The sequence below is a fragment of the Odocoileus virginianus genome, chromosome 5 (assembly GCF_023699985.2).
Source record: "Odocoileus virginianus isolate 20LAN1187 ecotype Illinois chromosome 5, Ovbor_1.2, whole genome shotgun sequence".
In the NCBI taxonomy this organism is placed as follows: domain Eukaryota; kingdom Metazoa; phylum Chordata; class Mammalia; order Artiodactyla; family Cervidae; genus Odocoileus; species Odocoileus virginianus.
This window is the reverse complement of record NC_069678.1, coordinates 74,449,826-74,594,004: the sequence shown is the minus strand read 5'-3', so window position 1 is coordinate 74,594,004 and position 144,179 is coordinate 74,449,826. Positions and strand designations below refer to the sequence as shown.

The following is a 144,179-nucleotide window of genomic DNA, read 5'->3' as shown; positions in this document are numbered from 1 at the left end:
TTGACTGGTTTTATCATAAGTATTTCTCCACATCGTTAAGAATTCTTTGTACAGCCATTAAAAAGAATTCATTTGAATCAGTTCTAATGAGATGGATGAAACTGGAGCCCATTATACAGAGCGAAGTAAGCCAGAAAGATAAAGACCATTACAGTATACTAACACATATATATGGGATTTAGAAAGATGGTAATGATAACCCTATATGCAAAACAGAAAAAGAGACTCAGATGTATAGAACAGACTTGTGGACTCTGGGAGAAGGCGAGGGTGGGATGTTTCAAGAGATCAGCATCAAAACATGTATATTATCTAGGGTGAAACAGATCACCAGCCCAGGTTGGGTGCATGAGACAAGTGCTTGGGCCTGGTGCACTGGGAAGACCCAGAGGTATCGGGTGGAGAAGGAGGTGGGAGAGGGGACCGGGATGGGGAATACATGTAAATCCATGGCTAATTCATTTCAATGTATTACAAAAACCACTGCAATGATGTAAAGTAATTAGCCTCCAACTAATAAAAATAAATGGAAAAAATAATAATAAAATAAAAAGCAAAAAAAAAAAAAAAAGAATTCTTTGTAAATACAGTTTTAGCAGCTGTAAAATTTTATATAAAAGAAGGTGTCATAGTTTGCTTAACCAGTCCCTTATTGTTAGGCGTTTAAGTTACTTTTAATTTTTTTCTATTCTAAATAGTGCTTTTTGCCTTAAATGTATACGACTGAAGCGACTTAGCAGCAGCAGCAGCAACATAAAGCACTATAATATTATTTCCTCAGGGCTTCCCTGGTGGCTCAGTGGTAAAGAGTCGGCCTGCCAATCCAGGAAACACAGGTTCCGTCCCTGGGCCAGGAAGATCCCACAGGCAACGAAGCAACTACTGAAGCTCCATTGCTACAATTACTGAAGCCCAGGCACCCTAGAGCCGGTTCTCCGCAACGAGAGAAGCCACAAAAATGAGAAGCCGGTGCACTGCAACTAGAGAGGAGCCTCTGCTTGCTGCAATGAGAGAAAAGCCCACACAGCAATGAAGATCCAGCACAGGCAAAAATAAATAAAATTTAAAAATAAAAAAGATATTTCCTCAGAATTCTAAGATGGAGGATTTCTACATCAAGTAGTATGACAATTTTAAAGCTTCCTGATGTGTATTACCAAATTAATTTAAAAGATCTATCCTAAATTCTATTTCCCTGCTATGTGGGAGAGAAAGCTTTAAAAATGACAGGTTTCTCAGAATCTCTGAATAAAGGCTATAGTATCCACAAACACAATTTCCTTAAAAAAAAAATACTGACTAAAAACACAGGAGTGCCAGATTTTGGGGGGGGGGGGGACTTGTCACACTTTAGTTACTTTGATGTCCCCCTGGAGTCTGCAAACACACCTTCTAAATAGTCAAGTACCCCCACCTTACAAGCCAACAATATTTTAGACAGAGATTACCTAAAGGGTAGGCAACATCAATGAAACATCTTGCTGTGTCTCCAAAGTTCCCCAGAGAATATGACCCAAGATCACTTACAGTTTTGGAGGGGAGACTGTCAAAGAGATCCTTGGAGGGATTAGCAGTTCAAGCAGATCTTATATGCAGCTCTGAAGTTTTCTTGTTTAGACAACCCTTGGTCCAGTTCCAGAATCCTTGCCCAGGCTTAGATCTCTCCCTACATTCCTCCGAGGGCCCTCCAGACATCTATAACCTTGAGAGAAATCTTGAGATTCCACTTTGTCTCTCTGGCCCACATACGCTTGCTTACTCTAATTCCCTTCTACCAATTCTCACTCCATTTTTCCGCTCTTGATCTTCCTGATCTTTTCCTTCTCTCTCCTCACTCTCCTGAGTCTTAAGTTTCTCTCTAAACTTCTCTATTAATGCTCTCCCTCTCCCTCTCTGTCCTTGTTTTCTCAAACTTTCAGCCCTTTCCTCCTCTTCAACAGGGACACAGCTGACCTTAACTAGGAGCCGCCTCTTACTATTTTGTCCCCAGACTTCTCTCCCTTGGACTTTTCTGTTCTCTCCAAATGGCACACACAGTCTCAGTTTTGCAGGAGTTTCTCCCAGCCTCTTTCACACCTAAGACAGGTTTCTTTCACCTTGTTACCAAGGAATACTCTTTGAAGAGCACTGTTACCCCTCTAACCGAAAGATGACCTCCTTCTGCTACTTATATTTATCATTGTTGTTGAGTCACTCAGTCATGTCTGACTTTGTGCGACCCCATGGACTGCAGCACACCAGACTTCCCTGTCCTTCACTATCTCCTGGAGTTTGCTCAAACTCATATCCATTGAGTCAATGATGCCATCTAAACTATTTCATCTTCTGTCGCCCCCTTCTCCTCCTGCCCTCAATCTTTCCCGGCATCAGGGTCTTTTACAATAAGTGGGCTCTTTGCATCAGGTGGCCAAAGTATTGGAATTTCAGCTTCATTGTCAGTCCTTCCAATGAATATTCAGGGATGATTTCCTCAGTTCAGTTCAGTTGCTCAGTCATGTCCGACTCTTTGTGACCCCATGGACCGCAGCATGCCAGGCTTCCCTGTCCATCACCAACTCCCAGAGTTTACCCTAATTCATTCCCATTGAATTGGTGATGCCATCCAACCATCTCATCCTCTGTCGTCTCCTTCTCCTCCCGCCTTCAATCTTTCCCAGTATCAGAGTCTTTTCAAATTAGTCAGCTCTTCACATCAGGTGGCCAAAATATTGGAGTTTCAGCTTCAGCACCAGTCCTTCCAATGAACACTCAGGACTGATCTCCTTTAGGATGGACTGGTTGGATCTCTTTGCAGTCCAGGGGACTCTCAAGAGTCTTCTCCAACACCATGGTTCAAAAGCATCAATTCTTCAGGACTCAGCTTTCTTTATAGTCCAATTCTCACATCCATACGTGACTACTGGAAAAACCGTAGCCTTAGGATTGACTAGTCTTATCTCCCTGTAGTCCAGGAGACTCTCAAGAGTCTTCTCCGACACCACAGTTCAAAAGCATCAATTCTTCAGCACTCAGCCTTCTTTATGGTCCAACGCTCACATCTGTACATGACTACTGGAAAAACCATAGCTTTGACTATAAAGTCCAAGAAGGAATCAGTTACATTATGCCCATATTTTCCTCTATTCAAATTAGGATACATGAGAGTGCAAGTTTATAAGCATACTTATAGTTGCAACAAGATAGGATAATTGAAATCTGAGCTGTCCTCAAAAATCTGGGACATAATGTTGCTATAAATTCCACCTCTCCAGAACCCAGCTCTCCAGCAGTTTCACACACACAGAGAAGTCTGAACATCCTTGGAGTTGTCAGGAAGTTCGTGTTCTATATATTACACTCAGACTAAAAAGAAGTGTTCTCTTTTTTGTCCACTCTGGAAGACAGAGTTTTGACTACACGTCAACTTAGGTCTAACCTTCCAGATTGCTATTTATAGGACATACACAGAGGGATTCTTTAACTGGAGATTTTACAAAGGTCACAAAAGTGTTCACTGAGAAAGACCAAGTCCTTGCTCTGAAATGGAAATGTACGGTTTATTGCCCATTGACTTACAGATTAATCTATTTACTGATCTTCAAAGCTGCTTTAGTAGGTCCTGGTTTAAACTTCAGTTCTTCCTTTCTAAGAAAACTAGGGGAAACTATTAACCAAAGTGAACTCCTCAGGTCCAGTTTAGACTTTCCTTTTGGCACTATCCAAATTTTATAAAGTCTCTTCTGCCTGGAGCCCTTAATCTAAATCTCCATAACTGTATTGGCTCAAGGTTCACTTTAAGTACAATCTTAATGGATCATATTCCTGAGGAAGTTTGCTTCCTCCAATAAGCCTGCAAAATTCTCTCTTATATTCTTGATTGTCCCCTGAAATGTTACTCTTTGTGAATTAATATGGCTCTGCCTAGCTCTAGATAAAATCCTAACTTTCTGTCATGTGTCTTGTCTGTTGCATTTTCTGTGCACTTTTGTCCTCCCCTACAGTGAAGGGGGTATTTTAAACATTTTTGTTTCCAGAGAGAGCAACTTGCTGGTTGGAGGATCCAAGTTTAAAATGGACCCCCCAGAGAAACATGTATGGCTTGAGGCATCCTGTGTAATCCAATAAATATCCACCCTACCCCCAATCCATATTTGCTGGCTAAAGCAAATGTGAGAGTCAGAGAGGGGAAGGAGTCATGTTCAAGCAATTTTATGTACAGTCTTGGGCAGATTGCACATGCTCAAGAGTTCACACACTTTTCTCCCAGAAGTGACCTTCAACTCTTACTTTACAAGCACTTCCAACTAGTTTGGATATCTAGTTTCCATAACTATAGCAGATCAAGATCATCAACTAGTAGGTGGGAGTTGGGGGTGCAGAATAGGTTAGTGGTGAAGAGTACAGATTCTGGTGTCAAACTACAGGCTTGAATTTTGGCTCTGCCACTTCCCTAGCTATATGACTTTGATTGAGGTACTTCACCTTTTTCTGCCTCAGTTTCCTCATCTGTAGAACAGGAATAATAATAGCACCTATTTCACACAATTTTCATAAGGTTTGTATACATAAAGTGACTGCAGCAGTAGGTACTATATGAGTATCAAGTAGAGTGGGTACACTGGTAATAGTTCTTATGAAAAGTAAAAGAAGTAACTTTAAAAACGTGTCAGGCATAGACCTTGGAACATAGAAGATTTCTAGTGCCCCTTTTCCTTTCTTAAACATGCCTTAGGCTTGCATCCTACTAAGCCTTTGCAACGTGGTACTTCCTTGGCATGATAAACTCTATTGCCTTTCTTTGCTAGCAAACTGTTCATTCTTCTTCACCCAACTTAAATGCATTCTCCCCTCTGTAGTTTCCCTTGTCTTTTTTTGGCTCCTTTGGAGAGAATGAGTCACTCCCTCTTCTTCAGCACCTACTGCTATCACCCTGCTTGATCATATTGTATTGTAATTACTTATTTATGAATCTTCTCCCTCACCAGACTTTATGGTCCTCCTCCATGGCTGGAGCCACATCTTATTTTCACAGCCTCTATCGCAGTTCTGTCCCTCAATAAATGTTTTGATGAATGGAGGAATAATAACAGCCAACACAGAGTGCTTAGTTCTAGGCTCTGTTCCAATGCTTTACAAATATTAATTTTAATCTTGACAACAGTCATATGAAGTATTATTATCATCTCTAACTTACAGATAAGAATAAATGACTCAAAAGAGTTTATGTAATTTGTCTAGGTCACCTCTGCTACTCATTGTCAAAGCCAGGATACTAATCTAAGTAGTTGGTATCAGAAACTAGGCTTTTAACTCACCCAGTACAATGTCTCCTAGAGAACAAGAGAACAAATAATTGCTCGCAAACTTGGCTTTCCCAAAGGTCTCACTTTCTCAGGCAAATGAGACGTTCATCTAGCAAATATTTACATAGTGCTTTCTATGTGTACACCATCATGTTGAGCACCGATCTCTAATTGCTCCCTCCTTTCTCCTATCACCCCTCAACCTAATCCCTACTACCTGCCCCAAAACTCCACTGTTCTATGAGTTTCTTTCAGTTTCTTGAATTTGTTGTACTCTGTGTTTCGGCTTTGGAACCACAATTTCAGTTTGCCCTGTTAACTCATGCTTATCCTTCAGTTCTGTTTGTGTACATGCATGTGTGCATGCTTAGCTGTGTCCCACTATTTGGGACCCTCCGGACTGTAGCCCGCCAGGCTCCTCTGTTCATGGGATTTACCAGGCAAGAATACTGGAGTGGGGTGCCATTTCCTCCTCCAGCGGATCTTCCCAACTCAGGGACTGAACTCGCATCTTCTGCCTTGGCAGGCAGATTCTTTACCACTGAACCACCTGGGAAGCCCTTCTTTCTGCAAACCTTATGTTATCGCTGGCACCCCCCACCCCCACCTCAAGTAAGTTACATGCCCTTGCTCTGAGTTCTCCACAGCTCTCTGCATTTTCTTTATCATAGCGTTTGTATACTTACTATTCTTGCCCCTTTTCTCATCTGCCTTCTGCACTAGACTAGAAGCTTTGTGAGGCCAAGGACTGAGTCTTATCTAGGTTATCACTGAATATGCAGCACTCAACCTGATGTCCAGCACATAGTAGGTGTTTGATAAATATTTGTCAAATGACCAATTTAAGGATGACCATGACAAAATATCTATCCTTAAGAAGTTTACTTGGGGACAAAAAAAAGGTCTAGTGGGGATACAGAAAATGAAAAGAATAGATTATAATAGATTATATACCAGGATCCTTCAGGGACACAGAGGGAAAGATTTCTGACTCAATCTGGAGTAAAGTGGAAAGGGGACAGTTCAGCAGAGTCTTAAAGGAATAGTGAGAGTTTATGAAGAGGAAAGAAATAGGTCATAAGCAAGAGCTATACTATAAACTGTTTGGTTGCCTAAGTGGCTAAACCATTTTTTCTGTGTTTCTGAAAAGAATACTAAACTAAACTTAGTTCTACAACTGATTGTTCTAATGTGAGTTTGGAGACAATATGCCATAACATAAAAGGCAATATGATGAGATACTTTTATTCTTTAAGTGGCTGTTCTGTGAATCCCCATGAAAATCTCTTTTACCTCTATCATCATATTTATCACACTGCACTGTCATTAGCAGAGTGGTTCTACCCACGTGATGAGATATTTAAGGCCTTGGGGTTAAAGTCCTTTAAAAGTCTGATTCAGTTCTGTATATCCCTAGTACCAGAACAAAGCCGTTCCAGCAAGAAGGTCTGTGAATACTCCAACATGACTATGAAGTCTTAGATGAGTTGACCTCCAGCAGTCTCTCAGCTTTGTCTCATGTCCCATACTACATGTTCCAGTCAACATATACCTTTCAGTTCCCTGAATAACACTGGGCTCTTAAGGCCTGTGGACCTCCCCACATGCCAATGCCACTCCCACTGTCTCTTCACATTCATTTTCCCAGTTCATCATCCAGCTAACTCCTACTCATCCTTGAAGCTTCAACTTAAACATCACTCCTGAAGAAAGCCTTGGCCGGCCCAGAGAGAAGTTTAGACCTTCCTGTTATATGGTCTTATAATATGGTAAATTTCTCACCAGTGTCATTTATCACACTTGTAAATACTTATTGTCTCTCCAGTGGAGCAGAAGTTTCATAATTCAGCACTTGGAACAGAATATATAAGATAACAGGTGCTCCAAAAAACCCTTTTGAATAAGTTACTGAATAAATGAATAAAGTGCTATAATTCATTTTTAATATGATTTTTTAGTGGCCTGGGCTTCCCTGGTGGTTAAGCTGGTAAAGAATCCGCCTGCAATGTGGGAGACCTGGGTTCCATCCCTGGGTTGGGAAGGTCCCCTGGAGAAGGGAGCGGCTACCCACTCCAGTATTCTGGCTGGAGAATTCCATGGACTGTATAGAATTCCATGGGGTTGCAAAGAGTCAGACATGACTGAGCAACTTTTGCTTCAGTTTAGTGGCTTAGCTTTCAGGAGGCTCTATGATAGATCAGAACTGATCAAATTAGCAAATAACCCTTTAGTATTATAAACATTTCCAATGCCCCATTAAGAATCAGGGTTGTTGCTCTGCCAAGCAAACAGTTGAAGAACAGTGTCTTAACCAAGACAATTTACAGGGACCTCTATGCACACCACCTTTTTTCCCTCTGCTCTTGAATCATTTCTAGTAATCCCTTCCTTGCTATCAAAATCTCCTGAGCTTGTTTTCCTAAACCAGATTTCAACTCATCTCTTGCTCCAAGTTCTCCTTCCTGGTTCTTCAAAGGCTCATCTGATTCCAGCCAGCCAGAGGATTCCCATTTCCTCAACAGCCTTGCCCAGAGCATCAGAATATTATTGCTTCTGGCCCCAAGCCATCCTACTCAGCGCCTCTCCAGCTCCTACCAAGCCTTTCTCAAAAGCCCTGGCACAAGGTAAGGGTGTGGAAGAGTCGAAGGAAAAGAGTTTCTGCTGTCAATGAGCTCCCAGTCTATCAAGGAGACAAAGTGTTAGTTGCTCAGTCATGTCCAACTCTTTTTGATCCCTTGGACTGTAGCCCACGAGGTTGCTCTGTCCATGGGATTTTCCAGACAAGCATACTGGAGTAGTTGCCTTTCCCTTTGGCAGGGTATCTTCTGGACCCAGAGATTGAACCCAGGTCTCCTGCATTGCAGGCAGTTTCCTTACCATCTGAGCCACAGAAGAGACTATCGACGAGACAAAAGATAAACACAAAAAGCAAAACAACCATAGCATACTGTATTTGCTTAAATGCCAAATAATGTGAATGTATAGAGAGCATTTGTGAGATACTTCAGAGGAGTCATCATCCTTGAATCTTCCTTCTTACTTACCACACATCTGACAACATTCCAAATATTGTTTCTTTTATTTCCTTCTTCTGGGATAGCTTCTTCTAAGATAGATCTTCTATTTTTCCCTTTCTCGCTTTTCCCACCACCATCGCCTTGGTTTGGACCCCATACACTCTCCTCTAGATTATGATAAGAGCCTCCCAGTTTATCTCTTTGCTTCTATTCTCAACTCCCATTCAATTCATTCTCTATTGTAGCCAGAGTCATAATCTTTTTTTCCCATATCTATGATTATTTTTTTGTTGTTGATGTGTAGCTGATATACAATATTCTATAAGTTACAAGTTACAATATAGTGATTCACAAAGTTTGTACCCCATTTAGTTATTATAAAATATTGGCTATATTCCCTATGTTGTACAATATACCTATATAACTTATTTTGTATGTAATAGTTTGTACCTTTTAATCCCCTATCCCTATACTATCCCACCCCCTTCATTCTCCCCACCAATAATCACTAGTTTGTCCTCTATATCTGTGAGTCTGTTTCTTTTTGTTATATTCACTAGTTTATTGTATTTTTAGATTCCACCCAGAAGTGATATCACACAATATTTTCATTTTTCTATCTGACTTATTTCACTACCATAATGCTCTCCAAGTCCATTCATGTTGTTGCAAATAGCAAAATTTTCATTATTTTTTATGGCTAAATAGTATTCTGTTGTGGGCATCCCAGTGGCTCAGTGGTAAAGAATCCGCCTGCAGTGTAGGAGCTGCAGGAGACCCAGGAAGAGCCCCTGGAGAAGGAACTAGCAATACTCCAGTGTTCTTGTCTGGAAAATCCCTTGGACAAAGGAGCCTGGTAGACTACAGTGCATGGGATCGCAAAGAGTTGGATACATGTTTGAACGACTGAAAAACAACACAAGAATAAATATTCTGTTCTATATACATACACCACATCTTGTTTATCCACTCATTTGTTGATGGGCATTTAGTTTACTGCCATGTCTTGGCAACTGTAAATGATGCTCCCATGAACATTGATGTGCATGTATCCTTTCAAATTAGTATTTTTGTTTCTTTTGAATTTATACCCAGGAGTGGAATTGCTGGATCATATAGTAGTTCTAACTTTAGTTTTTTGAGAAATCTCTATACTCTTTTTCCACAGTGGTTACACCAATCTAATTCCCACCAACAGTGTACGACTGTTCCCTTTTCTCTATGTCCTCACCAATATTTGGTATCTATATTCTTTTTAATAATAGCCATTCTAACAGATGTGAGGTGATATCTCAGTGTGGTCTTGATTTGCATTTCCCTGATGATAGTGATGCTGAGCATCCTTTCATGTTCCTGTTGGCCACCTGCATGTCCTCTTTGGAGAAATGTCTATTCAGTTCTCCTGCTCTCTTTTTTTTTTTTTGGCCCATTTTTTAATTGGATTGGGATATTTTTTGTATGTTGAGTTGTATGAGCTGTCTATATAGTTTGGATATTAACCTTTTAATGGTCATATCATTTGCAAATATTTCCTCCTGTTCAGTTAGTTATCTTCATTTTGTTTATGGTTTCCTTTTCTGTGCAAAAGGTTTTAAGTTTTAATTAGATCCCATTTGTTTATTTTTGCTTTTATTTCCTTTGCTATTGGAGACCAATCCAAAAAAAATATTGCTATAATTTATGTCAAAGAATGCTCTGCCTATGTTTTTCCCTAGAAGTTTTATGGTTTCCAGTCTTACATTTAGGTCTTTAATCCATTTTTAGCTTATTTTTGGGTATGGCGTTAGAGAATGGTCTTATTTCACTCTTTTACATGTAGCTGTCCAGTTTCCTCAAGACCACTTAATGAAGAGGTTTTCTTTTCTCCATTGCATATTCTTGCCTTCTTTGTCATAGAGTAATTGACTATAAGTTCATGGGTTTATTTCTGGGCCCTCTATTCTGTTCCATTCATCAATGTGTCTGTTTTGTGCTAGTACCATACTGTTTGGTTATATAGCTTTGTGGTAGAGTCTGAAGTCAGAGAGTGTGATTCCACCAGTTCTGTTATTCCTTTTCAAGATTGTTTTGGCTATTCAGGGTCTTTTGTGTTTCCATACAAATTTTTAAATTATTTGTTCTAATTCTGTGAAATTTGCTATTGGTATTTTGACAGGGATTACAGTAAAGCTGTAGATTGCCTTGGGTAGTATGGCAATTTTAACAGTATTAATTATTCCAATCCAAGAACTTAATATATCTTTCCATTTGTTTATGTCATCTTCACTTCTTTCATCAGCATCGTATAGTTTTCTGAGTACAGATCTTTTACCTTTTTATGTAGATTTATTTCTGTGTGTCTTATTCTTTTTTGATGAGATGGTAAATGAGATAGTTTCCTTAATTTCTTTTTCTGATAGTTCATTGCTAGTGTATAGAAATGCAACAGTTGTCTGTATATTTATTTTTCATCCCGTAACTTTCCTGAATACACTGATGAGCTCTAATAGTTTTCTGGTGGTATCTTTAGAATTTTTTTATGTACAGTATCATATAATTTGCAAGCAGTGACAGTTTTACTTCTTCCTTTTCAATTTGGATTCCTTTTATTTCTTTTTATTGTCTGATATTTAGGCTAAGACTTCCAAAACTCTGTTGAATAGAAGTGGTATGAATGGGCATCCTTGTCTTGTTCCTGCTCATAAAGGAAGAGGGTATTTCCTTATCACAGTTGTTCATTTTGACATTGAACTATATATTTCATTTTTAATGAAATATTTCAAATATACCAAAAAATTATAGAAAAACAATGTAGCAAATACTTGTTTTCCCATGGCCCATTTAAGAAATAAAATACTGAATCCCCTACATACTCCTCAGTTGCCTACTTCTCTCTTCTCATCCCCTAGCATCTCAAGGTATTTACCACGTGATTTGGGGGTTTTCACTCCTCTACATTTCCAGTGCATATTTGTGCCCACGAATAATATAGACTATTATTTTGCATTTTAACTGTCCAATTTGAAACAATCTCAAGTTAAATTTATAGTGAATGGAATAGAAAATTACATATATTAAACCTTCTTTAATATTAACATACTGCACAGTTCAGTTCAGTTCAGTTCAGTAGCTCACTCGTGTCCGACTCTTTGCAACCCCATGGACTGCAGCATGCCAGGCCTCCCTGTCCATCACCAACTCCTGGAGTTTACCCAAACTCATGTCCATTGAGTCAGTGATGCCATCCAACCATCTCATTCTCTGTCACCCCTTCTCCTCCTGTCTTCAATCTTTCCCAGCATCAGGATCTTTTCAAATGAGTTAGTTCTTCACATCGGGTGGCCAAAGTATTGGAGTTTCAGCTTCAGCATCAGTCCTTCCAATGAATATTCAGGATTGGTTTCCTTTAGGATGGACTGGTTGGATCCCCTTGCAGTCCAAGGGACTCTCAAGAGTCTTCTCCAACACCACAGTTCAAAAGCATCAATTCTTTGGTGCTCAGCTTTCTTTATAGTCCAACTCTCACATCCATACATGACTATTGGAAAAACTATAGCCTTGACTAGACAAGACCTTTGTTGGCAAAGGAATGTCTCTGCTTTTTAATATGCTGTCCAGGTTGGGCATAACTTTACTTCCAAGGAGTAAGCATCTTTTAATTTCTTGGCTGCAGTCACCATCTACAGTGATTTTGGAGCCCCTCAAAATAAAGTCAGCCACTGTTTCCCCATCTATTTGCCATGAAGTGATGGGACTGGATGCCATGATCTTAGTTTTCTGAAAGTTGAGCTTTAAGCCAACTTTTTCACTCTCCTCTTTCACTTTCATCAAGCGGCTCTTTAGTTCTTCTTCACTTTCTGCCATAAGGGTGGTGTCATCTGCATAACTGAGGTTATTGATATTTCTCCCAGCAATCTTGATTCCAGCTAGTGCTTCATCCAGTCCAGCATTAGTTACAATTATCAAAGCTAAGGGCTTCCCTTGTGGCTCAGCTGGTAAAGAATCTGCTGCAATGTGGGAGACCTGGGTTCAATCCCTGGGTTGGGAGGACCCCCTGGAGAAGGGAAAGGCTACCCATTTCAGCATTCTGACCTGGAGAATTCCATGGACTGTATAGTCCACGGGGTCGCAAAGAGTTAGACACAACTGAGTGACTTTCACTTCACTTCACTCCAAGACATTAACATGAATTCAATACTATTAAACCAAACTCTTTATTCAGACTTCGTCAGGTTTTCCATTATGTCCTCTTTTAATTCTAGAATCCAGTCTAGGACCCCATGGCATTGAGTTACTGAGTCTCCTTAGTATCCTTCCATCTGTAACAGTTCCTTAGCCTTCTCTCTTCCATCGTGATCTTGACACTTAGAAAGAGCACTTGACAGGTATTTGGTAGAATGTTCCTCAATTTGTTTGTCCAGGGTTTTCTTATGATTCGATTAAGTCTATGGATTTTGGGGAAAAGTATCACAGAAGCTATGTGCCCTTTTCAATGCATCTGCTCAGTCATACACAACACCAATACATCTTATTACTTATAATATTTATCTTGATCACTTGATTACGGTGGGGCTGCCAGGTTTCTCCGTTGTGAAATTACTGCTTTTTCTTTAGTAAAAATAATATTTGGGGAGATATAATTTGAAACTATGCAAATATCCTGTTTTATCTTAAATCTTCATTTACTAATTATAGTATTTATTGATAGATCTTGCCTGATACAATTAATATTATGACGTTCTAATGCTGATTTTCTAATTCCCTAATTCATTCTATTTTTTAAAAAACATTTCTAAAATTTATTTTTGGCTGTGCTGTGCTGTGTTGCTGCACAGGCTTTTCTCTAGTTGTGGTGAGCAGGGCCTACACTCCAGTTGCAGTGCGAGGGCTTCTCGTTGCAGTGGCTTCTCTTGTGGAGCATGGGCTCTAGAGTGAGGGCTTCAGGAGTTGTAGCGTGTGGACTCAGTAGTTGCTGCTCCTAGACTCCAGAGTATAGGCGCAATAACCGTGGTGCATAGGCCTAGTTGCTCCCCGGCTTGTGAGATCTTCCCGGATCAGGGATCAAACCTGTGTCTTCTGCACTGGCAAGCGGATTCTTTATCCCTGAGCCACCAGGGAAGCCTAATTCCTTCTATGTTTATTCATTGAAATTCTTCTGTAAGGAAGACTTTTCACTTCTTACTCATTTTTTATTTATTCATTTATTTATACCAGCAAGAACTTAGTGATATTTATTTCATTATTTGGATTATAATCCAAACTGTGAATATTTATTTTGTTGCTCAAATTGTTTAAGCTTTGGCCTTTGGGAGCTCTTTTGGTTGACTTCAGTGTCTTTTTGACATGTTTCTGTCTTAGTACCACAAGATGCTCTAGGCTCATCTTATATTTTCCCAGCCCTGGAATCAGTCACTTCTCGAAGGAGCACTGATTCTTTATATTAAACACTGGAAGTTATTAGAAACCAAGATCTGGGTACTGGATGTGATCATTGCTACTGGGGTATCACTGCTTATAGGCCCTCTAAGCAGACAGAACTAGGAAATATTTGTATGTATACTAACTCTTGTGTATATACACATTTATACTTACATATCTATTTGATATATATTTTTAAAAACAAGAGTTGATACTGATAACTTGCATGTTTTTTAACTTTATATAAATAGTGTCATGTAAACTATATTTCTACAACTTGAGTTTTCCTGTTCCACATTTTTGGGGGGACCGTGCCACCAACATGCAGTGTCTTATTTCCCTGGCCAAGGAACAAGCCCATGCCCAGTGCAGAAGGAGCACAAAGTTTTCACCACTGGACCACCAGGAAAGTTCCAATTTTATTATTTTTGAGATGTAATCATATTGATATGTATAGTTCTGGTTTGCTCATTTTAACATTTACCTTAATAGTAGCCTTTTGTGTGATAAATCATGTGCATTTTTCCCTAAGAGTCATAGACTGTTGCCAACCGTAAGATTATTGTCAGTCATTTGTAGTTATTTATGGGCTTTCCTGGTGACTCAGCGGTAAAGAATCTCTGTGTCAATGCAGGAGATGTGGGTTTGATCCCTGGGTCCAGAAGATCCCTTGGAGGAGGAAATGGCAACCCGCCCCAGTATTCTTGCCTGGGAAATCCCATGGACAGAACAGCCCAATGAGCTACACAGCCCATGGGGTCGCAAAGAGCCTGACACGACTAAGTAAGCATGCAGGCATAGCTATTTAAACATGGTAGGCAGTTTACTTATGAAAAAGCAAAGCTGATTGCCTAGCTCACATTTTAGGCACTTTATAACTATTACATTCTTGTGGTGACTCTTTTTTGAAGAGCACAGTAGGAGAGTATTATTGAACAGCCAACCCCTCTATTCTTCTATTAACAGTTCTTTATGGATTATACCTGCATATTTTGTAGCATGATGAGTTGTCTTCTTTTAGTTTATTTATTTATTCCAGTTTTATGTTTCTTAGTTTCTAACCTGCTTAAAAATAATTGCCCTTTGTAGTTACTTACTTCTGAGGTCATTTGGTAATCTTTTAACATTCCTAAAGTTTTATTTGCAGTTTGAGAAATTTGCCATTTGCTATTTTTCAAATTTACTCTGAATTTTCTAAATTCAGACCTTATTCAGAAAATAATTAAGGTAAAACAGTAAATCTAGTACATATTATAGAAATTTAAGTATAGTAAATAGAGGAAAGCAAGAGAATGGAAAAGACTAGTGATCTCTGCAATAAAATTTGAGATATGAAGGGAACATTTCATGCAAGAATGGGCACCATAAAGGACAGAAACAGTAAGGACCTAACAGCAGCAGAAGAGATTAAGAAGAGGTGGCAAGAATACACAGGAGAACTATACAAAAAAGGTCTTAATGACCTAGATAACCATGATGGTAGGGTCTTCACCTAGACATTCTGGAGTGTGAAGTCAAGTGGGCCTTAGGAAGCATTACTACAAATAAAACCAGTGAAGGCAATGGAATTTCAGCTGAGCTATTTCGAATCATAAAAGATGATGCTGTTAAAGTGCTGCACTCAACTATGACAGCAAATTTAGAAAACTCAGCAGTGGCCACAGGAGTGGAAAATGTCAGTTTTCATTCCAATCCTAAAGAAAGGCAATGCTAAAGAATGTTCAAACTACTGTACAATTGTGCTCATTTCACATGCTAGCAAGGCTATGCTCAAAATTCTTCAAGCTAGATTTCAGCAGTACATGAACGGAGAACTTCCAGATGTACAAGTTGGGTTTTGAAAAGGCAGAGGAACCAGAGATCAAATTGCCAACACTGGTTGGATTCTGGAGAAAGCAAGAGAATTCCAGAAAAACATCTACTTCTGCTTCATTTATTACAAGAAAGCCTTTGACTGTGTGCATCACAACAAACTTCAGAAAATTCTTAAAGCAATGGGAGTACTAGACCACCCTACCTGTCTCCTTAGGAACCTGTATGCAGGTCAAGAAGCAACAGTTAGAACAGGACATGGAATAACAGACTGGTTCAAAATTGGAAAAGGAGTAGGTCAAGGCTGTATATTATCACCCTGTTTATTTAACTTATATGCAGAATACATCATGTGAAAGGCTGGGCTGGATGAGTCACAAGGTGGAATAAAGATTGCCAGGAAAAATATTAACAATCTCAGGTATGCATATGATACCACCCTTATGGAAGAAAGCAAAGAGGAACTAAAGAGCTTCTTGATGATGAAAGTGAAAAAGGAGAGTGAAAAAGCTGGTTTAAAATTCAACATTCAAAAAACCAAGATCATAATATCTGGTTCACCACTTCATGGCAAATAGAAGGGGAGGAATTAGAAGTAGTGACAGATTTATTTTCTTGGGCTCCACATGATGCGAAGAGCCAACTTATTGGAAAAGACTCTGATGCTGGTAAAGACTGAAGGCAAAAGGAGAAGCGGGTGGCAAGCATGAGTTGGTTAGATAGCATCACTAACTCAATGGACATGAATCTGAGCAAACTGCAGGAGTAGTGAAGGATGGGGCCCCTGACAAGCTGCTGTCCATGGGGTTGCAAAGAGTTGGACATGCTTAGCGACTGAACAACAGAAGCAGTAGTTGAACATTTTCCTATTCATAGTGTAATAGTTTTATAATTTGTCACTTTATTGTTTATTCAATCATTTAACCCCTGATTCCATAACAGAATGCAGCAAGGGCGGTCCCCGGCATGCAGCCATTACTGTGCATCATTACTCCCATTGATTTAGTCAATAGTCAGTGGGGCAGTGGTCATCAGGTGGAGAGTGAGAGAAGAGGTGGATCCTGGCCTTCTCCCTGAGGCCTTCCAGCCTGTTTCCTGAACTCTGGCTAGGGTTGAGCTGGGAGGCTCAGGGAACAGACTGGAAGCTGTGTCCTATGGGGCTCCAGAGCCCTCGGCAAAGCCACTCACTAGCCTTGGTCCAGGCCTTGAGGCAGTGGCGAGCTTTTCCCCCATCTCGGTCTCTGCAACATAATAGCAGTGGCAATTGGCCTGGGTCACAGTCTGTGGGACCTGGTTCCCCACCCCCCCAGTTTGGGCAGCCTGAGTCTTGAGGGCCAGGTTGGGTTGGGCGCCTGGCTCCCTCAGAGATGACAGCTGGGCAGGGCCTGGGAACCTGGCCCTGAGGAAGCCGCCAACTGATCTGCCTCCTCTCAGCCAGGATCAGGAACTTGGTGGGTGAAAGTTGTGCCTTGGACCTTGCCCTTTCTTGTCATTTAGTGTTAGTCGCTCAGTTATATCTGACTCTTTGTGACCCCATGACTGTAGCCCGCCAGGCTCCTCTCTCCATGGAATCCTCCAGGCAAGAATACTGGAGTGGGTTACCATTTCCTTCTCCAAAGGATCTTCCCAACCCAGGAATTGAACCTAGGTCTCCTGCATTGCAGGCGGATTCTTTACCATCTGAGCCACCAGGGAAGCCCTTTCTTGTCATAACAGAGAATAACATTCGTTTGGTAGAGATTTATAGGAACATCATTACCAGACCATGACCTGACTTCAAGGACAAAGGATCTGACACCAAGAAGTTTGCAACAACTAACCACATTCCTCCCTTGCCTTTCCTATAAAGGGGCTTGCTGGAAGCTTTCAGGAGCTTGGGGTTTATAAGACATGAGTCACTCATCTCCTTACAGGGTCTTGCCACAAGCCTTTCTCAGTTCTAGACTCTAATGTTTTAGTCTTTTTTAAAAAATTATTTTTTAATTGAAGGATAATTGCTTTACAGAATTTTGTTTTCTGTCAAACCTCAACATGAATCTGCCACAGGTATACCTATGTTTTAGTATTGTTTGGCCTCACTGCGCTTTGGGCATACAGACTTGCATTTTCAGTAACAATTCTAACTATTAGTTAAATCTATCACTCTCAGTGTGAATGAGAGTAGCTGTGAGAAGCTTCAAAATTAAAAACTGGTTTCTTTGGGGGTGTGGGGTTTTATTTATCACACTGCATCATAATTACCTTTATTCTTGCCCTGGTGGCTCCATGAAAATGTAGACACGACTGATTCATTGACGAGTACCCAGCTGACAGCCTTACATAAAGAAGATGTTCAATGAGTAGTTGTTAAGTAAATGGATGACTGGTTGAATGGATAGATGAATGGATGGATGGAGATGTAGGCAAGATCTCCTCAAACTCTGGCATCAGAAGGCTTCATAGAGGACCTGGAAACTGTCATTTTAAGGATGGGTAGGAATTGATTAAAAAGAAGGACATCTTTAACTTTCATCTTTCTCCTCACCCTCACTTTAAGTGTCCAGAAGTGAAGTGAAGTGAGTGAAAGTCACTTTTCTTCCAAGGAAAAGGAAAGTGAAAGTCGCTCAGTTTTGTCTTGACTCTTTGCAGCTGCATGAACTGTACAGTCCATGGAATTCTCCAGGCCAGAATACTGGAGTGGGAAGCCTCCAGTGGATCCCTTCTCCAGGGGATCTTCCAAACCCAGGGATCGAACCCAGGTCTCCCTCATTGGTAAAGGAGAATTCTTTACCAACTGAGCTATCAGGGAAGCCCCTAAGTGTCCAGATGTTCCCACTAAAAAGAGGACCAATTGGTGTCAGTTGACAATGGCAAGGCAGAGTCAAGATAATAGGTTCATCTTGGGTCTAGATCTGTTCTAAGTTCCGTCATCATACTGCACTAGAGAAGAAAGTATAGGTTGAGAATTATGAAGTCTGAATTCTGGTCCCTACTGTGTCACTAAGTCACTGTGTGACCTTGTACAAGCCATACCTCTTCTCTGAGCATCCGATTGCTAATATGTAAGATGAAAGCATTGGGTTAGAAGGGCTTAAAGATACATTCCTACTCTAAACTTCTATGAAACATCAGACTTTAGCCAACTAGGCCCCTAGTCACAGAAGCATATCAAAGCATTGCTATTCACTCTAGGGATGGAAAAGGACCATCTAGTACTCTAGTCCATTTTCCCACAAGAACTTGAAGTCCTGCAATAACCTCCAGAAGCAGCTCTTTCAATTCAGTTCTTACATATCTTTTTTCCTAACAGCCCCCAAAAGAAAAACTACCTGCTTGCTCATTCACAAATTCAATCAGAGGAGCATAGACTGCCAAAGCTGACAGTACTCATTATCTCCCTCATTTGGGGAAAATGAGGCCGAGAGAGTGACAAGGTCTTAACCCAAGTTCACTCAGCTAACTATAAGAACATAATAAATTCTCTAGTGATACTGTCAAAAGAGAGATTAATCCTCATCAAATTGTTGAATTTCACAGACAAAGAAACAATTCTTTCTTCAAGAAGTAAAAGCAAGTTACCTATAAGGAGGAATAAAATCAGACTTGTCCACAGCAAAAGTTTTGTCATTCTGAGGGAAAGTGTAACCCCATGAATATTTTACCCAACTATGTTGTCAGAGAAATAAAAAAAATTACAGGTGCTTTAACAATTTAAAGTTGTTAAAACTATTATTAAAATTGAAAGAATTTAAAGAATCCAGCATCCTTCTTGAAAAAAAAAAATAAAACCTTGATGCTGAAATCCAGCAAATCAAAACATGAATGTAAATTAAAGAAGTTATTATGAAACATTGGTGATGAAGATTGCATCTATTTAAATCTAGAACTTAGCATAAACAATTAGAGGAATTATAGTTGTAAATTAAAATGTAAATATTATAAATATTGGTAAAGTAAAAATTATTGCTGTTTAGTTGCCAAGTTGTGTCCAACTCTTTTGAAAACATGTGGACTATAGCTCTCCAGGCTCCTCTGTCCATGGGATTCTCCAGGCAAGAATACTGGAGTGGGTTGCCATTTCTTCCTCCAGAGGATTTTCCTGACCTAGGAAATGAACCTGCGTCTCCTACATCGGCAGGCAGATTCTTTACCACTGAGCCACCAGAGAAGCCCAGAGTAAAAATAATGAATAACAAAAATTAGGTGTAGGAGAGGAGATGGGAGAAGTATAGACTACTGATCATCTTTATGACAGATTAGACAATATTGTTTAACATTAAAATGTGTAGTTTTAAAATATAACTCCAATTATTTTCATAATCTTTTATAACTTATTCATAAATCCATTAGTCATTTTACTTGTTAAGTTAACTTCCATAAGGATTTTTAATTAAATATTTTATTTAAAACATCTTGCTCAGTGTGAGCCCTTTAAAATGGTTTCTCTATGCCAATTATCCTGTATAAAGACATATAGAGATGTTCAGAATGATTTTCACCATAAGTTAAAGATGTTATTTTGAGAGTTAGAATTAAGAGTGATCTGTTACTTTCTTCCTGGTGTTTTTTCTGTACTGCTTGAATTTTTTATAAGCATGTATTGCTATTTTTAAATCATGACAAAATTACTGTTCTAAAAAACTGGAGAGGGAGTTTGGTTCTGAGGAAATACTCCCTAACTTTTGAAAAACAGATTCTGTCAATAATATCAATATTAAAAGCTATTTTCATTGAGTGCCTACATCATGCCAAGGATTTTTCATACAGTATCTTTATTGCTCACCACAACTCTAAAGGCTAGGTTACAGATGAAGCTCACAACGATAAAGCCTTTTGCCGAAAGTTACATACCCCCAAAAGATCAAAACCTCTCTGATTCTTTCCATTGAGTGAACACTTTGTGCATAATAATCAGAGTTAATTCATTGTACTTCAACTTTCTCTTTGAATTTCCACAGCCTTAGATTATTCTCTGGATACTTGATGACAAACAATGAGGCATCCTCAAAAAGACAGAGAATAAAGTTTCCCTTGAAATAAAATCCACTCTCCATAAATGAAATTAAACATCTGTAGGAAACTAACAGCCTGTGTGTAAAACTGTCAGAGAAGTTTGGAAACACTCAAAGCTCTCAGGCCAAGATGCCAAGGTGATCTGGAAGTGTTCCCTAGAAACTGACTACAATTTAAGGAGTGGAAATCATATCAACTGTAATATATCCTGTTTGGAGAACATCTGTGTGAATAGAAAAACAAGAATGGTCAACTACGGAAACCTGAAAAGGTAAAGTCACAGGTGTCTCTCCAAGTACTACCCGGGGATAAGAAATTTTAGCTAAGCAATGTTAACAATATGATTTTCTTGACAAGACCTAGAGAAAAGTCCTTTACTGCATGTTAGACTTGCCTCAGCTACTTTCAAAGTAAGATTCCTATTTGGGCTTTGCCATAACCAACTGAAAGAGCTTCCCTGGTGGCTCAGTGGTAAAGACCCCATCTGCAATGCAGGAGACATAGGAGACACGGGTTCGATTTCTCGGTCAGGAAGATCCCTTGGAAGAGAAAATTACAAGCCACTCCAGTATACTTGCCGGGGAAATCCCATGGACAGAGGAGCCTGGCGGGCTACAGTCCAGGGGGCTGCAAAGAGTCGAAGACAACCAAGCACAGCACAGCACAGCGCACAACCAAACGAATCAGAATCTCGAGGAGAGCGCCAGGCATGAGTGCTTACGAAATCTCCCCAGATGCTTCTCAAGTGCAATCGGGGTTGAGAAACAGCTGAAATTAGTAGAGTGTCTAAGCCTACTGATGGAGAGGTCTCTCTTGAGATTGACTCACACCCTTTCCTCTGATTCCTGACCTACCACCAGGCTACCCTCTGATGCTTGGCTTCCCATTAGAAAATGCATGGATCTTCTGATGTGAGTATTCTGGTCTGTTTTGCTAATTAAATTGACTTTGAAAATAGCACTTTCTTTTTGCAAATTAATAAATGGACTCCTGGTTTATGTATCAGTTATAGTGATCTTTGTTAATGTGGGTCTGAGATAAGTCTCTAATCTGAAAGATGTAGCCCCTGTCAAGTGCCATAAACATCAAGGTTCTGAGCCTGTCAGGATGCTGGACCCTGGTAATGTACCAATCTGTGAAAATGAATCCAGGTGACCAGCAGACCTTTCCTGGGACCAAATCGTTAGCTCCACTGCAGGCCTTTTTTCCTCCAGGTTATAAGCTTCTTAAGAACACAGACCCACTGGTCAGGATTCTGGTCTTTCACTGCTGTGGCATAGGTTTTCACAGCAGAAAGAAAAAAAAGAGAGCACAGACATGGCTTCTCTTTTTTCATCTCCCACCTCTGCCTAGCACAGGGCTGGGCAGTTTAAGAAACTCCAAAAAGAGATTGAGAATATCAATGAAGGAACGAATGAGTTCAGTGCATGTGGGGGTATGTCTCTCTATTGTGGAACTTTGTGACCAATCTCTGTCCTTAGATCAGGAGGCCATTTCTCACCTCTGATTCTCTTCTTTATATTGGGAGACTTCTTGAGTCTTGGTGGAAGGCAGAGCCTTATAGAGAGCCAGAAAACACAAGATGATTGTTTCCCCAGCCTCATTTGCAACTAAGTAAGGGCTTGTGTCCTCCAATCAGACATAGTCACCCCAAACTTTGAATCCGGGGCTGGTGACCCAGAGGAGGAGGGGCCACAGAAAATCCATTCTAGTGGCAAAGTGGGAGCAGCAGCGGGCATGCTGAGTTTCTGGGGGTGGGGACCGTGGCAGCATACAGAGACAGCAGTTCCACTGGTCACAGTGGAGCTCTCACCAGACTGGCTTGGTGATGTGGTTTGAGCTGTGGGCTAGTTACTCACCGCCTCACCTTTTATGCTGCTGTGTATTTTCCGTGCCTTTGCTGTGATTCTGTGAAATCCTCAATGCCCCTCCCACCTCCACCTTTTTAATGTGCTTTTAATAATTTTTTTTCCTGCTGAAATCAATGAGTCATTTTCTGTTGCTTGCTGCTTGGAACCCTGTTATGGGCTGAATTCTGTCTTCTGTTAAACTTCCTATGTTGAAGTACCTCAGAATGTGACTATATTAGGATACAGAGCCTTTAAGGAGGTGATTAAGTTAAAACGAGTCCGTTCAGATGGGCCTAATTCAATCTAACTAGTGTCCTTCTGTGCAGTAGCAATGGCACCCCACTCCAGTACTCTTGCCTGGAAAACCCCATGGACGGAGGAGCCTGGTAGGCTGCAGTCCATGGGGTGGTGAAGAGTCGGACACGACTGAGCGACTTCACTTTCACTTTTCACTTTCATGCATTGGAGAAGGAAATGGCAACCCACTCCAGTGTTCTTGCCTGGAGAATCCCAGGGACAGGGGAGCCTGGTGGGCTGCTGTCTGTGGGGTTGCACAGAGTCGGACACGACTGAAGGGACTTAGCAGCAGCAGCAGCAGCAGCAGCAGCAGTGTCCTTCTGAGAGAAGCAAATTTGGACACATGGTCACTGCGGGCATATGTGGACAGAGGAACGACCGTGTGAGGATACAATGAGAAGGTGGCCACTTGTAAGCCAAGGAGAGAGGCCTCAGGAGAAACCATACCCTACAGATACCTTGATCTTAGACTTCTAGCTTCCAGAAGTGTGAGAAAACAAATTTCTGTTCTTTTTTTTGTTTTGTTTTGTTTTGATGTGGACCATTTTTAAAGTCTTTATTGAGTTTGTTACAGTACTGCTTCTAGTTTGTTTTGTTTTTTTTAATGTTTTGGTTTTTTGACCGCAAGGCATAGTGAGATCTTAGCTCCCCAACTAGGGATCAAAACCTATACCCTGCTGCACTGGAAAGCAAAGTCTTAACCACTGTACCACCAGGTAAGTCCCTAAATTTCTATTCTTGAAGCCATCTATTCTGTGGTGTTTTGTTAAGCAGCCCTAGCAAACTAATACAAACCCTAAATACATTTAGTGATTGATCAAATATTGTCTGGTCAGTTACAAACCAGGCATTGGAACAAGATTACTACATGTAAACAGAGCAAGATGAGAAGAACAGTCAAGATGGGAAGCCAAGCAGGACCCCAGGAAAGAATAGACTAGGTGGTGCAAAATAGCAGGTAGGAAGGGAAGCCTAGAGGAATACTCTAACTCCAGTTGAAGTGTTTATATGGAACCCAACTGATCCTTTGGTGTCAAGGTATAGCACTAATAATAGTTATAATTTTAAAAAAAGTTATAATTTATTAGTGATTACTATGTACCAGGGTCTTTCACATGCCTATTTCTCCACCTCATAGTGACTTTGTTATTTCAAAAGTGACTTTTATTTCTGAAAAAGAAATTGAGTTTCAGAGATGTTTGGGCGACTTGTCCCAAACCATATTATCAATAAATGGTGGGGTCAGGAGGATGACAAATTTCAAAGTATGCCTGCTGAAGAAAAGAGGTTTGATTGTTGGCAATGTGAAGAAATTTCTAAGAAGGAATTTTCTACTATTACAACAGATCTTTTAGAAGCACAATATACCTCCTAGGATCTCGATACACGGCCCAGCTTCAAACCTTTGATACTTCTACCAGAAACTCACATAACAGAGGGCAGCCCTCTGGAATATTTTCCACAGGAAACATCTGCCCAAATATTTCGAAGGCTGTGAAGTGTCCCAGGAGGGAAGAGGGAAAGCTGAGGCCAATCATAAGTGTGGTGATAAGTCCAGGTACCAGGTGGACTGAAGCGGAGAGAAAATGCAGGCTTCCTGCTTTCTACTCCCTCTGGAAGCATGCTCTAGTAAAGTAAACTCTTTCCAAGACTCAGGTTCCCAGGTTAGTGATCTGGTTTTCTTCTAATAGGAAGTGAGCCGTCTCTCAATCAGGGAGTGGGGGAGGGGGAAATTATTGCCAATTACACTCAACATGTAGGAGGGAAGGTTCAGACATTTTGTGTCTTTACAATTAAGAGACCTCCAGTTTATTCTTAGAGTCAATCACAGCCCAGCCACAGAACACACATTCTTTCTTTGAGTGTTTACAAGAGAATCAATTAAAAAAGATTTTTTAAATCCCTTTTTGTTTAAAGCAACTGACATAATAGAAGGAAAGGATTGAGTCCCTGCCAAGAAAAGGCTTTCTGAACCTTCTTTGGCTCAAGTTGACAGCACTTTAAGGTCTTTCAATAAACCAAGTCACTGGCCCCAAATAGAAAATTGCTACCAGGAAAGAAGAATTTTTTAATGGGATGTCTTTGAGTTAAATTAGAGTCTGTAATCACCCTGAATGTATTATTCAGACTCATTGTTCTTCATATTTGTCCTTCACATGTGATTAAGGAGAAGCACTCCTCATGTGCCAGGCATTGTACTAGGACACCGAGGAGCCAGGGTATTAATCCATCCTGATTCATGCTCTCCCAGGACTTCCAGTCTGGGGAGGAGATGGACAGGTACTCACAGATGGTACAAGGGAGTGAACAAAAGAAAGGGGAAAGTGGGAAGGTCTAAGGGAAACTAAGCATGTAACACTGAGCTAGTGGATTTGAAGTTGTAATTTGGGGTCCCTGAGTGGAAGGGACAGCACTCCAGTCTTCTCTCAGTTTTGAGCAGAAAAAATATCTGCTTTCATTTGGCGATAGAAGGGGATAGTATCAGTATTTACTAGTTGCTGTCACAAAGCAGAATCAGACATAGTTCCCTGCCTTCAAGGAACTTATGGTCTTTAGGAGAAAAGACAAGTACACACAAAATATTACAATCCAGATAAATGACAATATAATGAATCCACTAAGAAGAGACATTGTAAGTCTTCAGGGAACAGGAGAGGATGCAAGTCTCCTTGGAATAATTGGGAACAGCTCCACAAGGAGAGAGGACATATTCGAAGAACATGTAAGAATCTGCTGTGAGACGCTTCTGGTTATCCAAAGGCACCATGCTATCTTGCCTTTGAACTTTTACACATGTTGTTCCTCTATCTAAACCACTTCCCTGTTCCCTGTTCCTGACCCAGTTAACTCTACACATGTTTCTGGTAACAGTTCAGTTAACACTTCCTCCTGGAAGCCTTCCTTCACAAGCCCTTTCTCCATCCCATACCTAGACTGACTTATTGCCACGGTTTCCCATAGAACTGTGTATATATGTTAAGGTTGGATGAGCATAGAGCTTTTGTTTATTGTGTTAGGAGCAGTGAGACGTTCAGTATGATTAAAGCATAGGGAACACGGCTCAACCAAGAAATATTTGTGGAATGGATGAATGAATGAATGCTTGCAAGAATTTTATTTATTTTTGACTACACAGCTTGTGGGATCTTAATTCCCTAACCAGGGATCGAACCCCAGGCCATTAGCAGTCAAAGTGCCGAGTCCTAACCACTGGACACCAGGGAATTCCCTTTGTCCCAGAATCCTTTCCCGGCAGCCCTCCCCTGTCCTTCCAGTCTGGGTCAAGTACTTACCACTCCGTTGTGCCTTTCTGGCATCAGAGAGTTTAGGCAGAGAGTTCTGGGGTTCTGATGTTGCTGCTCTCTGGATCAAAGTCCACCAACTGGGACCCCAGATACCAAGTTGGAGAGAACCATCAAGGTCATCTCTCTCCCACATGGAACTGATCTCCCAGCCTTCCAGTTCTTGCTTATTGCTGAAGCACTTACCCTATTGAAACCTTCATGAGGAGGGCATCAGTGTGACCCACAAACTCTTGAATCACTCCTCCCGAGGATCTGCGGACACTCCAGATCCAACTTGTCCAAAATCAAAATACTGGAGACGTTTTGGGCTTTAAAATCAGGCAAACCTGGGTTTAGCTCTGCACTTTACTTGTTCTGTGGACATTGGGCAAGTTACTTCAAATCTCAGAACCTTAGTTCCCTCAACTGAGACCCCAAAGTTCTTGGATTAGAGGAGTGCTGTGTCCACGCCCATTTTAGAAAGATCTCTCCTGCAGCTGTGTGGGGGATGGGCTGGAGGGGCGAAACCAGAGACAGTTCAGAGGAGGCTGAATAGAAGTGTTTCCAATTACTTCAGCCTCAGCCTCCTCCGCAGCACACTCTCCACTGTGACCCCGGGGCCAACCTCATGCTGTTGCCTAGCAACTCACCTGCATCACCCAGGGATCTGAAGCTGGGGCCCCACAGAGGATGTGGAAATGACCAGTTTAATTACAAATTCTCAGGGGAATCATGCATCAGTTCATTCCTTAAATATTCACTGGGCTCCCACCGAGTGCCAGGCCCTGTGCTAGGTACTGGGGACTTAGAAATAAATAAAACCTAATCTCTTTCCTCAAGTAATTCATAATGTAGCAGAATGGACAGATTTCTTCACTTATTCATGAAATATTTTTTGAGTGCCCATCAACAGCAACAGTAGAATGGATAAAGTTGTAGCATATTCGTACAACTTAATAGTATGCACACAGTAAGAGGATGAACAATCTACAACTATACACAAAGATATGAAATACTGATGACTGAGTGAAACATGACGAGTAAAAAAAGCTAGATAGAAAAGAGTACATTCTGTATGATTACACTTAAAGTAGAAAAACAGGAAGAAGTAATCTATACTGCCAAAAGTCAAGATTGAGGACTTGGGCGGTAGTGACTAGAAGGGGGCATGAGCAGGGCTTCCGGAGTGACTGAAGCATGACTTCCTGGAGAAGGGGATTTCTAATCAAGTGGGAGTCTGCCATGCACGGGAGAGGAGGCAAGGACTTACAGGCATCAGAAACCAGAAGGAAGAGGCAGGAAATGAGACCGAGGGGTTACATGGGGCCCAGACTGTCAAGGGCCTGAGAATAACAATCATGATAGCTCAATGTTTGTCGTATGACAGACATTGTTTGGCATACTTTACATGTTTACATTTATTTAATCCACCAACCACACAATGAGTAGGTGCTTTTATTTCTATTCTATAGATGAGGAAATTGAGGCATAGTGAGGTTAATTAGCTTGCTTAAAATCCCACAGAATGTGACAGAACACACCAACAAAGATAATTCCGGCATGCTTGATCACTGTTCCACACTGCCCAGGTCATTTGGTCACAGACTAAGCCACTGAAGGTGTTTAAACAGTGGTGAACCTGGATCACTTTGTTGTTGTTGCTTTGGCTGACATGGGTCTTTGTTGTTGCACATGGGCTTTCTGAAGTTGTGATGTGCAGGCTTCTCATTATGGTGGCTTCTCTTGCTGCAGACCGTGGTCTCTAGAGCATGTGGGCTTCAGTAGTTGTGGGTTCACCTGGGTTCAGTAGCTCCAAGCCCTGTGGAATCCTCCCAGACCAGGAATTGAACCCGTGTCCCCTACATTGGGAGGTGGACTCCCAATACCTGGACCAACAGGAAAATCCCAGGATTCAATATTTGTGTGACAAGGATTATCCTGGTTGCTCTACAGATTGGCTTGGGTTGGGTTGAATGGGGCAAGAGTGGAGGCAGAGAGACCGAGGAGAAAGCTGCTCCAGGAGTCCCAGTGAGAGAAGCTGAGGCCCACATGAGGGTAGAGGCCAGGGAGAGGAGGACAATTTTTAGAAATCGATGACAAAGTCTGAGTTTTACACATACTGCTAGAAATAAGATCCAAGAAAAAGCAGAAGTTATTTTATTTTATGACTGCAAAAGCAGAGGGTTGAGTTAAATATACCACTTGGTTGTCTTTGGTCTTTGTTTATTTACTTATTTATTCCCTTTTACCCTCTTTCTTCTCCCAAACCCTACAGGTAAACTCTTTCATGTATTTATTGTGTAACTTTATATTGCAAATATGTGTTTTCATATTGTGTTGAACGTATTTTACATCCAGCCAAATGGTGCTGAGTTATGTACCTCATTCTGTACTTACTTTTTAAAAAAATATTTATTTATTTATTTGGCTGTGTTGGGTCCTCGCTGTGGCACACAGGATCCTCACCGTGTCATGTAGGATATTTCATTGAGGCACACGGATTGTCTAGTTGTGGCACTTGGGCTTAGTTGCTTAGAGGCTTGTGGGATCTTATTTCCCTGACAAGGGATGGGACCCACATCTCCCAAACGGCAAGGTGAGTTCTCAACCACTGGACCACCAGGGAAGTCCCTGTAACTTACTTCAATATACCACGTTATATTTTTCAAGATCTATTCCTGCTACATGTTTATTTTTAGTCTGTTGTCTTCCTAGAATTAAAGAATTAGATTGACAATACAATGCCATAGAAAGTGCTTTACCATTGAGTGGAGAGACTACAGCTATAGCACCTGCCCCTCTACTAACATGTGGTATGAACTTGGGCAGGTCCCTTTTCCTAGTTGAATCTTAGCTTCCTCACTTATAAAATCAGAGTTGCCTGCTACATCTAAACTTCCAGGCAACCTTCCTTACCTTATACAGAAAACTCCAGTCCAGAGTGGGAATGACTTGATCAAGGTCACACAATAGTTATCAATAGTTCAATTCAATTTAGCCCACATTTATTGAGTGCCAGACATGATGCTAAGTGCTTTGGATATTTAAATAAATAAGCCCTGCTGAGTTCCTCCTCTCAGGGCCTCTAGACAGAGCTGTGTTAATTTTCCAACAGCAGGTGCAGAGATAGCCTGTGGGAACTGGTCAAATGCAGTAGAGATATTAATAGGATGGAGCCTCGGATAGAATCTAAGGCAGTAATTCCACCACCCCAGTCAGGCCCCACAACATTCCTGGCCTCAAGAAAAGGAAAGAGGTTGGGTACACAGCTTCCTATTTGTAAAAGGTTATTTATTGCTTTAGCATGTACCAACAATAACTGATCTAAAATAGACAGAATGCCCTTATCTATCTCTGTGCCTAATTACACAGCAGTAATAGTAGGATAAACAATTTTATATTCTACTTTTTAAAAATGTTCTTGTTGAACAATAAAACAGCTGCTATTGATTATTTACTCTGTCCTAGACACCAAGTACTTTACATATGTTAGTTTATTTAATCTTCATTACAATCCCATGAAGCAGGAGGTACTATTATTATCCTTATATTAAAGATAACAAAACAGAAGCCCAGGGAGTTATATTACTTGCCATAGGTCAGTGGATTTCTAGCATTTTGAGTGCAACACGTAGCAGAAACATAGTTTACATTATACTTTAGATCACACATACCTGTTTCACAAAATTATACTAATCCTTACTGTGGGGGACACACTCAATATTTTCTATTCTTTTTGTTTGTTTGTTTTCATGCTGTTCTGAGCCACTAAATTGATTCTATGACCTACTAATGATTTGAAACGCATAGTTTAAAAACAAGGCCCTAGGCAACATATATACCACAACCCTAACAAAATTGCACAAAATGTGAAGTTGTCATACTCTTTAATGCCCTGTATCAGGTTCCATGCTGCAGGTTAAAGACACAGGTTTGAATCAGACACAGTCCTGTGCTCAAAGCATTCACAGCCTCCTCAAGGAAACAGGTGGGTAGGCAAGGACAGCCAGCAGTGGTTCTCAATCCTGGTTGCATCTTAGAATCACCCAGAAGATTTGTTTTTAAAGCACTAATTAGTGTTGAGTCTCTATTCCCAGACTTTCTGATTAAGTTGGTCTGTGATGGGGCCTGGATATTGATATTTTTATTTATTTAATTTTGCTATTTAGACATGCACATATATTGATAACAGGTAACATTATGAGGGAAAAACACATTGGAAACTCTTTTACTTCTTGGGTTCTGGGGTTGAAACAGGAGGGAGGGAGGCAGGGCATAGCCATAGGATACGATGTAAACCAGTGAGAATCAACTAGGTAAATCCATGATGGTGGAATAATTGACTTCCAGTGGACCCTGAGGCTCATTATACACTTATTGTTTAATTTTGTTTTGCTTTTAGCTAGTTTGTATTGAAATGTAGTTACTTTACAATGTTGTGTTAGGTTCTACTGTATAGCAAAATGAATCAGCCATACATATACATACATCCCCTTCTTTTTGGACTTCCCGTTCAGGTCACACAGCCCATTAAATAGCATTCTTTGTGCTATACAGTATGTTCCCATTAGTTATCTATTTTACATGTAATATCAATAGCGTATATGTATCAGTCCCAATCTCCCAATTCCTCCCATTTCCCTGGATCTTGGTATTTCTTAAAAGCTCCACAGGTGATTCTAAGGTGCAACTGGTCTGAGGATCAGTGCAATGAAGTATAAGCAGTACATTAAAGGGAAGCATAGTATAGGAGCATCTAACTACCTAAAGGTGTTGAGAAAAGCCTCAAGAGGAGTTGTTTTTTGAGCTGAGTTTGTGCGCTGAATACCTTCTGTTTGGTCCTTTAAATCCACTGTCTGCCCAACACACTTTTCTGTACAGAGTAAGTCAATGGGTTCCTTTGCTCACTGGCTTCAGCTTAAGAATGGGCCAACAGCCTTGCAGGAGATTGGTGAGAGGGCAGGCACGTAGTAATTCCCTGGCTACCTCCTGGTAAGTTTGCCTTGCGCTGGCTATGACCCTCCTTTGAAGGTAATTCCCGTCTCCGGATGGCTTGATGAATTGGACTCTTCAGATTCCATAATCTCTCCCCTTTCTCCACACCATTTCAGGTCAAGAGGTATTAACAGCCCAGATAGGTTCCTGAACTATCCCTTGTCTTCCTCTATACCCCACCCACATGTTTGAAATTAGTCCCCTTGTGAATAAACCTTTGTCTAATTATCCTAATCTGAGTGTGTCATCTGTTTCCTTTTGAGACTGTCTGATAGAGCCTAGAAGCAGGATGGGAGCTTGCTCTAAGGATAAGGAAGGGGGGAAAAAAACAAACCCAAGCAGAGGGAGCAGCACGAGCAATGAAAAAGAGGCATGAAAATATTGTATTTTTGTTTAATTCCCTTTATTGGTGAAGGACATATTGCTAAATCCAATGTTCCGTTCTCAGTCCTATTCTTACTAGATTTATCAGCAGCATTTAAGCAATTTATTGCTCTCTCTTTCTTGGGACAAATATGTCACTTGGCCTCCATGATACTGAGCTCTTTTGGTTCTTTTTCTTCCCAGGTGGTGCAGCAGTGAAGAATCTGTGTGTAATGCAGGAAGTGCGGGTTCATGTGGGTTTGATCCCTGCGTGGGGAAGATCCCCTGGAGAAGGAAATGGCACCCCACTCCAGTATTCTTGCCTGGAAAATCCCATGGACAGAGAAACCTGGAGGGCTACAGTCCATGGGGTCTCAAAAGGGTTGGACACTACTGAGCAACTAAACAATAACTTCCTCTGGCTACACTTTTTCAGTCTTCTCTCTGCTTCTCTCTTATTTTCCTGATGTCTTCATCTCCCTGAAGGTGAATCTTGGAGTCCCAAGGACTATCTTTGTTTCTCTTGTCAACACTAACTCTCCATCATCATCCAGTAAGTTTCTATCTTTGACCTAGATCTCTCCTCCAAGTTCAGACTCATATATCCAACCTAACTAGAAATAGGAGTGGTGTCTGGAGCTGACCCCTCATACCAATTGTTACACTTTCAAGAATTTTTTCAGCCTCTTGTCAAACCCTCTTGGAAAGGGTGAAAGAGTCATACGATCTGAACAGGTATCAGAGTATTGAGTATTAAACATAGTCATTACTAAAAATTAAAATTATGTACATTTAAAAAATAAATTATATTAAAAATAAAAATCACTTTCTAATTATTTCAGTATATTTTATTATTTTTTTATATTCTTGGGGTTATTTCCATCTATTCTCCTTGTATTATGGAAATACTATATAATGGTGTGCTGCTCTTGCATCCCTTCCTAACTCCATGTTCAGTGACATCAAGTTGGTAGCTTGAAACCAACCATGGTGAGAATAATATACAACAGAAATTGACAAATGCTACCAATGAGAGTTTGGTTTATTGTTTTGTTGACTGCCTAGACTTAAGAAAGTGATGGGAAGGGCTTCCCTGGTGGCTCAGGGGGAAAGAATCTGCCTGCCAATGTAGAAGACACAGATTTGATCCGTGGTCCAGGAAGATCCAACATGCTGTGTAGCAACTAAGCCCCTGCACCCCAACTATTGAGCCTGTGCTCTAGAGCCCAGAAGCTGCAACTACTGAGACCATGTGCTGCAACTACTGAAGCCCACACAATCTAGAGCCCATGCTCCACAACAAGAGATGCTACGGCAATGAGAAGCCCGACTAGAGAGCAGCCCCACTCTCTGCAACTAGAGAAAAGCCCGCACAGCAATGAAAACCCAGCACAGCTAAAAATAAATAAATAATTTTTTTAAGTGATAGGAAAATATTAATAATGCAAAATAAATTTACAGTGTATTGTGTCTAGCTATTACATTGTAAATAACTTTAAAACTTGAGGAAATATTCTAGTATTGGAAAACTATTAACCCATTCAGCATAGCAGCCACTTATGTCTCTGTAGTGAATTCCAACATGTCTTTATTGTTTCACTTTCATCTCAACATTAATGCAAATGAAAATATCAGCAAACATTCATCCTAGAACTATACTCATTCAACAGTTCAGCCATTAGCTGGCTACTAATACAAGTTTGGCAAAAATTGAATAAAACATTCTATAAGTATAAATTGGCCATGTGGAATTTACAAAAGGAGTATTGTATATTTATTATTATTTGTGAATTATTTGCTATGCATCATTTATACCAGAAAACTTTATAACAAACTGATATGGGATACACACACACACACACACACACACACACACACACACTTACATAGCTTTTTTCCCTAGAGAGCCAGTTGTTAAACATTTACCAGCATACCACTAATAATAGGCAACTCAAACTTAACATGTCCAAAACTGAACTTTTGATTTCCCATTCCAAACCAGTTGTCCTTGCAGAATGATGATGTCTTCATTTCAATTAATAGCAACTTCACCCTTCCAGTGCCTCTGACCAAAAACTTTATTTTATTTTATTTTTTTTTTGACCAAAAACTTTAAAATCATCTGTGACTCTTTTGTTTCTCTCAAACCTTACATCCAACCTGTCAAGAAATCCTTTTGCTTCTACTTTCAAAATACATTCAGAATCTGGACTACATCCCACTGCTTCCATTGCTATCACTTTGGCCTAAGACTCTATGTTGTCCCCCTCCCCGCTGGGATGGCTGCAATAGCCTTCTGTCTAGTCTCCTTATTTCAATACTGCAGTCAGACTGATTCTGTTAAAATAGAAATGTCATTCCTGTGCTTAAAACTCTTCAAGGGCTTCCCACCTCACTCAGATTCCAAGCCTGTGTCTTTATGGTGGCTATTAAGTCTCTGCCCCCACTCCTATCCCATTACCTCTCTAACCCCATGCCCTGTTAATCCTCCCTTCCCTCTCTCCACTGCAGCTACACTAGCCTCCTTGCTGTTCTCCAAACACATCATTTCCTGCCTCTAGGCCTTTTACTTGTTTTCTTTACCTGGAATGGTACTCTTCTTAAAGTTTTCTCTCTTGTTTGCTCTCTTTTTTCCAATCTGTGCCCAAACCACTTTTCCAGTGAGGATTCCTGATCTTTGAAATAATGTTGCAATCCCTTCCCACCACCACCACACTCTCTATCCCTCTCTCTTGCTTGTCACCATCTAATGTACTGTATGTTCCATATTATAAATTTTAATTATTATCCTTTCCTGCCCTGATTAGAATGTAAGTTCAAGAATTTTTTTGTCTGTTTTATTAACTACTATATTCCTGGCCATGAAATTAATGTCTTGTACGTAGTAGGTATTCAACAATTTGTTGAACAAACGAAACATTAATAAGTATTCTGGGATGTGCAATGCTAAGTTGCTTAGTCATGTCTGACTCTTTGCAACCCCATGGACGGGGGCCCACCAGGCTCCTCTGTCCATGGGGATTCTCCAGGTAAGAATATTGGAGTGGGTTTCCATGCCCTCCTCCAGGGGAATCTTCCCAAGCCAGGGATCAAACCCAGGACTCCTGCATTGCAAGTGGATTCTTAACCAGCTGAGCTACCAGGGAAGCCCAGTAAGTATTCTAAATATCCATAAAAAGCTTCTTTGAGTTTATTATAGGGAACAGGAGTATGGGGGATCCAGGATTGAGTCCTCTACTCCTCCAGATGCTCAGCTGAGACTATGGGTGCATTTGTCTGTGCCTGGAGGTCTCATGTTTGTGTCAATGGACTACCTAGAAACATCTGTGCTCTTTCAGAAACACCAAAAATTTATAGAGTGGACTTAAAATAAAATGGTAAAATATATGCGTGTGTGCTAAGTTGCTTCAGTTGTGTCCAACTTTTTGCAACTCTATGAATTGTAGCCTGCCAGGCTCCTGTCCATGGAATTCTCCAGGCAAGAATACTGGAATGGGTTGCCTTGCCTTCCTCCAGGGGACCTTCCCAACCCAGGGTGCCATGCCCTCCTCCAGGGGATCTTCCCAACCCAGGGATCAAACCCGCATCTCTTATGTCTCCTGCATGGGCAGGCAGATTCTTTACCACTAGCACCATCTGGGAAACCTGATAAAATATATACTGTTGGCTAAAATCAACATTTCATATTAGATTCCAGTATAGACAAGTAGTAAAAGTCACCAGAACATTTAAGAAAAATGAGTATTTACTGAATAGCTAGCTTGTGCCGGGGGGCACAAAGATGATTCAGGTATGATGGGGTGATAGACCATGGAAACAGACAACTACACAATATTATCATCAGCTCACTAACAGGAAAATGTCCTAAGTACAAAGGCAACAGAGAGGAGAGGATGATTAAGTGCAGCCACAGAGAAGGATGTTATCTGAGCTGGGTTCTGAAGCATGAACAGGAAGGAGGGAAATGCCCTGTGAGAAATTTACAAGCAAAATTTACAAATTCACCACAATCCCCCCCCCCCCTTACTAGAAATGCCTGGGTATCTGGATTGTAACAGGAAATAAGTTGGCCAAGCTTGCAAAACTCCCAGGTTTTGTGGGGCAGAATTTGAGATCTCCTGGTGATTGGGACTTGCAAGGAAAGGCTGAGTGAAAGGGACAGATGGCAGGAAGTGAGACCAAAAGATTCACAAGGGCAGGGCAGAAAAGAGGGGACCATTTTATTCCATAGGACCCATCACAGCCTCAAGACTCCCATAAGACATGGAGAAGGAGGAGTATGAAGGCAGGAGTACTTTATTTTTGCCTTGGCCCTTGCCAAGAGCAGCCGTTTTCCTAATCTCCACACCTCCTTAAAATGTTGTCTGCTTCTGAAGAGAGAAGCTGCCCTGGTGTACAGAAAGAACTCATGTTCTTAATCTGAAGGCCTGGGTTTGAGTCCTGTCACCTGTATAACCTTATGCCCAGCTTCAAAACCTTTGCCTGCCATACTCTAGAGCATGAAGTCCAAGCTCCTTGGCTTGGCTCTCCAGACCCTTCTTCTTCTGGCCCCTGATGACCCCTCCAGCCTCATCTATCGTTTACCCCTTCTCACCTAACAGCCAAGTACTTCTTCTGGGTTCTTTGTCTTCGCAGACAGTTTCCCCTCCTCCTTCCCAAGCTGGAGAATTCCCATTCCTCTTTGAAGACATGATCCTGGTGTTAACCACCTCCAAGAGGCTTTCCCTGGTGGCTAGGTTAGCAATGGTCTCAAAACCCCAGAATTTCCTCTATCACAGAGTGTGGAGCACATCTGCTCTTGCCTCTTCCTATCCAGAGGACTCTTTCTGCAACACAGGACTCACTGTCTCTCCCCTGCTTAAAAAAAAGCAGCAGCAGCTTCGGGGAATTCCCTAGTGGTTCAGTTCCCTAACTGAACTGCTAGGTTAGGGCTCTTCAGCTTTTCCAGCTGAGCGCCCAGGTTCAGTCCCTGGTCAGGGAACAAAAAATACCAAAACCCACAGGGCCTGAAAAAAAGCAGCTTTATTTCTTGGCTTAAGGGTCATAATCTTCACTGTGGCCTGTCAGGACTGTGTGACCTCACACCTACCTGCCTCTCTGTCTTCTCCTATCCTTTGCATGAAAGGCACCTAGAACACCTAGAGCAGGACCTGGTATACAACTGGAAGAAGCGTTTGTTGAGTGACTGTAGAAGTGCTTAGTCCATGCTGCATTACATGAAAACTCTAGTTTTCTCACACCAGCTTCCGAGCCCCTGTCAGCATTCAGGACCATGCTTGGCACTGAGTGGGGCACCCTAAGGGTTTTCCAAGTTTGGGAGACACTGTGACATGCTTCCCAGAAGCCCCATCAGGGAAGACTTGGAACACCAGCTGTTGGGAATGCTGTCAGTGAAGAGCCTTTAACTGTCAGCCACGCACCACAGATACCTTGGTTCCTGTCTACCTCTTCCTAGATGGGCCCCACAACCCATGAGAGATGAAGGCAGGGATATAAAGGCCTGGTCTGGTCACCTTAGCTCACCTGGGGACAACTCTGACGGGCCATTCTAGCTCCAGAGCCCCTGCAGGATCAGCCACGACTGTCCTTGAGCCTACATGGAGCTCTGGGCTTCCGCCCACTCCACTTCCTTCCCTCCCTGCACACGTGTTCATCCCAAGGGCACTCCCCCACAAACATCCTGCACTGCAAATCTCCATCTCAGAATCTGCTTCCCAGGAATCCAACCTGAAATTCGCCCTCTGCCTTGTCTTCTTTGTCCCATCACTTTTAGGGAATGTTCATTCATTCACCCAAAGTTCATAGGCACCATTCAAAACGTTTCACATCCGTTTTTCTATTGCGATCATTCTGTCCTGTCTAGGTGCGTCAGGAAGGGAACGGTTGAGAAACTGGGGCCCAGAAAGGGGAAGCGACCAGCCAAAGGGCACTAATCAGAAGGGGAGCTCCCACATGCAGTTTTTCCACTCCCTTTCCCTGCATCCTGGAACAAGAGGAAACCTCATTGAAACGAATTCGGGTCTCAGTGGTCAGAATCCTGAAACCATGGCTCTAGGGTCGGGGAAGGGGCGCGGAGCCCAGCACTCCTGCAGCACAGATGGGGAGACCGAGGTCCAGAGGCCGGCGCTCCACCGCCCGCTGGGAAGAAGGGGGCGCGTCCTGCCTGGAGGGCCGCGTGGCGCCGGGGCCGCCCCCTCCTGCCTCCCGCCCCTGCGGCGCCCGTGCCCCCTGCCCGGCCTCTGCCCTCGCCACGCCGCCCGCTCCGGAGCGAGACATGGTGGCGGCACGGGCGGCGGCGTGGCTGCTTCTGGCTGCGGCGGCCTGCGCGCCGCGGGAGCAGGACTTCTACGACTTCAAGGCCGTCAACATCCGGGGCAAGTTGGTGTCGCTGGAGAAGTACCGAGGCTCGGTGAGTGTCCGCCCGCCGGGCCTCAGCGCCGCCCCGCCGGACCCTGGCCGGGGAGCCGGGCGCCCAGGACCCTGCCGGATGGGGCTCCGTGGGGCTTGGGGGGTTCGGTCACCCAGCCCTGGCTCCCCGCCGCCACCCCAGGCACCCCCCCCCCCCCCCCGGGCGTGGCGCCCCCAGATCCTCGGCCGGGTCTGTCCCATGACTACGTGGCACAGCCCGGCGTGCGCGGTGAAACCCGAAACTCTCGCTGCTCGCGCCGATTTCCCTCCCAGCGCTTTTGGGCAGCGGGGCGCAGCCTGTCACGCACCGGTTTAAAAATTAACAGGAGCAGCCTTTGTCTCTCCCATTCCCAGTTTCCGCGACCGGAACAGAGGCAGTTAGCGATATTAAGTGCAGTGAGAACACTATGAAAATGAAAGCTCGGTGCAGAGGAAGTTATCATTTCAGAGGCACTGGTACCTTACACATCATCTTTTAGAGCAGCGGTCCCCAACCTTTTTAGCACCAGGGACTGGTTTCATTAACGACATTTTTTCAGAGGGTGGGCAGGGCGGGGTAGTTTCAGGATGATTCAAATGCCTTACATTCATTGTGAACTTTATTTCTATTTTTATTACCTCAGGTCATCAGGCAATAGAGCTCAGAGGTTGGGGAGCCCAGTTTTAGAGAGTACATTAAGGCCCAGAGATGGAGGTTCACACAGCGCTAGAAAGCAGGAAGCCTGGCGCAGAACTGCCCGTCCATCTGTGGTCTCCTCTAGGCAGACTTTTAAGATGGCAGCTCAGGTTGAGATGGAAGAGTCATCCAGCCTAATTGCTACCTCCTTACAGAAGGGGCATCTCAGCTCAGAGAGGCCTTGAGAGAGGAAGTGTGCCTAGGTGAGTCTTTGAAATAAGAGTGAGTTTTAGCAAAACCAAGAAGAGCATTTCAGGCAAAGAGAACTGTCAGTGCCAAGTGGAACCGACTCTTTGCCACCCCATGGACCGTAGCCTGCTAGGTTTCTTTGCCCATGGAGTTCTCTAGGCCAGAATACTGGAGTGGGTAGCCATTCCCTATTCCAGGGGATCTTCCCAACCCAGGGATTGAAGCCAGGTCTCCTGCATTGCAGGTGGATTCTTTACCATCTAAGCTACCAGGGAAGCAAGGCTCAGAAATAAACAGCAAGAAGGGTGATGAGGGGTAGTGAGGTCCTCAAGCAGTTGTGCTTGAAGGAGTATAAAGCATGACACTGAAAGATGAGGCTAAAGAGGGTAGGGAGTGATCAAAAAGGGCCTTAAACACTTTATTTGGAGACCTAAATGTTTCACTGTGTGAAACGAAGAGCCCTCCAAGTTCACTTCTCAAGGTAGACCTGGGTCTCTGTGTGGGAAGGGTAAGGAGTTGGTCTCTAATGGACAGGTAGATTCAGCCTCCAGGTTTGGATGAACCACACAAGAAAATGGCTGTTAGCAATCTTCCACGAGCAAGGCAATCTTCAATGAAGAAAGTATTCTCTACCCCTTGAAATTCTCAATTATGCTGGGAGTCCTGGGGACAGTAGCCCCTGTCCAGGTTGCCCCCCTCCCCAAGGTATTGTGAGGTTCAAATGACGTGCAGTGTGGAAACCCCTGGTAGAGTGCTCTGTGCTTGTGTTTCTTGGGCCCCAGCAGAAATCTCATCCAGGACTCAGGGAAACAGCCAGTCAGAGCAGGACGCCTTCCCATTCCGGCCTTCCCTTCCCTCTAGTGCAGCTCATCAGAGAGCCCCAGGTTTAACACTTGACCAGCTCTACTACTCGTTAACTCATTTATTATTGAGCACCTACTATATACTAAGTACCATGCCAACCCTGAGGGTACAGGGGATGCAACGGTGAACAAAGTGGCTAAGTTTCAATTTTAATAGAGCTTATATGAGGTTGAGAGGAGACATACAGGAAACAAAGAACAGAGACACGAACAATATAGTTTCTAATAGGTAATAGGTAGTAAGGCAAAAACAGACAAAGACTGTTTTTAGAAGTAATAAGGCATCCAGGATATGAGGAACAGAAATCCTGGAAAAAAATTATCCAGAAAGTGGTCCCAGAGTTATGAATGTTTTCGTCCTCTAGGTCATTGGTAAATCCTAAAAAAGCACTGGAGTGAGAGGCCTAGAATTCAATCAGAAAGAAATTTAAAAACAAAAACAAAAAAATCCACAAAGTCACCCAGCTGCTAAGAGATAGAGTTAGAATTTGAGGCCAGGCAGTCCAGTTCCATAGCCCATGTCTTAATCTCCAGCTTTAGAGGGAAACCAGGAACAGTCAGGCCAGGAAGCTGTAAATGATACTATGAATTAACCCAAGCTTCATCTGCCCCTTTGGCAGTATGGTCATTCATTCACCTGCAAATAGCTACTGGCTCATTATGTGTATTTTACTATAGGTTTTTTTTTGTTTTTTAATTAGAAGAAAAAAAAAAACACTGGCTATCTTACAAATACTCCGTGCCTGCCACAGGGAGACATGGCCATATGTGCCCTGGAAACACAGCCATGGGCAAAGTTGTATGGCTTGTGTCCTCAGGCACAAACTGGGGGACAGTCCTTCAGACCAGTGTGGAGTGTGGATGAATGCGTGACACCCAGGAATCCCTTTGCCTGTGCTGTGAGGTTATGTACATGTAGGCCTGAGTGTAGTGTATGTGTGCTGCTTAGTCGCTCAGTCATGTCTGACTCTCTGCAACCCCATGGACTGTAGCCTGCCTGGCTCTTCTGTCCAGGGGGATTTTCCAGGTAAGAATATACTGGAGTGGATTGCCATGCCCTCCTCCTGGGTATCTTCCCAGGTTTCCCACATTGCAGGCGGATTCGATCATCTGAGCCACCAGGGAAATGCCCCCAGTGTGAATGGTTTATTTATTTTGCATATACATGTGAGTTTGCATCTGTACTTATATATGTATATGTATAAATTAACTGTGTGTATTTGGATGTATCTATATTTTTGAAATTCCCAGGTGGTTCAGTAGTCAAGAACCTGCCTGCCAGTGCTGGAGACAGGTTCAATCCCTGAGTTGGAAAGATCCCCTGGAAGAGGAAATGGCAACTCACTCCAGTATTCTTGCCTGGGAAAATCCCATGGACAGAGGAAACTGGTGGGCTATGGTTTGTGGGGCCACAAAGAGTTAGACGTGACTGAGCACATATACACATCTGTGTTTTGGTCACTTAAAGATAAGCTTTTTGGATTCAGGCATGGAAACAGAAGTAGGATTTCCCTCTTTCCAAAAATATGGGCAGACACACAAGATGTAGGTTAGAAACAAACAACCTTTAATGCTCTCAGTGCCCAGGGATCCAGCAGAGAAGAAAGAGGAAGACCTCCAACTAGCGAAGGGAGCTAAACGGGTCTCACAATATGGCATATGATGACAAACCAGCCACAGGCTGGGGCCCCAAGAAATGCGTGAGGGTGTTACAGCTCAGTGGTTCTCATCATCCAGCCCAGTGGTTCTCAGCTGGTGGTGATCTTTCTCCCCAGGGGACTTTCAGGAATGTCTAGAGGAGATATTTTTGATTAGTAAGACTAGACGTCTAGTGGGTAGAGGCCAAGGATGTGGCTAGACATTCTACAGTGAACAGGGAAGCCACCTCACAACACAGATTTTCTACCCCCAAATGTCAGTAGTGCTGAGGTTGAGAAACCCTGCCCAGCCTGAGCATGTCCAGTGCCCTGAGCTGCCCCTGGCTCTCTATGGAGCCAACTGGTATAATCCTGCCACTTGTATTATTAAAAGGTGGCCAGATTGATAGGACTTGGCTGCCCAGATACAGGGTAAGATTTTAAATCCTGCAATAATATGTAACCAGAAGCTGAAAAATATAGCATTGGTGCCAAAATTGTAATTGCAGTCATATAATCGAGTTCCATCAGCCACTTTTTATTTATTACCTGAAGGCAATGAATAAATGTGTTATAAGGCAATTATAAATTTAAAGGTTAGTCTAGTGAGAGAAGGAAGCGGTATTTGTTTGCTGGAGGGAGAAGGGCAAAAAAGGATTGTCCCGAGGTTCTTGAGATCCTTTTATCAAGAAAACCGTGTCTGTCTATGTACCCATTACATAGGTGGTCATTTGTATGTGCACACTTACTCATTCACTCAGCACATACACTCTAAGACTTTTCCATGTGTCAGCCCCAGTGAAGTGAACATAGCTCCTGCCCTCAGCAGGTTCACATTCTAGAAGGGAGACCAACAAGTATATAGGCAACTCCAGTATAGAATGATGACTGCTAGCTGACTGAGCCAGAAATTAAACCCAGGTCTGCCTTTTCTGTCTCCTGTATCACCTCCTGATGGGAGTTCACCAGTATGTATGCGTCTCTCTGTAATGGTGTTCTGTGTTTGTGGGCATGTGTGATGTGTGCTAAAGTATCTTTGTGTCCTGGGCCATAGGCGGACCCACTGATGTCCATTGTGTGCTTATTCTGAGTGTTTATGTATGTGTATGCACACGTATCTGTAAGCCCCTGCATGTTTGATTTCATTTGTGCCTGTGTATATGTGTTTGTGTATATGTGAGAGCATTGTTTACATGTGTATACATTGTGTTCTTGCATATATGAGAGAAAGCTTTCATTGTTGAGGGGTCACACATGTGGGTATGTCAGGACATGTGCCTCTTCTCTGGGTTGTGTATGTTTGGGTTTTGTTTTTGCTGCCCAGGTGTCCCTGGTGGTAAATGTGGCTAGCGAGTGCGGCTTCACAGACCAGCACTATCGGGCCCTGCAGCAGCTACAGCGGGACCTGGGGCCCCACCACTTCAATGTGCTTGCCTTCCCCTGCAACCAGTTTGGCCAGCAGGAGCCCGACAGCAACAAGGAGATCGAGAATTTTGCCCGCCGCACATACAGTGTCTCTTTCCCCATGTTTAGCAAGATTGCAGTCACCGGCACTGGTGCCCACCCTGCCTTCAAGTTCCTGACTGGTGAGTCCTGCCTTTCCTTCACCATCCCTCAGCTGGCTGGGCAGCAGAAGCTACTGGCTGGCTGGGTGACCTGGGGCCCCTTCTAGATGCCCCCAGCTGGGTTGATGGTCTAGCACAAATCTTTGAGGATGAACTGAAGAATATTCCTGCCGAAGAATATCTCCACCCTTACTGCCTTGCAGTTTCCCCCAGAGTCACTCTGCAGGCTTCTCTGCGTTCCTGTTACCATCCACAGGGGCTCCTAGAAGGAAACTGGACTCTCAGATTTTAGCTTCAAACAGGGGACACCACATTCCTGGAGAAGGCTGGCAGGTATCTCCTGTCCTGAGTCAGAGGCAGTCAGTCTGTAGACCACAGGAGGGAAACCTTCTAAGCTAAAATACCAGCTCTTGGGAATTCCCTGGCAGTCCAGTGGTTAGGACTTAGCACTTTCATTGCCTTCCAGGGCTTGGGTTCAATGCCTTGTCAGGGAACTGAGATCTCTCAAGCTGTCAGGCACGGCAAAAAAAGCCCCAAAATACCAAAAGAAAAGACAAGATCTTAGTATCTGAGAAACAGATCTCTTCCCAGAAGCCTGAGAACCACAAAATGGGGTCATTAGCCAAGCTTGTCATTAAGTCCTGTTTCCTTTCTCAGGCCTTTCCCTTCCTTTGGGGGCTCCATTTTTGCCTCCTCCCACTTCCCACTCCATATCCCTTTTGTGCTTTCATATCCCTCACTGCCCTTCCCCCCAACCCATTCACCTGAAAAGTACATGACAAACAGCAGTGTTGCAAACCAAAGGTCTCTCTGTGGGTCAGTCCTAATATTCTTTTCCCCCTGTGTGTTTTTATTAGTTCCTTCCCAGTTCCCATCGTTATAGATCAAACCTGGCCGTGTTTTAGAAGCACCTGGGGAGCTCTTTAAAATACATTAGCCTGAGACCTACTGAAGCAGGACCCAAGAATCTGTTTAATTATAAGCACCCGCTCCACCACCACCACCATGATTCAGATGCAACCAGTCCAAGGAGTAACATATGGGAACCATTAAGATTAAATCAGGGACTTCCCTGGTGGTCCAGTGGTTAAGACTTCCCTTTCCAATGCAGGGAGTGCTAGTTTGATCCCTGGTGGGGAGAAGCTAAAAGTCCACATGCCTCGTGGCCAAAAAACCAAAACATGAAACAGTGTTATAATAAATTAAATAAATACTCCTTAAAAAAGAATTAAATCAGAGAATAGGTTATAGACTATGCAGTAGTTTGAGGTCATTAAAACTTTTTGTTTTTTTGCTGCCACACCATGCAGCATGCAGACTCCAAGTTCCCCAACCAGGGATTGAACACATGCCCCCTGTAGTGAAAGCAGAATCTTAACCACTAGACTGCCAGGGAAGTCTCTGAGATCATTAATAAAGGAAGATCAGATATTGTCTTATCAGGCACTTCACAGAATTCTAAAGCAATGTTTCTCAACCTCGGCACCACATTGGAATTTCCTGGAAAACTTTTAGAAAATATTGATGCCTGAATCTTACCCCCAGAGATTCTTCCTTAAGTGGTCTGTGGGTATGGACTGGACATCAGGATCTTTAAAAGTTCTGCAGTTCATTCTAACTAATAGAACCAGGGCTTCAGGGGAGGGATGGATACCGCTAATGGAGTTCCAGGAAACGGGACACAGAGAAGCACACTGCTCTCCTTCCTTTTCTCTAGAGACTTCTGGAAAGGAGCCTACCTGGAACTTCTGGAAGTACCTGGTGGCCCCAGATGGAAAGGTGGTAGGAGCTTGGGACCCAACTGTGTCGGTGGAGGAAATCAGGCCCCAGGTTACAGCGCTTGTGAGGAAGCTCATCCTGAAGAAGCGAGAAGACTTATAACCACTTTCCCTCCTCTCCCCCATCCCCTCCCCCAACCGTGCATGAGTGACCAAAGCAAACTCAAATGGTGCTACAAAGGGAGAGACCACTGACTCTCCTCCACTCCTGTCCCCGCTACCCCATCACTCCTATTGGGGAAAAATTCTAGTAGCTTGATTATTTGAATCTTAGAGCAACCTCTAGGAACTCCTGACCAGTGAGAGTTCTTGACCAATGACTCACCAGCCGATAAGAACCTCTAGCCCATGAAAATAGGCAAATAGAAGCATTTCAAACAATTATCTCCTACCTATAAAGCAGAGCCAATTCCTACCTCACAGGGCTGTTGTGAGGTTGAGGATGAAAAGCCTATGAAAGTGCCAAGGGCAGTGCCAGCTAACCAGGAGGCATTCAATAAATGGTTTCTGCATATGTACCAAAAAATAAGTTGTGATTAATAAAAACTTGAACTCAACATGAATTTATAGCCATGAGAATCCAGGCCAAACATTTGAAGCTGTTACTGTTTTCCTATGTATTTTTTTAAATTACAAAAGTAATATAATTCATTGTAAAATAATACAAGATGATACAAAATAAAAAATGAAAGTATCTCCCTCATTTTCTCTTGGTCCCTGGAGGTAAACTTTTAGCAATTTGGTACAAAGTCTTCTCAGACTTATTTTAATCAAACCAATCATTATTGCCCAATAAGAATTTACTGACCAAAATACACTTCAATTACAGGCAAAGGATATGAATAGGTAATTCACTGAAAAATAGAGATGGATAATGAAGATATGAAAAGATTTTCAGCCTCATTTAAGTTGGAAAGATTTTGTTAAATGATAATACCTGTTGGTAAGGATGCAGGGAAATGGGCATTCACATAAGCTTTTGGTGGGATAACAAACAGGTTTTTAGAGGATGACTTGTCAGTATCTTTTAAAACAAAATGTCTACATGCTTTGCTCCATCATTTCTCCTTTTATTTTTTTTTCATTTTTTTTTATTTCTCCTTTTAAGACTCCCAAACTGTACAGATATGTGTGTACAATAATGTATATGTACATTGTTCATTATAGTGAAAATTTTATGCAACCTCGTGTCCATCAGTATGGTCTGGTAGCAAATTATGACCCAAAACCAAATGATATAGTACAGTTGTTCAAATGAATTCATTTCTGTGCTGAAAGTTGTCCAAAAGTGAAAAAAGGCCAGTTATAATGAACATGTGCACACACACAAAACAACATCTAGCATAAACAAGAATAATATTTTTATTAAAAATTTCAATGTTAAGTGAGAGAGAGGGAGAGAGGGATGTAGACAAAACTTAATTGTTGTTGTCTGTGAGGGCATGGGCTGGAATAACAGGAGTCATTTGCTTTCTTTGTTAGGTATTTTTGTAATGTTTACATTTTGTATGTAAAATATGTATTTCACTTTTATATAAATCTAAAAAGAGTTGTCTAAAAACTGAGGTGATGAGCAAAGTCACTGATCTATAATTTATTGGCCAGTGAGGATTTCATGTCCACTTCTCCCAAAGTCACTCTTCTAGAAGCAGGAGACTCAGATTCAAGTTCTGGTTATGTCCTTGACTCACAGACTGAGCAAATGGTTCCCTCTCTGCTGTCTTCCGTTTTCCCATTGGACAGTGAAAGGGTTGACCTGTGCTCACAGTCTTCAAAGCCTACTTAAATATTCCTTCCCCAAAGCTGCTAGAGTAAATGAAGGCTTTCTGTGGGCTGACCACAAACCACCCTGTGGTGGCCTCCAGCCTGTCCTTGCACATGGTTCTGCATGCCCTGGCTTGGCGCGTGATCATTTCTGTATATACACGGGCACACACACACACACACACACACACACAGGGAAACCCAGCTATCACAGAAATTTTTGTGATGAACATCCCTGAACCACATTTTTTTTTTAAATGATGAATGTTTGAGAATAATTTTATGGGTTTAAGTAGCTGAGCACCTACTAGAAAAAGTCTTTAGCTAAAGGCTGAAAACAAAATTCAATTTCTGCACAGAAAATACTATTAACTTAGTAGCCTTTGCTTAATGTAAGGTGGGATTAATTCCCCATGAAGTCAAAGTGGGATACAACAAGCAGCATTAAAGAACCACATTCTCAATGGACATCTCCCTGACCTCACCTGCGTGACCTGTCAGCCGCGTCTGACAGTGCTGACTGTACTGCCCCTCTCCCTGACACGTTCTCTTCCCTCAGCTTTCCTGCCCCTGCCTTCTGTTGGTTTCCCCCGTCTCTCCCGGTGCTCCTTCCTTCTGGGTGTTTGTTGGTGAGTCTTCCTCCGCTGCCCACTCCTTCCTGTTGGTCTTCCTCGGGCTTCTAGGCCAGTCCCTTTTCTACTTCATATGTTCTGCCATAGCCATCTCATTCTTTCTCAAGATCTTGACCACCATCCACACCCTGATGATACCTAACTCTCTACTTTGTATCTATGCTGGCCTCATATCCACTTGCCTGTTGGGCACGACCAGAGACACCTCAATTCAGCGTCTCCAGAACTAAGCTCATCACCTCTCCATGACACACCTGCTCTCCCTTCTCCCTTACTGATTAGACTTCATTGTCATCATCTACATCTATTTCTGGATGTCCTAGAGACTGTGTCAGCCCCTGCCTCAGCTGGGTTCCCCCTAAAATCTCAAATCCTCCCATGAGAGAGGTGACCAATCTCAGTTAGATGGGAAAGCCTGGTCAGAAGGCCTTTCCTCTAATATCTTAGAATACGAGTGCTCCCTCTGAGCACATGACCAATTGCACCCTGCTGTTCATTCTCCAGAGGGGGTCCCAGGGCCACTGTCATCCCTGGTATTAGTAACAGTTGCATGAGACATACTTATATTTTTTTAATTACTAATTTTTCATATGATATTCAAATTTAACTAGCCATCTTGCATTTTATCTGGCAATGCTAATCCAGGATTGAATACCACACAATAGGAAGTTGAACTATATAGCCTTCTGATCTGCCTTGTAACTTCCAATGAAAGCAGACTCAGCATTAAAGTCCAAGAATTGAGAATACAGTTAACTGGCTAATCAATATAACAAATGACAGTATCCCCTTACTAGCTGTGTAACATTGGGACAGTCACTTAATCTCCCTGAACCTCCATTGTTTCATCTAGCCAATAAAAGAAAATCAAGATTTTACCTAATAAGTGCTGGACCCAGTGTTAGACACTTCTGTGTGTGTGCTGTCTCCCCTGGAATAGTCAGACAAACTAGTGTGTGAAAAAGCACTTTGTAAGTGGAAGTGGGCTGTAAAATATGAAATAGTATTAGCATTAGTGTAGTAGCTATCTGCAGCTGATTTTCTTTACTGGAAACTTGAAGGGAAAGAAGCTTCCCTGGCTTGCTCTTATTGCAGAGAAAAAACACTGTCTGGGATCTAGTGTCTAGGGCAATGATTCTTAACTAAGGGTGATTTTGCTTACCAGGGGACTTTTGGCAATGTTTGCAGACAGTTTTGGTTGTCAAACTGGGTGATGGGTACTGCTGGCATCTGGTGAGTAGAACCAAGGATGCTGCTAAACATCCTATAGTACACAGGACTGTCCCCTACGGCAAAGAATTACCTGGCTTAAAATGTCATCTCAATGAGAAATCATGGTCTTGAGTACTGCAAAACAGAATTTATATCCCAGCTCTGCCCCTTAGCAGCTGACTGACTCGTGGACTTTACTTCTCTGGGCCTCAGTGTCCTCTTCTGAGACCTTGGGGATATAAATAGCCCTGGCCTCATGGGCCTATTATGATGACTAAATTAAAATATACCCATAAAGCCCTGGAGTACCTGATACCTAGTAAACATTCAGTAAATCATAGTTCTTCTTACAGTTATTTGGGTAATGCTGTTCCCATTTAAGGGCATCCAAGGTGGCATTAGAGGTAAAGAACCTGCCTGCCAATGCAGGAGATATAAGAGATGCCAGTTCAATCTCTGGGTTGGGAAGATCTCCTGGAGGAGAACATGGCAACTCACTCTAGTATTCTTGCCAGGAGAATCCATAGAGAGAGGAGCCTGTGGGCTATGGTCCATAGGGTCACAAAGAGTTGGACACAACTGAAGCAACTTAGCATGCCTGCACACATATCCCCATTTAAAAGATAGGAAAGTGAGACTTAGAAAGAGGGACAGAGTTGCCTAAGGTCAAGAGAAAAAGCAGTTCTACTCATGGGGTTGACAAACATCACCAAGAATCTTCTGTTGACAAAGGCTGCAGTTTTCTTGTGTGTGGACCTAACATGAGACACCAACCTTGCTCTCAGGAAAGTGGAAGGAAAAGGAGAACCTTTACTGAGTTTTCACATACCTATATCTAATATCTTAAGATAGGTATTATTATTTCCATTTTTACAGATGAGACTATGTGAGAAGTCTAAAGTCTCCCTCCAAGTCAGTTGCCAAGTAGCAATTGAAATCCAGGCTTGGACTTCTCTGGTGGTCCAGCGGTTGACTTTGCCTTTCAATATAGGGGATGTAGGTTTGATCCCTGATTAGGAAGCTAAGGTCCCATATGTCTCGTAGCCAAAAAAAACAAACAAACAAAAAAAAAAACAACCAGAAGAAATATTGTAGCAAATTCAATAAAGACTTAAAATTTTTTAAAAAGTAAACTCACTGTCCTTATTAATGACCAACTTAAAAAAAAGAAATTCAGGCTGACGTGGTACCAAAGTCCTTGCCCTCTCCCTCTGTTCTCTGCTTTCTAGGCTGTGTAACACTCCAGCAGGGATGGGGAGGGTCTAGGATCGGTGACTTTGATTCTGGGAGAAAGCCAAGCACTCCAGGGTACAGCAGTCTTGAAGTAAATTGCAGAAATGCCTAATCTCAGGCTGAAAAATAACTGTGAATATGAAAAATGCTTGAAAACAAATAAAGTGCTGGACTCATGTCAGAACCAAAGAAGGACAGACAAAGGCAGGGTTTGTTTCCTTGAACTTTGGGGACTGGAAGGCCCAAGACAAATCCTCAGTCAGTCAGTCAGTTCAGTTGCTCAGTTCTGTCCAACTCTTTGCAACCCCATGGACTGCAGCACGCCAGGCTCCCTGTCCATCACCAACTCCCGGAGTTTACTCAAACTCATGTCCATTGAGTCAGTGATGCCATCCAACCATCTCATCCTCTGTCATCCCCTTCTCCTCCTGCCTTCGATCTTTCCCAGCATCAGGGTCTTTTCAAATGAGTCAGTTCTTCGCATCAGGTGGCCAAAGTATTGGAGTTTCAGCTTCAGCATCAGTCCTTTGAATGAATATTCAGGACTGATCTCCTTTAGGATGGACGGGTTGGATCTCCTTGCAGTCCAAGGGACTCTCAAGAGTCTTCTCCAACACCACAGTTCAAAAGCATCAATTCTTTGGCACTCAGCTTTCTTTACAGTCCAACTTGACTCACATCCGTACATGACTACTGGAAAAACCATAGCCTTGACTAGACGGACCTTTGCTGGCAAAGTAATGTCTCTGCTTTTTAATATGCTGTCTAGGTTGGGCATAACTTTCCTTCCAAAAGAACAAGCATCTTCTAATTTCATGGCTGCAATCACTATCTGCAGTGATTTCAGAGCCCAAGAAAATAAAGTCTTCCACTGTTTCCACTGTTTCCCCAAATATTTGCCATGAAGTGATGAGACTGGATGCCATGATCTTAGTTTTCTGAATATTGAGCTTTAAGCCAACTTTTTCACTGTCCTCTTTCACTCTCAACAAGAGGCTTTTTAGTTCTTCTTCGCTTTCTGCTATAAGTGTGGTGTCATCTGCATATCTGAGGTTATTGATATTTCTCCCAGCAATCTTGATTCCAGCTTGTGCTGTATCCAGCCCAGCATTTCTCATGATGTACTCTGCATATAAGTTAAATAAACAGGGGGAAAATATACAGCCAAATCCTAGTTTCTACCATTCCTGGCTGGGTCCTTGGATGAGACAAACCTTGCTGAGACTGAATATCTTTATGTATAAAATACCCATACATAGAATCATTTGTTCACTTATTAAGAGGAATTTATTAATTCTTCCTCTCCCTTTAACCTATATGGCTATGCAGATTTTGAAGGTGGCCAGCAGAAGGGACAAGAAGGAGTTGAAATCTAGCCTGAATTCTTACTTACCCAGCTTTGCCTTTGGCATAGATCTATATCAGGCCAGAGGAAGGGGTACTTTTTTTTTTCATTTGCACAAAAGCACATAAAAAACCCTGCCATTGAGAGCCAGGCTTTAGACTGAGTGTGGTGAAACCAGACCTGAAGCAGGTACAGTTTCTATCCTAGAGGAGCCTATAGTCTGAAGCTGTGGTTCCTAAGTGATATGATGGCACATGGAAGTGCTCAATGAATGGCAGACAGAACAGCAGATCCTGCAAGAAAAAAAAGAATGGTACTCTGAGTGTTGGTCACAGAAGGGCTTTCTGTGGGACAGGGTGGGGGTGGTCTTCAAGATGGACCTTGGAGAGTATAGAGGAATAAGATAAGCAGAAGAAGGGAACAACATAGACAAAACTTGAGAAAGGAGGCTCCTTTCCCAGGTCAGATTGGCTGAAACACAGGCTTCCTGTAGGAGAGAAGAGGCAGGTATATTTGGAGAGGTATGGACAGTTCCATATTTTAGAGGTCAGACTAGAACCACTGTGGCTGCTTAAATGGCTCAGGTCAAGCCTTCAGAGGATCTCTCTGTTGATAAGTATGTGATGTGAGAGAATCAGAATGCGGAGAAAAAAGAATCATGTAACTCCACCTCAAAAGTCAAATGAATTCTCTTCTACCTTATTCTCTCCTGCTGGAAATCCTAGAGAGTGTAACAAAACAAGGGGGAAAGAAAAAGCACCAACTGTAAAGGAAAAGTAAAACTGCCTTTAAAATATATTGCTTGTGAGGAAATTTTTTCATGTTAACATAAAAAAATCCTAAGAAGCCTACAAAAATGCTGTAACTAATAGGTGAATTTAACAAAATCCCAGAATACAAGGTGAATATATGAAAATAAGTTGTGTTTCTATAAATTAGCAACAAGCAATTGGAAAATCACATTTTCAAAAAATACCATTTACAATAGCATCAAAAATAAGAAAAAGGGAAAAGTTTTACAAAATGTGTACAAGACCTGTACATAGAATAGTATAAAACACTGCTGAGAGAAATTAAGAACAAAATAAAGAGATATATACCATGTCTATGGATTGGGAAACTCGATATTAAGATGTTAATTCTCTTCAAATTGATCTATTGATTCAACGTAATCCTAAGCAAAATCCAAACAGGATTTTTGGGGGTAGAAATCAATGAGTTGATACTAAAATTGATATGGAAATGCAAAGAACTCAGAAGCACTAAAAAATTTTGAAAAATAAGGACAAAGTTAGAGGACTTACACTACCTGATTTCAAGACCCACTTAGAAAGCTACAGTAATTAAGACAGAGTGGAACTGGCATAAGATTAGATTCAGATAAGGTCAATGAAATAGAATAGAGAATCCAGAAATAAATCTATACATACATGATTAATTGAGTTTTACCAAAGGTGTTAATTCAATAGAGAAAAGATAAGGAAGTTCCCAGGTGGTCTCATGGTTAGGATTTGGTGCTTACAGTGCAGATGCCTGAGTTCTGATCAGAGAACTGTTCTGATCAGAGAACTGTGATGTGCCAAGGATGCATGCATGCTAAGTCACTTCAGTCATGTCCAACTCTTTGCGACCCTATGGACTGTAGCCCGCCAGGCTCCTCTGTCCACGGGATTCTCCAGGCAAGAATACCGGAGTGGTTGCCATTCCCTTCTCCAGGGATATATACCATGTCCATGGATTGGGAAACTCAGAGATCTTCCCAACCCAGGGATCGAACACCCGTCTCCTGCATCTCCTGCATTGGCAGGCAAGTTCTTTAACACTAGCACTACTGGGAAGCCCAAAGTTAAACATACATCTATTCTATTACCTCAAAATTCCAGTTTTAGGATTCACCCAAGGTATATGAAAGCATAGGCACCTCAAAAAAGCATATATGCAAAAATTTTATAGCAACTTTATTCACAATAGTCCCAAACTGGAAACAACTCAAATGCCTATGAACTGTTGAATGAACAAATTGCAGTTTTTAATATAAAGAGTATATTTCCATGTACTTGGCAATAAAAAGGAAGGAACTACTATTACATGCAACAATTTCTATTTATCGCAAAGGCGTTGTGGTGAGCAAAAGAGATCAGACACAAAAGAGAACATACTATCTGATTCCATTAAGACAAAAATTCAAGAACAGATAGAACTAATCTATAGGGAGGGCAAGCAGATTGTCTCAGGCAAGGCTAGGGTTGGGGAGGAGGGTTGATTGCACCCCAAGGGATAGTGACAGGTGACAGAAATATTCTGTATCGTGACTGCGGTGGTGGCTCCATGAATATAAACTCGCCAAGCTGCACACTTGAAATGTGTATATTCTATTGTTTGTATAATATACCTCAGTAAAATTGATTTTTAAAAAAAAATCTCAAGAGAAACAGCATTGTATAGTAAGTAATAAAAGAAATTGGAAGGAATCTAAATGTTAAAGAAAATGGATAATAAGCCATCATATATTCAGTAACTGGGGAACTATACAGCAGCAAAAATGAATGAACCAGATTGAGCATACACATACGTATGGACAAAGCTCAAAAACATAAGATTGAGTGAAAAAAAAAAAGCAGACTCCAGAAGAAAACATTAATGTTTGATGTTATTTATTTGAGATATAATCACATGTAAAGCAATTCTATACATTGTTCAAAGATCCACACGTACATGATAAATGATTGAATAAGAACATAGAAATGATAAACACCAAATTCAGGAGAATAGTTGTGAGTGGAAGCAATTTCTTGCCAGTAGAGAGTGCATGAGTGGTTCTTGTATTATTCTTTATGTTGTTTGTGTGCTTTAAAGATTTCACAGGAAAACAAACAACAAACTAACAAAAACCTAAACCCAAAGACCACCTCCAGTTGGGAGATGGTCTAGCTGGTATCAGGAGATCTTAGCTTTGGTTCAATTTGTCCTTGGACTTCATGTTCCAACCTGGCAAAGTCACTCTTTCAGGATGGGAGGCAGGAGCCTCACGCTCGGAAAAAAAAGGGTAAGAATCCATCGTGGGCATCAGAAGAGTGGTCGTGCCTAGAATCAGCACTCAAAGGGAATTAATGAATGTCGGCATCCTTTCTTTGCCTCTCCAATGCAGTGACCTGCAAGCTGAAGGGGAGCCGGGTAGGGTAGGGGATGGGGGAGCCCCTGGGGAGGGGTGTCGGGCAGGCACAGCTGGAGGCAGTAGGGCTAGAGAAGAGGGGCTGCTCCGCGGTGTCCAGAGACCAGGGACTCGGGGTAGACCACCCAGGGAGCAGAATCGAACCCTCACCGTGGGTTGTGCCCGAGTCTTCAGCCTCCTTGTGGACTTTGGTCACTGAGCTGCGCGACCCTTAACAGCAAGGGCGTGTCTTTCCAGATCCCGGAGGACCCAGCTCCTGAACAAGGCTGCCAGGTCTAGAGCGCATTGTTTAGAGAAACATGCACAAGAGACTTCCAGTTACTGCGTGGCTGGCCTAGTGCCAGGCTTCGAGCTCTCTCATCAACTACTGCCCTAATGCAGAGAGGGAAAGTGACCAGTCGAAGGTCACACCGCAGGTGATTGAAACTTGATACTTCTATATCCTTGGGCAAGTTATTTCACCTCTCTGGGTCAAGTTTTCCTATGGGTAGAGTGGGTAAAAAGTTGTGTGTGTCTGGAAGACTCCATACCAAAGTATCAGTGGATATTTCTATGTGGTGAAGTTATGGGTGACTGTTATTTTTAATTTGGTTTATCCTTATTTTCTAATTTGTTGTTTCATAATGAATATGCATTTAGTTATTTTTATTTTTATTAAGAGTAACAGCACAGAATTGTAAGAACTGAAGGAGACTGTGAAAAGCACTGAGCACAATTTCTAGTTCACAGTCTGTTCTCCATAAATGTGAGTTCTCCCTGCTCACTCTTCCCTCTTATATTTACCTGCTCTTCTGGTTGGAGACTCTGCCCCCCAGACCTCAGGTTGGGAAGAAGGTGTGGTGGTACAGAATTCTATTTACTAACTGTGTAGCTTTGGATAAATCACTTGACCTCTCTGAGTCTCAGTTACCTTGTCTGCAGAATGGGAAGAAAAACAAAGGAAGTTTTCAAGGACTAAATGCCATACAAGATGGGAAACTGCCTGGCATACAGTAGGTCTGCAGTAAGTGTCTGTAGGAAGGAACATGATGCACATGATAAAGGAACAAGCATTACAGTAGGTTCTAGACCAGAAGAGGTCAAAGATTCTAGCATAGGTTCCAAAGAGCCCAAGGGGTCCACAGATAGAGCTCAGCATGGAGAGGTCCATGAACTTGGATTGAAAAAAGTGACATCCTTGTTTTCACTACCGCTAAGTCAAACTTAGCATTTCCTTCTATCATGCACATAAGCAACGTCACATAGTATTAGCAGAACTTGTAACTTTGTCACCAGTGATGTGTGGGTGCTCAGTCACTTCAGTCAGTGTCCAACTCTTTGTAACCCTATGAACTCTAGCCTGCCAGGCTCCACTGTCTATGAAATTCTCCAGGCAAGAATACTGGAGTGGGTTGCCATGTCCTCCTCCAGGAGATCTTCCTGACCTAGGGATCAAACCCACATCTCTTGCATCTCCTGCTTTGCAGACAGATTCTTTATCATCTGAGCCACCAGGGAAGCCCTGTCACCAATAGAAATCATAGTTATTTTTGTATTGCATTACAGTAGCAATATCTTGAAATCTTGTTTTTATACTCATTCACCACCTAAAAATTAACAATAGTTAATAGATAAACCTCTATATCTTATTATTTAATATGTTAAAAAAGAACTAATTCACAAAATAACTATTTTGATAATGATTCTATATAATTGGTATACTTTGTAATTCTAATTTACTTTTTGTAGTTAAAAACATTCTTCTGAATAGGGGACCATAGTCTTCATCAGTGCCAAAAAGGACTGTTGGCTAGACAGACATGGTACTAGTCCCTCCTGGGCCACTGGCTGCTTTGTGACATTGGGCTTGTTATCTCTGTAAGGGGCATAATCATCCCTTCCTGGCTCACTCCACAGGGTTGCTGGAGAAACTAACGCTTGGCAGGAAAGGGCTTTGGAAACTGTTGGCAGCTTCCCAATTTGCCAAAAGCCAGAGCAGAGTGCTTTGTATCTCAGCTGAATCCCATGTCTTCAGGAGACCTTGCTCCTTTCGACAGGATTCCAAATCCTTACTCTTTAATCTCTACCTGATAAAGAGGCCAAAGTGCACCTCCCTTAGAGTATGTCATCCAGTTCCCAGTTTGCAGAGATTCACAGGAGGAATTTTCTGGAGGATAAAACAATTCCTTCCAGTTTTCATATTCAATACTACCCCCTCAAAACTCCTTCCTTCTTCAGATGGTGATCCCTTCCTGGTCATGGTCCCTGCATTTCCCCTTTCCCTGCCCTGTCCTAGATCATCTGTCTGGCTCCCATTCTATACTGTGTTTCTGAGCAGACCCAGATCTGATCTCTCTCAGGGGGCCCAGTGCCAAGGGCATGGCACACATCAGCATCTAAGGAGCTAGCCTGGATGAAGAAAAGGAACCTAAAGCACAGAGACAAAAAAAGCAGAGCAGAGGTAGAGCTAGGGCTTGAGATCCCCTGATGCTCATTATTTATCCCATTCACATTGAAAGCAAGAGATAGAGGAACTGGGGACTCCCAAGGCATCACATCAGCTATTTCCTACTCTCCCCACTGCTGTAAGAAATCAGGAGAGCTAAAGATTTTGTGCGAGTTCCCACTCATCAGAACAATGGGAGGTGTCAGATTCAGTGGCTTTCAAACCTTTTTGACCTGACTCAAAAGGAGAAATCCTTTTTACATTGTGATCTGGACCACAATGCATACAGACATATGTAACTGAAACATTTTATGAAAGAATACTTAGCTTTACTATTTGCAGTATAGTTTTTCTATTCCATTAATTTTTTTTCTTAATGCTAGCTGTAACTCACCCACTGATTACATGATTCACAGGTCCTTTTCAGCCTGAGCACTCTGTAATTGAATAGGAATTATTGACAACTAAAGTCCAACAGCCCCTAGTCCTGGCTCAGTGTAACTGGGCCAAACTGTGCACTTTAATGTAGAGCCTGGGTCTCCCCAGTGTACCCTGACTGGACAGACATAATCTGCAAAGGCTTCCTATAGCTCCTTCAGACTGTAGGAAGGAATGTCTTCTGATCCTAATAACACTAACCTTGTGATCTGGAAGGGTTATGTGAGAATGGTCAGGCCTATTGGCTTTGCTCCTGGGTGGGTGGAGTTACCATCTGAACATCCACCAGCCCCCTTATCCTAGGCCAGTGTGGGAGAGAGTGTGGACAGGGGAGTGTGAACACATCAGTGCATGAGCTAGCTGCTCAGGGAAAGGAAGTTGCAGGCAAGGAAGCCAAAGGATGACAAGATGTAAAAGTTACTGAAAAAGAGGCACTGTGGAATCCCCAGGAAAATCAAGGGCTTGGGAACAAGAAAGACCCAGGTTAAAATCCTACGGGCTTAAGAGTTCAGGAAAATGACTTTCATCTGACCCTTAGCTCTCATTTATAAAATAAGTTTGAAAATCCCTGGTCCTCTGGGTTGTTGTGAAGGTTAAGTGAGATCGTGTATTAACCATACCTGTACTGACCCTACTGTGGGTCGATGGCAGGTTCCTCGTCTGTGTCCAACACTAGCCTGGAACTGCCCGGGGATTCCCAGTGACCCGCGCAGTGCGTACCTAGCTCAGTGGCCAGTGCTCAGCACAGGTGTGGAATCCAAGCCGGTGACTTCGATTCCCGCTTTGCCACCCTGGACAAGGGCTGTCTCTCTGAGCACCCAGCGCTTAGTGCGTTCACCGGGAACGGAGTGGGGCCGGTGGGAGCCGCGGGCAGAGACCAGCGGCGGCTCTCTCGTCCCGGCTCCGCGAGTCGCCCCCGACCCCGCGCTCAGGCGCGATCCCCCGCCCGCCTTCCCGCCCCGCCCCACTCCCACCGCTCCTCGGACCTCCTCCTTCCTTCCTGCCTCTCCCTCCTCCGCCCCCCCTCTAGGCAAGACCTGTCCGCGCACCCGACTGCCTCTCTCGATCCTCTCCAGACCCTCGGGGACTCTGAGTCTCTCACCGCTCCGTCTGCGCCCATCTGTGGGCCTCTCCATCTCTGTGTCAGTCTCTGTCTCTCTGTTTATCTCTGCTCTGTGTCTCTTTCTCGGGCTCATTGCTGTCTCCGTCCGTCAGTCCGTCAGGCCGTCTGGGGGCCCGGGGAGGCGGCTGGCCGCACGCGGGTCGCGATGAGCGGCGCCTGCACGAGCTACGTGAGCGCGGAGCAGGAGGTGGTGCGTGGCTTCAGCTGTCCGCGCCCGGGGGGCGACGCGGCCGCCGTCTTCTGCTGCGGCTTCCGCGACCACAAGAACTGCGGCGACGACCCGCACAGCTTCTTCCCCTACGAGCACAGCTACCTGTGGTGGCTCAGGTACCGGCCCTGGCCCTCACCCCACCTAGAACCCCGCTCCCGTCCTAGCCCCTTGCTCCATCTTCGGCCCAACCGCGTGCCAAACCCGCAGTCCTCATCCAAGCCGGCACCCCAGTGTCAGCAGCGACCCCCACCCCACCTTTACCCCCCTCAGGCTCTCACCAACCCAGATCTCCCCTGCAGCCGCTTCTCTGCTCCATCCCCCCATTTTAACTCAACCGTTATTCAGAGCCATCCTTGAACCTTACCCCAACTCCACCCTGGAAAAGCTTCATTTCATCCCCACTCCAAATGGCATCATCCACCACCCTCAACCCAAATTACATAACAACCCCCACCCTAACAGCAAACTCCCATCCTGCAGCATTCACAGGCTAACTCCTCCTTTAACTGTGTGCCCAGCAGGGTCCCCTTCCTGATATCACCAACCTCATCCCCGACCTTACCCACTCCCCAGTACTGATCCAAGCCCTTACTCTATCAGAAGCCCTAATCCCCTCCATCCTTCCTGAAACTCCACCTCAGCTCTCCTTCCCCACCCTGACGCCAAACATTATCTTGATCTCACTTGCGAGCCTTAATACCTCATCAGACGCTATTCCCCAACTCAACCCAAGTCTCAGCCCAACCGCAGTCTTTTAGTTCCCGCTCATATTTAGTCATTCTTTCAGCCACCCTTTCCTGTGAACTTAGCATGCCAGGTCCTGTGGTGAGTTCTGAGCAAAGGCAGATGACCAGAGATTCAGAGTAGCCTTCAAGTTCATCATTAAACAATGACATAATGCTACAGCAGAAGCCAGATCAGTGTATTTGCCGTGAACTCCCACCCACAGGACCTCAGTCTCCTCACTTGTTCAGAGGAGGAGATGATAAGGCCAGTGCTGACATTCCTGGAACCTAATGGTGGAGCTGAGAGGTCAATAGATCAATAGGTCTCAGTCTCTCTGGGTCTCCAAAGGTCTCACCCAGAAAACAGGACCTGATCCTGAGTCTGCTCGGGAAAACAGGCATCAGCAAAAATGGGGTGAGCCATCTCTGTAGACACTGATCTTCTTGTCCCTGGAGGTATGTGACTGGAGGCTGCATACCCTCTGGGTGGAAAAGGATAGCCTGCCTCAAACCCTCTCTGAGCCACTGTCTTTTCATTTATCAGATGGGAATGATGATGCTGACTAGGGCAAGGGCCAAATGAGATCAAGATAAAGGTAAAATCAGCTTGGCATGTGCCACTAACGATTACAGATATCATTGCTTTTTCTAGACAGCTTGGTTTATAATTTCAAAGGATTTTCAGATGGCCAGGTTTTCAAATCCTGCACATTTGGCTGCTGTCGCCTGCAGAATTATATTCATATATTCTCCATTCATCCATATTTTCATTCGTTCATTGTAGCTTTTTCTTTGTGCCAGGTTCTATGCTAGGCACAGTTCAGTTGTGAAGTCATGTCCAGCTCTTTGCAACCTCATGGACTACAACATGCCAGGCTTTCCTGTCCTTCCCTATCTCCCTGAGTGTGTCCTTCACTGTCTCCCTCAGGTCCACTAAGTTGAGGATGCCATCCAACCATCTCATCCTCTGTCACCTCCTTCTGTCACCAGGAGGAGGGCACCACCTCCTGCCCTCAGTCTTTCCCAGCATCAGTGTCTTTTCCAATGAGCTGGCTCTTCACATCAGGTGGCCAAAGTATTGGAGCTTCAGCTTCAGCATCAGTCCTTCCAATGAATATTCAGGGTTGATTTCCTCTAGGATTGACAGGTTTGATTTCCTTGCTGTCCAAGGAACTCTCAAGTGTCTTCTCCAACACCACAGTTCAAAAGCATCAATTCTTTGGCACTCAGCCTTCTTTATAGTCCAACTCTCACATCCATACATGACTACTGGAAAAACCATAGCTTTGACTATATGGACCTTAGCAAAGTGATGTCTCTTTTTTAATATGCTCTCTAGGTTTGTCATAGCTTTCCTTCCAAAGAACAAGCGTCTTTTAATTTCATGGGTACAGTCACCATCTGCAGTGATTTTGGAGCCTAAGAAAATAAAATCTGTCACTGTTTCCACTTTTTCCCCAACTGGTTGCCATAAAGTGAAGGGACCAGATGCCATGATCTTAGATTTTTCAATGTTGAGTTTTAAGCCAGGTTTTTCACTCCCCTCTTTCACCCTCATCAGAAGGCTCTTTAGTTTCTCACTTTCTGCCATTAGGGTGGTGTCATATCTCAGATTATTGATATTTCTTGTAGCGATCTTGATTCCAGCTTGTGATTCATCCAGTCTGGCATTTCGCATGATGTACTCTGCATATAATTTAAATAAGCAGGGTGACGATATACAGTCTTGAGGTACTCCTTTCCCAATTTGGAACCAGTCTGTTGTTCCATGTCCAGTTCTGTTGCTTCTTGACCCACATACAGGTTTCTCAAAAGACAGTGGTCTGTTACTCCCACCTCTTTAAGAATTTTCCACAGTTTGTTTTGATCCACACAGTCAAAGGCTTCAGTGTCGTCAATGAAGCAGATGTTTTTCTGGAATTCTCTTGCTTTCTCTATGATCCAGTGGATGTTGGCAATTTGATCTCTGGTTCCTCTGCCTTTTCTAAATCCAGCTTTTACATCTGGAAGTTCTCAGTTCATGTACTGCTAAAGCCTAGCTTGAAAGATTTTGAGCATTACCTTGCTAGCAAGTGAAATGAGTACAATTGTATGGTAGTTTGAACATTTTTTGGCATTGCCCTTCTTTGAGACTGGAATGAAAATTGACCTTTTCCAGTCCTGTGGCCACTGCTGAGTTTTCCAAATTTGCTGACATATTGAGTGCAGCACTTTCACAGCATCATCTCTTAGGATTTTAAATATCTCATCTTGAATTCCATCACCTCCACTAGCTTTGTTCGTAGTGATGCTTCCTAAGGCCCACTTAACTTCACATTCCAGGATGTCTGGCTCTAGGTGAGTGATACCACCATTGAACCAAGTGAACCACTGTGGTTATCCTGGTCATTAAGACCTTTTCTATATACTTCTGTGTATTCTTGCCACCTCTTCTTAATCTCTTTTGCTTCTGTTAAGTCTTTGCCATTTCTGTGCTCTATTGTGCCCATCTTTGCATGAAACCTTCCCTTTCTCCAGTTTTCTTGAAGAAATCGCTAGCCTTTCCCATTCTATTGTTTTCCTCTCTTTCTTTTCATTATTCACATAAGAAGGCTTTCTTATCTCTTCTTGCTATTCTCTGGAACTCGGCGTTTAGTTGGGTATATCTTTACCTTTCTCCTTTGCCTTTTGCTTCTCCTCTTTTCTCAGCTACTGTAAGGCCTCCTCAGACAACCACTTTGCCTTCTTGCATTTCTTTTTCTTGGGGATGGCTTTGGTCATGGCCTCCTGTACGGTGTTAGGAACCTCCGTCCATAGGTCTTTGGGCCCTCTGTCTACCAGATCTAATGCCTTGAATCTATTCATTTCCTCTCCTGTATAATCATAAGGGATTTGATTTAGGTCATACCTGAATGACCTGGTGGTTTTCCTTATTTTCTTCAATTTAAGCCTGAAATTTGCCATAAGAATCTGATGATCTGAGCCATGGTCAACTCCAGGTCTTGTTTTGCTGACTGTATAGAGCCTCTCCATCTTTGACTACAAAGAATATAATCAGTCTGATTTCATTATTGACTATCTGGTGATGTCCATATGCAGAGTTGTCTCTTGTGTTGTTGGAAGAGGGTGTTTGCTATGACCAGTGTGTTCTCTTGACAATACTCTGTTAGCCTTTGCCCTGCTTTATTTTTGTCCTCCAAGGCCAAACTTGCCTGTTACTCCAGTTATCTATTGGCTTCCTACTTTTGCATTCCAGTCCCTATGATGAAAAGGACATTTTTTGTGTGTTAGTTCTAGAAGGTCTTGTAGGTCTTCATAGAACTGTTCAGCTTCTTCAGCATCAGTGGTTGGAACATAGACTTGGATTACTATGGTGTTAAATGGTTTGCCTTGAAAACAAACTGAAGTCATTCTGTTGTTTTTGAGATTGCACCCAAGTACTTCATATAAGATTCTTTTTTTGACTATGAGAAATACTCCATTTCCTCTAAGAGATTCTTGCCACAGTAGTAGATATAATGGTCATCTGAATTAAATTCATCCATTTCCATCCATTTTAGTTCACTGATTACTAAAATGTCAATATTCGCTCTTGCCATCTCCTGTTTGACCACATCAAATTACTTTGACTCATGGACCTAACATTCCAGGTTCCTATGCAATATTGTTCTTTACAGCACTGAACTTGACTTTCACTACCAGACACAACCACATCAACATCCATAAACCGGACGGGTCATGATGGACAGTTCTGACAGAATGTGGTCCACTGAAGGGAAGTGTGGCAAACCACTCCAGCAGCGTTCTTTCCTGGAGAATCCCATGAACAGTGTGAAAAGGCAAAAAGATATGACACCAGAAGATGAGCCGCCCAGGTCAGTAGGTGTCCAATATGCTACTGGGGAAGAGTGGAGAAATAGCTCCAGAAAGAGAGCTGGGCCAAAGTGGAAACAATGCTCAGTTTTGGATGTGTCCGGTGGTAAAAGAACATTACTTCACACCATTTTAGGGCTAGTTGCATTTACATATTCACAGCCCTGGCACATCTTCTCTCCATTTTACAGATGAGAAAACTTGTAAGAGGCCAAGTTACTATCTTAGATTACCTCAGTGAAAGAAAGTGTCAGAACTAGGATGAGAACTCAGGCCTGTCTGGTCCCAAGGCCTGGCTTGACTTGCTCCACATATGTCTAAGTCTAAATGACTCTCATAACCTGCTCTACTCAGATCACTTGAAAAGTCACTGGCTGACCCTCTGCAGTCTTCTGGGTACTGTTGTGGCACTTGGGGATACAGAAATGAGTAAATCCCTCAGCACCCAATCAGAATCCCATTCCACTCCTACCACCCGCTTCCCCATGTACCCCCTGTGGTTCCTCTCCTTGCCCTGGACCCTCCTGAGGCATTCACTGCTTTAGTGGTTCAGACAGTGAGGTAGAGGGTTGCATAAAGTGAGCTTTGAGGTCACGTTGCGTATCAATGTGCTTCAGAGTTTATGACCCCAAGGTTCAGCTGCAGGGCTGACTTTTCCTGCGTGCATGTTAAGTCTCTTCAGTCGTTTCTGACTCTTTGTGACTCTATGGACTGTAGCCCGCCAGGCTCCTCTCTCCGTGGGATTCTCCAGGTAAGAATGCTGGAGTGGGTTGCCATGCCTTTCTCTAAGGGATCTTCCCAACTCAGGGATTGAACCCATGTTTTCTGCGGCTCCTACACTGCAGGTGGATTCTTTTACCACTGATCCACAAGGGAAGCCCCCTAGGCTTGGATAGAACTTGTCATAAACATCACAGACAGTTTCAAAGTGGAGAAGAGAAACTGGGGTCCTCAGGGCATTTAGGTGATCGGTGTACTCCAAACCCTGAAATAACGCTTCTGGCATGTTCCTCTCGAGCCCCACCATTGCAGGGTGGAGACCTTGTTTTGCTCTGGACTCCCTTTGGCCCTTTTCATGAAAACTGGCCTTTAAAAAAATTGCAGGTAAACACTGTTTCCTTGGATAGTGCTAGAGGAGAATTGCTGTCTTTAAAAGCATGTCTCAGGAAATGAAGACTCCCTGTGGAGAAGCAGCTGGTGTTATCACATGTCTGGTCTTTTCAAACACCCGTTATCAGTAGTTCTGTTTTTGATCAAGATGTGAGCCCAAGGGCTGCAGCTGAAGGGCAGAACTGGCGGTCAGGCACTGTAGGTACATTATCTCATTTAATCTGTATGGTACCTGGTGAGATAGTGACTTTTATGAATGAAGGAAAATGAAGATCAAAAGGTGAAGGAGTTTTCAGCTTATATGTGAGAGAGCCAGGATTCAAACTTAAAACTGTCTGACTCAAAAACCTTAACAAATGTTAACTCAACCCTTCAGTTCTTTCCCAGAAGTCACAGTGGGTTACCTATCTTTCAGAGTCATAGGTCTGTGAAATTCTGGAAGGCTAGTGGCTCTTCAGTCCAGTTACCCACTATCAGCAAGAATCTTTAACTTCATTGAAAGGTGGATTCATCCAGGTCTTGTGCAAACCTGTCTGATAATAAAAAAAACTCACCACCTCTTGAGGCAGTACATTCACCACGGGACAACTCTGATCATTTGAAGTTCATTTTTTGAACTTTTTTTTTTTTTGGTCACATCATATGGTATGTGAGATCTCCTTTCCCTGACCAGGTATTGAACCCAGGCAATGGCAGCAAAAGCCCAGAATCCTCACCATTAGACCACCAGGGAACTCCCTGGAGTTCATCTTATACTAAGGACAGATTTTGCCCCCTTGGACCCTCCCTTGTTGTTCCCAGCTCTGTCCTTGAAGCTGGTTCCCCTGTCCCCAGGAAGACGTTCAGTGCAGTGCCTACTGTCTGCTGATCTGGAATGCATCCCCCCAACTCTCTCACCCACTCCTCAAAGGATCCTACTTTTAGAGGCTTTTTCCAGCCAAGTACCCATAGATGTCCCTTGTAAAGGGTGTGGTCCCAACTTGAGCACAAATCTTCCAGATCAGTCAGTCAGTCAGTTCAGTCGCTCAGTCATGTCTGATTCTTTGTGACCCCAGGGACTGCAGCACACCAGGCCTCCCTGTGTCTACCACCAGCTCCCAGAGTTTACTCACACTCATGTCCATTGAGTCAGTGATGCCATCCAACCATCTCCTCCTCTGTTATCCCCTTCTCCCATCTTCAATCTTTCCCAGCATCGGGGTCTTTTCAAATGAGTTAGTTCTTCATATCCAGTGGCCAAAGTATTGGAGCTTCAGCATCAGTCCTTCCAATGAATATTCAGGACTGATCTCCTTTAGGATGGGCTGGTTGGATCCCTTTGCAGTCCAAGGGACTCTCAAGAGTCTTCTCCAACACCACAGTTCAAAAGCATCAATTCTTTGGTGCTCAGCTTTCTTTATAGTCCAACTCTTACATCCATACATGACTACTGAAAAAACCATAGCTTTGACTATATGGACCTTTGTTGGCAAAGTAATGTCTCTGCTTTTTAATAAGCTGTCTAGGTTTGTCAGAGCTTTTCTTCCAAGGAGCAAGCATCTTTTAATTTCTTGGCTGCAGTCACCATCTGCAAAGATTTTGGAGCCCCCCAAAATAAAGTCTGTCACTGTTTCCATTGTTTCCCCATCTATTTGCCATGAAGGATGGGACCAGATGCCATGATCTTAGTTTTCTGAATGTTGAATTTTAAGCCAACTTTTTCACTCTCCTCTTTCACTTTCATCAAGAGGCTCTTTAGTTCTTCTTCACTTTCTTCCATAAGGGTGGTGTCATCTGCATATCTGAGGTTATTAATAGTTCTCTCGGGAATCTTGATTCCAGCTTGTGCTTCATCCAGTCCAGCATTTCTCATGATGTACTCTGCATAGAGGTTAAATAAGCAGGGTGACAATATACAGCCTTGACATACTCCTTTCCCAATTTGGAACCAGTCTGTTGTTCCATGTCCAGTTCTAACTGTTGCTTCCTGACCTGTATACAGATTTCTCAGGAAGCAGGTAAGGTGGTCTGGTATTCCCATCTCTTTAAGAATTTTCCACAGTTTGTTGTGATCCACACAGTCAAAGGGTTTGGCATAGTCAATAAAGCAGAAATAGATGTTTTTCTGGAACTCTTTTGCTTTTTTGATGATCCAACAGATGTTGGCAGTTTGATCTCTGGTTCCTCTGCCTTTTCTAAATCCAGCTTGAACGTCTGGAAGTTCACAGTTCATGTACTGTTGAAGCCTGGCTTGGAGAATTTTGAGCATTACTTTGCTAGTGTGTGAGATGAGTGCAATTGTGTGGTAGTTTGAGCATTCTTTGGCATTGCCTTTCTTTGGGATTGGAATGAAAACTGACCTTTTCCAGTCCTGTGTCCACTGCTGAATTTTCCAAATTTGCTGACACGTTGACTGCAGCACTTTCACAGCATCATCTTTTAGGGTTTGAAATAGCTCAACTGGAATTCCATCACCTTCACTAGCTTTGTTTGTAGTGACGCTTCCTAAGGCCCACTTGACTTTGCGTTCCAGGATGTCTGGCTTTAGGTGAGTGATCACAACATCGTGGTTATCTGACTCATGAAGATCTTTTTTGTACAGTTCTTCTGTGTATTCTTGCCACCTCTTCTTAATATCTTCTGCTTCTGTCATGTCCACACCATTTCTGTCCTTTATTGTGCCCATCTTTGCATGAAATGTTCCCTTGGTATCTAATTTTCTAAGAGCTCCAGTCTTTCCCATTCTATTGTTTTCCTCTATTTCTTTGCATTGATGACTGAGGAAGGCTTTCTTATCTCTCCTTGCTATTCTTTGGAACTCTGCATTCAAATGGGTTTATCTTTCCTTTTCTCCTTTGCCTTTCGCTTCTCTTCTTTTCATAGCTGTTTGTAAGGCCTCCTCAGACAGCCATTTTGCCTTTTTACATTCTTTTTCTTGGGGATGGTCTTTTTTTTGGGGGGGGTGGATAGTCTTAATCACTGCCTCCTGTACAATGTCATGAACCTCCATCCATAGTTCTTCAGGCATTCTGTCTATCAGATCTAATCCCTTGAATCTATTTGTCACTTCCACTGTATAGTTGTAAGAGATTTAATTTAGGTCATACATGAATGGTTTAGTGGTTTTCTCTACTTTCTTCAGTTGAAGTTGGAATTTGGCAATAAGGAGTTCATGATCTGAGCCACAGATAACAGCCTTATAAACAGTGAGTAGATCTAAAAATGGGAAATAATATTTAATTAAAATATTAAACTAAAAAGTATTAAACTAATACTGAAGAACTAGAAAGTACTACATGCTCAGTGTGGGAAAAAAAATAGAAAGGACAGGAGAAACAGAAAAAAAAAGCAATCATGGGAGATCCCCAGTGTCTTAGCATGGGTTCCCTAGAAGACTGGGAAACAAAGGATTTTAAGGCAAGCAATTTACATGACCTACGAGCCTAGAAAATACTGGTACAGGGTGGGGAAGTGAGATGAGAAAGGGAAGGAGCTAATGATGGTGTGCTACCAACCAAGTCACCACCAAGGGCCGCCAGCGTTTAAACTGCTATCCTGTACCAGCCACTGTAGTTAGAACATACATCTCAGAGTCATCCCACCTGAGGGCCAGGAAGCTGGGTATTTACATATCAGTTTCTTTTAGTCATTGGCTATATGCTGGAGGGAGAGGGGAGGCATCCATTTTCCTATGCTTTTGACCTGTTCAGTGTGCAGAGATTCTTCTGGGCCCAAGAAAACTTTCAGGCAAAGAGATACATATGCTGGCATTGAAACCCTGGCCAGAATATTCCAGAATTGTAAGATCCAGTGGGACACGGACAGGACATCCATAGTCTGTGCTATACTCAGAGATAGCCCATTAGCATTTAGTGTATTTCCATCCAACCTCACCTTGTTATGTTATATGTGTACATGTTATATTCATGTATTTAAGTTAGGGCTACACTATATATTTAGTAGTGGGTCCTACCTTTTTCACTTCACATGAACTCATCAGAATTTATCCTTGATCTTAAATTTTATTTGAAAACATGTTTTTAATGGTTCTATACTATTCCAATGTAGAGATAGCCAATAATTTATTTAGCCCTGGGGAAGCAGACTCTCCAAAGCTCTAAGGTGTTTCTGTTTAGTGGAAGATAGCCATCAGCTAGCTGGGAGTGAAATCCAGCCGAAATGGCAGACAGGAATCTGAGGCTGGGGTCAGGGTTGGGCTAGGGAAGGCAGAAAAGCTGCAGAAGGGGCACACAGCCAAGCCTGGTCCTACCACTGGGAGAACATCCCACACTGTCTGACACAAATTAGGCACTCAATAATCATTGCTAAGTGCGTACTATGTGCTAGGGCTTGTACAAGGGGAGAACAGAGCCAGTTAAACATGGTCTCAGTATGCCTACAAAGAACACATGAGGAATATGTTGAACTGCTATGTGTCAAGAATATTATAGATATCATTCACTCTCACTACCACCTGAGAGGTGCTATGTTTTGATCATTCTCACTTTTCAGGCAAAGAAGCTGAGACTCAACAGACTTAATAATTTCATCAAGATGTCATATTAAGTTAGTTACAGATCTGGGTCCTAAATTTACCAGGTGGGTCTGTGTGAGTTTCAAAGCTCTTTGTTCTTTCCCTACCACACTGGACTCCCTGACCAAGTGGAAAGTGCTAATGACCCCGAGTAAGGTATCCTGGCTGGGTAGGCCTGGACTGGGAGAAGAAAAGAAAGAGAAAGAAGACCAAGGAAAGCATTGAGGAGGAGACATTGAGATGGGCCTTCAAGGATGGGTAAAATTCTGATGTGGGGAGATGATGGGAGGGATCATGTGAAACAGAAAGACAGTGGCTCCCTGAAAAAGCCAGAAGGTAGTAGTCTGGAGACTAGATGACCAGGGCCTGACTTGGGGCAGAGGCAATGAGGTTGAGGGGTGAGGGACCAGAAGCAGAAAAGTGGTTCTAGATGTGGAGTCCACACTGACATGATGACCCACTAGAGACTGGGTCAGAAATTACCTTGAGGGTGGAAGAACAGTTGATATTAAATTGAGGCTTGCTGTGTGTCTTGATTTGTAAGAAATGGGGAGGGCTCTTTCAGATCATCTTTAGGGACTTCTCTGGTGGTCCAGTGGCTAAGACTCTGCTCTCCCAATGCAGGGGGCCCAGGTTTGCTCCTTGGTTGGGGAACCAGATCCCTCATACCACAGTTAAGAGTTCACATGCCATAACTAAGACCTGGAGCAGCCAAATGAACTATACACAAATAAAAATAATTATTGAAAAAGATCATCTCTAGCTTCTTGGGGTGGCAGCAGGTTGAGGAAAGGAGAGGAGAAGAAAGGGAACACAAATTCTCAACTACATGGTGGCACTGAGCCATGTCAAGTTATGTATGTGGTGAGGACTTGCCACATAGCTGGTGCTCTTTCCCAGGCTTAGGCCCCGAAAGTGTGTTTAAGGGAAGTAGAGCCAGAACAAAAGTTAAGGCTGGCTGATTCCTATAACACCAACGATATTTCTCCTGTAACATGCTGCTTTCCACGTCCTTTCCTGACACTCTGCTCCCTTGTGGTTTTCTGTCCCCAGTATTGGTGCTCTTGTGGGCCTGTCCATAGCAGCAGTGGTCCTCCTGGCCTTCATTGTCACTGCCTCTGTGCTTTGTTACCTGTTCATCAGCTCAAAACCCCACACATAGTTGGACCCAGGCTTAAACTTACAGACTACAGGTAAGAAAGGGGCTGCATGATTTCCTTGTATTCAGCAAGCTAGCACCTTTTCAGAGGGGAGATATTTGGAAATGATGTTTGGAATATTTGCCTCACGTGTGTTTCTGGAATATTAAGAAGCACCAGCACATTTTGCAGGAGGTTCATGATATGAACATTTCCATCACAAACTCTTCATGTGCTCATTGATAATCAAAATAATTCTATGTTTGTAACAGAAAGATATTACTAAACATCCTACAATTTAGAGGACTGCTGCTGCTGCTAAGTCACTTCAGTCGTGTCTGACTCTGTGCGACCCCATAGATGGCAGCCCACCAGGCTCCTCTGTCCCTGGGATTCTCCAGGCAAGAACACTGGAGTGGGTTGCCATTTCCCTCTCCAATGCATGAAAGTGAAAAGTGAAAGGGAAGTTGCTCAGTCGTGTCTGACTCTTAGCGACCCCATGGACTGCAGCCTACCAGGCTCCTCCATCCATGGGATTTTCCAGGCAAAAGTACTGGAGTGGGGTACCATTGCCTTCTCCGATATAGAGGACAGTACCCTATGATAGAGTTATCTGACCCAGAACTTCCCTGGTGGTTCAGCAGTTAAGACTCTGTGCTTCCAGGTCAGGGGGCACAGATTCTATCTCTGGTTAAGGAAGGTCCCACAGGCTGTATAACAAGGTCAAAACAAAACAAAAAAAGGGTTATCTGACCTAGAATGTCAATAGTATTGATGTTAAGAAACCTTAGAATAGAAAAAGACTCCAGAAAGAGACTAATTAAAATATAGTAACATGAATAAAATATTTAATTTTTAAAATAAGAGAAATATTAGCAAATTTGCCTCCAACTAATGCAAATAACACAAAAGAGACTATGTATAAAGTTAAAAAAACAAGTGGTGGACTGCAAAGATATTGTAAATACAGATGCACAGTCAACCCTCATTATTTGCAGATTCCATATTGGTGAATTTGCCTACTTGCTAGAATTAATTTGTAACCACAAAAATCAATACTTTCAGTTTTCTGAGGTCATCTGCAGACATGGATGTGCACAGAGCAGCAAAAGCTTTGAGTTGCCCTGTCACACTGAGGTTGCCCAGCTGAGGCTGCACAGGGCCAAGCTTACCTTTTTATTTCAGCTTTCATACTGTCAACAAGTGTCCTTTTCATGGTATTTTTAGTGTCACATTTTTGCATTTTTGTGCTTTTATTGGCAATTTCACTGTTGAAAATGGCACCCAAATATAACATTGAAGTGCTGTCTAGTATTCCTCAACATAAAAAGGCTGTCATGTGCCTTATGGAAAAATACATGTGTTCAATACACTTTGTTCAGACAGGAGTTATAGTGCTGTTGGCCATGAGTTAAATGTTATCAATTATTAATATATATTAAATAAGGTATCTTTAAGCAGAAACATACACAAAGCAAAGTTATATATTGATGGGTTGACAAAAATGTGACCAGAGGCTCACAGGAACCTACATTTGTATTTCCCTAAACCACCCTTATGGCAGAAAGTGTAGAGGAACTAAAAAGCCTCTTGATGAAAGTGAAAAAGGAGAGTGAAAAAGTTGGCTTAAAGCTCAACATTCAGAGAACTAAAATCATGGCATCTGATCCCATCACTTCATGGGAAATAGATGGGGAGACAGTGGAAGCAGTGGCAGACTTTATTTTTTTGGGCTCCAAAATTACTGCAGATGGTGACTGCAGCCATGAAATTAAAAGACGCTTACTCCTTGGAAGGAAAGTTATGACCAACCTAGATAGCATATTAAAAAGCAGAGACATTACTTAGACAACAAAGATCCATTTAGTCAAGGCTATGGTTTTTCCAGTGGTCATGTATGGATGTGAGAGTTGGACTGTGAAGAAAGCTGAGCACCGAAAAATTGATGCTTTTGAACTATGGTGTTGGAGAAGACTCTTGAGAGTCCCTTGGACTGCAAGGAGATCCCACCAGTCCATCCTAAAGGAGATCAGTCCTGGGTGTTCATGGGAAGGACTGATGCTGAAGCTGAAACTCCAATACTTTGGCCACCTGATGTGAAGAGTTGACTCATTTGAAAAGACCCTGATGCTGGTAGGGATTGGGGGCAGGAGAAGAAGGGGACAACAGAGGATGAGATGGCTGGATGGCATCACTGACTCGATGGGCATGAGTTTGAGTAAACTCTGGGAGTTGGTAATGGACAGGGAGGCCTGGCATGCTTCGATTCATGCGGTCGCAAAGAGTCGGACACGACTGAGGGACTGAACTGAACTGAACTGAACTGAAGGAGCAATGATTCAGTATTTGCTAATTCAGTGTTAATGGTAACTTAATAGAACAAAATAACAGTGAATAATGGGCTTCCCTGGTGGCTCAACTGGTAGAGAATCCACCCGCAATGCCGGAGACCTGGGTTCAATTCATGGGTTGGGAAGATCCCCTGGAGAAGGGAACGGCCACCTACTCCAGAATTCTGGCCTGGAGAATTCCATGGACTGTATAGTCCATGGGGTCGCAAAGAGTTGGACATGACTGAGCAACTTTCATTTTCCCTTTCCTCATGGCTCAGTGGTAAAGAATCTGCCTGCCAAGCAGGAAATGCAGGTTTGATCCCTGGGTTGGGAACATCCCCTGGAGAAGGAAGTGGCAACCCTCTATAGTATTCTTGCCTGGGAAATCCATGGACAGAGGAGCCTGGCAGGCTATAGTCCATGGGGTCACAAACACTTGGACACGACTTAGTGGCTGAGCGTGCATGCACAGTAAATAATGGGAATCAACTGTATATAAAATAGAGACAAGATTGACATCCAGGATATATAAGTGCACCTTTAAACACATGAGAAAAACATAATCCACCAAAAAAATACATATGCCCAACACACATGAAAAGATGCTCTACCTTACTAATAATCAGGAGAATGCAATTTAAGAATGATATACCTTTTCAAAAAATGGTTTAAAAATCAATTACATTGGCAAAAATAAAAAATGGATCACACTGATAGTGAGATGGTTACATGGGGGAATGGGTAATCTCGTATACCACTGATAAAGATAAATTGGCAAAACCACTTGTAGAGCATTTTGGCACTATCCATTTAAACTGAAAATGTATATAGCCTATTAGTGATTCCACTTCTAATTATCTGCCTTAGAGACACAGTTGTACTAGGAGAGGACTTGTAAAGATGGCTACCATGACAATTTGTCACATTGGAAATAAACTAAATGTCCATCAACATAGGAGGAATGAAAAATAATACTGTCGTTAAAAGGAATGCATTAATTCTAAATAGACAATTTCATTTGCTACTCATAATAACCAGGTGGTGTATAGATCTTATGAAAATCTATTTTACAGATGTGGAGACTAAGGCCCACATACCTAGTGAGTGAATGATAGAGCCAACTCCATCTCCACCTTCCTTCTCCTTATCCCTGTGCTGAGGAAGGGAAGTCCCTACTTGATGCCAGACAAGTTCCAGATGTTTGGAACTTTACATGCACTATCTTGTCTAATTTTCCAAACTACCCCAGTGAGGTAGGTATTATTATCGCCCATCTTACAGATGTGAAAACCATGTTTCAAAGAGGTCAGATGACTTGCCCACGGGGTCACAGTTTGTAAATTGCAGGGTTGTAATTCAAATATGTGTGTTTTTTTGCCTCCAAAGTCCTATTCTTTCTACCTCACCAAGCCGGGTTTGTAGGGTGCTTATGCCCTGCTCCCCTCATGTCTCCCCACCCTATCACCTGCAGCCTTTCTAAATCAATGGAACACAGTTCACCTGGCAGTCCTGTGAATGAAGACCACCCTCCTGCTTTTCACTGCTCAACCACCAGCTGGATTTTTTGATTATTCAATCACCAGGGTTTGATACAGCTGTGTTCTTGCTTTTTGCTTCTTATTTTTAAAATGGAAAATGCATTTCCTGTTTATTAAATAACAGCTTTCAGCTCTCTCTGTCTTTTGCCCAAACTCAGCTCTTAGTTCCTTCCTTTATTCTTCATGGAGTGCTGTCCTCAGCCCAACATTTGGGTTGATCAAACCCAGCATCAACATTTACAGGCCACTACCTTACACTCATCAGAGCTTTCCCCCTTACACAGACTTTCATCTGTTTTTGTCTCCTTCTACAGTGGAACCTGTAGAGAGATTGTGTGTGCATGCGAGTGTGCTAAGTTGCTTCAATCATGTCCGACTCTGTGCGACCCTATGAGCTGTAGCCCGCCAGGCTCCTCTGTCCGACCTGGGATTCTCCAAGCAAGAACACTGGAGTGGCTTGCCATGCCCTCCTCCAGGGGATCTTCCCAACCCAGAGACTGAACCCAGTCTCTTCTGTCTCTTGCATTTGCAGGCAGGTTCTTTACCACTAGCACCACCTGGGAAGCCTGTAGAGAGATCATTAGCCCCATTTTACAGGAGAGGAAATCAAGGCTCAGCCAAGGGAAGGGAATTGGCCCAAGTCTACACAGCTAGTGAGCTTGTGATGCTGGGATGTCAACTCCAATTTCCCTACTCTAAAACCCACAATCATTACACACTGTACCTTGGGTCCTGATCTCTGAGCCTGGGGGCAAGGGTGGGGTTGGGAGTTCCTTGACAAGAGCAGAGTGAAAATAGAACAGTTTCTGAAAATAGGCTCCTTTTGCTGTGCAGGTATTCTCTACTGTCCCATCAACCCCATCCCACCCATCCCTCAAACTTGGGATACAGTGAAGACCATAGCTTTCTCATTCTTGTACTTTGTGAGGAACTAGCTTGATCAGAGACTGACCAAGCACCTACTTTTGTGCTAGGCACTATGCCAAGGACTTTAAACACATTATCCCGTTTAACCTGTTCAACTACTTTAGGTTATTATCAACTCTATTTTACAGATGGGGTGAGTGAGGTAAGTATTCTAACCTAGGTACCTTTAATAAGAGATTAAAAATGGGAGGTGGGGAGACTCATCCTCCTCTGAAAAATGTTGGTGGGGATATCATTAATCAGTCTTTTTCACAAACTCATCTCTCACCTCTCTCATTCATTGCTGGTGTGAATACAGTTAATAACCACCTCAGGGAATTATTTGGCATTAACTGGCTTGTGGCTCTGATGCTCAGTTGTGTCTGACTCTTTGCCGCCCTATGGACTGTAGCCCGCCAGGCTCCTCTGTCCATGGAATTCCCCAGGCAAGAATACTGGAGTGGGTTGCCATTTTCTACTCGAGAGGATGTTCTCGACCCAGGTATTGAACCCGTACCTGGGTCTCCTGAGTCTCTCGCGTTGGCAGGTGAAGTCTTTACCACTAGCACCACCTGGGAAGCCCCTCTAACTCTTAGGGCTCCTGGGAATCGAGCCGGATGTTCTCAGTTTATCAATGGGTTGCTGAGGCCCAGAAAGTGACAGTGATATGCCCAAGGTCACCCAGCCAATTGGCCAAGACTTTTGCCTCCAGGGCCAAAGATCTTTTCCTATAGCAGGCCCTCTGACCTTCCAGGAAGTGTTCCACTTCCTCAGAGCCCACTGCTTTTTACTTAACCACACTTGGGGAGGTGGTACATATGACCCAAACAAGCCTCAGAAGTGAGTCAGTCTTGACTCATCTCCAATCAGGGAGAAAATCTGAGAACTCCTTTCCTGCTGGTCACCACAGGCTAAGACCCCAGGCAATGGGTGGACTGGACAAAACGTCCCTGAAAAAAGATGGGAAGGCACAACCCTGCTGGGATGTCAGAGAACCTGGCTCTGATTCTGGCTTTGTTACTCTCACTGTGTGGCCTTAGGCAAGTCACTTCTCCCTGGACCTTAATTTACTCTGTAAAATGTGTACAATACCCACTAAGAAAGCAATAAAACTAGAGATGATGCTTACATTGGAGCTCAGTTTCTGATACATGATGGCTTTTAAAATGAGTAACCCTCATTTTTATTATTGTTAGGCATTTAGATTTTTACTTGTTAGTCGCCTCAGACTGTTGATATGTCAAAGATAGGAATCATGTCTTAAATGCTTTTGTGTCCCCAGCACCTAGCAGAGTTCCTAACCTATACTAAGGGTAGACTTGTTCTGTGGAAAGAGCCCAAGCTTTGGAATCAAGTAGAACTGAAAGTGTATCCTGGATCCAGTACTAATAGCTGTGTCAATGGTAACCTTTCTCTGTCTGTATTTGTCTATAACATGAAATAATAACACTCACCTCAGAGAATTGTTAGAAGAATCTAATAAGATTGTTGTGCCAGTGTGTTTTAGTCAAACATGAATCTTCTCACTGTAACTTGAAAACTGAATCTTTTATATGTGCCTTTAGGCATCCTCCTCTCCTCTTGGCTAGCACCTTTATAAGATGGAACTTCCTGCCCCAGGCTTCAGGCACCACTAAGGGACTTTAATAACTTTCATTATATATCAGCCAGAGGAAGAGGCAGAAATAGTGTACTCAAGAGTTGGACTGCTGCCTATTTTGCTGGTTTCCCTGGAAGGGGATTGAAGAGTTGTGGATTTGAAGACCCTGGGATACTCATGTGAGGGAATCCATGGCATCTGGGAAAGAGAATCATGTGAAAAAAAGGCATATTGGGCCCACAAGTTCATTGTGAACCTGCATTTTGATGTATCTGCAAAAAAAAAAAAAGCGTGAAATCTCAGGGCATGTTAACGGAATTATGGAGTCTGGAAGCAAGAGAATGATGGTCCTTCTTTACCCCCAATTGATGGAACACATCGGCCATCACATCTCAGAGGTAACATGTTAGGATCCACTCCACAGGTTCACAACTTTGGGTTCCAAATATGTCACTCAAGGGTCCCCAAATATAGCAATGAGGATTCTTGAACAATTTCCAATATTTCAAAGGTTTTACTGGGACCAAGTTTCTTTGTTTTGAGCTAGAATTGTATTAGGCTAAGGAGGGTAAGACTGAAGTGACTTAGCAGTAGCAGTAGCAAGGAGGGTAATTAGCATGGGCTCTTTCCTGCTAATCAGAACTCTTTGATTAACAGAAAATGGTCTTGGGGCGTGGGGAGGCTAGTACCTAATAAAGGCAGTCCATTAAAGAGACAGAATTCTTTACAATTTGGAATTCAAGGGAAAAGAAATAGAAAAATGAGGCCAGCCCTACTTTCTACCCCATTTGATAGAATACTAACTGAGATCCATAGAGGAGAAGGAGTTAGCCCAAGGTAGTGTAATAATTTAATATCAGGATGAGGATTTAAGCCAAGGTTTTATAACTCCTAAAAGCCCAAGGATTCCTCCCAACTCCTGACTGCCTGCGGCTCAGAACCCCACAATTTAAGAGGAACCTTGACCAATCAATCAGAAGGTGATCAGAGGTGAGTGACCAGCTTGGTCTGAGAATCAGATTATGTGCCTCTGGGCTGAAGAGCTGGGAACATTTGGCCCTGAGCAAAGTAGGCTCAGGGCTCACACACAGCCCAGGAGACCCCAGGCCTCTGCAAGGCTGTCCTGGGGCCTGAGGAAGAGACATTTTATGAGATGTCAGAGAACAGAGTTGAATCAGTGGGAGAAGCCATAGGGAGGCAGATGTTGATTGAAAAAAGCTAGGTCTTTCTTAGACTAAGACCTGAAATTCTTTCATAAAGTGCACCCTCAAAGTTACATGAAGGCTATATTTGGTTCATCAATTTGTAACTCTCCATTTTAAAAAAAGAGCACCCCCAAGCCTGAAAGGTAACCAGGAAAAGGCTAAATGTGGGATTCACTGAAGGAGATTCTTGCGTTGAGTAGAAAATTGAACTAAATCCTTGTGCCAAATGGAATGCCTTAAAATGCAAGCTTAAATACCAAAAAATCCCAAAGAATCTACAAAACACACACAGAGACACACTAAACAACCTCCTAAACATAATAAGTGCGCTTAGCAAGGTCATAGTATGTAAGGTCAGAGCCAAATATCAATTGTATTTAAATATGTATCAGCGACGAACAACTAGAGATTAAAATTTTAAATATAGGGACTTCCCTGGAGGTCCACTGGTTAAGAATCTGCCTGCCAATGCAGGGGACAACAGGAGTTCAGTTGCTGCCCTGGGAAGTTTCCACATGCCTCGAGGCAACTGAGCTCGAATGCCACAGCTACTGAGTCTGTTTCCCAAAGCCTCTGCTCCACAACAAGAGAAGCCACAGTGATGAGAACCCTGCCCACTGCAACTAGAGAGTAGCTCTCACTTGCCGCAGCTAGAGAAAGGCTGTGTGCAGCAACAAAGACCCAGTGCAGCCAAATAAATAAATATTTTCTAAAAAGACAGACCTTTAAAAAATAAAGTATCATCTATAATCACTCTAAAAAATGAAATAATGAGGTATAAAGCTAACAAACATGTATAGGATCAATACAATAAAAGCTACAAAACGCTAGTGAAGGGAATCAAAGAAGACCTAAATAAATGGAGAGATACACTATGTCATGGGCTTCCCTGGTGGCTCCATGGTAGAGAATCTGCCTGCCAATGCAGGAGACACAGGTTTGATACCTGGGTCAGGAAGACCCTCTGAAGGAGGAATTGGCAACTCACTGCAGTATTCCTGCAGAATTCCACGGACAGAGGAACCTGGTGGGCTACAGTCCACAGCATTGCAAAGAGTCAGACACGACTGAGCAACTCACACACACACACACACACACACACACACACACACACACAATGTCATGAATTGGAAGACTCAACATAATAAAGATAAAAACCATAGCAGCTCTTTGGTATATATAGACAAACTGATTCTAAAATTTATATGGAAAGACAAAGGAAATAGAGTAGCTAAAATAATATTGAAAGAGATAAAGTTGGAGGAAATCACCCTACTTGATTTTAAGACATTATAGAATAACAATAATGAGGACAGTTTGGTATTGGAGGAGGGACAGACACCTCGATCAAGGTAAAACTGACTGAGTGTCATTTCAGGGGCTCTGAAGAGCCCTTTATACCTCAGGGTAGAAAAGAATTCAGCAAGAGGCAAAATGATAGATAAGAAGGGATTTACTAGAATAGGAAGCTTGTGAGGTTTACAAGCCAGCAGGTGAGAAATGCCTCACCCCAAGAACCTACTGGGCTACAGTTTTATAATCAAAGGAAAAGTGGGGAGGGGGAGAAGAACTTTGTCTTTCTTGAGTAGATGTCACGCTTCCATCATCTTCTCCTCCTTTGGGCAGGGGAGTTTTTTGTCCACACATGGTCAAGCTTAGGTTTACAGATTACTGTTTTTTATGTGTGCAGAGAGCAAGTCCTAGGGATCATTAACTTACTGAGCTCACTGGGCAGGATGTGGGTCTCATGCCACCATTGTTTTATTGTTTTGGGGCATGTCTCGTCCTTATGTTGCATGGTTTTGTTGCTAAGCAAGACTGCTTGGTTTCGTGGTTAAGCCACAAAACCCACTTTCTTGAGTAATCATTAACTTATAGGGGTCTCCCATATTTTTTAAATCCACCATGTAATTTTTGTGGTTAAGCAAACCAGATTTTCTTGAGTGATCATTAACTTATAGGTGTCTCTCATATATTTTCTACTTACAATCCTCTAGTGAGATTAACTATTTAATCATCTACTTTGTTCCTATCAAAGATATAGATACATACATCATATGTATGTCCAAAAGATTTTTGACAAAGGTATAAAAGCAATTCAATGGGGGAAGAATAGTCTTTTCAATATATAATGTTGAAACAAATAGACATCCATCGGTTAAAAAAACACCTTTTACATAACCTCATACTTTATATCGGAGAAGGCAATGGCAACCGACTCCAGTACTCTTGCCTAGAAATCCCATGGATGGAGGAACCTGGTAGGCTGCAGTCCATGGGGTTGCGAAGAGTCGGACACAACTGGGCGACTTCACTTTCGCTTCTCACTTTCATGCACTGGAGAAGGAAATGGCAACCCACCCCAGTGTTCTTGCCTGGAGAATCCCAGGGACGGGGGAGCCTGGTGGGCTGCCGTCTATGGGGTCACACAGAGCCGGACACGACTAAAGTGACTTAGCAGCAGCAGCATACTTTATATAAAAATTAACCCGAAATAAATCATGGACCAAAATGTAACCTATACAACTATAAAACTTTTAGAAGGAAACAGGAGAAGATCTTCATGACCCGGGATTAGGCAAAGAATTTTTAGACAAGCCATCAAAAGCACAAAAAAATACATTAGTCATTGATCTAGATCAAAATTCAAAATGTTTGTGCTGATAAAGACTCTATTAAGAAGATGAAAAGAAGAGCCTTTAACTGGGAAATAATATTCACATATCTGACAAAGGACTTTTACCCAGAACATATAAAGAATCCCCTGAACTCAACATTAAGAAAACAAACAGGGCTTCTCTGGTGGCTCAGTGGTAAAGAATCTATCTGTCTGCCAATTCAGGAGACTGGTTTGATCCCAGATCCAGGAAGATCCCACAAGCTGCGGAGCAACTAGGTGTGCACACGAGCGCGCACATCACACCTACTGAGCCTGTGCGCTAAAGCCTGGGAAACACAGCTGCTGAGCCCACATGCCACAGCCACTGAAGCCTGTGTGCCCCGGAGCCTGTGCTCCACAAGAAGCACCACCACAATGAGAAGCCCACGTACCATAACTGGAAAGTAGCCTCTGCTCATCACAGATAGAGAAAAACCCACACAGCAACAAAGATCCAGCATAGCCAAAAAGAAATTAATTAAAATTAGAAACAAAAAGAATAAGAAAACAAACAATGTTGTTAGAAAATGAGCATAAGAATTGAACTGATACTTTACTGGAGAGGAGATACAGATAGCAAATAAGTACATGAGAATATGTTTCATCTTCATTAGCCATTAAGGAAACACATATTAAAGCCACAATGAGATACCACTTCTCGCCTATCAGGATATTAAAGTAAAAACACTGACAGTTCCAAGGGAGGATAGAGCAACTGGATCTCTTACACATTTTTGGTGGGAATTAAAATGATATGTAGCCACTTTGGGAGAGAGTGTTTTCATAAAGTTAATCATCCTCACTATATGTATTAGTTTCCCGTGACCACTGTATCGGATTACCACAAACTTGGTGGCTTAATATAGTAGATATGTATTCTCTCACAGGTCTCAGGGCTGGAAATTCAAAATCAGTTTTGCTGGGCAGAAATCAATGACTCCACACGAGAGTCTGTACCTTGACTGTTCCAGTTTCTGGTGACTGCCAGCATTCCTTTGCTTGTAGTTCACTCTAGTCTCTACCTCTGTCTTTACATCACTATCTGTGAGTGTCTGTCTCCCTCTGCCTTTCTTCTATAAGGGCACTTGTGATGGCATTTAGGGCCCATCCAGATAATTGAGGATAATCTCACCTCAAAATCCTTAATTTCATCACATCTGCAAAAACCATAGAAGTTAACAGTTACAGGTTCCAGAAATTGGGACCTGATATATTTTGGGGGTCACCATTCAGTCCACTATACCATTCAAAACAGTACTATTATTATTATCCTAGAGAAATGAAAATGTATGTCTGTACAAAAACTGTGTATGTATGTCTATACACAACTGCTCGTAACAGCTTTATTTTTAACAGACAAAAACTAGAAACAACCCAAAGGTTCTTTAGTGGGCAAATGGTCCAACCATATAATGGAATATATGCAGCCATAAAAACAAATGAACTATCAATACATGTAACAGCTTGAATGGATTGCAAGGGTATTAAACAGAGTGAAAAAAAAACCCATCTCAAAAGGTTGTATGCTGTATAATTCATCTGCATAACATTTCTTAAATGACAAAGTTATGTATGGAGAAGGGGTTAGTGGTTACTAGAGTTAGGTTTAGGAGGAAGATCTGACTTAAAGGGGTAGCATGAGGAAATTTTTCTTTGTGGTGATGGGACAGTTCTTTGTCTTGTTGTGGCAGTGATTATATAAAACTGTACATAAGATAGGGCTTCCCAGGTGGCGCTAGTGATGAGGAACAGCCTGCCAATGCAGGAGACATAAAAGATGCGGGTTTGATGGTTGAGTCAGTAACATCTCCTGGAGGAGGGCATGGCAACCAACCCACTCCAGTAATCTTGCATGGAGAGTCCCATGGACAGAGAAGCCTGGCAGGCTACAGTCCACAGGGTCACAAAGAGTAGGACATGACTGAAGCAACTTAGCATGCATGCACACATGCATACATGTGATAAACTTTCACAGTACTAAACACCCAAAAAAAAGTCCATATGAAAAAACTGGGTAAAATTGAATAAGATTTGTAGTTTAGTCAGTTGTACTATATTAATGTCAGTCTCCTAGTTTTGAAATTACTCCATGGTTAATATAAGATATTATCATTGGGGAAAGCTAGGTGAAGGGTACAATGGAATTCTCTACTATTTTGTAACTTTTTGTGAGTCTTAAATTATCAAAAATAGAGTTCAAAACAAACAAGAAAATGTATTGGCTCTGTAAAGGAGAAGTCCAAAAGTAGGCTAAACTTTAGGAATGGTTTAAGTGGAAGTTCAGTGTCCTCAGGCTTCTGGCTCCATCCTCTGAGATTCTCACAGCTCTGCCCTCTTGTGTTAGCTTTCTCCTCAGACTGATTTTTCCCATGGTAGTAAGTTGGTTTCCAGAAGTCCTTGGGACTGTGTTCTTTTTGTTCCCATCTAGTCAGGGGAAGAAAGAAGGAGCGCTCTCTTCCTTCATTCCTCGCCTGGGGCAGGAGGAGGCCTGACTCTGATTGGACCACCTCAGGTCATGTGCCCAACCTCTATATCCGGGGAAATGCTATGCACTGATTGCCCACCCCTGTAGCAAAGGAACAGGATTACTTGATAGGCTCATATCAGTCAGGGCCCTCTGCTGGAGCTGCGATGGGGTCAGTCCCAACCAAACAGAACTGCTGGGTGGAAAGAGGGTGGAATGGGTGGAACGGATGTTGTGTAGGCAACTCCAGTGTCCCATACAGCCTCCTTCTTGAAATTCCCTCTTTCCTTGTTTTCAGAGGCACCATTCATCCTTGGTCTCTTCCATCAGTGGGTTTTAAAGCATAGGAATTTTCTAGATAAAGAAGGTATAAAATGCCATTCCAGACAGAAGAAACAGTAAAAGCAGAGACTCAGAGATATAAAGGAATGGACCCATTCAGGGAACAATAAAATTTTGGTGTAGTAAAGCATTGAGTTCTTCAGAGCATAGTAGTAGTGGGTTGGGGCCATACCTGAAGAACCTTGAATGCCACCTCAAGTATCACAGGTCATGGGAAGACATTGAATGCCTTTGAGAAAGAGTAGTACATGGACTCACTTAACCTTAGGAAGATCTCTCTGGAAGATGGCCTATCCAAAGGCTGTCTTTTGGCCTGGGCGGAAGAAAATGAAAACCTGATCTAGTGTGGTGCCTTGAGAATGGAGAGAATGGGTGGGTACAGCAGATAGTGATATGGTGGAATTAACAGGCCTGGAGTGAATTCCTTGACCTTGGAAAGGGGTAGGGGGAGAAGGTGTGAGAGTTAACACTTGATACACTTGATTTCTAGCTTGAACACTTGATACATCTTTTATTCAAAAAAGGCAAGAGTGCTTAATTGTGTCAAATGCTCCTAATAAGTCAAAGGAGACGATGATTTGTAAGTAACTATGGGATTTAGGGACAAAAAGTTTTAAGTTGGGTTACAGGCAGAAACCAAATAGGTTGCAGCAGAATGCCATGAATGGGAAGTGGGAAATAATATGGCCAAGTGAGCTTCCTATCAAGTCCAGGTATAAAAGGAGGAGAGGATCAAGCAGTAGGTGAAGAGAGTCATGAAATCTATCCTTAAAGCAAAGAACAATATATATTTTTAAAATTACTGCACTTTCCTGCAGCCTAGCTGTGTAGTCAGCCTGAATCTTCATCTAACAAGTGAGTTTTTAATAGTACCTATCCTATGAGTTTATGTTGAAGGTGAAGTCTTCATATCTGCTAGCAATTGTTTATTGTCTGTCCCCTACATTAAACTTTAAGTTCATGAGAAACATTGACAGCTCATAGTTCACAATGTGGTATATTACTAATGAGTATTTGTTTAAATGAATGATGCATTTAAGGCTCTGAGCCCACCCCTGTCCAAGGTAAGCACGCAGGGAAGCTAGCCAACATGTATAATATGACCCTGATGGAAAGGAAGGGCTTACAGAAGGAAGTCCCATGCCCTTGGCTTGCTGTTTTCCAGACCCTGATGAGGTACCCCCTGATTGCCAAGGTGGAAACATGGGCAACTTGGTGGAGGTGCCAGGAGTGAGCCCTCTCAGGCAGAGTCACCCCTTCCTGAACTCATGGCTGCACTGCAATGAGGAGCAGGCTAAGGACCCCAAACTCCCCCTGCAGCACTGCTTCATGGCCACAGTGACCGCCGGTGACCTTCCAGGGAGCCCTGAGGAGGCTCCTGTCCCCAGTCCATTAAACTCAGCCCCATAAACATCCAATAAATGTCTATACACCATCGTCTTCTGGAGTCTCTTTTTGGTATTTAAAAAAAAAAAAAAAGGTGGGAGTGGGGATAATCAAAGGGACTTTGGAACCTAACAGGATAAATGAGTGCTTTTCCTAGCAAACCCACTCAGGTTCCACTGTGAACCCAGCTACAGTGCTCTGCCTGGCCCACTGTGGGCCGAAGGGAGTTTAGACATGGGTCCCCAGTAAAATGATCATGACAACTCCATGTGATCAGGGAGAAGTCTGGGGCCTGTGGAGATTCAGAGGAGCCCCTCACCTAAACGGGGGAGTCAGGGAATTCTGACTTAGTCTTCCTGCCACAGAGCAGATGTACTTAGGAAATCCAGGGAAGATGACTGGGACCCAGAAGCAATGACTTCTGCCTCTCCAACAGCTCAGCATTGCTCCTGGAGTGAGTCCCTTGCCAAGGAACAGAATGAGAAGGAATAGAGCATAATCACTGGACTTTCCAGGCGGTGCAGTGGTAAAAAATCCACCTGCCAGTGCAGGAGACACAAGAGACGTGGGTTTGACCCCTGAGTTGGGACGATCCTCTGAAGAAGGACATGGCAACCCACTCCAGTATTCTCGCTGGAAAATTGCAAGGACAGAGGAGCCTGACGGGCTATAGCCCACGGGTTCAAGAATAGTCAGACATGACTGAGCACAGCATGAATATTACTAGAGAGTATATACACAGGACCCAGCCATGTTTAATTATCATTCAGCTCCTCAGGTAAATGAAAGAGTGAATAATCAAGTGAGTGAGGGAATGAATGGTGAATAGGCTCCACGGCATGGCTTTGGTAAAGTTCCTTAGTCTCTCTGAGTCTCAGTTCCCTTGCAGGGTTATGGTGATTGTTGAGGTGATGGATATGAACCCTCTTCCTAAACTTGAAAGTGCTACAAAGACTTAAAAAATTATAGGTGTGTATTTTTCAATGTAACATAGTGATTAAGAGCAGGGACTTCTGAGCCAAATGCCTGGTTCAAATCCCATCCCTGCCCTTACTTGTTAAGTAACATTTGTACCTAATCATCTGTACAAGCAGGGATAACAGTAACATTTACCTCATAACATTTGGGGGAGGATTAAATCACTTCATCCATGTAATTAGAACAAGGTTGGCAAATGGAAAGCATTGTATTAGCTCCTTTTATTAGGTTTTAAAATACTATTAGTCTGACAATAAAGGAATCTTAGGGTAGGATGCTACTGCCGCCCCTCTCTCCCAGCTGCTCTCCTTATCTTCATTTTGTCAGTGGCTTTAGGCTTTTCCTTGAGGGTATAAGGCAAGGATGGGAAGACTCAGTAGCCACGGAAAGCAGTTCTTGACATTTTTGACATTGACATGATCTGCTGCTGGATTTGGCAACAGTGAAATGGTCACTCTTAGACATCTGCGTGTGGGGCCTGAACCAGCCAAGGACACATGGCAGGTGGGAAGGCTGGGTGAGTCACCCTCAGAAGTGCCCTGGGCTGCAAATCAAGAGACCTCAGTTCTGGTCTTGCTTTATTTGTGGTCTTCTGTGGTGTGTGTGTGTGTTATTTTCACCACTCTAAACCCAGCACCTTTGTCCCCTTATTGTACATTCCATGGTGTTTATCCTGCTCAGGTTACCAGAAACAACAGGGAATTATCCACAGCTCCCCCCGTCAAGGAGTCCATGTGACAGGTGAGGCGGGCACACAAAAAAAGCAACGGACCCACTGTGACCCCTCATGCAGCTTGAGGGAGGAATAAGCGATGCCTGAGCTGAATCATCAGAAATGAGTCAGTTTCCAGGTAAGACAGAATCATTAGAAATTATGGCCAGAGTACAATCTGTTCAAAAGCAGTAGGAAAAAGCCTAGCACAGCCTAAGAATTGCAAGTCATTTGTTGTGGAGAGAGCTTAGGGTGTGTGTGTGCACGCGTCTGTGGCGGAAATGGGTGACAGGTAGAGGGTGTAGTCACTGATGGACTTTGTGACCTTCCACAGGACAGATCCTGTCTGTCTCCTCCATCAGGAAAATCCTCAGAGACTTTTCCTCAGAGCACCTTCTGGCAGGTTAAAGGAAGAATCCAATAAGGACCTTACTTTTAGACTGCTCTTGGTCTGTTAGGGGGGAGGATCTGTAAATTCTAAAAATTCAAATGGTCATCAGTGGCCTAAGTGGTGGTCCTCAAACTTAAGCCAACGTCAGAATCAGCTGGAGGGCTAGTTTAAAACACAGATCCTTGACCCCCCCTTTCCCCGCCCCCCTCTGCCCTCAGAATGTCTGATTGGGTAGGTCTGGAATAAGTCCTCAGAATTTGCATTCCTAATGAGTTCCAGGCAGCCCCGATGCTGCTGGTCTGCGACCACCCTTTGAGAATGACTGGCCAGGAAGAACAAAGAGAATTCAGAGCTGGGGAGGCTAGGAGACCTCACACTGAGCAGGGCCCCAAGGCCTAGTGGAATCTCCCCAGCAGAGCCTGTGTGGATGGGGTGGGGATAGGTGGAAAACAGATTTGTGTGCTGCCTTTGCTGACCTACACATCCCAGGCCCCCTGTAAAGCTCCTCTCATTTGAATTCAATCAGCCCCCAGAGCTAGCTCACACTGGTGTTGGCCTGCCTCAGTCCGGGGTTGGAAACAAACTGCCCGACCTGAGCAGCAGGAACCCCCTCCCTCAGGGCAGCCAAAGAGGAAGGAAGCAGGGTGGGCTGACGCACAGACAGAAATAGTCTGAGGTCACCGCTGCTCTCAAGCACACATCGACCCGCTGGCAATTACTTCTCGTAAATTGCCTTCCTGGTTATGTTCAGAACATGTGTGTGTGCCTGGCTGAGAACAAACACTCACAGGGCACGGGGTGGGCGTGGCTTGCTGGGGAGAGGGCTCCAGATGGAGTGGAGCCCAAGTCTGAATCTTTGACCAAGAATTAGGAGGTACGGAATCTTACAACGTGGAAATATTAGAACCTTCCACTCGGTTTTATAGCACTCCTGCCAGGTGGTTTTCCAGCCTCCCCTCAAACATGTACATTTGTTTGTTCCTTCAGCATTATTGACAATGATTCTCTGCCAGAATCTGGGCTAAAGGAAGTCCCAGTTTCCATCCTCAAGGAGTTCATGGCTATGGTATCTACAGGAGATCCCTAACCCAGCCAACGGCTTCAGGGAAGGCTTCTTGGAGGAAGTGATGTGTAAATTAAGTCTTGAAGGAAAGGGAGTTGGTGGTACAAGATGGAGAACAGCATTCAAGGCAGAGGGAACTGAAACACAGGGTTAAGAGAGAGCAAATAACGATTTCAAGGAAACAATCAGTAGTTGAGTTTGGTGGACACACAATGTGAGAGGTGGTAAGGGATGAAGCTAAAGGGGTATATGGGCCAAGTCCTCATGCCTTTGCCACATCAAGGGGCTTGGGTTTCATCCTGTGGGCAAGGGGGAGCCTTGGGAAAAATTTAAAGCATTGGAAGGAACTCGGTACCTTATGTGATAGCTTGTGACACTGAAGTGAAATTTGCCACCCAGGAGCTCTGCTTTGGGGACCTAGTCAATAACTGCCCCTTTGATTCCTGAAATGTCGGAAGTCTGACAGACAGTGATGGTTCTTTTGCCCATAAGAAATGGCTCAAACCTTGGACATCTCTCCTCTTGTCAGGAGGAGGTTATCTCACTGCCAACTGGGACATTGTTCCTCTTGGTCTAGGTCCAGTTAGCCCAGGGGCCAGAGTGTGGGCAAACAAGGCCCAGGCCACAGGTCAGAGCCCAAGGGAAACATGCCTTGCTCTATCTCAGAGATCTGGGAACACTTGCAAGGGTGTGAATGACTTCCTACATGCCTTCTACATGCCTCATAAGATCTAGGCTGCCCAGAGTGTATGATCTACACAGGGAGTGTTGACTGAGGATGTACTGTGGTCCCACCATGTTGACAAGTTCTTAAGGACACATGATGCAGTCCTGCCCTTAGGGATTTACTCACTAGAGACGAAAAATAGGTTTGACCCATGAGACACCCTAGAGAGCAATAAGATTTTGAAAGCAAATGTCAAGCTCTGGGGTATAGGCCATGAGATTTGCAGAGGTTCTGAAACAGGAGAAAAGAAGTAGTCTGAACACCTTTATGGAGGATATGGGGATTGAATCTGACCCTGGTGGACCATGGCAATATTCAAAGGGTCTCAGTGAGGTAGGGGAAGTGTTCTATAATGTCAACTTTCTATTTAAAGAGAGTACCATTTGTGGCTCCAATGCTTTGGACAAGTAGACCATTCACCAGCCCCACCCCCAGCCATAGTCATTCAACAAATTACATTTAATATGTTTGGGGTGCCTTGCCCTGAGCTCTAGGAACAAAGAAATCAATCAGTCATAATTCACATCCCTGGGGAGTTCTTAGGCTATTGGAGGAAGGCTGATAGGTTAATACACAATTAGAATAGTTTGGAAAGTGCTATGATTTTGTTATTTCTCCAATGGTTGAAAGATGGCTTACCATTAAGATAGGTTATACAAACTTACATGGTGTTACATTAGTGCAATGTAACTTTGCCACCCCTCCCATCAAGTAGTGGAATGTATTTTCCCATCCTTTGTTTCTGTGCTGACTTTGCAACTTGCTTTGACAAACAGCAAGTGGCAGAGGTTACACTGTGCTATTTTGAGTCTAGGCCTCAAAAGACCTTGCAGATTCCTCTCTCACCCTCTTGGAATGCAGTGTTACCATGTAAGGAAGCCTGGGCTGGTAGAACATATGTGAGCTCTCCACTGAGGCCCTTGGGCCAATCAGCACCCAGCTGAACTACCAGTTAACTGCAGCTACTGAGTGATCCCAGGTGAGATCAGCAGAAGAACCACCAGCTAAGCCCAGCCCAAAGCCAATTCATAGACTTATTAGCAAATATTAATAAATGGTTATTATTTTAAGCCATATGTCTTGATGTAGTTTGTTATACAAGGATAGATAATTGATATAGTTCTTTTCACATATTTCATTACAATTGTGAATATACCTGTCTTCTCCATTATTTGGTGAGCTCCCCCTTAGAGTTAAAAAAAGGTCTTTGTGTTATCTTCTGTTTGCTACTCTAGACCCCCTCTCTTCCTTTCTTGACCTTGATCCATATCTTAAGAGGAGGATTTGTATGGTTCACTTTAAGACGCTACTGTGCCCTTGGATTCTAGTAGGGTTTGGCCAACTAAAGTCCCAGCAGAGTATAAGTTCCCCTAGCTTCCTCCCTGAGGTTACATCATGGATTGGTTGCATCTCTATACCAAGAACATAGCTCCTGTCAGACCACCCTTACCACAGCTCTCTTTGACTCCAAATTCTTGCAATTGCTCCCTCCTTGCTCCTTTAAGCCTAAGGGTAGTAACTAGTGCCTCAACATTATTTGCCCTGCAGTATTGCCCTATTCCTCTTCCCTGCATTACATAATCCCTTTATTAAAACCTTTCTCAAAGTATCCAATTTGAGAAATGCCATATGTTTCCTCCCAACATCCTGATTGATAGTGTATTATTAAACTACCTCAGCTGCCACCTAGCTCATGGTTCAGTTTGGTTCAGTTCAATCACTCAGTCATCTCCGACTCTGTGAAACCCCATGAATCAGGCCTTCCTGTCCATAACCAATTCCTTGAGTTTACTCAAACCCATGTCCATCGAGTCAGTGATGCCATCCAGCCATCTCATCCTCTGTTGTCCCCTTCTCCTCCTGCCCCCAATCCCTCCCAGCATCAGGGTCTTTTCAAATGAGTCAACTCTTCGCATCTGGTGGCCAAAGTATTGGAGTTTCAGCTTCAGCATCAGTCCTTCCCATGAACACCCAGGACTGATCTCCTTTAGGATGGACTGGTTGGATCTCCTTGCAGTCCAAGGGACTCTCAAGAGTCTTCTCCAACACCACAGTTCAAAAGCGCCAATTCTTCAGCGCTCAGCTTTCTTCACAGTCCAACTCTCACATCCATACGTGACCACTTGACTAGACGGACCTTTGTTGGCAAAGTAATGTCTCTGCTTTTTAATATGCTATCTAGGTTGGTCATAACTTTCCTTCCAAGGAGTAAGCGTCTTTTAATTTCATGGCTGCAATCACCATCTGCAGTGATTTTGGAGCCCCCAAAAATAAAGTCTGACAGTGTTTCCACTGTTTCCCCATCTATTTGCCATGAAGTGATGGGACCAGATGCCATGATATTAGTTTTCTGAATGTTGAGCTTTAAGCCAACTTTTTCACTCTCCTCTTTCACTTTCATCAAGAGGCTTTTTAGTTCCTCTTCACTTTCTGCCATATATGCTCAATAAATGTCATTTGATGAAGGAATGAGATTCCAAGGGATCTGCTGTTATAGTTATACTTTGGTCAAAAAGATTTGGGTCTGCATCTTGGCTCTGTGGCTTCCTAACTGTGTGAGCTCGGGCAAACTTCTTCACTCCTCTGAGCCTCATATGCTAAACAACAAACACCAACACTGCAGGATTATTGCTTGGATTATAGATAAAGTTGTAAAATCTTTCGATCACAGTAAATGATAAATATGACTTTGGTGGGGAGGTAAGAGGGATTTCATAACCATTTTCTTATTTGATTCTTACTATACCACTATGAAGATCACTATCCCCATATATTTTTGGGTTTTTTAAGCAAAGTAAGACCAGGAAGAAAAACAACCTGCCCAAGCCCACACACTGAGCTGGAGGTAGAGTCAGAATTTGAATCCAAGTCTTGGACTCCCAGTGCAGTGCTGTTTTTGCACTGCAGGTGAGGAAGAGGCATGCCCTTCTTCTGTCCCATAAGCCAGCTGGGAAAGAAAACAAAAAAACAAAGTGGGCACTCCTAGGAGAAGCCAGCAGGGGCCATCTGTCCCAGCCTTTTCTTCCACAGAAATTTTTGAGCTTTTCCAAGAAAAGGTCTTGGCCTGGCTGCCTTCCTCATTGTCTAGCGGGATCCTTGAGAATGAAATCTGCCCTTCCGGAGCCTGGGGATTGGGAGAAATCACAGTTGGCCAGGAAGCCCCAGGACATGAATGCAGGGCATTTTGTAGGGCAGTTCAAGGTACTAGACATCCTCTCCTTCACCTGCACCTGCTTGGGCAGCCGTTTCTCGCACTCAGGGCTTTCTCGGCCAGCAAGGCTTCAGCCCTCAATGAGTGAGCCTTCTCTGAACAAACCTGGCACTTAGTAGGTGCTCTTTAAACCTGTTGGAACAAAAGAATGACTGTGTCTATTGACACAAACATTCATTCCACAAATACCAGATGTCCCCTCGGTGCCTCGCCACGTGTTGGGGTGGGGGACCCAGAGACAAATCAGCCCATGCCTCACAGATTGCATGATCCTCATCTTAGTATTCACCATCTCCATTGTGTTTGCTAATAGTCTGATCAAACACTCTCAGAGCGCAAAGGGTCCTTGGAAACCTACTCTTTCAATTGTCTCATTGTACAGACAGGGAGACCAAGAGACACAGCATTCTGGTATAGACCAGAGCTCGGATCAGAGGTCAGGAATGCCTGCCCTGCCAGTGACTTGCTGAAGACTCTTGACCTCTCTGTGGACCTGTTCTCCGTGTCTGTAACACGAGGCAAAAAGCAGAGTGCACTCGGCGCAGAGGCCTGTCCGAGTGCAGAGTTCTGTCTCCGAGAAGGCCTTTCTCCTGGGAGAACGGAGCTTTCTTTGTGAAGCCTTCCATTTCAAACCCTGCGGCAGCCGGTTCCCAAGCCCCGCCTCCTCTCCAGGCTGCCGCGCGTTACCATGGAGACCGTAAGCCCCTCTCAGCTCCCTGCTGTTCCTCACCCCTCCCCCATTCACCTCGTCTTTAAGCCGTTTTTTTCTGTGGCTGCAGCTCTCCCCCTGGGCTGATAAACTCCCGAACTTTCCCAAGACAGGAATTATTATCCCATTTGTAACTGGGGAAAACTGAGACTCGGAGAAGAGCAGGGATTTGCCCCACGTTACCAGCAGCATCATAAACAAAGCTTTCCTCCACGAGAGACACCCCTTCCTCACCACAACCACACCTCCGTATGGCCTTATGCGATTCTATTCAAGGAGGTTTATTTTCTCTTTTTTCTTCTTTCTTCATTGTTGGTAGTTTAACTTTTTATTCTAAGACGATTGGAACGTGTTCTGACTAAACCTAGAGCGACTTGAAGTTCAGTCTTTACGTTAGTGACTTTAAATCTATTCTTGGATATGTTGTTGAAGTCCTTTGTTCACTGAAAATAGTGCTGGATGATAAAACCTGCCAAAAAGCTATCGCAGAATGTACCAGCCCTGATTATGCTGATGCAACAAGGATAATCACATTTTAGAGCACTGCAGTTTGCCAGAAGGCATTAAGAAAAATGGTACATGAACGTGCAAAATTTACCCAACAAACTTCCAAAAATTTGGACACATTATACCAAGTAGCTAAAAGTGTTTTTACAACTCTTGAAGACAAGGGTATCAAAACTTTGGCATATGAAAAATAGAATTTATTCTGCAAAGCTGAGTTCCAGTCCCAAATGGCTCATTTTGAACTACACATTACTTAACCTAAAGGTAGAATACCACCCACTCCAGTGTGACGGAGAGATGTAAAAGGACTTTGGAAGGTATGACATGTGCAGCAGATGTTATTTATTGTTATTAAAAGAAGGTTGGAGAAGGATAGTGTAAATTTTTCCCAATGGTCTCCAATTGTCAAATGATTAGTTTCCAAAATTTTCTATAACTACCATATGTGATGCTAAAGTCTATGATTCTGGAATCCTGATCCTGATTCTAATCTCAGAACTCTGTGAGTTTCACTTTCTCTGATTCCATACAAGCATGAAGTTTAGGTCTTAGACCAGGGAAGGATGGAGACCCAGGTCAGCCTTCTGGGCTTACTCCTGAAGCCTTAGCCTAGTTCCCATCAGACCTGTCTTCAGTTCATCAGCCTTCCCCCAGCCAGTTTTTGTTGAGGCTCATTGCCTGTATTATCCATATTCATCACAAATATTCTCCCATTAGATTCAATTAAACCATTTCACCAACACTGCAGGAATCAAAGCCTCCCTTGATTATTCGGCCCAGCAGAGGCGGCCCCAATTTAGGGTGAGTCCACCTCCCAACTCCCCACCTGACACCCTAAACACCCTAATTCCCTCACACCCCAGATCAGCATAGTGGCTTAAGGAGTATTCCTTTCTGTACATTCGGGTACATGATGTTCCTTCTCTGCTGGCTTCAGGCAACTACTGACTCACCCCAGGTGGCTAATGTACCAGGTACTCACATATTCACATGGAGCTGCTCATAGGTTGCAGCAGCATATGTATATGTGACCTCATGTGTGTGGACATCACCAGAACACCAGTCCTGGGGTACAGACCACTACTGTTCATAGGGTTACCTTGAGGTGTCACCTTCCTCTCCATCTAAAGAGAGGATTCTGGTCCTGTGGGCCTCATGGGAGGTATTCTAAGGCTTTTGAACCAGTGTATCAACAATAAACTGTTCAACAATAATGTGTGATGGAAAGTGATATATAAATACACTGTACTACTAAGGTGTTCATGGTCAGTCCCATACCACACTGCAGCCTTGCTGTGTGACCTTGGACAGGATTCCAAGAGATTGGCTGCTATGCAGACAGATCATCATCACCATTACCACCGTCATCGTCATCATAGTGCTTTTAGCTCATAGAAGCCTCACAAAACCTGGGGAGGTAGGTATCACCCCAGTTTGCCAAATGAGAAAACTGAGGTTCAGAGAGGCTTAGTGACTGTTCCAAGCTCACAAAGCAAGTTAGAACATGAATCGTGTCTAGATCTCCTGTCTTCCAGAGTCTTCTCTGTCACATGGCCTCTATTTCAAAGGAACAGGCTGAAAGCAGAACATTGATTCAACAGAGACACAGAATGTCAGGCCAGGAAGAGGTCTGAGTGACCTCCATATCCTTTCCCCCCCTTCACTGAGGGCAAAGCTGAGGCCTGGAGGGAAGAAGTGCCCTTCCGAACCTCACACAGTGCCATCTGTGAGGCCTCATTCAAGAGCCAGGGTTTGAATGCAGTCCCCTTGTCTTCCAGTTGAGTGAACATTCCCCACCCCATCATGGAGCTCATTTTAAAGTTGATGTAACTGAGATGGACAGCAAGCAACACATGGCCCACCCAGCTATTGGGATGAGGGCCTGGCTAAGATGCGGGCCGGAAGAAAGGGCGCAGCAGCAGGGCGGCTGGAGGTAAGAGGCTTTGCACCTTCATCCTGTTCTCTCACAGTCAGGAAATGTCTCCAGACATTAAGAGCCAATTAGCTCCTCCTGATTGGAAATGATTGCAAGAGACTTAAATTTGTCAGAATAACTGGGGCAAGAGGTCTGAAGACAGTTTGTTTAGACCTGGACAGATCAAACTCTTTGGCCCAAAGAACTGGACAGTCTGCAATCGTTAGCACCTTGATCTGAGCCCACACCTAGATGCTAGGGAACTTCCATGTGCCTTGGCCCTTGAGACAGCCTTCCCATCATGCAGATACCCCCCAACTGCATCCTGACTCCAGAGTCAGCTCAAACAGCATTCTTATAGGAAGATTTTTCTGGACTCCTACAGCCCGTATGACTTCCCTGTGTCACAGCCCAGACCACGCTGGGTTGTCACTGTCTATGTGCCACTCTCCTCCATTATAGACAGTCAACTCCAGGGTACGATAAGGCTCGTCTTCATAGAGAGGCCTCAGCAAAGTTAGCTAATTGAATAAATGAATGGAGCAAAAGTAGGAGAGAACATCCAAGAACCCACCCTTACCCCAACTCCTCCATTTCCATTCTAAACACCAGGCCAAGGGCAGCAGTCTCTGCCCTAGCTCAACTCCTGGATTTGGCCTTCAGTTTAGGTTCTGCTGGTAATGAAGCCTCAACTGCCCCACAGCTTCCCCTGGCTTCCCCTGCTCATGATCAACTCCAAGGATCCTGAGTTGCCTTTAGACTAACATCCCAAGAAGCTGAACTCCAGCCCTAGGAGTCCCATCTACAGATGGCCCACTGGGCAGCAGCTTAGCCAGGCTACCCTAGAGTAGCCGTAAGCTTGGCATGACCTCTCGGCAAGCCCTGAGATAAACACTGAAAACACAGAAATGGACAAGGTGGTCTACTGGGGTCCTGAGTCTGCAAGGTATTTGAGCTATATCTCAAAGAAGAGAAGGCAAAATCAGGAAGAAATAGGCGTCTTTGTGCAAAATTGACTGAAGCCCATGAGCCAGCCTGGTGCCTATTAGCGCAAGGCTCTAGCTACCAACCCTCACTGACCTCTTGTAGGGCACTGAGTAGGGGATAGAGAAGATTTAGAGGCTGAATCAGATAGAAGCCCAACCCTAAGGTACAACTAAGCCAGGAGGATGCCAGGACATCCAGAAGGAGATGTTCTAGGAACCCAAACACATCAACATTCCAGAGATACTAATATTCTAACACACTAATATCCCAGCATACCACATTCTTTTACCCTGCCATTCCATTACGGGGGGCACTCCACCCCACCAGCATTCCTCTTTCTACCATTCTAATGTTCCGCCCCACCAACATTCCTCCATACCACCATTCCAACATTTAAAAATACCATTATGTATTACACTTGAAACTTTCAATCTTCCAACTTTCTTCAAGTAAAAGCATTTGTTTCTTGGTTCATTTATACCAATGACTCCTTTAGAAAATTAAAATCCATGGCTCCTTCTCCCTAGGCAGGGGGAGAAAAAAAAAGTATGTACACATAAATTTTGCAGATCATTGCAGATTTTCAGTGACTATCAGCAAGGTACATCGACTCTAAGAATTGTTTTAATTTTATCCCATCTTAAAATCTAGAAAGACATTTAAGTAAAACAAGATCATTAAGTCAAGATTGAGGAAAAACAAAACAGACCAAGTGGAGCCTGGGGTGGTGTAAAAAGTGCAGAACTTAGTGACGAATTCAGCTAAATTAGTGTCCCACTTATTTAGATCTAAGACTTCCAGGAGCCAAGGCAAAAAGGGAAACCTGTTCACTTACACAGTTCACTGTGTTCATGAGATGAAAACAAACCACTTATTCCTTAGGAGACATACAACTATTCTTGGTATGAAGGTCAGACAAGAATTTCTCCTGAGAGCCTCATAAAGAATGACAGAGTGGACCATGACCTCAATAGGGCTCTCACGCAGCCCCAGAGATGTGTTATGTGATAGAGACCAATTCGGTCCAGTTGCTCGGTTTTACCGCTGAAAGTCTTAAGCCCCAGAAATGCTTTAGTCCCAGGCAAACTGAGATGGTTGGTCACTCTATTTGTTAACTACAGTCCAGTCAAAACTTACCTGGGCTAAGGTTCTACAAAGCTGTGTAAAAATTAACTTTGAGAAACCTTTCGATCCCCTGTTATGTACAGCGCAGAACCATTTCTCAACAGCCCAGCCAGTTTGTCCTCTAGCCGTGAAACAGATTTCTGTTTCTTTAGTGAGGTATTTGATGAAGAGATTGGCTTGCTTGGGGCCAAAAGTACTAGAATAACACTCACTGTGGCAAAATGCACACACACCGTGGATTACAAGAGGCATATAGAGACTGATGGACTTCCCTGGTAGCTCAGACGGTAAAGCGTCTGCCCACAATGAGGGAGACCTGGGTTCAATCCCTGGGTTGGGAAGATCTCCGGGAGAAGGAAATGGCAACCCACTCCAGTATTCTTGCCTGGAAAATCCCACGGAGGGAGGAACCTGGTAGGCTGTAGTCCATGGGGTCGCAAAGAGTCGGATACGACTGAGCAATTTTACTTTCATAGAGACTGATATCAACAGAAGGAATAGCATTTACCTCTCCCCTGACACACACATCTTGAGGCATATGCTGAGTGAGTGGAATATTCAGTATGTTAACTGGGGTTTTTCTTTCCATGTCTCTTTTTATTCACAGCAAGTAAAGCTGAATTTCTGTAAGTTAAAGGAAAACAGTACCTACTTCACATGGTTTGTGTGAGAGTTAAGAGTTAATATTTACAAAGCACTTAAAACAGTACCTGACACAGAGTGAGTGCTTGCTGTTGTTATTAATATAGATATGGTGGCACTCGAGTCTGTGTCCTACAGCAATCCTAATATAAGTTGATGGCAATTTGGGAAAAAGAAATTCAATGACAGGGGTGAGTTTTAGAGCCCCAGCCCTAAGTTGGAAGTTCATAGAGGGATACTCTCTAAGATTCTAAAGGAGCTGAGGACTGCCTGCCTTTAGACAATCCTCTTTGAGCCCTGGTTCTGAATCCAAGATCTTAAGTGTGAGTGGCAGTGAACCCTCTTTGGTGAGGGGCATGGCCCTTTTAGTCCATGCCTTGCCTTAGAAGATACCCAAGTATCACTCAGAAAGCAGCAACCCTCCAAGCTCCCCCGTGTGTCCAGAATGCACACCCCTGGCTGGCTGGGATATGTCCAGAGGTCTGTACAATATGAAATGCTATGCAGATGTGAGAGACCAAGTTTAGTATACAGTGGTGCTAAGTTTAGAGTCCAGAGGGATAATGAGACTGGGGCCTGGCCTGTGCCCATAGAGGAAAGGAGGGAGCACTTAGGCAATTAATTAAGAAGACACAGAGTGGATCATATTTGATAATTATGTGGAGGTCAATTGGTAAGAAACCCCAAAACAGCTGGGTTCCTGATTCCTCCTCCAGCAAAGCACACATTTCGCAGAGGCTTACTGTCTCAGAGATGAAAGAAATAATGATTAATTGATTAATTTAACAAAGAGTAGATGCCTACTCTGGTCTAAGCAGTGGGCTAATCTTCATGAGCTCTGACCTAACTCTGAAGGTGGAAGGTGAAAGTTCTTTGACTGCTGGTCAAATCTTAGCTCTACCACTTACCAACTCTGTGACTGACAAGTCACTGACCTTTTCTAAGGCTCAATTTGTTGTTGTTTAGTCCCTTAGTCATGTTTGACTCTGTCGGGACCCCATGGACTTTTGCCCACCAGGCTCCTTTGTCCGTGAGATTTCCCAGGCAAAAATACTGGAGTAGGTTGCCATTTCCTTCTCCAGGCACAGGGATCAAACCCGAGTCTCCTGCATTGCAGGCAGATTCTTTACCAATAGCCACCTGGGAAACCAAGGCTCAATTTTTATTGTTGTTTAGTCACTAAGTTGTGTCCAACTCTTTTGCAACCTTAGACTGTAGCCTGCCAGGCTCCTCTGTCTCAATTTACATACCTATTAAATGGAAATAGAAGAAAATAATAGAATGGGAAAGACTAGAGATCTCTTCAAGAAAATCAGAGATACCAAGGGAACACTTCATGCAAAGATGGGCACAATAAAGGACAGAAATGGTATGGACCTAACAGAAGCAGAAGATATTAAGAAGAGGCAGCAAGAATACACAGAAGAACTGTACAAAAAAGATCTTCATGACCCAGATAATCACGGTGGTGTGATCACTCACGTAGAGCCAGACATCCTGGCATGTGAAGTTAAGTGGGCCTTAGGAAGCATCACCACGAACAAAGCTAGTGGAGATGATGGAATTCCAGTTGAGCTATTTCAAATCCTGAAAGACGATGCTGTGAAAGTGTTGCACTCAATATGCCAGCACATTTGGAAAACCCAGCAGTGGCCACAGGACTGGAAAAGGTCAGTTTTCATTCCAATCCCAAAGAAAGGCAATGCCAAAGAATGCTCAAACTACCGCACAATTGCACTCATCTCACATGCCAGCAAAGTAATGCTCAAAATTCTCCAAGCCAGGTTTCAGCAATACGTGAACCATGAACTTCCAGATGTTCCAGCTGGTTTTAGAAAAGGCAGAAGAACCAGAGATCAAATTACCAACATCCTCTGGATCATCGAAAAAGTAAAAGAGTTTCAGAAAAACATCTATTTCTGCTTTATTGACTATGCCAAACCCTTTGACTGTGTGGATCACAACAAACTGTGGGAAATTCTGAAAGAGATGGGAATACCAGACCACCTGACCTGCCTCTTGAGAAATCTGTATACAGGTCAGGAAGCAACAGTTAGAACTAGACATGGAACAACAGACTGGTTCCAAATAGGAAAAGGAGTATGTCAAGGCTGTACATTGTCACCCTGCTTATTTAACTGATATGCAGAGTACATCATGAGAAATGCTGGGCTGGAAGAAGCACAAGTTGGAATCAAGATTGCCAGGAGAAATATCAATAACCTCAGATACACAGATGACACCACCCTTATGGCAGAAAGCGAAGAAGAACTAAAGAGCTTCTTGATGAAAGTGAGAAAGGAGAGTGAAAAAGTTGGCTTAAAGCTAAGAAAACTAAGATCATGGCATCCAGTCCCATCACTTCATGGCAAATAGATGGGGAAACAGTGGAAACAGTAGCTGACTTTATTTTGGGGGGCTCCAAAATCACTGCAGATGGTGATTGCAGCCATGAAATTAAAAGACGCTTACTCCTTGGAAGGAAAGTTATGACGAACCTAGATAGCATATTAAAAAGCAGAGACATTACTTTGCCAACAAAGGTCCGTCTAGTCAAGGCGATGGTTTTTCCAGTGGTCATGTATGGATGTGAGAGTTGGACTGTGAAGAAAGCCAAGCGCTGAAGAATTGGCGCTTTTGAACTGTGGTGTTGGAGAAGACTCTTGAGAGTCCCTTGGACTGCAAGGAGATCCAACCAGTCCATCCTAAAGGAGATGAGTCCTGGGTGTTCACTGGAAGGACTGATGTTGAAGCTGAAACTCCAATACTTTGGCCACCTGATGCGAAGAGCTGACTCATTGGAAAAGACCCTGGTGCTGGGAAAGATTGAGGGCAGGAGGAGAAGGGGACAACAGAGGATGAGATGGTTGGATGGCATCACTGACTCAATGGACATGAGTTTGAGTAAACTCCGAGAGTTGGTGATGGACAGGGAGGCCTGGCATGCTGCAGTCCATGGGGTCACAAAGAGTCGGACATGACTGAGCAGCTGAAGTGAACTGAACTAAATGGAAATAATGCTAAATAATATCTACACTATAGGATTATCCTGAGGATTAAAAAAAAAAACAATAACAAACATTTAGATACAAGTATATGTCAAACACTGTTCTACGTGGTTGTCATATGTGTATATATGTGTGTTCAGTTCGCTTAGTTGTCTTAGACTCTTTGTGACCCCCTAGACTGCAGCCCACCAGGCTCTTTCGTCCATGGGATTTTCCAGGCAAGAATACTGGAGTTGGTTGCCATTTCCTCCTCCAGGGGATCTTCCTGACCTAGGCATCAAACCCAGGTTTCCTGTGTCTCCTGCATGGAAGGCAGATTCGTTACCACTGGGCCAAGTGGGAAGCCCTTTCCATATATAAACTCATCTAATAACAATAACTCCAGGAGGTAGGTACCATTCTTATCACCATTTTCCAGATGATGAAATGGAGACACAGAGAAGTCAATTAAGTTGCTCCCAAGTCACACAGCTAATAAGTGGTGGAGCCAGGATTGAAAGCAGGCAGCATGGCTCAGAGCCTGTGTTTCGACCATTCTGCTATCCTCTATTTTTTCAGTGAAGTGCTTAGCACAACTCCTTGCTCATTGTAAGCACTCAGTTGAGGTTAGCTGCCAGTATTATATTTTTAACAGTTTTATTGAGCTATGCTTTACATATTAGGGTTACATTTTGACTATTTGAAAAGCCTTTCTCACACTGAGCTGAAATCCCCCTCAGATCAAACTCCTTCTCTGTGGGTTCATATTGTACCTCCAGAACCTCCTTAGAGGCTGTCTTTCCCTTGCCAGGTTATCTCCCCTTAGAGATTTGCAGTCACAGGTCAGACCTGTTATGGTAGGACTTGATCTGGCTTCTTTCCTGTCTGTTGGTGACTGAGTCATTGGCCTATAGGATTGACAAGCCTCTGACAAGTCCCAGAACCACCACAGGTCAGGCCTGGCAACCTCCCACCCCAGAGCACACCACCTACATAAACTACAAAGCGTGTAGCATCCAGTGGAATGAAAATGAAAAGGCAGGACCCCGTGTTCAAAAATCATTAAGAATCTCAAGACGGTGATGGCAGAGCATTACACTGAGCGTGGGTCCCTGTGCAATCACTCAGGTGGCATATCCATGAAACTGGCACTGCACAGCACCCTGCATCTTCAGCTGTTCATCACCCCACCGCATCCTCAGCCCATCCTACCATGTGCCCACATGGAGGCAGGACCTGGGAAACTCCTGCCACACCTGAGAAACAGGAAGCATTTGACATCAAGAGAATTAAAGCCCACTTGGGCTCTAGAGTCTATCAGTTAGCTAAAAGCCTACCTTAAACCTCAGTAGCTGTAAGGGTCAGTCTTCCTCCCTATCTCCTTGGCTCCCTTTGTCAGAGACAGTCCTCTGGGTTTAGTGGATATTGGTGCAAACACCAGACTAGGAGTTGGGAACTTACCATTGCCTTGCTAGACAACTGCAAGCATTGCATGCCCTCTCTGGCATCAGCTCCTTTACCTATTAAATTAAATGGTTACATTCAGTAGCAAAGGAAATGTGTTTTCACTGAGCACTGACCAGGCAGGTTCACATTATAATAATCATATCATTAAACTAACTACTTATTATTTGCCAGACACCATTACATTACCAGACATATCACACCACTGTATGTTCCCCCATTTAATCCCTGTAACAATCCTATGAGTTATTTTCCAGAACTCTAAAATAAAGACTTGACAGGGGTAGTGATTTTTGTCTGATTTTTTTCACTGCTAGAACAATGCCTGGCACACAGTAGGTGCTCAAAAGCTATTTGTGGAACAAATAAATGAGGAAACAGGCTGAGAGAGGCAGCGATGTGATTTATCCAAGGTCTTACCATTAGGAAATGCCAGGGTCAGGATTTTAATCCTGCCTGGCTCCAAAATCTATGCTTATGCTTATTCACTTGCCATGTGGGTGTGATTCACATTTTATAGGTGAGGAAATAGGCTCAAGTGAATGCGGATCTCTGCTGGCTCTTAAATCCTGTGTTTCTTAGCAGATGGTCTGCACTTTGCAGGAATAACATCACTTTGAAAGTTGATGTCATTTGTCTCCTCTGCCCAGGACGATTCTGGGGTCTCAAGAGGACTCTTCTCTTCTCACAGAAGCAGGGTTACTGGCAAAGACACTCCAGACTCAAATCCTGCTCGCTACATACTCACTGTGACCTTGGACAAGTTTTTTGTATTTCTGAGCCCCAATTTCTTCATCTGTAAAATGGATCCTATACTTCCTAGACCTCCCTCCAAGGATGTCCCCTCCTCCAGAAGGTGCCCTGCGCACAGGGGACCCTTAATAAACCTTATTACTCCACCCCAGAGCAGCGTCAAGGTCAAAGCTTGCTGCTGCTTAGGGCCAGAGTCTGCTGGGGCCTCCTGGAACCTGATCGGAGGCCACCAGCTTGGGGAGAGCAGGGTCAGCTGCTATTCCTGGAGCTGATGGAAACCAGCCAGGTTTCAAGTTCCCTCAGGGAGCCCTGACCCCGGCAGCTTGGCTGGTCATGTGAGCAGTGAGCTCTGACCTCAGCATGTTCCCCCCCCACCCCGGGCCCTCCACACAGCCCAAGCTGGAAAGAACCCTGAGGCACAGAGCGTGCTGCAGGGAGACCACGTCCTCCTGGAGCTGACCGCAGCCTTTTAACTACGTTCATTAGCATCTACTTGGTGCCCAGAAGGGTGCTATTTGGGAAATCTCCCAGAGATTTCAAGGAATTTTTAACATCTGGATGACAGACAGCCTTAGAGAAAGAGGGACTAAATTTTAACCCCAGAAGCATACTTGCAGAATCTGTGTGTCTTTCTTTTTGCAAGTTGTTTTGTCTACCTGGGCTTTAATTTGGCTGAAAACTGGTGAGAATAAAAGCTTCCTTAGAGGACTGTTGAGAGGATGAGAGCATCTGGTATATAGTAGATGCTCAGTAAATGATCATTATTTAGACCGGGAGCTCCTAAATGATGGTGAACTTGTCAGATTCAGCTATGTCTCCAGTGCCCAACCTAGGGCCCAGCCAAGGAGACACTCTCAGTGTTGGTTGAATGAATAATGAGTTACGGAGGAACTGAAAAGAAATGCCTCGTGGAGCTCCCACCTTTCACCACTCTCACACCCCACTCCAAACCTCATGTAGGTTCAGTCACCTCTTCATCAGCCCTGACAAGTGAGCATCTACCCTTGGCTTGCATGTTCCTGTGATAGAACGTTCACTTACTCCCATGTCTTTCCATTCTGTGGAGTAAAACGTTCTTCCTCCTTGCAGACTCCATCCACTGGGCCTGATTTCACTCTCCAGAGCTGTACAGAGTAAGCCTAGCTCCAGTTCCAGGACACAGTCCCTCAGCGACTTATTACACACTTTAGAATGTCTCAGGCATTAAGCTAAGCACCTCACTTACTTTATCTCATTCTACCCTTTAACCCATACACCAACCCTGAAAAGTAAATACTATTCCTAGATCAGAGATGAGGAAAATGAGGCTCAGAGAAGTAATGTCACACATTTGTATGTGGCAGAGAAATGATTTAAATCCAGGTTCTTCTCCAAAACACTACATTTTCAACATCCAATGGACCACTGGAAGATAATATTTATTTCCAGAGTTCTTTCCCTTCCTTTTCCTTCAATAAAGATTTATTTAGTACCTTATTTGTGAGGTTCTGAGCTAGGCCCTGGGGATAGATGAGTCAGACATAATCCATGTGCTTCACACACTTACAGCCTGTTCTAAACCATGTGAAAAGAACTAGAGTGAGAAGCACAAGGACTGTCATAGCACCACAGACCTGGGGGCCCAGGAGGGCTTCCTAGACGCCTGAGCTGAGATTTGAAGGGCTGTTAGGAGTTGGCTGGGCTCATGCCAACCAAGACAAGATGTTTTGATGGAACTGTTATGCAAAGAGCTGAAGCAGTAGAGCTCAGACTGCATGGGGGTCTTGATGCCAAGGAACTCAGACTATATACCACTTGAATGGCTGCATAAGAATCTCCTGTGATTTATTTAAATACCCTGATTTAGCAGAATTCCCTGGTAGCCAAGTTGTTAGGACTCTATGCTTCCACTGTAGGAAATGGGTCCAAACCTTGATCAGGGAACTAAGATCCTGCAAGCCACGGGCATGGCCAAAAAAGAAAAAAGTCCCAATTTTCTCTTAGTACGTCTGGGTAGACCCAAGAATCTCTATTTTAAGTAGGTGCCCTAAGAGACTGAGGAATAGAAATCAACACTGCTATAAGGGACAAGAGGTCTTTGAAGGATTTCAAAGAGGATAGAATTCTTGATCCCTGTCTTAGGAACCTCTTAGGTTAACTTGGAAACAAACAAGAAAAAAGGTAATTATAATGATAGGCAATGACCATAATTCTTAGAAGTTCAAGAAAGATATTCTTAGTATTCCAAGAAAAAGGTGTGGCATATTTGTACTTGTGATTCTTTAGCCATGGGGATATTAATATTGGTTTGTTGGCATTAAGTTATTGAGCATGTTCTTTAAGGTATCAGGGTGGCCTGTATTGGGGCATTTTCTTTGTTTCAAAAACATTGCTTTTGTAAAAGTCACCTTCCTGAATAGAATTGAAGAAAGAGTACTGATTCATTCATGTGCTAGCTCCAGCTTAGACAGGATCTTTTCTATTTATTTATTTTTGACTGTGCTGGGTCTTCATTGCTGCATGGGCTATTCTCTAGTTGCCGTGTACTGGCTTCTCATTACAGTGGCTTCTCTTGTTGTGCAGCGCAGGCTCTAGAGCATGAGGGCTTCAGTAGTTGCAGTTCATGGGCTCAGTACTTGTGGCTTCCGGGCTCTTGAGCACAGTCTCAGTAGCTGTGGCGCACAGGCTTAGTTGCTGCTCAGCATGTGGGATCTTCCAGGACCAGGGATTGAACCTGCATCTCCTGTTTCAGCACACGGATTCTTTACCACTGAGCCACCAGAGGAGCCCCAGGAGCTTTTCTTGATGAGCAGTTAGTTTCAAAACCAGTACAGCCCTACAGCTAACACAGATTCTTGGATGTGCAGAGGAGCCTGGGCCTGATTTGTCTTGCAGTGGTTGGGAGGCTAAGATGTTACTCTCTGCTGTTCATCTCAATAAGCAGCCACTGATGGCCTAATATGTGCCCAGGCTCAAGTCCTCGTGCATGAGGAACTCAGAGTCTTATGGGATGTGGAGATAAATATACAAATAACACAGTGTGATTAGCACTGATAAGTGTATACTTGGGCCACTAGTGGGCAGAGAAAGCCTCTATCCTGGCCTGGAGGAATGAAGGAAATGCTACCAGAACCTTAGAAGATGAAGGCTGTTCTACTTGAAAGGTAGAAGGGCATTGCAGAAGAACCAGCAAAACAAAGAGCACGGCTGAAAACAAAAAAAAGAAACAAAAAACCAGCCTGGGTGTTTTTTGTTATTACTTTTTTGAGGGGGGGATGGGTGGAGCAGAGGTGGGGAGTACAGAAACTACAGGCAGTTCCCTTTTGTAGAAGCCTGTTAGGAGCAAGATGGGGCTAAATACCGAGGAGGGACTGTGGGGGTAGGGAGACTTATATGCTGGGGAAGGAATTTCGGCCTTTCCCCTTTAGACAGTGGGGAGGCCTGATTTATAAACTGTAACACAATCACCATTCCTCCAGCCTGGGGATGGGCACCAGCTGGGAATAGTTTCCACTCTGGGCCCCCAGCAGGTGCAAGTCTTCTCAGTGACTCTGTCTGCACTGGGGCAGAGAGAAGGGAGGAGGAAGCAGGCAGGCCCACCCCCACCCCCACCCCAGGCCTGCCTCCTGCAGCTGTTTTATGCCCTGTGCACCCCTGGAGCGCTGAGGCCCATCAGCTCCCTGGATGTGAAAAGAAGGGCTGCGGAGGCAGCCTGTTTTAAAAGCGAGACTACCTCACAAGCCCATGTTGCCACGTGGAGGGAAAACAATTATCTAACCGTAAAATCTGGTCCCATAAACATCTTTTCAAAGAAAAAATTATCATTCTGTAAGAGCTAACCTTCCTAACCACCTTAGTAGAAGGTATTGTTATCCCCATGTGAGCGGTGACAAAATTGAGACCCAGAAGGTCGAATAACTTGCCCAAGGTCACACAGACAATAAAAGGCAAAACCCATACTGAAACCCAGGTTAAGACCTTAGAACTGGAAAGAGTCTGGTGCCCCCAACCTTAATGCAGAATTCGAAATAAGAGATCTAAATTGCAAAATAAGTGTCAGGAAGCCAAAGCAGTTTTGACCTTTCTTCCCCCAAAGCGATTCCTTGATGTTTTCTAAAAACATAAATTATTTTTTAATTTGTATTTTCTCATTCTTTAACACGCACACTTAGTAATTCTTTAACTAAGTTAGAGTTTCTCACATCCATAGGGTCTAAAGTCTAGAAACTGTCCCTCTGCCAAGCTGCCTCTCACAAAATTTTTCAAGCAGTTTCATAAAACTTTGACATACTAAAATGTAAAGCATTTTTAAATAAAACAAACAAACAAACCAGCAAACAGCTCAAAACTGTTTTTTTCCACCATTTCGATCTCATGAGTTCCAAATCAATACGAATGGCTCTTGGGTCCATCTATGTCTCCAGGCTAGAAATGTTTTTTTTTTTAACCCCATGCCTAACTCCATTCCCCTCCTACTCCCACGAGGCTCTTTAATCCATTTTCCTCACCACAGTGATCTGGTTTCCAAATGTGCTTTCATTCTCCCGCTCAAAACCCATGGTGACTCTACATGACCCACAAGATAAAATCCCAATCTTGAGACACCCCCCACCCCAGCCGCCCCCTCCCTCTACCTCTCTGGGACTCCTACTTCCCTTTCTTGCTCACAGCAATGAGCAGTACACTGTGAGATTTTAGTGAGAACATTAAATGAAAATACAAATCACCAGTCAATTACGAAACTTCTTCCCCATTAGACCACCTAGCCCAAGCCTGGGATGGAGGGAAAATGTTGGAAATAGTTGCCTGCTGGCTAGAAGACAGGGTAATGATCTTGCTTGCTCAGACCAGAGCATGAAAACCCCTTTTCAAACCTTGCCTCAAAGGTTGCACAAAAGTGAGAAACCAAACAATGCTTTTATCAACCTATCACTTACCATAGTAACCTAGATATGCAATGGCCTTGGACCCTGCTGGACAATATATTATTATTTGCAGTTAATAACTTTTGTGAAATATAACATTTGGATACTGTTAATTCTACTCCATTGTTCCCAGCCCCATCTCAGTATGTGATCCAAAGAAGACTAGCATCATGGGTCCCATGCAGGAACTGGTCCATAAGAAATAACCCAGCATATCTGACACCAAAAATCAAGTTAACCCAATTTTTCAAGATTACAAAACACACTAATCAATTGAAAAGATGTGATTCTTAAAAAATGGTTAAACAACGCTATTGGGCTGAATGAAGTATGCTGGTAGGTGATAAAGGATATAGTGAGGGATAACTGTTTCTTCTACTCTGCTCCAAACTGCATTTCATGAGACCATAAAACTTTAAATCCCGCATTAAAAAAAAAAAATTAAGTGTTTACAGTTTTTTAAAAATTGTGGTTGTTTAGTCACTAAGTCATGTCTGACTCTTTTGCAACCCCATGGACCATAGCCTGCCAGGCTCCTCTGTCCTTGAGGTTTCCCAGGCAAGAATACTGGAGTGGGTTGCCATTTCCTCCTCCAGGGGATCTTCCCGACCCAGGGATGGAATCTGTGTCTCCTGCATTGCATGTAGATTCTTTACCACTGAGCCACCAGGGAAGCCCAAGATTGTGGCAAAATACACATTAACGTAATTTAGCCATGTTAAAATATACAGTTCCGTAGTGTTAAGTACATTCACATTTTTGCTCAGGTTTATATCCAGAACTTTTCACCTTCAAAATCTAAACAGTATTACTCATTAAACAACTCCCTTCTTCCCCCACCTCCTAACACATGGCAACCACCCTTCTACTTTTTAAAATACCTCATCTAAGTGGAATCATACAGTACTTATTTTTGTGATGGGCTTATTTTTCTTAGCATAATGTCAAAGTTCATCCATTTTATAGCATGTCAGAATTCCCTTCAAGGCTGAGTAACATTCCATTGCACATATATACATTTTGTCTGTCTATTCACCCATTTATAAACATTGGGTTGCTTCTGCCTTCTGTGAATGCTGCTATAAACATGGGTGTACAAGTATTTCTTGGAGACCCAGCTATCAATACTTTTCAGATATATATGCAGAAGTGGAATTACTGGACCATATGGTAATTCTACATTTAAATTTTTGAGAAACTGCCATATTGTTTTCAATATGCAGTAGTGGTTGCACTATTTTATATTCCCACTAACAAAGTATGAGGCTTTCACTTTCTCCACATACTCTCCAACACATGTTTTTTCTTTTTTTTGGTAAGAGCCACACTGACAGGTATGAGGTAATTATCTCATTGTGGTTTTGATTTGCATTCCCCTAATGACTGGTGATGTTGAGAATTCTTTATATGCTTGTTGGTCTACACCATTTATCCTAACCACAACAAAAATTACTTTATATTTTAAAACTAAAGTCACTCTTTAAAGCTTCTCTGCTCTTGGGAGAGTCTCTTATATCAACTTGAGAAGCAAGCAGGCTGTGCTTACAAGTACCTTCATACAGCATGCCTTCCTTCTAAAACAGCTGCAAAATTGAAAGCCCTAAAACCTTAAGTGATGACAGAAATAAGGACCATGTCATCAGCAGAAAAATGACAAGCTCGCCCCCTAGTGTCAAGTAAGGAAGAGAATAGAAAAAGCAAATATTCTTAAAAGGCACAAACACCACAAAGAAAATCACTTCTCTGCTACCAAGAATCTGGAGAGAATACCACAAACTACTAATCAATCAGGGCTTACCACATGGAGCTAGTGGTAAAGAGCCCAGCCGCCAGTGCAGGAAACATCAGAGACTCGGGTTCAATCCTTGGGTCAGGAAGATCCCCCAGGGATAGAACCCACATCTCTTGTGCCTGGAGTAGGGCTTGGCAACCCACTCCAGTATTCTTGCCTGGAGAATCCCCATGGACAGAGGAGCCTAGGGGGCTACAGTCCCTAGGGTAATAAAGAGTCAGACACAACTGAAGCGACTTAGCAGGCACACACTAACCAATTGAGATAGTTTATTCACAGGAACAGTGGAAAAGGTTTAGTTCTGAGGGACAAAATGTATCATCAATCCCTTGCTTACAAATTTCTAGGGTAAGTTATTTTATTAATAGTACCAAATGAGTGGCCTGAGGATGTTATTTTTAACATGTGAATGTCTCCACTAAAGGAACTTTTCTGTTATACCGTCTGGAGCAACTCAGAAGCATAATGACTTTTATCTTTACATCACACATAACTCCCAATCTCTGAATTTATTGAAAAATCTGACTCTAAAAACAAAAATGCAGCCCACAGCAATGATTATATAAGTCAGCAGGTGGCAGTCCTGACTATTTAACTGTTCTTAGTTCCTTAAACCCACTATTATGTAAATCAAGATACTTTGATTTTTTAAGCTCTCCCAACTAAAATAATGGTGATGATGGTGATTCCTTCAGGTCCTGTGGCTATTAATTTTTCCAGTTTCCTGTTCTGTCTCTCCTTCCCACCCCATAATCTTTATGGTTCACTAGTCTGCTGTTTTTCACAGAACAGGAAGAGAGTTTGAGAACCAAGATCTTAAAAATGTGGATCACACCAGATAAACAAATATTGACCAAAATAAACATTTCAGACTACATCTGAGCAGGTGACACCGGGGGGGCAATGGGTCTATGTAATCAGAGTTACTGATATTAAACACCAAGTCTTTCTTCTCCAACAAGTCGACCTTCAAGGGCTCCAATCAGAAACAGGAGGTGCCAGCATCAAGCTGTCTGTAGCATGGGAGGGTGGGCCACCCTACCCAAATGTTAAAGGCTGGACATTTTTCTGCTGTTCTTTGTGCAGCTGCCGGGCCCGATTTTTTAGTTCCTCAGCCTTAGCTTCGTCCTTATCGACACCATCCCCAAGCTTGTACATGCGGCTGGCATTAGCACAGGCCCAAACATGGCCCAAGTCACAGGCTTTCATTGAGTATTTGCATGCCAGGCCCATGTCCTTGGGAAAGCTGGGGGCGCCCTGCAGGAACATGGCGCTGAGGTTGAAACAGCTAGCGGCGTAGTTGCCCTCACAGGCCCTCGTGTAGTAGTCTCTGGCCCTCTCCAGATTGGGCCGGCCACCCTCATTGACCTGTCCATCATGTGCCAGGAGACCAACGTTGTGGCAGGCTTCAGCGGACTTCTTTCCTGGCTTCTCACACGCCATCAGAAAGCAGTTGGAGGCAGCTTTCAGATCCTGGGATAGTCCACCTGGGAAGAAAGAAAAAACGTCAATCCAAGCCAGGACAGAACCCGAATGTCTCAGGCCAAAGTCAGGAAGCAATTACCAAATAAAGTTTATATACTTTGAGCTAAGGCAACATGAAAAGAAGATGGCCTGGTATAGTACACAGACCTTACAGCTTTTTCAGCCATGGAATCTTCGGCTCAAATAGTATCTTATAAGCCCAAACAGGTAAAAAGGGTGAAATGATTAGTTTCTCAGCCTTAGCTTCATCCTTATTAGAAAAGATATTTACCTCTGGGGATAAGAGCAAGATCACGGCATCTTATGAGCATTTTGTCAAATATTTAATTTAAATATATACTGAATATATATTAATTGCCAATTACTATGCTAGATTCTAAGGAATAAACAGATACTGACCGTGCCCTTGTGAATTTTGTGGTCTAATAAGACAGACATTAAACACCATACAAGTAAATGTATGATTCTAAGTGTGACAAGCATATGGAGAAAGAGTATAGGATGCTACGAGAATGATCAAGGCTCTGAACTAAGAGGTGAGGTAAAGGAAAGTTTCTCCAAAGAAGTGACATTTGAGCTGTGAAATAATGGAAAAAAGAATGAAAAGAAAAATATGGAGTGGGGGAAAAAAATGGCAAAGAAAACTGTTCCAGGCAGCAGGAACAGAATACAAAGAGAAAAGGAGCCCATGTGCTAGAACTCAGAAATCACTAAGGAAGGCTGGTGAGGCAGGCAGGGGCCAGCTCATTCAGGGTCGGATGGGTCTTCTTAAGGACCCTGTACTTTAACCCTGGAGCAATGGAAAACTGCTAATCAATCATTTTAAGCAGAGGTGGTGACGGGGCCTGCTTTTTTCTTTAGTTTAGTTTGTTTGTTTTAATGGAACATTTCAAATCCCCCATTCTCAAAATCCCTCATTCCTAAAAAAAAAGAGAAACATATCTCAACATTAGTTTTTAAAGAAGTCATCCCAAATACACCACCTAGAAAAAACCATCATTAAGAGAACACCATTCCAGTCATCTTCGTAGCAAGTGTTTGAATTAAATGTTGGCTGGCTGAATGGACAGCTAGATATAAGTACAGTTGACTCTTAAAAGCTGTGAGAGGCACCCACTCTCCATGCAGCCAAAAATCCGAGAATAGCTTAAGAGTCAACCTTCCCTAAATGTGCCCCTGTGCACCCACAGACTAAACCAACAGGGGATAAAAATCATGGAGCGTTACCATTGTATTTATTGTTGAAAAAAATCCACGTGGAAGTGAACCTACATCATTCAAACCTGTGTTGTTTGAGGGACAACTGCACTTTGAAAAACCAGATTACACACGCTGGTTGTAAATAAAAAATTTAACTTTGACTTTACTTGCATTTATTAAGACAAACAAGTGAAAATGAAGAAACTGCTAACTTCAAATGAATATTTCTTCAACAGAGAAATTTCCTAAATGAGGCCCTAGAGTTATAAATTATTTATTTAAAGGTTAAAGTCACCGGGTTTTTTTTTGGGGGGGTGGGGGCTGGGGCGGGGGAGTATTTCATGGTGGCCCCTGCAGCGGAAGCACAGAGTCCTAACCACTGGACGGCCAGGAGATTCCGTTATTATTTTGTTTTAACCAAATCTCAGACAGTATTGACTCACAACTATAAAAGGGGAGTTCTCATACTTCTCCCCACCTCCCTTCTCCTGCCTTCCACTTTTTGTTAGATACGTTATTTCAACTCAGGGAGATACAGGAAACAGAGGTTAATGAAGCCTGAGCTCTGCCGCCAGAAAACTGAGGCTCCAGTCCTGGCTCCATCATTTGGAAAACTTATCCTATTATTTCTTCAAACATTTTTTTCTGTCCCAATCTATTTTCTTTCTGGGCTCCAATACATGCTGTGCCAGGTTAAGGGACACTGAAACCTACGTGTTGAGACTCTGAAGGTTGGGAAATTTTTCCGCTTTTTTGTCTCAGGGCTTCAGTTTAAGAGAACATCTACAATCCTCTAAGTTCACTGATCATTCAGATTCATTGTTTATTTCCTTCTGAAGTGTTCTACTTGCTGTTAAGCCTATCCAGTGAATTTTTCATTTCAAATATTATATTTTTCAATCATATGAGTTCATTTGATTCTTCTTAATAGTTGCAGTTTCTCTGATGAGATTGCCCATCTGTTCATTTCATTGTGCCCATCTTTTGTTTAACTTCTTTAACATATTTATTTCCCTGTTTAAAAATGTTTTGACTGTGAATTCCAACATTCCTGTCACATCTGGGTCTGTTTCTATTGACTGATTTTTTTTTTTCCTGTTTAGTAATTCCTTATTTTTGGACATTGTAGATGATATTTTATTCAGTCTGGGTTTTGCTATATTCCTTTACAAACTACTATATTCTGGTTTCTCTTCATATCACATAAATCTCTTACCTTTTACCAAAGACTGCTGAGTTTTGTTATGGCAGGTAACTATTCACTGGTGAATCAGCCTGATCCTTCTGAGGCCTGATCTTCCAGCAGCCTCAGCGGCCAGAAACTCTGACCTATGCCTCATCCATTCAGCAAGAACACCATAATGTACTTGGCTTCTACCTCTTCCTGCCTAGTCTGAAAAGTACCTCCAGGCAGAAAGCCAAGGCATGGGGCTCATCCTGTGTGTCCCCCTTTTCTCAAGGCTCACTCTACTGCACTGAGTTACCTTCCACTGTCTAAACAGTTGCTTCATATATTTTATGGAATCCATGGTTTATATCCTTAAAAGTTCATTTTAGTTGCCTTATGGAAAGATGATTAGAGACCTGAATTAATGATACAGGAAAGAAAGGTGGCTTGAATAAATATAGTAGCAGGAAAGGGAGAGAGGATAGATTTGAGACATATTTTAAAGGCAAACTGGTCATGAGCTACTCAGTAGGGAGAAACACCACTTGCTAAACTGAAAGACAAAAGGGGTGTAATAATTTGAGAGAAAACAATTAAGAATTTCATGGAAGAACAAGATGGCGGAGGAGTAGATGGACGTGGAGTACATCTCTCTGCACGGACACATCGGGAACACACCTTCAGAACAGAAGTGCATACAGAACACTAGTTGAAAGCGACAGGAATTCCTGACCAGAGGAAAAGTATAGAACCATGCAAAACTTGGTGGAAGAAGGAACTAGGGGGAAAAAGAGGAGTGTCAGTAGGACTGGACCTGCCCTCAGCAGGTGGAAGAACTGAAGCAAGGGTCCAAGCCCCACATTGGGTCACTTGTCTGAGCCAGAGGAGAAACATTTAAGGCTGAAAGTGAAACAGCTGATCTGTGGCAGCCTAAATGGAATGAGAATCAGACAGTCCTTGCCGCAGCCATACATACTCCAGACAGGGATGCAGGTCCCCCAAAAGGCACAGTGGCTAGGAGCTGGAGTTTAGGGATTTTGGAGCAACCCCAGGGCGAGGGCTGCTGTTGGCTGCGGAGATAGGAGAGACGGATTGAAGGGATGTGAGGGAGGAGACTGTGGTGGGAAATGTCTGTAGAGGAAAGCTGGGCAGCCAAGGAAGCAAGGCGATACTGCTGAGTCACGCCTAGGGGGTGGAGCCATCACCATAGCCTCTCTCCACAGGCCAGCATCCGCAGCTTAACAAGAGAGAGGCTGGCCCATCAAATGCCTGATGCACTGAACTACAGGGCAGGCCCCCACCGAGGGTGCCCCTTTAAGTGCCTGATGCACTGAAATACAGAGTAGGACCCCCCACCCAGGGTGCCCCTTTAAGTGCCTGATGCACTGAACTACAGAGTAGGACCCCACCCAGGGTGCCCCTTTAAGTGACTGAGGCACCTGAACTACAGAGTAGGACCCCACCCAGGGTGGCCCTTTAAGTGCCTGATGCGTGGAACAACAGAGAAGGACCTCAGGCAAGGAAGTCCTCTAAGCTCCCAAACAGGCAGAGCTACGGAGAAAGACTGGCCAAAGAGGGCTTCTGATCGCCAGCCACAAGAGGCTCACAAAAAGTTTCCGGTAAGTTGATAATGCCTGCAGCTGAAGCAGTCCAAGACCCTGCACGCTTGGCGCCGTCAGGGTCCCCGCAAGCCAAGCAGCTGCACCACCTTCATGCTCAACTCTCACTGGGGCAGAGCTGCCACAGGCAAAAAAAGTTTTGCATCTATGCATGCAGGGTTGCTTCTGTTAGGTCTGACTCTTTCCGACCCTGTAACCTGTGGCCTCCCAGGCTCCTCTGTCAGGGAGGGGGCTCTCCAGGCAAGAATACTGGAGCCGTACTGGCCAATACTGGTTGCCACACCCTTCTAGAGCACTACATTTCCTGCTGCCCTAGCTGCCAACTCCCTTGAGTACCTGGTGCTGCCAGAACCCCTGCGACCCAAGAAGCTGCACCACCTCCACACATGGTTCTCACAGGGACAAACCCAAGTCCTCCAGGGCAGCCTCAGGAGCAAACCCCAGTGGATGACCCACATGCAGAGGTGGAAATAAAACCACAATTGAAACCCAGGAGCAGTATGGATAAGGAATAACACCCAAAACCCTCCCAACAGCTGTACAAGCTGCAGACTAAATCCACACGATCAACTAGGCAGACTCTGTGTCTATGGAATATATAAAATGTCACTGAGAGCTCCCACAGAAGAAAACGTACTAGTTCTGATAGCTGTGGACATTGGAGGCAAGAACACACAGGGATAGGACCAGATCAGACTCTGAGCTGCCCCCACAGCAGGTCCAGAGACCAGCACAGTGTTGGAGGGCATCCTAGGGAGGTGAGGTGGACTGTGACTCCCAGCGAGGGAAAGGACTCTGACAGCAGTGACTCAAGAAAAACATTTATTATTCTTATGTTTTGACTTGTTCTGTAGATTCTTTTTTCTTAATCCAATAGCATTGACTTTTATTCATTCATGTTAAGTCACCTGAAATGGTATCTGTTGCATTTAAATGCTCATTAATGTAAATGGCTGAACAAATCCATTTTAATGGATATTCAATCCATTAAAAAAACTCAATATCCCACATAATTAAAGTCACTTCAACATAGCCTCATGACAACTCCCACACCAAAACAGTACTTTATTTTGTAAATTTTGACCCATTATTACTCCCATGTTATTTATGGTCTTTTCAGCTGTCAAGTGTACAACGTGAAGAAAAAATTTAGTTAGATGGGGGTTGCACCTGGAAAATAAATTTCTTAAACTCCATATACATGTTTCAAATCTGCTGGGTCCCAAGTCCATCTATGAACTCCCAGGCTGCCAGTATCATGTGCAGCATACTAAAGCTACACTATCTGAATAGCTTATTAATTCTGCATAAATCAGGTCAATCAATGTGTCAACCTGTAACAGACTGCGCACTTTTAACTGAACATGGCAAAATATTCATTCTCTTGAACTTTACATCATCTTTGATGTCAAACAATGAGGCAAATCCCAACAGTATATACAAAAACAGCTTTGCGTTTACAAAAGATTGTTTCCCATACTGATTAATCCAGGCAGCTAACTCATTGGTTTATGCAACTTTATTGAAGAAAAATAAATCAATTACTAGCAGAGCTATTAGTTGATCACTCATCCATTGACAACTTGCATCATTTATTCAGTACTATATTAAACAGTGTATTGGAAGATAGATTAACTAATTGCTCCAAGCCTCCTAACAATTTAAATGAAAATTACAAAATGTTTTGAGACCCTATTTTGGAATACAAAGGGTGTTTGACTTCCAATTTCCATTCTCTGTAGAACAAGAACAGGTCATTCCTTTATTGACATGCATAAAATACATCACATTTTCTGTTCTGCTGATGCTATAAATTCAATACCAATTCTCCAGCCACATCAGTTATGAGCATAAAGTATATCATGTAACCTCAAATCTCTAACAGTGGAAGGCTTAGACAAGAATGGATGCTGCTAGAATAATGCTGCTTCCTTTGATGTGACAACTCAGCATCCAACTCCCTCCCTCTCAGATGATTCTTCAGCATGTTAGAGCAGTGAGGAGTGGTTTTAGTCTCATAACCAAGTTAGAGTGAAGACATTGGCCACATAATACACATGCTCCATTTTTTTTAAAAATTCTGAATCTTGGGCAACTGTTCTCTTGTAACTACTTTACAGTTTCTAAAAGCAGTTATTGTCCAAAGCTGGAAGAACTTAAGTCTTCTCAGATGAGCATGTGAATGAATGGAGGGAGGTAAACAAAAAATAAAATTAAAAAAGATGAGGTCTGATAGGGGAGCAGCCGGATAAGAAAATCAAAAAAGGAACAGTAATTTAAAGTTTATTCCAGCTATAATGCAGGTTATTCTGACTTTAAGGTAGCATCACATGGCATACTTCTGAGTCCATTCCCGAGATATTCTGTTGTACTTATCTCTGTCTGTTTTATAGATCTGTGCAATCTCTGGCACTAGGGGGTCATCTGGGTTTGGATCACATAGCAGTGAACAAATGGATAAAAGAACTTTAGAAATAGTTAAAGCAGGAGACCACTGTGATCTTAGAATATCGAGACAAATGCTGCCATTACTGTTAATATTTGGATGATAAATTCTTGTTGTAAATGCAACCTTAGGTGGTTTGAAGGGGTAGTCTGTAGGAAAATGAATTGTCAAAAAGAATACACCGCCTTGATATGGGCTGTCATTAGGTCCCATAATTGTGGCTTGCCAATGAAACATATCATCCCCAACTGGACCTGCAGAACATTGTGCTGGAGGGTCACGGGCCAAATCACTAAGTTCCTTATTAATCCGTTTCAGTGCCATAGTCTGTGCTTTTCGTCTGGCTCCTCACTATCTCGGTGTGTGCTCGAAGGTCCGGCCAAAACTCTGATTACCCAATGGCTGGGAAGGATTGTCTCTTCGTCTCACACCGGCTCTGCCAGACACAGGCGCAGAGGGGCCGGGGCCTCCCTCACGCTGCGGCCTCGGCCTCCTCTCCGCGCGGCAGCTGGTGCCTCCCCGGCCCTACAGGGCTCACGCGCAGGACACAGCCACAAGATCCTGTAGCTTCTTTTGGATTTTTAAATTTTTTTTCTTTTTTCCTCCCTCTGTTGTAGTTAATTTTATTGGCACTATGAAATCTAATAAAGCTTTTGAGCTTTTTCTCAGTCACATTTTTTATTGTTGTTATTGATCTCTGCCTCTACATTGGGCTTTTGCAGTTCTGTGGAGTCTTTTTTTTTTTCTTTTCTTTTTAATTGTAATTTTTTAAACCTATTATTATTTTTTCTAAATTTATTCATTTGTTTGCTTTTCCTACTGTTCTTTTCCCCTTGCAGTTAATCTTTAATGTAAATAAATCTTCTTTATCTACCTCTATTTGACTTTGCATATCTATTCTTTCCTTCCTTTCCTCTCAACATATTTGTTGGTTTTGTTTTCATTGCTTTATTCCCCACTTGGCACCTTGCTTTAGTTTTGTTTTCCAGTTTGAGCTTTAGTTAGTTTTGTTCTTAACTGGTAAATATACTTTTTTATTTCCTTTGTTCTCCAGGTCAATCAACTGTACTTTATTTTTGTTGGACTGTTTTGACTTTGCTCAGCGGTGTATATGTATATGTGTATATTCCATTATTTTAATTATTATTTGCCTGGTTTTGTAATTGCCATTTGTCTGGGGTTCATCTTTGGTTTCTGATTACTGGATATCTGTTTTAATCTCTCTTAGTGCCACAACCATTTGCAGAACCTTCGTTCCTGACCAGAGATCAAGTCCTGAGCCTTTGGAGTGGGAGCACGGATTCCGAGACCCTAGACCACCAGAGAACTAACCCCATGAGGCATCAAACAGTGAGAACCCACACAAAGGAAACCACTCGAATACAACACCCGACATCACCCAACCACCAGGAGCGCCCTGTGCAGGACCTTCATCTAGACAACGAAACAAAAATACAAACCCAATCATCAGCAGACAGGATTACCACCTCACACAGCCTTACCTATCAGAGAGGAAAAAAAACTCAGCACAAATCTCACCCTATACAAGCTTACACAAACCTCTGGACCAACCTGAGGAGAACAGAAACCAAAAAGAAGAAAGAATTCAACCCTGAAGCCTGGCAAAAGGAGACCTCAAACAGTAAGTTAAAAAAAATATATATATGAAAAGGCAGAGAAATATTATATAAATAAAGGAACAAACTAGAAACACAGAAGTCCAAATAAATGAAGAGGAAACAGGCAAACTATCTGAAAAAGAATTCAGAATAATGATAGTAAAGATGATCACAAACCTTGAAAACAAAATGGAGAAAATGTAAGACTCAATTAACAAAGATCTAGAAGAATTAAAGAACATACAGAGACAAACAACGCAATTACTGAAATTAAAAATATTCTAGAAGGAATCAATAGCAGAATATCTGAAGCAGAAGAACAAATCAGTGAGGCTGGAAGATAAAATGGTGGAAAAAACTTCTGAAGAGCAGAATAAAGAAAAAAGAATAAAAAGAACTGAGGACAGTCTCAGAGACCTCTGGGACAATATCAAATGCTCCAACATTCGAATAATAGGGGTCCCAGAAGAAGAAGAGAAAAAGAAAGGGTATGAGAAAAGTTTTAAAGAGATTATAGTTGAAAATTTCCCCAACATGGAAAAGGAAATAGTCAATCAAGTCCAACAGGCACAAAGAGTCCCATACAGGATAAACCCAAGGAGAAACATGCCAAGACACATACTAATCAAACTAACGAAGACTAAACACAATGAAAGACTATTAAAAGCAGCAAGGGAAAAGCAACAGGTAACATACAAGGGAAATCCCATACATTTAACAGCTGATCTTTCAGTAGAAATGCTGCAGGCCAGAAGGGAATGGCAGGGTATATTTAAAGTACTGAAAGGAAAAAAATCTGCAACCAAGATTACTGCACCCGGCAAGGATCTCATTCAAAATTGATGGAGAAATAAAAAGCTTTTCAGACAAGCAAAAGTTAAGAGAATTCAGTACCACCAAACCAGCTTTACAACAAATGTTAAAGGGACTTATATAGTCAAGAAATACAAGAGAAGAAAAAGATCTACAAAATCAACCCCAAACAATTAAGAAAATGGCAATAGGAACATACATATCAATAATTACTTTAAACGTAAATGGATTAAATGCTCCAACCAAAAAACAAAGAGTGGCTGAATGGATACAAAAACAAGACCCATATATACACTATCTACAAGAAACCCACTTCAGACCTAAAGACACATACAGACTGAAAGTGAGAGGATGGAAAAATATATTCCATGCAAATGGGAAGCAAAAGAAAGCTAGAGTAGCAATCCTCGCATCAGACAAAATAGGCCTTAAAATAAAGAATATTATAAGAGATAAGGAAGGACACTACATAATGATCAAGGGATCAATCCAAGAGGAAGACATAACAATTGTAAATATCTATGCACCCAACACAGGAGCATCTCAATACATAAGACAAACACTAACAGACAGAAAAGGAGAAACTGACAGTAACACAATAATATTAGGAGACTTTAACACCCCACTCACACCAATGGACAGATCATCAAAACAGAAAATTAATAAGAAAACACAAGTGTTAAATGATACATTAGATAAGATGGATCTCATTGATTTCTTCAGGACATTCCATCCAAATGCAGAAGAATATACCTTCTTCTCAAGTGCACATGGAACATTCTCCAGGATAGACCACATCTTGGGTCACAAATCAAAGCTCAGAAAATTTAAGAAAATTGAAATCGTAAAAAGCATCTTCTCCGACCACAATGATAGGAGACTATCAATTACAAGGAAAAAAAGCTGTAGAAAACACAAACACATGGAGATTAAGCAATACTTTTCTAAATGAACAACAGGTCACTGAAGAAATCAAAAGGGAAATCAAGAAATTTCTAGAAACAAATGACAATGAAAACACAACAACTCAAACTTATGGGATGCAGCAAAAGCAGTTCTAAGAGGGAAGTTTATAGCAATACAATCCTACCTCAAGAAACAAGAAAAACATTGAATAGACAACCTAAGTTTACACTTAAAACAACTGGAAAAAGAAGAATAAACCAAAATAAGTAGAAGGAAAGAAATCATGAAGATCCGATCAGAAATAAATGAAAAAGAAATGAAAGAAACAATAGTAAAGATTAATAAAACTAAAATCTGGTTCTACGAGAAGATAAACAAAACTGACAAACCTTTACCCAGACTCATCAAGAAAAAAAGAGATAAGAATCAAATCAACAAAATTAGAAATGGAAAATGAAAGGTTACAACAGGCAATGCAGAAATACAAAGGATTATAAGAGACTATTATGAACAACTACATGGCAAAAAAATGAATAACCCAGAAGAAATGCACAGATTCTTAGAAAAGTTCAATCTTCCAAGACTGAATCAGGAAGAAACAGAAATTATGAACAACCCAATTACAAGCACTGAAATTGAAGCTGTGATCAAAAACCTCCCATAAAACAAAAGCCCAGGACCAGATGGCTTCCCAGGAGAATTCTATCAAACATTTAGAGAAGAGCTAATGTCTATCCTTCTAAAATTCTTTCTAAAAACTGCAGAGGAAGGAGCACTTCCAAACTCATTCCACAAGGCTACCACCACCCTGATAAAACAACACAAAGACAGAAGGACAAAACCAGACAAAAACAACATAAAAAGAGAAAACTACAGGCCAATATCACTGATGAACATAGATGCAAAAAATCCTCAACAAAATTTTAGCAAACAGAATTCAGCAACACATCAAAAAGCTCATACACCATGATCAAGTTGGGTTTATTCCAGGAAAGCAAGGATTCTTCAATATACGCAAATCAATGTGATACACCATATGAACAAACTGAAAGATAAAAACCATATGATCATCTCAATATTTGCAGAAAAAAGCCTTTGACAAAATTCAGCATCCATTTATGATAAAAACTCTTCAAAAAATGGGCACAGAAGGAATCTACCTCAACATACTAAAGGCCAGATATGATAAGCCTACAGCAAACATTATTCTCAATGGTGAAAAACTGAAAGCACTCCCCTTAAGATCAGGAACAAGACAAGAGTGTCCACTTTCACCACTATTATTAAACATAGTTCTGGAAGTCCTAGTTAGAGCATTCAGAGAAGAAAAAGAAATAAAAGGAATCCAGATCAGAAAAGAAGTAAAGCTCTTGCTGTTTGCAGATAATGTGATACTGTACATAGAAAACTCTAAAGATAGTATCAGAAAATTACTAATCAGTGAATTTAGCAAAGCTGCAAGGATACAAAATCAGTACAAAGAAATCACTTGCATTTCTATATACTAACAATGAAAAATCAGAAAGAGAAATTAAGGAATCAATCCCATTCATTATTGCAACAAAAAGAGTTAAATATCTAGGAATAAGCTTACCTAAGGAGACTCTGTGGGAGAAGGCGAGGGTGGGATGTTTCAAGAGAAACATGTATATTACCTAGGGTGAAACAGATCACCAGCCCAGGTTGGATGCATGAGACAAGTGCTCGGACCTGGTGCACTAGGAAGACCCAGAGGGATCGGGTGGAGAGGGAGGTGGGAGGGGGGATTGGGATGGGGAATATATGTATATCCATGGCTGATTCATGTCAATTTATGACAAAAACCACTACAATACTGTAAAGTAATTAGCCTCCAACTAATTAAAAAAAAAAAAGCTTACCTAAGGAGACAAAAGAACTGTACACAGAAAATTATAAGACACTAATGAAAGAAATCAAAGATGACATAAACAGATGGAGAGATATTCCATGTTCCTGGGTAGGAAGAATAAATATTGTGAAAATGACTACACTGCCAAATGCAATCTACAGATTCAATGCAATCTCTATCAAATTACCAATGCCATTTTTCACAGAACTAGAACAAAAACCTTCACAATTCATATGGAAACACAAAAGACCCTGAACAGCCAAAGCAGTCCTGAGAAAGAAGAATGGATCTGGAGCAATCAACCTTCCTGACTTCAGATTATACTACAAAGCTACAGTCATCCAAACAGTATGGTACTGGTACAAAAACAGAAATATAGACCAACGGAACAAGACAGAAAGCCCAGAAATAAACCTGTGCACCTATAAGTACCTTATTTTTCACAAAGGATGCAAAAATATACAATGGGGCAAAGACAGCCTCTTCAATAAATGGTGCTGGGAAACCTAGACAACTACATGTAAAAGAATGAAATTAGAACACTTCCTAACACCATACACAAAGATAAACTCAAAATGGATTAAAGATCTAAATTTGTAAGACTAGAAACTATAAAACTCTTAGAGGAAAACATAGGCAGAACACTCAATGACATAAATCAAAGCAATATCCTCTATGACCCACCCCCTACAGTAACAGAAATAAAAACAAAAGTAAACAAGTGGGACCTGATTAAACTCAAAAGCTTCTGCACAGCAAAGCAGCTCATACAACTCAATGTCAGAAAAACAACAACCCAATCAAAAAGTGGGAAAAAGACCTAATCAGACATTTCTCCAAAGAAGACATATAGATAGCTAACACACACATGAAAAGATGCTCAACGTTGCTCATTATTATAGAAGTGCAAATCAAAACTACAATGAGGTATCATCTCACACTGGTCAGAATGGCCATCATCAAAAAGTCTACAAATAATAAATGCTGGAGAGGGTATGGAGAAAAGGGAACACTCTTGCACTGTTGGTGGGAATGTAAATTGATACAGACACTATGGAAGACAGTATGGAGATTCCTTAAAAAACTAGGAATAAAACCACCATATGACCCAGCAATCCCACTCCTAGGCACATACACTGAGGAAACAAAAATGGAAAAAACACATGTATCCCATTGTTCACTGCAGCACTATTTATAATAGCTAGAACATGGAAGCAACCTAGATGTCCATCAACAGATGAATGGATTAAGAAACTATGGTACATATACACAGTGGAATATTACTCAGCCATAAAAAGGAATGCATTTGAGTCAGTTCTAATGAGTTGGATGAACCTAGAATCTATTATACAGAGTGAAGGGAGTCAGAAAGAGAAAGATAAATATCATATTCTAATGCATATATATGGAATCTAGAAAAATGGTACTGAAGAATTTACTTACAGGGCAGCAATGGAGAAACAGACATAAGAATAGCCTTATGGACGTGGGGAGAGGGGAGGAGAAGGTGAGATGTATGGAAAGAATAACATGGAAATTTACATTACCATATGTAAAATAGACAGGCAATGGAATTTGCTGTATGGCTCAGGAAACTCAAACAGGGGCTCTGGATCAACCTAGAGGTGTGCGATGGGGTGGGAGATGGGAGGAAGGTTCAAAAGGGAGGGGATATATGTATACCTAAAAAAAGGACAGAAATGATAGGGACCTAACAGAAGCAGAAGATATTAAGAGGTGGCAAGAATACACAGAAACTGTACAAAAAAGATCTTCACGACCCAGATAATCACGATGGTGTGATCACTCACCTAGAGCCAGACATCCTGGAATGTGAAGTCAAGTGGGCCTTAGGAAGCATCACTACAAACAAAGCTAGTGGAGGTGATAGAATTCCAGTTGAACTATTTCATATCCTCAAGGATGATGCTGTGAAAGTGCTGCACTCAATATGCCAGCAAATTTGGAAAACTCAGCAGTGGCCACAGGACTGGAAAAGGTCAGTTTGCATTCCAATCCCAAAGAAACGTAATACCAGAGAATGCTCAAATTACCGCACAATTGCACTCATCTCACACGCTGGTAAAGTAATGCTCAAAATTCTCCAAGCCAGGCTTCAGCAATACGTGAACCGTGAACTTCCAGATGTTCAAGCTGGTTTTAGAAAAGACAGAGGAACCAGAGATCAAACTGCCAACATCTGACGGATCATCGAAAAAGCAAGAGAGTTCCAGAAAAATATCTACTTCTGCTTTATAGACTATGCCAAAGCCTTGGACTGTGGATCACAATAAACTGTAGAGAATTCTGAAAGAGATGGGAATACCAGACCACCTTACCTGCCTCTTGAGAAACCTGTATGCAGGTTAGGAAGCAACAGTTAGAACTGGACATGGAACAGGCTGGTTCCAAATTGGGAAAGGAGTACGTCAAGGCTGTATATCGTCCCCCTGCTTATTTAACTTATATGCACAGTACATCATGAAAAACGCTGGGCACAAGCTGGAATCAAGATTGCTGGGAGAAATATCAATAACCTCACATACGCAGATGACACCACCCTTATGGCAGAAAGTGAAGAAGAATTAAAGAGCCTCTTGATGAAAGTGAAAGAGGAGAGTGAAAAAGTTGGCTTAAAGCTCAACATTCAGAAAACTAAGATCATGGCATCCAGTCTCATCACTTCATGGCAGATAGATGGGGAAACAGTGGAAACAGTAGTTGACTTTGTTTTTCTGGGCTCCAAAATCACTGCAGATGGTGATTGCAGCCATGAAATTAAAAGACGCTTACTCCTTGATAGGAAAGTTATGACCAACCTAGACAGCATATTGAAATGCAGAGAAATTACTTTGTCAACAAAGGTCCGTCTAGTCAAGGCTATGGTTTTTCCAGTGGTCATGTATGGATTTGAGAGTTGGACTATAAAGAAAGATGAGCACCCAAGAATTGATGCTTTTGAAATGTGTTGGAGAAGACTCTTGAGAGTCCCTTGGACTGCAAGGAGATCCAACCAGTCCATCCTAAAGGAGATCAGGCCTGGATGTTCACTGGAAGGCCTGATGTTGAAGCTGAAACTCCAATACTTTGGCCACCTGATGCGAAGAGCTGACTCATTGGAAAAGACCCTGATGCTGGGAAAGATTGAGGGCAGGAAGAGAAGGGGACAACAGAGGATGAGATGGTTGGATGGCATCACCAACTCAATGGACATGGGTTTGGGTGAACTCCGGGAGTTGGTGATGGACAGGGAGGCCTGACGTGCTGTGGTTCATGGGGCTGCAAAGAGTCGGACATGACTCAGCAACTGAACTGAACTGAATATGTATACCTATGCCTGATTCATCTTGAGGTTCTACAGAAGACAAAAAAATTCTGTAAAGCAATTATCCTTTAATAAAAAAAATTTTTTTTCACATTGGATTTAAATTTCAAATGTCTGCAAGAACTCCAAGTCAAAGTTTCCAGTAAACAATCAATTATATGCAGTCTGAGTGGTTTGGACTAGAGACAAAGGTTCATTTATAATTATCATCACTAACTTATCATCTATTATTGCCACACCCTAGGAACCACCTAGGAGTATTTTCTCCAAGTACCTTTTCAATGTAGTTTGGTCTTGTTTTTACATGTCATAATCTTAAGAGTTCTTCACTCCCCATTGGAAACTCTTCTTCCTATGTTCTATTAAGAATCTTTCATCAAAGAGATATATCAGAGATAAAGTTCTATTTCCTTTCATGAAACATTTAAATGGCTTCACAAGAATAGCTCAAAGCTGATTCCATAGATGAAAACATCTGGACAAAACATTCCTTGGGTCACTAAGTGTCTGATCCAAACTAACCTCTGCAGTAGCCAATATAAACCAGAGCTATTCACACTGATAGAATGTTTTACAATTTAAGAAGAAGTCACATGGAAGCTACTTTTTAAATATTGGAGTATAGTTGATTTACACATGTGAGCTCATTTGATGCTCATAAAAATTCTATGAATAAGTTCGGAGCTGACATTATTACTCCAATTTTGTCACTGAGGTATTTGTAGCTCAGAAAAGAAAAATGCCTTGCCTGATGCCACAGTGTCAATTAGTGCTCCCTATGAAAAGTGACCTCCCACTCTTCTCCTTGCCCCAAGCTATCCTTGATAAAAGGAGAGTTATTAACAAATTTTTGTCAAGAAAGGACACCGGGTGTGTTTTCAGGACAGAGGGAATATTCTTTGGCTCAGAACCAGGCAGAGGGAATCAACAGTACTGGCTTTTAGACATGGTAGAGCCCAAGGTCTGCTAAACAATAATCCAAAGGGTCTGAGTTAAGATCCGCTAATGAGATCTCCTGTGACCACACTGGACCTGAAGGGAGTTAAGAATGTTAGCTTAACAGAATTAAGTATTATTCTTTAAACACTCTGTGTTCTTTCACCTGCTCACCTTCTCTCTATTCTAGAGAGAAGACATAACTCTATTATACTTCTATCAAAGTTTGCTCTGTCTTTTATGAACCAGTTTCAATATCTCCTCCTCTATAACAGCACCCCAGATGATGACATGCTCCCAGAACTGAAACTTCAAGGTACTTTTCATGTCTCTCTATGAAGATACTTATCAAGCTCTCCAAAGTTAACAGGTATGAGTATAAATAGTTCTTCCCCATGAAGGAGGTGGAAAAAAAAAAAGATTTCTTCCCCCACACTGGTCCATCTATGCTTTACTGCACACAGTAAATAATAAGTTCACTCAACAAAGGAGCACTGAAACAAACAAAAAAACAGTTTCAGTGCACAGTCGTTAATCACACTTGTTGTTATTGTTCAGTCACTAAGTCACGTCTGACTCTTTTGAGACCCTACGGACTGCACCCTGCCAGGCTCCTCTGTCCATGGGATTTCACAGGCAAGAATATTGGAGTCGGTGCCATTTCTTTCTTCAGGGGATCTTCCCAAACCGACGTCTCCTGCATTGGCAGGCAGATTCTTTAACCACTGAACCGCCAGGGAAACGCTGTCTAATGAGAAGGGAAAACAATTTCACAACTTTCACAACCTCTTTTGTTCTCTCTAATTTATAAGGAACTCAAACTGTGGAAAATTCTTAAAGAGATGGGAATACCAGACCACCCTTACCTGCCTCTTGCAAAAGCTGTATGCAGGTCAAGAAACAACAGTTAGAACCAGACATGGAACAACAGACTGGTTCAAAATTGGGAAAGCAGTATGTCAAAGCTGTATATGTCACTCTGTTTATTTAACTTATATGCACAGTCAATTCAATTGCTCAGTCATGTCCAATACTTTGCGACCCATGAACTGCAGAATGCCAGACTTCCCTGTCCATCACCAACTCCCAGAGCTTGCTCAAACTCACGTCCATCGAGTCAGTGATGCCATCCAACCACCTCATCCTCTGTCATCCCCTTCTCCTGCCTTCAACCATTCCTAACATCAGGGTCTTTTCCAATGAGTCAGTTCTTTGCATCCGGTGGCCAAAGTATTGGAGTTTCAGCTTCAGCACCAGTCTTTCCAATGAACATTCAGGACTGATTTCCTTTAGGATTGATTGGTTTGATCTTGCAGTCCAAGGGACTCTCAAGAGTCTTCTCCAACACCACAATTCAAAAACATCAATTCTTCAGCATTCAGCCTTCTTTATGGTCCAACGCTCACATCCATACATGACTACTAGAAAAACCACTAGCTTTGACTAGACGGACCTCTGTCGGCAAAGTAATGTCTCTGCTTTTCAATATGCTGTCTAGGTTGGTTATAACTTCTCTTCCAAGGAGTAAGCATCTTTTACTTTCATGGCTGTAGTTACCATCTGCAGTGATTTTTAAGCCCCCCCAAAAATAAAGTCTGTCACTGTTCCCATTGTTTCCCCCTCTATTTGCCACGAAGTGATGGGACCGGATGCCACGATCGTTATTTGAATGTTGAGTTTTAAGCCAGCTTTTTCACTCTCCTCTTTCACTTTCATCAAGAGGCTCCTTAGCTCTTTTCACTTTCTGCCATAAGGGTGGTGTCATTTGCGTATCTGAAGTTATTGATATTTCTCCCAGTAATCTTGATTCCAGTTTGTACTTCATCCAGCCCGGTATTTCACATAATGTGCTTCTGCATATGTTAAATAAGTAGGGTGACAATATACAGCCTTGACGTACTCCTTTCCCAATTTGGAACCAGTCTGTTGTTCCATGTCCAGTTCTAACTGTTGCTTCCTGACCTGTATAGAGATTTCTCAGGAGGCAGGTTAAGATGGTCTGGTATTCCCATCTCTTGAAGAATTTTCCAGAGTTTGCTGTAATCCACATAGTCAAAGGCTTTGGCATAGTCAAAAAAGCAGAAGTAGATGTTTTTCTGGAACTCTCTTGTTTTTTGATGCTCCAACAGATATTGGCAATTTGATCTCTGGTTCCTCTGCCTTTTCTACATCTAGCTTGAATAACTGGAAGTTCACAGTTCACGTACTGCTGAAGTCTGGCTTGGAAAGATTGGAATGCAAACTGACCTTTTCCAGTCCTGTGGCCACTGCTGAGTTTTCCAAATTTGCTGGCATATTGAGTGCAGCACTTTCACAGCATCATCTTTGAGGATCTGAAATAGTTCAACTGGAATTCCATCACCTCCACTAGCTTTGTTTGTAGTGATGCTTCCTAAGGCCCACTTGACTTCACATTCCAGGATGCCTGGCTCTAGGGGAGTGATCACACCATCATGGTTATCTGTGTCATGAAGATCTTTTTTGTATAGTTCTGTGTATTCTTGCCACCTCTTCTTAATATCTTCTGCTTCTATTAGGTCCATACCATTTCTGTCCTGTATTGTGCCCATCTTTGCATGAAATGTTCCCTTGGTTTCTATAATTTTTTTGAAGAGATCTCTAGTCTTTCCCATTCTATTGTTTCCCTCTATTTCTTTGCACTGATCACTGAAGAAGGCTTTCTTATCTCTCCTTGCTATTTTTTGGAACTCTGCATTCAAATGGGTATATCTTTCCTTTTCTCCTTTGCCTTTAGCTTCTCTTCTTTTCTCAGCTATTTGTAAGGCCTCCTCAGACAATCATTTTGCTTTATGCAGAGTACATCATGTGAAATGCCAGACTGGATGAAGCACAAGCTGGAATCACAATTGCCGGCAGAAATTTCAATAACCTCAGATATGCAGATGACACCACCCTTATTGCAGAAAGTGAAGAGGAACTAAAGAGCCTCTTTATGAAGGTAAAAGAGGAGAGTGAAAAAGCTGGCTTAAAACTCAACATTCAAAAAATGAAGATCATGGCATCTGGTCCCATCACCTCACGGCAAACAGATGGGGAAGCAATGGAAACTGTGACAGACTTTATTTTCTTGGGCTCCAAAATCACTGCAGATGTTGACTTCAGCCATGAAATTAAAAGACACTTGCTCCTTGGAAAAGAAGCTATGACCAACCTAGACAGCATATTGAAAAGCAGAGACATTACTTTGCCAACAAAGGTCCATCTAGTCAAAGCTATGGTTTTTCCAGTAGTCATGTCTGGAAGTGGGAGTTGGACCATGAAGAAGGCTGAATGTTAAAGAATTGATGTTTTTGCCTGTGGTGTTGGAGAAGACTCTTGAGAGTCCTTTCGACTGCAAGGAAATCAAACCAGTCAATCCTAAAGGAAATCAATCCTGAATATTCATTGGAGGGACTGATGCTGACGCTGAAGCTCCAACACTTTGGCCACCTTTTGCAAAAAGCTGACTCACTGGAAAAGACCCTGATGCTGGGAAAGGTTGAAGGCAGGAGGAGAAGGGGACAACAGAGGACAAGATGGTTGGATGGCATCACTGACTCAATGGACATGAGTTTGAGCAAGCTCCAGGAGATAGTGAAAGACAGGGAAACCTGGCGTGCTGCAGTCCATGGGGTTGCAGAGTCAGAGATGACTGAGTGACTGAACAACAACAAAAGCTCCTTATGAAAAATATAACAAAATATGATGTAAAGATAAGACATATATTCAGAAACTAACAGCTAGGAACATTTTAATTTTTCCAAGCTATATTGTACAGCTGAGTTCACACATACTAACTTTGTGTTCAGCTTTCTTCACTGAATATTATATTATAAACTCTTTCTGACACCAACAAAAACTATTTAGAAACATTATTTTTTTATGGGTTAAATAACATTCCAGTTGACGGAAGTAACATTATTTAACTAAGCTGCTACTGTTGGCACACAGATTTAAAAAAAAAATACTGCAGCTATATATTACTTACAAATCATAAATTAATGAAAATGGGCTAAAGAAATGCCCCTCTGCTTAAGCAAGGGTACTTTATATTCCTGTTAATGCTAAACTTTCTTCAAATTTGAGACTACCACAGATCGTATGTTCCATGTAAAGGCGGAAATAGTCCACAAAGTTCCAGAGATTTAAAAAGGCATCCTCTTCATCAAACTTTCACTGAACATCCTTCTAACCAAGCTTTACTGGGCACTAGGAATAAGCGATGAATGAATTATATCATCCTCAAAAAGCTCATGAACTAGTCAGCAAAAAAAAGAGCTGCCTGTCTTAGGTTATATTCCCAATTTGTGGTGGTTTTCAAATATGCCCATAAATTCTTGATAGTCCTTCTTTCAAGAGGTAGAATTTTAGTTCTCTCCAATTAGTGTAGGCTAAACTTACTGACTCACTTCAAATAAGCAGAATAGGATAGAAATAAAAAGCATGTGACTTCCAAGAGTAGGTTATAAAAGACACTGTGGATTCCATCTTGCTCCTTCTTTTGGATCACTCACTCAGGCGGAAGCCAAATGCCATGTCACAAGGACATGCAAATAGCCCATGAAGAGATCCATGTCACAAGGAACCAAGGTCTCTTGACAACAGCTGGCAAAGAATGGAAGCCTTCACAGCCAAGTGAGTGAGCCAGCTTAGGATTGGAGATTCTAGTTCCAGTCAAGCGTCAAAAGACTTCAGCCTGCTTTCCTGGCTAGTGTCTTGACTGCAGCCTAATTGAGAGACCCTGAGGCACACAGCTCACCACTCCCAAATTCCTGATCCGAAGAAACTATGTGAAATGATAGGTTTGTTGGGATAATTTGTATTTAGCAATAGGTAATTCCTAGGTGGCACAGAATAAAGAATCTGCCTGCCAATACAGGAAAGAGAAGAGACGTGAGTTCAATCCCTGGGTCGGGAAGATCCCTTAGATTAGGAAACGGCAACCCACTCCAATATTCTTGTCTCAAAAAATCGCATGGACAGGGGAGTCTGGTAGACTACAGTCCATGGGGCTATAAAGAGTTGGACATGAGCAGCACGCATGCAACACAATGCAACTTAAACACTACCCAATACCAACTGCAATTAAGGCATGAAGAGAAAAGACAGATGCAAAGGAATTAATTACTAGTCCCCTCCTCTGTGTCAGGCACATACTGATACCTTTACCTACATTACCCTATTTAATATTCACAAAGATCTATGAAGAAAGTATTGTTTTTTCTCCATTTTACAGGTGACATTACTGATTCACAGAGTTAAAGTGACTACAGAGTTAACATTCCCTAAGGTCTGCCTAAAGGCTTCCCCAGGTGGCTCAGTGAAAAAATAATCTGCCTGCCAATGCAGATGTCAGTTTGATCCTTGGGTCAGGAAGATCCCCTGGAGAAGGAAATGGCAACCTGCTCCAAAATTCTTGCCTGGGAAATCCCATGGACAGAGGTGCCTGGTGGGCTACATACAGTCCATGAGGTCACAGAGTTGGACATAACTAAGCACACACAAGTTCTGCCTAACTTGAAAGGCTATGCTCTTCCCTCCAACACTTTGCTGAACTCTTGACTCCAAACTGTCCTACAACATGCTTCCCCAATGCCTGTGAAGACCCATCTGTAAAGAGACCTCAGTATGAGCCTCAGGTTGTGGCCTTACCACTACCATCGATGATAAGGACCAAAGAAGGCAGGCCCCTCCTTACCTTTCCCAGTCACATAATAGGCCCCCAGTTTGTAGCAGCTATCACTGTGTTTGTTCTCTTCACAGTTGAACTTCAACACCTTGGCAGCCTCATCAAAATTCTTCTGGATCCCTTCCAAATAGTCCACCAGTCGATAGCAACCTGTGAGGAAAGGGCAAAGTCGTTTAAGTCTGGGGGAGTAGGGAGGGTCCAGGTGTGGCAGGCTGGATGTGCCTTTTATTTAGGACAAGCCTCTGTCCTCCTGCTGGTGGCTCAAAGGTTAAAGTGTCTGCCCGCAATGCGGGAGACCTGGGTTCAATCCCTGGGTCAGGAAGATCCCCTGGAGAAGGAAATGGCAACCCATTCCAGTATTCTTGCCTGGAAAATCCCACGGATGGAGAACCCTGGTGGGCTACAGTCCATGGGGTCGCAAACGGTTGGACATGACTGAGCGACTTCACTTTCTGTCCTCCTGAGGTGTGGCCACTCCTACAATGGCACTGTCTGCCCTCAGCCTGAGACTGAGCAATGTATAAACCAGGAATACCTTGGCCCCTATACTGGCTCTACTACTCACCAGCCCTTCTATTCCCTGTCAACAAGACCCAAAGAGCCACTGGCTTCAATGATGAAACTTTGCTAGCTTTGGAACTTCTCAGGAAGTTCAGCATTTAAACAGTGAGAACCAAAAGGGCCAACAGGCCAGTCTTCATGGCAGCAAGAAGCAGTTCTTTGATGACTATACCTTAATCCTTGGCCAGGCTGGGTACATGAACAAAGAGTTGAAATTGCAGCTACCAAAGGAGTTACAAATAAGACTCCCTTCTCCTTGGTAGTCTCTATTTCCAGCAAGCCTCTCCTAACAACTCTCCCCTCTGTACCTTTTCTTTTTTTTTCCGCCATTGATTTTTATTAGTTGGAGGCTAATTACTTTACAATATTGTAGTGGTTTTTGTCATACATTGACATGAATCAGCCATGGATTTATATGTGTTCCTCATCCCTCTGTACCTTTTCTTCATCCACAATAACACCCATCTCTTGTTAACTTTCATTCAATGAATATTTGAGCATCTGCTGCTGCTGCTACTGCTACTGCTAAGTCGCTTCAGTCGTGTCTGACTCTGTGCGACCCCATAGATGGCAGCCCACCAGGCTCCCCCGTCCCTGGGATTCTCCAGGCAATAATGCTGGGGTGGGTTGCCATTTCCTTCTCCAATGCATGAAAGTGAAAAGTGAAAGGGAAGTCGCTCAGTCGTGTCTGACTCTTAGCGACCCCATGGACTGCAGCCTTCCAGGCTCCTCTGTCCATGGGTTTTCCAGGCAAGAGTATTTGAGCATCTATCTACAACAATATAGGAGACACTGCTTTAGTTGCTGGGAATATAGTCACCTGTCCTCCTAAAAGTTACAGTCTAGAGGAGGAAACACAATAAATAAATAGCTTAGAGGAGGAAACACAATTTAAAAAATAGCTTAACAAGATGCATTTAAACCTTAATAAACACCATTAGTGAAATAAAACAGGATGATGAGAGTTTGTTGTGCATTTTGGGGGAAATGGTTAACATAGACAGGGTAATCAGGTAGGGCCTCACTGAGGACTTCAATGTGTGAGCTGAGATGTTAATAACAAGAATGAACTAGCTATTTAAAGACAATGAAATGGGAAGGAGACAGAAAGACTCAGGCACAAGGAACAGTACATAAAAAGACTCAAAAAAGAGAATATGCTTGACACAAATAAGATATAATGTAGCTGGATCCAGGAGGGGCAGGAAAAGAGGAAAAGGCAGGGACCAATCAGAGGGCCTTACATTAGATAGGAAGAAACTCGAATTTTATTCCAAGTCAATAGCAAACCACTGGAAGGATTTAAGAAGGGAAGTAATATGATTCAACTTGCATTTTTAAAAGGGCACTCTAATAATCACGTTTGTATGTATCTGGATGAATATGGAGGAAGTCATGTGTGAAGGGACCCACTCCAACACTGATAATGACAAAAATGTGTTATTTCCGTCATCTGAAAATCTAGTATATAACATAACGAAATTAAAATTTAAGTATCAGTTTATGAGTAGAGAATAGATTTAAGGGAGTTAGGGTGCAAATGGAGAGTCAAGTTAGAAAGTTACTTCAGTAATCTGGCTGAGAAATGATTTTGAAGACTACTACAGAACCAGCTATAGAAACTGCCTCCTCTCAGACTCTCTTCAAGAGCAGCATCCTGCACTTTTATATGCCCACCCAACCCTCCTTCACTGCTTAGTGTATCTCCAGGGTACAAAAACCCATATATGGCTCTCCACTGCCTACACAATAAAGGCTTTCAAATGCCTTACCCCAGCATTCAAGATCTGACACACTGTGGCCCAAGGTCCATTCCGCCTCAATCTTATTTCTAACTACACTCTGACTTCAATTTTCAGAAAGACCATTTTCTTCACTCCCTCTGCTCCATTTAATCAGCATTACTAGCCTATTCTTCCTGACCTCTTCCAGGAGTCTTCCCCAACCATTCTGCACCTCATGGATTCTTTTAAGCCATCCTACTTCAGATCAACTCTGTAGTTGGTCAGCTCGGAGCAAGGCTGCAAGCTATTAGAAGGCAGGGCCAATATCTTTTTTTCTTCTCTTTTAAAGTATGGGTACTAAAAACAATAAAATAAAATAAAGTATGGGTACTTCCCTGGTGGTCCAGTGGCTAAGACTCCGAACTCCCAATGCAGGCAGGCCCAAGCTGGATCCTTGGTCAGGGAACTAGCTTCCGGATGTGACAATTAAGAGTTTGCATGCCACAACTAAGACCAGGTGCAGCCATATAAATAAATAAAAGGGAAAAAAAAAAGCACTAAGAAGAAAACCACCCAAAGGTACTGGCTGCTCTGGATGGCCCCTTCTGGACATCACCATCCACCCACAACTGAAGTCAATGCAATGTTCCCAGAACACATGGGGCACATTCATGCCTCAGGGCCTTTTCACTAGCCCTTACCTCTGCCTGGCATGCACCTCCCTTACTTTTTTCAACACTTTGTTCAAATGCACCTTCTTAATGATTCACCCTGACCACTCAATTTAAAGCTGCCCTCCTGAACTGCTGAGACCTTTCAATTCTTTTTCCCACTGCACTTAACTACCTTCTAACACACTACTTCATTTATTACGTTTATTTTCCAATAACCCCCACGAGAATGTAAGCTTCACGAGGACAGAGCATTTTATCAGTTCACTGATGTAGCCGTAGTCTCTCTACTCCAAATGCCCTAGCGCTTCTCTTCCTTCTCGCCAGGCCTCCGGGTTCGGTGCGGCCAGAGCATGCTCCTGCTGCGTGCCCCGCAAGTCCTCGTGGAACCCAACCCGCTCTTACACACACACACAGGCACACACACGGCAGTCAGCGACCCACAGACACCCGCGTCCCCTTCCAGATCCCCTCAGAGGTCGCTCGCGTGACCCGTCAGTCCCCGTCCCTGAGGCCGGAGCCCCCACGTGTCCTTAAAGCCCTGCAGGCGGCGCTCACCGTCCGGGTCCTTCTCGCGGTAGCACTGGTAGTTGCACTCCACTTCCATGTTCTCCAGAAAGGACTTCACCTGTTCCTCGTCCTGAAAGTCCACCAAGCCGGCCATTGCTCTCGCTGGCCCAGTCAAAACCACCCCGCCGCTCTGACCCTGCCCGCGCCGCACGTCCTCCCGCCCCCGCGGTCACGTGAGCGGCGAAGGGGCGGGGCCCTGGAGGGGCGTGCCGCCAAAGTCCGCGTTCAGCCCTGAGCTGGGGAGGCGGAGCGTCCTGAGCTTTGGGCGGTCATTTGTTCTTACGGTATTGGTCTTTGGCGGTCCCAAGTTTTCCTCTGGTCAGCCCACAGGTAAAGCCGGTAGCAGTCTTTCTGCAGCACTTTATATATAAACCAGCCCTGTGGTGTTACTGTTTCTCTGCCTGCGGTCATTTATCACATTCGTTAATTCTGTATTCCCTGAGCGTGCGTCACCAAGTGCTTGGTTTTAGTATTACTATAGCTAGGGGAGTATGGTTACTGCCTTGGAAGAACTTGCGGATTAGTAGCAAGAGCTTTGAATTTTGAGCACCTACTATGTTCCAGGTGTAGCTGGACAAACTAGTATTCATGAGTCTGTACATGAGTCTGTACAATGTCCTACAATGAAAGGACTGATACATCTCTATTTTCCTCCCAGACCTACCCACTGCCTCCAACATGAATGACCGAATGACCTAAGGAATGAATGGCTATGGAAGATAATAACTAGAACACTGTAGCTGTACTGGTTGTAGTAATAAGGCTGTTACAATAAGTTATAATAAGTACATTATAATAAGTTGTTGCAGTAGTTATAATAAGTTGCAGTAGTTATAATAAGACTGTTAATACTTAAACAGTGCTGAACTTTGTTCCAGATTCTATTCTAAGAGCTTGATAATAATTCTCTTTTAATTCTCATGGCACTCACTGTGACCTTGTGGTCACATTATTATCCTCATTTCACCAATTAAGAAGTGGAGGCATAGAGAGGTTAAGCAATTTGTCCAAGGTCACACAGGAAGTGAGTGTTGCTGTGCCGTAAATTTTTTTTTAAATAAAAGAATGAGATACAAGAGGGACATGTCAAAGATATGGAAAAGAGGAGAGGAACTTCAGCTGGTTTTTTATTTTTCTCCTGCTCAGAATTGGTTTCATAAAGCCTAGACTGAAAGCTGTCCAAACATAGTTCCTATTCATCTTTGAGTCCCAGCCAGTCCCTGTCTAGAGCCTTCAGTGGAGCTCGATCAGAGGTTTCCCATCACCTAGCTATTAATCTATCCCTAAAGCCATCAGAGAGTGGACTACTTCCGACCGCTTCCTTATTGAAGAGCAGCTTACTGCACATGGGAAATGTCTTTGAATTCCCAGTTTTGTTTTAAAAATTCATAGGATTTTTTTTTTTTTTAATTTTTATTAGTTGGAGGCTAATTACTTTACATCATTACAGTAGTTTTTGTTATACATTGATATGAATTAGCCATGGATTTACATGTACTCCCCATCCCAGTCCCCCCTCCCACCTCCCTCTCCACCCGATCCCTCTGGGTCTTCCCAGTGCACCAGGCCCGATACCACCTTTCTGCGTTTCCTGTCTAGAGAAGATCCTTTAGTATTTGTTGAAGAGCTGGTTTGGTGGTGGTGAATTCTCTCAGCTTTTGCTTGTCTGTAAAGCTTTTGAGTTCTCCTTCATATCTGAATGAGATCCTTGCTGGGTACAGTAATCTAGGTTGTAGGTTATTCTCTTTCATTATGGCCACACCAGGCAGAGTGTGGACTCTTAGTTCCCCACCCAGAGATCGAACTTGTGCTGCATGCACTGGGAGTGTAAAGTCTTACCCATTGGACTACCAAGGAGATCCCAATATGATTTTACGTTCAATTACATAATACATCATTCATAGCATATCATATTCCAGTTGCTGTGCCACATTTACTAGTGGTTTCTCAAACCCCTGATCACCTTCAAGGATATCTCAGTATAGGCATGTACTGACCTTTGACTATGAGTTCACCTTCCTTCACCTGTCCTCCAAGGTCCTGCATAATCTTGACTAGAGCCTCCTCTCCTGCCTCTCTCCCCCTATACCACACCCAGCTTTCTGTTCTCTGAATCCATCCCAGGTTTGTGTCCCTGTTTATTATTGCTCATGATGCTTTGACTACCCTTCTCAAATCAGAGAACTTCTCCTCTGTAAAGTCTCTGATGCAACAACCATACATTCCCAAAGTAGATTTAGATGCTCCCACTTCAGTTTTCCATCCTACTTGGTTTATTCTGATATAATGTAATAGGAGATGACTGGTATTGAGGGGCAGACAGATCTCAGTCAGAATCTATGTCCTATGTATACAAAATTGTGTCCTTGAGCTAGTTACATTTGTGAGCCTGATTCCTCATCTCTAAATGCAGATCCCCTGTATGGCTGTCAATAGGAGTAAAATTCCATATATGCAGTATGCTTAGCACAGTGCTTACCTCAGAATTGTTCCTGTTCTAGAAATGTTTGTTAAGTCAAAAAAGACATGAAAGTCTGTGTCCCCCCACGTAATGTGAGCTCTGTGTCCCTTGGGCTGGTCACAGAACCAAAAATAGAGCAGGGCTTGGTGAGGGTGATGTAGATAATCAAAGTCAGGGGCTGGGTCACAAATATATAATGTGCTGTGCTGTGCTTAGTCGCTCAGTCGTGTCCGCCTCTTTGCGACTCAATGACCATAGCCCTCCAGGCTGTCTGTCCATGGGATTCTTCGGGCAAGAACACTGGAGTGGGTTGCCATGCCCTCCTCCAGGGGATCTTCCCAACCCAGGGGTTCTTCCCAACCCAGGGGTTGAACCCAGGTCTCCCACATTGCAGGTGGATTTTTTAATGTCTGAGCCACCACGGAAGCCCAAACATGTAATTCTTTTCCCTTCGTCTTATTTGCAGAGTTGAACTGCACTGAAATGAGACAACCTGAGCAGCAGAGGGCGATAGACATTTGGGTAAAAGATGGAAGAGAGGCTGGGCCAAGTACGAAGTCATATTTTTAAAAAAAGACTTTTAAGGTCATCAAAAGAGCAACCTGCTTCCTTTTTTCAGTCCTGTCCTTATGTATGTAGTTTTATTCCCCTCTATTCTTATAAATGTTTGCATTTACTTTGAAAAATTATTTATTTTAATTATTCAAGTGATTCATGAATATGTGCTAACTGCAAGTTAATCTCATGTTTTCCACCTAAAAACCCTTTTTGATAAGCGTGATATAGCTTGTAGACTGTTGCAAAGAAAAAGAAATTGAAGGCCTGAGAAATTAAGTGATTTATCTTAAAACACACAGTGAGAGGATCAGGAGAAACCAGGCCTCTTGGAATCCTAGAAACCATCTCAGACCCTGTAGGAAAGAATTCAAGAGCATTATAGTGCTCACTTCCTGACTATAAATTTAAATTCCACTAATAATATTAATTTTGAGTTTAAGTTCTTTAGAGATGCTATCTAAGGGATCTAATTATCTAGTATCTAAAGTACTAATTATCATTTACTCTTTTTATTATATTATTTTTATTATAGTTAATATTTATTGCATGTTTATAATATCCCTGGTGGCTCAGACAGTAAAGAATCTGCCTGCAGTGTGAGAGACCCAGGTTCGATTCCTGGGTCAGGAAGATCCCCTGGAGAAGGAAATGGCAACCCACTCTAGTATTCTTGCCTGGAGAATCCCATGGACAGAGGAGGCTGGCAGGCTACAGTCCATGGGGTTGCAAAGAGTCGGACATGACTGAGCGACTAACACAACATGTTAGGCACGTCACACATCCTATCATTTTTTTAATGTTCACAGATTCCTTTTTTTAAAGTTAATTTTTATTGGCACATAGTTGCTTTATAATGTTGTGTTAATTTCTACTGTACAGTAAAGTGAATGAGCTCTACGTATACATATATCCCCTCTTTTTTCCTTCCCATTTAGGTCACCACAGAGCGCTGAGTAGAGTTCCCTGTGCTATAGGATAGGTTCTCATTAGTTATCTATTTTATACATAGTATCAATAGCATATGTATATCAATCCCAACCTCCCAAATTTCCCACCACCCTCCTTTTCCCCTTGATATCCATACATTTCTTCTCTACATCAGTGTCTCTACTTCTGCTTTTAAGATCACCTATACCATTTTTCTAGAATCCACATATTTGTGTTAATATATGGTATTTGTTTTTCTCTTTCTGACTTATTTCATTCTGTATGACAGTCTCTAGGTCCATCTGCGTCTCTGCGAATAATCCAATTTCCTTCCTTTTTATAGCTGAGTATCTAATTTATTCTTTACAAAATTACACTTCATTTGTTCAACAAACATTCCCTGGATGTTTAATAATAACTAGGGCCCAAGGGGTGCAGAATTGAAGAAAGCAAGATTTCAACAAGAGCATACAACTTTTAGAAGATGAAAAGCACTTGTCAATAATTATATGGTGAAATGCTCCTCCTAATGGTTAAAGGAAGGCAAAGTTAAAACAGTGCTATTTTTTAATCTTGAGATCAACAGAAATTGGCATCCTATATTTGTGAGGGTGCTGAGAAACCAGCATTCCCATACACTGCTGTTGGAAATAATAGATTGATATCTCCTCCTTAGAGATTAATTTGGTAATATCTATTAACATTTAAAATGTGTTTCATTATTTTTGGACGGTGGGAGAAAATATTTGCAAACCATCTAACAGCTGAGTGACTAAGCACACAGCACATCCCACGATAGACTTGTATCCAGAATATATAGAGAGCACTCACAGCTCAACAATAAAAAGATAATTATTAAGAAATGGGCAATAGAAACTTCTGTGGTAGTCCAGTGGCTTAGAGTCCAGTTTTCCAGTGCAGGGGGCCCAGTTTCAATCCCTGTTTGGGGAACTATTAATAGATCCCACATGCTGAAACTAAGCATTCCCATGCCAAATCTGGAAGATATCATATGTGGCAACTAAGACCCAGGGCAGACAAATAAATAAATACATTTTTTTAAGGAAAGAAAATAGGCAATATATTTGAGTACACATTTCACCAAAGACATGGATGGGTAATGAGCACACAGAAAAACACCCAGCACAGGGAAATGCAAATAAAAATCTACAATGACATAACACTATGAAATTACTGGAATGGCTATAAACAACAAGACAAATATATCAAGTGTTTACGAGGATATGAAAAAAGGCTAGAACTCTTATACATTTCTGGTCAGAATGTAAATGCTACAGTGACTTTGTTTTTTTTTTTAATTTGAATTTTATCTTGTAGTAAGTGGCACCCCACTCCAGTACTCTTGCCTGGAAAATCCCATGGACAGAGGAGCCTGGTAGGCTGCAGTCCATGGGGTCACTAAGAGTCGGACACGACTGAGCAACTTCACTTTCACTTTTCACTTTCATGCATTGGAGAAGGAAATGGCAACCCGCTCCAGGGTTCTTGCCTGGAGAATCCCAGGGATGGCGGAGCCTGGTGGGCTGCCATCTATGGGGTCGAACAGAGTTGGACTGAAGCGACTTAGCAGCAGCAGCAGCAAGGACACTTAAAATGAGATCTACCCTCTTAGCAAATTTTTGAATGCAAATACATTATCATTGACTATAGGTACCATGTACAGTGTTGTACAGATTTCCAAGAGCTTGTTAATCTTACTTAAGTCAAACTTTGTCCCCTTGGTTAGTAGCTCCCAGTTTCCCTTCTTCCTAGCCCCTTGCAACCATCATTCTTCTGTTTGAGTCTATGAATTTGACAATTTTAGATACATCATGTAAGTGGAAATATGCAGTATTTGTCTTTCTATAACTAATTCATTTCACTTAGCATAATGTCCTGAAGTGTCATCCATGTCGTAGCATATTGCAGAATTTCCTTCTTCATTATGGCTGAGTAGTATCCCATGTATATTTATTTGTTGTTGTTGTTGTTTGGTCACTAAGCTGTGTCCGACTCTTTGCAACCCCGTGGACTGTAGCCCACCAGGCTCCTCTCTCCATGGGGTTTCCTAGGCAAGGATATTGTAGTGGGTTGCTATTTCCTTCTCCAGGGGATCTTATATATTATATATATACTTTTATATATATCCACTCACCTGTTAATGACATTTAGTTGTTTCCACATCTTAGTTACTTACTGTTGTGGAACCAAACTAAAATCACTTATGTCAGGGGAAAAATGGAGATGGTCAATGCAAGCACATAAGGAAAACTTAAACTTACAGAAATTTACAGCTCTCAGAAGTCAGCAGAATATGCCACCCAATCTTCAAATGCCAAGTCTGTTCACACTATTTCTAGACTTTTTCCCCCCAACTCAGCTACCTTGATCCAAATAAGGAAGACCACGAGACAACCAATTAGCTGAAAAAACTAAATAAGTTCCACATTTATTCCATAAAAATTCCTTAGTCTGTGAGCAACTCAGAACTCATTGCTCCTTGTAGCCTTGAGTTTCCTGGTTTGCATGTTGAAAGCCTTGCAATAAACTCATCTTTCTGCTGTTTTGTTTTCAGTATGCGGCGTTTGAATTTGTCAAAAACAAAATTCTGTGAATAGTAAAGCAATGAATACTGGGATACTAATATTTATTCAAGAGTCTGATTTCAGTTCTTTTGGATAAATGCCCAGGAGTGGGGGCACTGGATTAAATGGTAATTTAATGTTTAAATTTTTGAGGAATCTCTATATTGTTTTCCATGGTAGCTGCACCATTTTGCATTCCCATCAACAGTGTGCAAGGAAAAAAAAAGTGTGCAAGGATTCCCACTTCTCCACATCTTTGATATTTGCTTGTTGTCCTTTTGTATATATATAGAGAGAGCTCTCCTGACAAATGTAAGGTAATATCTCATTGTGGTTCTTATTTGTATTTTCCTAATGATTAGACCTTTGAAACATCCTTTCATATGCCTGTCAACCATTTGCACATCTTATTTGGAGAAATGTCCATTCAAATGCCTAGCTCATTTTTAGATCATGCTATTAGTTTTCTGCTATTGAGATATAGGAGTTCCCGACATATCTGGAAGATTAGCCCTTTATCAGATATTTGGTCTGCAAACATTCCTTCCCATTCCATAGATTGCTTTTTCATTAAGCTGACTGTTTTCTTTGATGTGCATATGCTTTTTATTTTGATGTAGTTCTACATGTTTATTTCTATTTTTGTTGCCTGTACTTTTGGTGTTATTAAAATGTGCTTACAGGGAATCCCCTGGTGGTCCCATACTTAGGACTCAGCGCTTTCTCTGCCTGGCCCAGGAACTAAGAGCCCCCAAGCCATGTGGCCGGAAAAAAAAAAAAATTGTTGTTACATTTTTAACCTGGAAATTTAACTTCCAAAAATGTATCCTATAGCAATTCTTATGTAAACAAATAAATATTTACTGCAGTTTTTGTTGTTGCTGCTGCTGTTTTTGTAATAGAAGCAACACATATCCAAGAATAAGACCTTTAACTACAAGGTAGACATTTTAAAAAAATGAAATAGGTCTTTTCACACCAACTTTGAAAATGTTCAAATATATTGTTAAGTGAAAAAGAAAGTTGTGTAAATGACTTAATTTTTGTTTAAAAAATAACCTTATGTATATTCATAGAAAAAAAAACCTGAGAAAAATACACTGAACTGTTAATAGTTAACTATGCGCTGGGAAGAAGAGAGTGCATAAGTAGTGCATAAGGAATGTCCAGTATTTATATTACATTTTTATTTTTGTAATAGTCCTATATTATTTTTGCAAGCAGACAACAATACAAGAAAATTTTAAGGGGATGATGTCTTTACTAGACATGTTCCCTTTTATGGGTCATTTCAGAGGTTTCATACCCATTTTATAAACGAGGTTCTGAGAAATAAAGTGATTTCAAGGTCACAGAGCCCGCCAATTCTCCCTCAGAGGTCACTTGACAGTGAGCTGACAGGACCCGCCCGAGCAGAGAGACGGGACCAATCACGTTTGCTGTGAGGTCACCTTGAAGGCCTGGGATTGGTGCTAGTGTCTTAAGCGGAGCCAGTGGTCAGCAACCGGGACCGCTGCGCTTGGCAGAAATCTCCTGAGGCTGGCGGGAGGCCTGGGGGTTGGTCTGGGGGCACTAGTAGTCCGTGCCTCCGCATCGGATGGGCTAGCCGTAGAGACACCCTGCCCCTCTGGCTGTGGCCGGTTAGGCCCCCACGCCCGTGCCCGCATTGTCTGCAGGCATTCTCCCTGCATCTCTCCCACCGAGCACGGGGAAAGGCAGGTCTCAGTCCTTTGCAGCAGCGGTGATTACACATCGCAGTCTCCGTCTGACCTGCCTGATCTGGAGCCAGCACAAGCGCTTAGACACAGGCTTCAGGCAGCCTCTGCTTCCTTGCTTATCCTTGACTTCTCGCGGCTATGCTGCTGAGCTAGAAAGACGGCTGCTTTATAGGGAAAAGGAGGGAGGGAGGTCCAGAGAGAGGAGGGGGTTTGGCCCAGAGCACACAGTGAGTTAACCACAGAACCATGGGCCCTTCCTTCAGGACAGCAAATTCGATGCTAACTTTTCCAACTTTATCTTCACCTCCTCCCAACAAACACCCTCATTCTTCTCTGTCTCTGACTTCCTCTGTGTCTCAAGCCCATAAAACATTTGAAGCAGCAAGGTTTATCAAGAAAGATAAAGACTTTAGAATCCCACACTTCCTGTAAGACCTTGGACTTATCTGCCCTTATTTTTTTCTCTGCTCTGGGATATTGTTCTCTACCTTATGAGAATAAATGAGAAATTGGGAGGCAGTTTGTTATAGAGTAGTGGTTTTCAAAGTATGATCCCTGGACCATCACCACTGGAATCACCCAGGAATTTGATAGAAATGAATACTTTCCAACCCTACAACAGATCTCCTGAATCAGAAACTTCAGGGCCCAGCAATCTATGTCTTAACAAATTCTCCAAGTGATTCTGATGCATGCTAAAGTTTGAGAACCACTAGAATACGAAGGGTA

General features: G+C 42.7%; 3 protein-coding genes, 1 long non-coding RNA gene and 1 pseudogene across 7 annotated transcripts in view; 3 read left to right on the top strand and 2 right to left on the bottom strand.

The window, feature by feature from the left end:
• LOC110123493 (uncharacterized) overlaps positions 1-1,043 on the top strand; it is a 12,015-nt gene extending 10,972 nt beyond the window's left edge. Inside the window, exon 5 of the long non-coding RNA XR_002309530.2 lies at positions 782-1,043. This is a non-coding gene — a long non-coding RNA (uncharacterized lncRNA). The remainder of the gene's footprint in view (positions 1-781) is intronic.
• A 36,130-nt stretch (positions 1,044-37,173) lies between these two features.
• On the top strand, positions 37,174-44,601 carry GPX7 (glutathione peroxidase 7). Its single transcript, XM_020871452.2, has 3 exons — positions 37,174-37,698; positions 42,387-42,648; positions 44,345-44,601. Exons 1-3 carry the CDS (start codon positions 37,387-37,389, stop codon positions 44,506-44,508), a joined length of 738 nt encoding a protein of 245 aa, XP_020727111.2. The 5' UTR covers positions 37,174-37,386; the 3' UTR covers positions 44,509-44,601.
• A 13,045-nt stretch (positions 44,602-57,646) lies between these two features.
• SHISAL2A (shisa like 2A) lies at positions 57,647-83,786 on the top strand. 4 transcript variants are annotated; one of them, XR_011487870.1, is made up of 5 exons: positions 57,647-58,076; positions 62,342-66,174; positions 68,139-68,225; positions 69,214-69,353; positions 83,512-83,786. XR_011487870.1 is itself a non-coding variant. In XM_020871351.2 (3 exons), the coding sequence occupies exons 1-2, from the start codon at positions 57,895-57,897 to the stop codon at positions 69,320-69,322; spliced, it is 291 nt and encodes a 96-aa protein (XP_020727010.2). In that variant the 5' UTR covers positions 57,647-57,894; the 3' UTR covers positions 69,323-69,353; positions 83,512-83,786. The 4 variants fall into 4 exon arrangements, 1 of the variants encoding a protein (XP_020727010.2); XR_011487871.1 differs by lacking the exon at positions 62,342-66,174; XR_011487872.1 differs by lacking the exons at positions 57,647-58,076; positions 62,342-66,174 and adding an exon at positions 66,591-66,832.
• Positions 83,787-108,851: 25,065 nt separating this feature from the next.
• Positions 108,852-135,368, bottom strand: COA7 (cytochrome c oxidase assembly factor 7). Its single transcript, XM_020871438.2, has 3 exons — positions 135,190-135,368; positions 131,685-131,825; positions 108,852-110,086 (listed from the first exon to the last, which is right to left on the bottom strand). Exons 1-3 carry the CDS (start codon positions 135,293-135,295, stop codon positions 109,638-109,640), a joined length of 696 nt encoding a protein of 231 aa, XP_020727097.1. The 5' UTR covers positions 135,296-135,368; the 3' UTR covers positions 108,852-109,637.
• On the bottom strand, positions 115,573-117,050 carry LOC110123485 (ubiquitin-conjugating enzyme E2 D3 pseudogene; annotated as a pseudogene).
• Positions 135,369-144,179: the final 8,811 nt, after the last annotated feature.

What these genes read in the sequence shown, in the direction of transcription:
- GPX7 (XM_020871452.2), top strand. Translation starts at nt 37,387, where the DNA reads ATGGGGAGACCGAGGTCCAGAGGCCGGCGCTCCACCGCCCGCTGGGAA. An exon ending in TGGAGAAGTACCGAGGCTCG is followed by an intron (nt 37,699 to 42,386) that starts GTGAGTGTCCGC and finishes TTTGCTGCCCAG; the next exon opens with GTGTCCCTGGTGGTAAATGT. An exon ending in TGCCTTCAAGTTCCTGACTG is followed by an intron (nt 42,649 to 44,344) that starts GTGAGTCCTGCC and finishes CCTTTTCTCTAG; the next exon opens with AGACTTCTGGAAAGGAGCCT.
- SHISAL2A (XM_020871351.2), top strand. Translation starts at nt 57,895, where the DNA reads ATGAGCGGCGCCTGCACGAGCTACGTGAGCGCGGAGCAGGAGGTGGTG. An exon ending in AGCTACCTGTGGTGGCTCAG is followed by an intron (nt 58,077 to 69,213) that starts GTACCGGCCCTG and finishes TTCTGTCCCCAG; the next exon opens with TATTGGTGCTCTTGTGGGCC.
- COA7 (XM_020871438.2), bottom strand. Translation starts at nt 135,295, where the DNA reads ATGGCCGGCTTGGTGGACTTTCAGGACGAGGAACAGGTGAAGTCCTTT. An exon ending in CCGCGAGAAGGACCCGGACG is followed by an intron (nt 131,826 to 135,189) that starts GTGAGCGCCGCC and finishes CTTTCCTCACAG; the next exon opens with GTTGCTATCGACTGGTGGAC. An exon ending in CTATTATGTGACTGGGAAAG is followed by an intron (nt 110,087 to 131,684) that starts GTAAGGAGGGGC and finishes CTTTCTTCCCAG; the next exon opens with GTGGACTATCCCAGGATCTG.